Here is a 113924-nt window from a genome sequence, read left to right on the forward strand (position 1 = left end):
TATTTGCACAATTGTTCAGATTCTGGTAAAATAGTCGGTATTTTTTTAAGCATAAGCATACGCAGACATGTTGTACATTCTGGTATCATTTTACTCAGTTGCACATTTCTTTGGATTGGAGTATGCCATTATTATTTTGGATTTTCATTCAATTTGTCCTTACTGTACACTCTCTTATCCCTACCCTCTGTTTTTACATTTTGACCTTAGTGTGAGCTGACTTGCTGTTCACTTTGCTGCTGGGACACCTGAATTTCTCCACTGACTGACAATAAAGGTTATTTCTTTTTCTTCTATTCTTACTTTAGGCTCATCGAGCTGTTCTGGCGGCCAGCAGCTCTTATTTCCGGGACCTTTTCAGCAGCAGCACCAATGCTCCGGTTGCTAACAGCAACGAGACGAGCCCCACTGTTGTAGAGCTCCCTCCAGCTGTGCAGCCCCAGTGCTTCCAGCAGATTCTGGCTTTCTGTTACACAGGCCGCCTCAGCATGACAGTGGGAGACCAATTTCTTCTCATGTATACTGCGGGCTTTCTTCAGATCCAGCAGATCATGGAAAAGGGCACCGAATTCTTCCTCAAGGTAAAGGTACATAGAAAATGGGAAATAGATTTAAAGTTTGTAAACATTAAGAAAAGCCGATGTGTAGTGGCAGTTAAAAGTAAGCTAAGAAACTAATCTTAAATTTAGATGTATTGTGTTAAAAATAAAGTCAGCTTTGCATCATTTTCTGTCAGAATGTACTTGTAAATATACAAGACTTACTTATAAAACTGAAAATATACTTAACTGATCCTTAGCATGTGGGTCTTCCTGCTTTCTCTCATTTTTCATTTAATTATCTTATTTGTGGTTCAAGCAGGAAATATTCAAAACTCCTTTTCAAGAAGTAGTTGTTACTCCCATTCAATCTAACATAGCTGCCGGGCCATTTCAGGATATTTAGTGGCAATTTTTTTTAAAGCTAGATTAAAAACAGTAGAGAGAGGAGAAAAGGGAAAAAGGAGCCCAAAATTATTCTTAAAAAGTAATTTAAAGGCTACGTGTTTTTAGGTTTCAGTTGCTACATTTTGTAACAAAACTGTTTGTGAAAGAATAGTTGACAGAAAGGGAGACTTTAAAAAAATAATAGCATGCCAGATAATAAAATAATTACATAACCAGGGTCATTTGAACAGATGATACCAAAGTGGAGATGCTTGGCCATAATGTATAGCTTGATCTGCCATGGACAGTGGAGGAGGGATAATGGTTTGAGATCTGCAGCCACAGGGCCTGAGCAAAATCTATCCAGCAAATTGGGAGTAAAATTTAAGGTGCGTCAGCCCAACAGTAAAAGTTTGGTGAATAATGAGACGCATAACAGGATAATGCTTGAATAAAATCGCAAAAATAAAATCCACAACATGATCATGAAAATCTAAAGAATCAAGGTAGGAAATGAAGTTATAACTTGTGATAAATACATAATATCATCTCCTCAGCAAAGAAAATGACATTGCAAAGGTTTTCCTTTGCTATTTCAGTTTGGCTTCAACAAAAGACTGTTGAAGCTTTTCTGCTTTGGGGTCCTAACAAACATAGACTGCAGTCTATTCAGGTGCTGGGGGATAAATAAGTAATTTGTTATTTCTGTCTTAACAAAATGGCTTTATTGAAAAAGCTGCATATGACAACATGTGCTGACTTGAAGAAGCCACAACTTAGTTGTACTTTCTTAATTACTTTAGCAACCCTTACAAAAAAATCCCATGAAAATCACGTGACTTTCACATGTGATCACATGTGGTTCACACAAATTTTTACATGTGAATGATGTGAATCACATGTGAAAGCACATGAATACGTGTGATTTTGGAACGTTTCGTGGTAAAATCACATGTGATCCAGATGTGATTCACATGTGATCACATGTGATTTTCATGGGATTTTTTTGTAAGGGAAAACATCTTAGAGTCATTAAGCAGCAAGCTTTATCAAATATGACCATAGAGAGACACTATTTACATTGCATACAGTAACATTACAATAATGATACATTTGCAATACATTGTGCCCTGTTTTAAAGTGTTGAATTAAAAACCATCAGTTCTTAATGGAGTCGCCCATTAATGAATGCCTACACATATTTCCACATTGAATTCAGTTTGTAAAGATAATGGGCTAAAATTCCCATTTCTTAAAAGTGAGAAAATTGATATGCAGCTTCGCTGAAGCGGTTTCTACTAACAGTTGAATTCTCCAATGAATTTAGGTTTTCCTTTCTCTGTTTTAAGTTGAAGTTTGACTTTTCTTAAACCAGATGCGACATAATGACATGAAATGAGATAACATCAGACTCATATAGCACATTTCAGGACACTCAAAGGTGCTTTACAAATCAGTCATTTCCATTGACACACACATTCTCACTCTGACAATGGCAAGCTACCGGATAGTAGCCACAGCTGCCCTGGGTGAGGCAATCTGATAAGAATAGTTTGTTAATGTTAGTTTATTTGTCTTGTACACATCTGAGTGAATTCTGACTCAGTTTTAATAACTTGTCTTTGAATGGATAATTTTTTTTTGTTACTTTTCACTATGAATATTTAAATTACCTAAATTTTACATCTCAAAGTATGAACACAAGATGATTTCACTTCAGAAAACTGCATGTCCATATCTCCACTAAAGTGACCATGTGTATATAAGTATAAAACTTATATATGCATGTTTTTTCTAGGTGTCCTCCCCAAGTTGTGACTCCCAAGGTCTTCATGCCGAGGAAGCTCCGACCTCAGAGCCGCAGAGTCCTGTAACACAGACCAGTAACAGTGCACCACGTCCTGCCTCCAGCGTGACGCCGCTCCCTCTCGTTTCACGACTTAAGACAGAGCAGCCATCCAACCAGACGGAAGCCGCCGCTCCTTACTCTGTGGTTTGCACTCCTGTTGCCAAGCGGCTGTGGGAGGGCGGCAGCACCCGCGACGGAGGCGGGATAGGCTCGGGTGGCGGCGGTGGAGGAGGAGGGGCCAGAAAGACGGCCCGTTATTCCCAGGAGGCGGTGCGGGGCAGTGCCATCCAGACCCCCGTAGCTCTCGGACTGGCCATGGGCATGAACGCCACCACAACCAGCCTGGCAGGCATGGCGCCCAGTGGTGGGATTGGTGGAAATGCCAGCACCAACGGGAATTCTGCAGCGGGGCTCGGAATGTCAGAGGGGGCCAGCCCCGGCACACTGAGTACCTACGCTAGTGACTCACCCATCAGCTACCATGACGATGAGGAGGAAGAAGAGGGAACAGACGAAAGTGCAGAGGAGCAGTACAGGCAGATCTGCAACATGTATACCATGTACAGTATGCTCAACATGGGAGCAGCAGGTAGTAGAACTAAAGCAAACATTTAATACACGTTAATGTGCTTCATAGTACACAACCCTTTATTTTTATATTTGACTCTAATCCCACAGCGCTGCATCAAACTCTAGGGGGCACAATCAGAAAATACAATGAGCGTGTGAACTTAATGTGGGTTTTACTGTTTTGCCAGCAGCCGGGGAGCGAGTCGAGGCCCTTCCCGACCACATAGAGACCCGGGGTCGGATGCGAGGCCGAGACCTTACTTGTCTTCCTCCAGAACTTATTGCTCAGATAGGAAACCGCTGCCATCCCAAACTGTACGAGGAAGGAGACCCGGCTGAGAAACTAGAGTTAGTCTCAGGTATGTGAGTGCATCCGATTATTGTTGAGCACAGTGAAGTCCTGGAAGGAAAATCTGTGTGGATAATTCAGCTAACACATAGATTTATTGACTAGATGTTTGTGTTTTAATTACCAAACTAAAAGAGTCGATGTGCCACCAAGCATGATATGAAATTGAGACAAATCCTGCATTTGTATGATGGTTTGTTTACCCATAAATCAATCGATTATAGAGGATCATTGAAAAAATATTCTATTTTGTTACAGCATCACCCAGTGTGGAAAGAGGCCAGGTGCTGAGATTTGCTGACCTACAGTCCAAATAAGATTTTTTTGTTTGTTTTTTTTTTTAAACTTGGCTTGTTGTGAATAAAAATAAAATGGTCTAATATTGTTTAATTATTCAAAATTCAGAGATTAGAGAACTGAATACAACGCACCCCTGACCACTCTTTAATTATTTTATTTTACTTATTTATGTAGCTTTTTGGTAATTTGAGTAGTTTTAGTAATTCAGAATTCTGTGTGATTTTTCTCACTTGGCTTAAATCACAGACACGTTTCTTCAGCTGAGTCTCTGAAAATATATGTTGAAAAGATCCTACTTCTGTTTACACTGTTTTACTGCTGTTAGATACATTTCAATGAGTTGTTATAAGTTTGCCTTTTAAGACAAGTTAGTAACATAGCCAACATTATTTCATTAGATTTGATGAGTGAGCAGTATTTATAATCCATTCTGGTCTGTGTTTTTTTTTTTTTTATATTAACTTATGTTTGTTATTGTGCATATAGTATATTTCAGCAGATAACACTGGTGTTATATTGCACAAAAGGCCCTGCTTCCTGGTTCAACCGTTGGCTCTCTCTGTGAAGTTTCTTGAGTTATCGCCCACATTTCAGAGAATTGCATGTTAGGTTTCATGCTGCTGGAAAATGAATCACTGCTCCGTTGTTTTTGTATTTTTTATTGTATTTTTAAATTGAATTTTCTCTCTTTCACTCTGGAGCTTTAGAAAAACACCACACAAATTTTTGCTTTGCTTGTATTTTATGGGGGTTTTTTTTTTTTGTTTTTTTTTTTGTATATGAAATGTAGCCAAAACTTGAAATAATTCTATACCTTGGTTGCTCTAATCCCCAGATGTTATCTTAAACTTGCAAGTACATAGTGATAGCTTGTTCACATTTAGAGGAAGCTCTTCTCTTGATAACAGGGGACTGGCACTCGAGTATATAAGACTGTGTTGCTCATATCTTTGTGTTAAGGACATCCTGTGATAATCTCCACATTAAACGTGGGTATGGTTGCAAGTTTTACTTTATCATGTCCTGTGTGTGTGTGATTGTGTGCCTGCATGAGTGTGTGTTTGTATGAAAGGTGAGAAAAGAATGCAACCTGCAGAATATAAACTTGTTCTGCTGTGAAGCATATAAGACACAAAGAAAACAGCAAAATAGAACCAAAATAGGTGCAAACACAGCGCCGGCCTTTTGAGAACAACAGCAGCCGCAGCAATCTGATATGAATCAGTTGTCTCTAGATAAACAATTTCTCCATGTCTGTCTGAACATAACCAGATAAACATGTCTCTATAAATAATCGGTGTTTAGGGCATGTCTTCATTTGTTTGTGGCCGGGTGTTCAGCCTTCTGGCATGTGCTTTTGTTTGCAGGAACTTCTGTGTATATTTCGAGAGCCCAGCTAATGAACTGTCATGTGAGCGCAGGGACGAGACACAAGGTGCTGCTGAGGAGGCTGCTGGCTGCCTTCTTTGACAGGTTCGTTTCCTCTGTGAGGGTCTATTTCTGTAATGTATTTATGCAAAGACAGACAAGGCTCCGGTTTAATATGGAAATTATTGTTCCTTCTCGAGCTCAGTTGAGAGAAATAGGACAGCTATTTTAGCATCCCTCCATTCTCTTCACCTCATTTTTGTTTTAATGTATCAGGAACACTCTGGCCAACAGCTGTGGGACAGGGATCCGCTCGTCCACCAACGACCCGAGCCGCAAGCCCCTGGACAACAGAGTTCTCCATGCGGTCAAATGTGAGCAACAGCATTTTGCATATGCAAACAGTTAAAGAACGTGCTTGTTATTTTAATTAAGAATTGGAAATGTAAAGAACAGCAACACATTTTTACATAAGCCTTCATTTCTTATTAGTTCATAGGGGCCAGGTTTTTAAAATCTTTTCCAGCAGTCTTAATTAGGGTTTTTTATAGATTTTACTAGGAACAAATTGTCTTTATGACAGCTCGGTAGAAGAAATCCAAAAACATTTTGCACAGTTATGTGACATCAAAGCACTGGTTCTTTATTGAATTTGCATACCTGATCTTATTTGAACAATTAAATTGCCCAGAAGTGTGACAGGGCAAAGAGTGAAGATTTGTGCACATTACTGAACATGCAGGTTTCACCCTATGTTGTTTTGCACTTACAAATGACTGAAAAATAGAAAAATTTAAAATGTAAACGTACATGGGTGCATATATATATATATATATATATATATATATATATATATATATATATATATATATATATATATATATATATATATATATATATATATATATAAATTGACATACAGTCATGTCAATTAGTAGTAATTAGTGTGACCAGTTAAGACAAATCTAAATGTTGAATTTTAGTAAAACTCTGGAGCGACAGTTCTCCACATTTACAACTCCAAGTCTTTTTGGGACACAAATCTGCCAGGTTTACACATCTACCAGTGCATCTTTGACCATTCTTCTTTGCAAAATATTTGAAACTGGGTCAAACTGGATCTCGACTACAGATTTGCAAGGTCTGGATTCTGACCAGGCCTAACACATGGAAATACTTTCATCAGAAAAATTGTAAATTGCTCTATGTTTACTTATTTAAAGGTACATTTAAACAAATCAAAATATTGTGAAACTGTTAAAAATTGATATTTTGTTGATCCCAACCAGTTTGTTTTTCCAGGATTGCCTTGATTTTTAGCTCCTCCATCTTCTCATCAGTGGCCCATGTGTTCACGGTTTAATTTTGGTCTCATCTGACCACACCACTTTCTTTCAAATGCCATATTCCAGCAAACGACGTCTTTTTTACCATCATTAAGTTGAACTTTGTGGAGTGAAAAACTGCTGTCATGCCAGTCCACTCTACCAACTTTGGATCTCTACTGTTATGATGCGTCTCCTAACTGATTCTCTAATTAAGGCTTTCCTGGTCTGTTAGTTTAGATGGGCGGCCATATTGTGACAGGTTTTCCCTTTTACTATTAATGGATGCTCCTTGAGTGTTCCTCGGTCTTATTGACACTCCTTGTCCATTAATATTTTGAGGAATTCTGTCTTTATTCTGAAATTGTGACACCAATGTGACTTTTGAAGGACTTGCTGGTAAATAAAGAAGTCTGATCAAGCATGTGCCACCGTCTATCACAAGGTCCAATAAATTAAATGAAAATTTGTGATGAAATGCGAGGGCACTATGTAGTTTGTAGCCATAATCTGCTGAACTCCATAAAACAGTGAAGTCTTGAGTTGTTCTGAGAAGATGCAGAAAGTTTCCATCTCATTTTACTAATGAGTGTGACTCAAAGGATTTGTCTGTGGGATTTCCCATTTTCACCATCACCCCAGTCGAAACAAGATAAGTTCAGTATGTTTGGAGATTTATCTTTAGGCAGGGTTTTTTCTTCCATGGCTATCAGTTAACAGATGGCTAAGTGAATGTCTGATATCTGGATAGATAAAAGGTCAACAAGTCTAACCAAGCTCTGTGTAGTCATTTTATTCCTGTTGTGTCAGCTGCAGAAGTGAGTCATTTCAGTATGAGTTCCAGTTCTTCTCAATGACCTAGAGCACCTGAAAAGACTGACTTCTAGTTTTAGTCATTGTAGTTTAACATATATAGATTCACTGCACAAATATTCTGCTTTTAAACTGAGTTGTTTTCAAGAACATATGAAACAGGCTCTCAGGTTGAACAGATTTGAAGTCTGTGTAGCTGCAGAAATATTTCAAGATATTATAACGAAAGAAATTGAAGAAACTACCTGCTCTGTGCGAAATATTTATTTTTTTTAATTATATTTTTCAGTGAGGGTGGGACTTGAATATTTTACTTAAAGAACTCCCAAGCATTTAACCGACAGTTTTCAATCTGACTGTTTTCTTTTATCTCTTAAGGTTTGAGGGGGGGAAGCAACTTTGCAAGCTGTCCCACCTACTTGCACCTTGCACGCTGGCAATGCGCCAAAACTGCAGGGGTGGAAAAACGAATCTGTCACATCTGTAGAAAAGTCAAGCGTCCGCCTAAGTGGGAGTGTGAAAGTGGGAGTGTGAGATTACTATTATAATCTGTCACATTATAATAGTGACAGATTGATAAAGTCAGACTCTATAAAGTTGGAAATCTAGAGTATTTTCTTTAAAAACTAAAAATTTAATTTGAGTGCATTTATTCAGTTGGAAAAGCAATTCCGTATTAACAGGTATAGGCTTCACATAAAATCAAGGGTACCCCAAGTATGTTCACCTGTGCTTCCATGTCTCTGTAAAACCCCGTCTCCAACATTTAATCAGGCAATCAAGCATGACATAACATGTGTCTCCAGCCTAACTGTGTCTTGTCTGTCTCAGTTTATTGCCAGAATTTTGCCACGAGCTTCAAAGAGAGCGAGATGAACGCCATCGCAGCGGACATGTGCACCAATGCCCGCCGCGTGGTGCGAAAGAGCTGGATCCCCAAGCTGAAGCTGCTGATGGCTGAGAGCGACGCCTACTCCTCCTTCCTCCCCGATGGAGTCAAGACAGAGGACGAAGCCCTGGGGGCAGACCAGGCCTTCGAGCCGGTGGCCTCCCTGGAGGCCACCGGCGGCGCCGGCGTGGAGTCGGGCGGCTCCTCAGGTGAATCTCTGCCAGGCGTGGGTGGGGATGGAGGACCGTTGTTCTAAACACTCAGCTGCTGGAAAGGTTTAAGTCTGGTGACGCACGTACCAGTATCCCCCGCCCCCAGTTGTGCTTGCCTCCTCACTCTTTGACCCCTTCCTGATCTCTCTTTACACCTCTGTTGTCTGTACAACAGTGCTTGGGGCGACAGCTGTCACTCCGTTATAACCAGGACGTAAAAACTCACAACCTTTTTTTTTCTTTTTTGCTTTACGACTGTAAAACAGAGTTAGTGAAGTGAAAGGAGAATGTGTGAGGGTTTGTCCTCTACCTCCCCTTGTCTCAAATGGTGTGTAAGTGCAGCCACGGTTGCATTTAAGATACATTCCCCGAGGAGCAGATAGGGGGCGCTACCAGTGCAGCCAGAGGAAGAAAGGAGAGATGTTTTGGCAGGCTGGGAGCAGAGGTGACAAAAAAGAAAAATATGAATGTAAAAGTGTTGCTTTTATTTTTTTTTCTCTATGCAAGCCTGACAACTTGTGTTCCAGCCTTGGAAATAGAACTAAATTTAATTGTATTAAAACACAATAACACTACTTATTCCTCTTTACATCTTCCTCTCAACCCACCTCACCTCAGAGTGTTTCACTGTGCCGCATATTGTAGAAATATTCTCAACTCTTTTGTAAACGTGCTCGCATGTTTGTGTCTGTGAACTGAAAATTAAAAATTGGGGGGTGGAAGGAGGGGAGTTTTTTTTAACTAAGATGATTGTAAAGAGGACTGAGAGGAAACAGGTAAATAAAGATGGTTCTATTTTCAGAAGAAAAACTATATTTATACAGGCGCTCATGCCTAAATCGGTGTGAGCGATGAGAGCGAGGGGGATTGTTTTAAAATCTCCACGTAAGTAAGCTTCTGTCGAAAGAGTTATTGTCAAATGAGAGGAAAAGTGCTATTTTTGCAGGAGTATAACAAAGGAGTCTTATGATAGGAATTTGTGTCATTTATTTTTAGCTTTATTTTCAAATGAAAGAGATGGAATGAGCAGTTGAACTGCTAAATTAGACACATTTTGTCTTCTGTTCACCAGCCTGAAAGGAAATCATTTCGGACACTTTCGTTGGATTTCACTGTCTGTTAAAACCCTTCCTTTAGGCTGTGGATCTGCAGCTTTGATAAACCGCTTGCTCACAATCCTGAAGATTACTTGCAGAAACTCAAATGTTATATTGATCTCGAAAAAGAAAAAAAAACAAAAAACTGTTAGCTTTGTCTTTGTACAGAAATTACAAAAAAAAAAAAGAGTCAGTAGTAGTTATCAGACAAAAGAATGTGCCTTTTAACTGAAAGCAGTAAGAAAAAAGCGAGCTATTGCTTGAAGTAAAACCGATTTTAATGGTACTATCTGTGTGTGCCACGTAGTTCTTTGGTGTGGATTGTGCAGATGTGTGTCAGTATCGTATCCGTCGCACCTCTGCAACGTAGGAACTCGGAAAGGCTTTTATTTTGGAGTTTGAGATGACTTTGCACCTTTCATGAGAGACGGAGAGAGGAATGTGGGTGGTTTCTGCACCTTAATGAAAAGAACCAGTGGTTTGTGTATCTTTTTGAGAAACGTGTAGCAATCAAACCCCTGTAGGTGGAGTATGTCTTTTAATTTATCCCTCCCTATGCCTGCCTGTGTTTCTTGTAGATGACCAAGTAGTCAAATCCTAAGTGTTATTCCTGTTTTTTTGCACCTGATTTGTCTGATTAGAAAAAAATGTTGAAAACCAGTGTTCCTTTTTTTTCTCTTTCTTTTATTTTACTTTTGTTCCCCTACCCCCCCCAAATCGGAAAGTTTGTTTGACTGAATCCTTTTGAATGCATGTCAGTACAGGGGACTCACTTTTCCTGTTGCAGGTGAACTGACTTAGAATGTGCCGTTAACCTTTTACATTATTTTGCGGGGGAATCCGTGTTTTCCTTTTCAAATGCAGTTGAATCTGAAGTGCTTTTTTGTCTTGCAGATTACATTGCTGGGAGCGTCACAGATGCATAATAACTCAACCTCTTTTTGTCATTGTTCAAAATGTAAGACTTGACTTAGGTAGCTCAGCTGGGGTCAGTGTGGAGAATTAAAAAAGAAAAAATGCAGTATTGTGTAAGGGTGACAACTTCAAAAACCTCACTTTTTGCTTTCGACTGTAAGTGCCACGTGGGCACGCCCTCACCCCGTTTACCTCTCCACCATCTTTGAAGACTGTTGTGAGCTTCCTTTCCTTCACGCTTCAAGCTGGTGTCACGTTTCACTTCCACCAGCCTAACCATGCGTTTCTGAGAGACAAAGAAGAGGTTCAAGCCGTGCGGCCAGAATTAGAGGTCGCATCGCTCGTTTGTTTGTTTTCGAAAAGTGCAGCACAAAAGAAGCCTTTGCAGCGAGCTTGTTGTAGACTGGCTCACGCTGCACAGTGACCCTCTGAGCCATTTGTAATCTGCTCTGATTCATAGCAGATTGACTTCTCGCCGGTGAGTCATCCATGTTGATACGACACTCCGGCCCAACCCAAGTACACATCCTACCTGATTAGTAGTCTAATCAGGTCTCTAGATTAGACTACTGATAAACACTGGTTTAGGCTCAAGTGGAAAGAAGTATGACATGTCAGCTTTCAAAAGTCCCATGCTCACACTGTTTTATCTCATTTTTTGACAACTGAAAGCTTTTTTTTTTCCTTTCTTTGTTTTTGTTTCTTGAACATTAAGAGCAAGCTGTAATTTGCGCAGTTTTTTTTCGCATCCCATAACATGTAGACCTACACACTTGAATGAATAAGTTGTGGCACAGCATGAAGAGTCTTTTTTGTCTCTAAGCAGTACATATATAAATACGATTCTATATATGTATAGATACATACTGTATATTATATATAGACACACACATAAGGATCCGATTGTTTGTTGTGCACTCGCAGCATGAGGTATATATTTACCCAGAAACTAGGCGCATCCTCGCCGCCCCTGCTCTTTGCCCTCTGTAACCCTGTAGCACCCGTGGACCTCCTGTACTGCTCATCCTCCTACTTTCTGTGTTCAAAGTGCCAATAACTTTGTGAAAGCCCTGTAACTGTGATCCAACGTTATCAAAGATAATTGCACATTAACAACTGTAAAATAAATGCAAATTATAGAAATTAAAATCAAAAAAGAAACTTGTCATGAATTAAAAAAACAAACATCCTAATAAAAGATTTGTAACAATTTGTTGTTTTTTTTTTCTTTTGCTTCTAAAAGTTCATTTCAAGTGCAATGCACAAACACAAAGAGGTGCAGCTTTTTAGCACACTTCACTACTCTCTCCTGGAAGCTGTCATGAGTGACCAGATTTTCATACTATGTAAAAATGCCCAACACAGCTGTTGCTTCCTTCATTTGGTCTAGAGTTTGGTTTTTCCACTTGATAAACTTGACTTTGCATAACCGGATGGTAAGAATATGTCTTGTCAGGTGATAAATATTTTATGCTGAAATAAACTGCATAAAATCCTAGTCACTGCATTGGATTTAAATGTTGCATTTTTTATATTGTTTTAATTCAGTTGCGTTTCTATTATTATTGTGGGTCTTTACAGATCTCGCAAAGCATTGCTAATTTTGCTGCATCTCTTTTGTCGTCCTTTAGTAAAGATGTAGAGTAACTCCTAAAGTAAATTTATCAGTCTCATTTGTAGCATGATCTGGAATGGAAAATTGAAAAAAAACCCAGTAACCTTTAATTTTAATGTATTTACTCAAGGTTTGAAACATCTACTAGGAAGTACTAGAAGTTTCCTGTAAAACAGATCCTACTCATGGACTTTGATTTATTTACAGTTGTGTTCGAAATAATAGCAGTGCCTCAACAGCAGCAAGAAAATCACTGGTTTTATTAACATTTCAAACTCTATACCCCAGATAAGTTTCTGGGGGGCAAAATAAAGGTATAGAAAACCAACAAACCCAACAGGACAGCCATGCATACTGTGGATTCTGTGAAATTGAATGATTAACTGAAAAGGGTGTGTTCAAAAAAATAGCAGTGGTGAGTTCAATTAGAGAGGGCATCAATTAGGGAGGGTATTCTGGGAAAAAAGGGTGTTAACAGGTGATCCGTATTTAAGGATCAAGACAACTGGCATGCTGGCTGTGCATTTCTCCTGAAAAAACAATGAAAATGGGTCGTTCAAGACACTGTTCTGAAGATGAGCGTTTCCTAATAAAAAAATTGATTAAAGAAGGGAAAACATACAAAGAGGTGCAGAAAATCATTGGCTGTTCAGCTAAAATGATCTCAAATGCCCTGAAATGGGAGCAAAAAACTGAAAAACGAGGAAGAAAAAGAAAGACAACCCCTCGAATGGACAGAAGAATAGCCAAACTGGCGAAGACTCAGCCAATGATGGGATCCAAGAGGATCAAGCAAGACCTTCAGTTGACAGTGAGTACTGTGACAATCAGAAGACGTCTTACTGAGGTTAACCTTCCAGCAAGAAGCCCCCGCAAAGTCCCACTGCTGAGAAAAAGACATGTGCAGAAGCGTTTACAATTTGCCAAAGAGCACATTGACTGGCCTGAAAAGAAATGGCATAATATCTTGTGGACAGATGAAAGCAAGATTGTTCTTTTTGGGTCTAAGGGTCACAGGCAGTATGTCAGACGCCCTGCAAACACAGAATTCAAGCCACAGTACTCACTGAAGACCATTAAGCATGGTGGTGCAAGCATCATGATATGGGGATGTTTTTCATACAATGGTGTTGGTCCGATTCACCGCATACAAGGGATCATGGATCAGTTCCAGTACATCAGGATCCTGGAAGAGGTCATGCTGCCATATGCTGAGGAGGAAATGCCTTTGAGGTGGACCTTTCAACAGGATAATGACCCCAAACACACCAGCAAGCGAGCAAAAGCATGGTTCCAGATGAACAAGATTCAACTGATGGAGTGGCCAGCACAATCCCCGGACCTTAATCCCATTGAAAACTTGTGGGCTGACATAAAAAGTGCAGTGCATGAGGCAAAACCAAGAAACGCTGAGGAATTGTGGAATACAGTGCAATTATCCTGGGCTGCAATACCTGTGGAACGATGCCAGAAGTTGGTTGACTCCATGCACCACAGATGTGAAGCTGAGCAGTCATCAGAAACCGTGGTTTTGCAACAAAATATTAGTTTAGGATACTCAGCTAGGTTCACTTATCAAGAATTTCTTTGTTTGTACAGTACATTTTTGAGTTTCCAAGGAAAGATGGCAACACTGCTATTCTTTTGAACATGCCATTTCTTACTTTATTTGAAATATTATTATTATTATTTAAGTTTTGATGACTTTGCGCAATTGTTTTGCTTTGGAATAGAATGTACTGTGTCCCCAATGTATCTGTGTTCATTAAAGTACAATTTCTTTGAAGAATTTTGACATTTACTCATTTTTCTAAAGGCACTGCTATTATTTCGAACACAACTGTATATTCTTCATGTAGAAAATATTGTTGATATGAGGGAGATTATAAGAGACTGAACTACTGATCAGTGGGCCAAGCTGCTTTTTCTATATTAAAGTATACTTTTCAATTCATTCAATAATCAGGTTCCCAGAGTTTGGAGGAAGAGTGGAAAGGCACAGAATCCAACATGTGTAATATCCAAAGGTTTCCATAATTCATCATGACTTAGCTGAATTTTCTCCATTGTTTTAAGTCAGCCTAGTCGTCTTCTAGCAGTCTTCCTTCACCTGACCATCCTTATGCAGCTGCTAATTTATTTTCCAACAGTGCTTAGCACCTACCAACACTACTAAATGCCAATACCTCGTCTAATAAGCATGTCACCATGCCTTATTGGTTAGCACATTTGCCAATCGAAGCCCCATAAACAAGTTATGGAGTATTACTAAGAAAAAGAGATGAGACATCAGAAGCAACCTGGGTTTCCTAAACACAGCAACACAGCCACAGCAAGATGGACAATAAATCACACCACATCGGTTCAGTAATTTATGCAAAAGACGTCCAACAGGAATGTTCATTAGGCTGACAAACAACACCTAGATATCTAGGTGTTGTTTGTTGCTGCACCACTTAGTGTTCAATTATTGTCTAGACAGCATGAGGCAGGAAATTATGATCCACAGACTTCTTAAGAAAGTTCAGCAGTGCTGGCCAAAGGTTTCATTGGGCCTTGAACAGAATTTGATTTGATTTGACAGAAGTCCATCAGGTCTACAGTGTCCATCAAGGAGCCCACAGAGAAAGCATTTTTGCAACGACAGAGTTGGAAAAAGCAGCTGAAGAAACTCATTGTGGTCCTCGACCGTCACACAGGCCATAAAATAATCTTGGTACCAGAGACACTTTCATGGCTGAAATGTCAACATAATTTCCCTCAAGCAGATGTGTTTCTTTAATGAATCCAAGAACAATTAAACTTTTTTTTTTGTCACACAAAGAGTTGCAAATATTTTGTCCATGAAATTTTCTCTTCAAAAGGACCCCAAAGCCTGCTGGATCAGAGAAAACAGGAAGAAAGAAAAAAAGTTTTACAAGTGTAGTAAGGTCATACATGCTGCTTGATGCCAATAATATGCATAATAAAGATTTTATGTTTTTTATGATGAAGTAATTGTTATTCAAGCAGAACATATTAGACCTTAACATATATAATTGAATTATTTTTAAACCTATCGTTTTTTTAATTACATAGAGCCTGTTTATTGTTCAGTTACAATCATATTAGCAATAAATTGCTGCTGTTTTAATAAATCCATACAGTCTTTAGTAGCGTCCTTCACACCTTGACGAATTACATATACAGGAAGGGTTGATTTAGTTCATAAATATGAAGAAGCGGGGTAATACTGACATCTGCTGGACACGTCTGAGCACAGCAGATTGTTGTGACAGCTGTTCTGTGATTTGTATGTAGATCACAGTTCACAGATCGGCCAGCTACCGGCAAACTTTGTCCTATCTCATATTGTGCCACTGTGGGTAAAAACGATAAATGACAAACAACACTTGCAAAGTATTTGTTTTCATGTTCAAACTTTGCTGCAATAGCTAAAAGTCTGTACTATTGTAATGGAGAAGTGAAGCATGATATTTATACACTTCCTTTGGACACTTTTTGCCCAAATGTAGCATGGTCTACATTAAAATGCTTTTTTCTCTTTTTTTTCTTTTACTTATGCTCTATGTCAGTGGATCAGATGCAGGAATATGACGACCACAATTACTAACTTGGGTTTGACATACCTGTTATTCAAGGATAAGTTTTAATTAATTTTTTACCTCTAGAGCATCTAATTCTCACATGGCTGAGAGTTTCTCTACGGTCTTTTGGCCTCATTAAAACCATAACGAGTTAGTGTGTCTCAAAAGAATATTTCATTTGACCTAATCGGAATTCTGGAGTTGTGCCATACATTGTTACTCCTTTACATTGTCAACAAAGAGCCTACAGAGGAACATCCTCGTCCCATTGGACCATCAGAAAAGAAACATTGCCTTCAGAAAACAATCACAAGTTCTGCAAAGAGCACAACAAAAGGAATTTTAGGTTTCACAAAAAAAATACATATCCATTCAATAAATTAGAATATCACTGAATAACCCATTCATTTTTGGAACTTTATCAATAAGTGAAACACATTGTATAGATTAATTAGACACAAATGGATGTTAGGAAGGCTCTTTCTTCTGCTAATTGTGATGATTTTCCACTTACAGTTAATGAAAACATGATATTTCAAATTAGGATATTACATCAGACCTAAAAAAATTAACTATTTTTAAAAACAGAAATGTAGATTTAGTGACAAGTATGTTTAATACATGCTTAAAGGTTACTACTTTCAACTTTTGCTATGACCAACAAAACTCATTGGGATGCAAATTCTTAACATATTGAATATGACTGTAAACACATCTTCTTAATGAAATATCAGTGCATGGAATCCCAGTCTCTTTATTCCTCATTGCATCCCTAACAACATCAAATTAACCTTTAAAATAGTCTAGTTCACAATTAACACACTATTTGGTGAGTTAAAAGTATAAAAACTACCAGATCAACATCAAATAAGATTTTGCGCATACCTTCAAAAATGCTGTGGCTCCATGGCTGGAATATTACTAAACCTAAAGCCTCACAGGAATAAGGTTGGGACAATGATGTACATTTTATGGTTAAAAATGTCAAGGTGTAGTGTCATGAGGCTCAGAGGTAGAGCAAGTGACCCTTTAGGTCCTAAATTGAGTTCTGGCCCTGGCCTGTTTGCTCCATGTCTCTCCCTTATATTTTGACCCTTCTTCCTGTCTCGCTACTTACTAATAGATGCCACTAGTGCGAAAAAAATAATTTTAAAAAAGTGGATGAAAGTTCAGCATTGCTTTTCATTCATTTATCAGTCTCGGCACAATTTCTTGTAATAACTGTGACTGATGTTTGATGGCGTTAGTAGGTGAAGCAAGACCTCCACCTTGTGGACAATTTATCTAATGCAGCTTCTTATTTATGCAACAAAGTTCAGCTTGGCTGCTTCTGTTTGGTGATGCTATACAGAGTATGCAAGTAAAATTATGTAAACTTTATCTATATAGAATTTTTTGAAGATAAAAATCACAGTCCTTTACAATAAAACAAAGCATAAAGACACAAAACGATAAACCATAACAAGATCAAAACAGAATATATGTAACATCATACACCAGAGGTCTTTAAATAAGCAATATTTTTTCAGCAGAAAAAAAAGAGGTACAGAATAAAAGTAACACCAATGTTTCTGAGGTTTGGTTTGCAAAAAGAGGCCAGTACACAAGTAAAGCATTGCAAACTGCTACCATACAAGAGCCAATACCAGGAAACATATTTCTAAAGAAAACAAATACCACAGGGAGAATGACATTCAGACACGTAGATGTTTTTATTTAATCAAGTAAAGATGAATGTCAGTCATTATTTCAGTCCTTTTCACAGATTGTGAAAGTGGAGAACTAGAAACAAAGTTGTGCCAGATGGACAAATGCTTTCACTGACAATACTGACCTACATAACACACAAAAAAGAGAAAATCGTTGCTACCATAGCTTTGGTGGACTCAGGTACTATTGGGATCACAGGTGAGACAAGATTGTTAGGACCTTACAATTTGTCCTATTTAAAGACATATTATTTGAAAAATATACTATTCTAGCTATTTATGGCTTAATTTAAAGAGATCCCTGAGGTGGAGTTTATGAACCTCAAGATTAGTGGACTTCCACAGGCGTTCAAACTAACGCCTAACTCGTTCTAACTTTCTTTTAGATTTCCAGATTGATTCATATATCTATGAAGAAGTTTCAGTCGTACCACTGTATTAAGAATATCCAAGCAATGATGTTTAAAAGAGTGTTGCAGCCATCAATATTAGAGCACTCCTTCAGTCATCTCTGAGAAATAACTTTCTTCAAGATTCTGAATTAAGCTGGTGGAAAGGTTAAAAGATACACAGCAATGATTAGTCACATGAACATCAATGACACACAAATTATGATAGTTAGGCCAAGAGAGAAAACAGAGTTCAACATGTGACCTATTGTGACCTACCGGAGACCTGTTAAATGACATGAAAAGACTCAGTAATGGATAAACAATCTTTTCGGATGTTGCAGTTAGCTTCATCCATATGCATGTTAAAATTTTTGATCAATAAAATGTTCTCACGTTTAATAATGGAAGATAAAGAGTCTATCAAACCAGTGAGAAAATCACCAGCAGGACCAGGAAGGCAGTAAATCAAAACACAATAAAATATTTGAAGAATATTTAGATCACCTGTGATTTGAAAGAGGTCAGCATCTACTGACCTACACGAGAAACTTTCTACAAGTCCACAAACATGGTGGTTCAAGGGTAGTATCCCAATGAATGAGTATTAATAGTTGAGAAAAAAATTACATATGCAACTCTTTCTCCCTCTTGTGGACAATATGTGTAGCACATGCTTAAGATTTCAACTTTTTGAAATCTTAAGCACTTTGTGACGCAACACAAAGTACCACATATGCTAAGGATTGATTACCCCCAACCATAGAAGAGGCCTTCTGTCGGTCTCCTGCATTTATTTTGTATTTTAGTTCCTCATCAACAAGCTTGTGAATGCACAGTGAAAAGCAACAATTTGAGCTACATCCTTACTGGGTGGGCTGTAAGCATGCAACATTAAACAGTCCATCATTTTCTTATATTTATGCTTTTGGTCAAGATTATGCTGTAATATTTAAAGTGGTCTTGATCATTTGTTTTCCAAGCCTTTTAAAAAGTCCATGTTTTTTTCCCCCTGTTGTTTTTTTCATTTCTGTGTGGTCCTATACTATCAATAAATAAAACCAACCAATAAAACCAATGAAAACCATCTTAGAACAATACCTCATACAACAAGGAAGTCATTGAAAAGACAGGATGAATGCCCCGGATCACCTGGATAGTTAGACAGTTGCTCAACAGCACAGATTGTTTTAACATATGGTGAACGGCAGATGGCGCATTTGGAGCAGAAATTCATAGACTTTTGACTGAGTCAGTGTGTCACACGTTTCACCTTTCCTGAGTGTTTAGGGTTTGCCGCACCTCAAGCGTGAATCCTGTAACATTTGTTCTCTAATATTAAGCCTGATTGCAGCAAGGTGACCCAGAAAAAATGTATTAGTATTAAGATGATTAAAAATAAATAAATCATCCTACTTTATATGCTCATCACAGGCAGTTTAACCACTAATAACATGTTTTATATCTAATGCACATGAATATTATTTTAAATAGTTTCTGGAACATAGCTTAAATGAAGCTGCTACAAAAACTATTGACAAAACATAACATGAGCAGCTAGTTGCACATTAACTTATGCATCTATTTGAAAGACCACCCATTTATATGTTGTTTAAATATGCAAGCATGAACCAACTTTCCTCAATAGAAAGGTTTTCAAACACATATCAGGTATTCCTTGAGAATACAAAGCAGTCTGGATGAAAAACAGCCTTCCACAAAAATGTACTGCAACAGAATATTTTGAAACATCCAAATTTCATATTAACAATATACACATCATTCTAGCACATTCAAGGCATTTCTCCAAATCAAATGTGAAGTAGCTGAATTTCTTGCAATGTCGGGGAAAAACACGTTTTTGCCCATATATGGTCTCAGGGAAGTAGCATGCTGACGCAATCTGTGCTACTGTTACTTTAAATGGCTTCAGGAAACAAGGGCACCCACACACACGTCATGGGTTTTCCTCAGCAAGGCCCCAGAAGAGCAGGATGTACCTAATATGGGCATCTGTCTGTTAACCCCAATCCCCCCTCCGTCTGCCCTCCCCTTCCTTTTTGTGTTTCCTGCAAAAGGAAGCAGCACACTGGGGGATGGGTGAGACCAGAAGGAAGCTTGAACTAATAATACAGCTTCTCTTCTTGACTGCTCCAGATAGCTGCAGGAGTGGAATGGCATCCATTCTTGAAGTGAAGGTGGCTAATAATAGACAGGAATTCCTTCCACTGCTTCGACTATTTCCAACTCTTGCATTGTAAAACGTGTATGTGCAGACATAAAAAATGTTTGTAGACAAATGAAAATCCCGCTCTTCAATAGGCTAACCCGAAAGGATTTTAAAAATTCAGAATATTCTGAAATGTTAATTTCCAGCAAAGGTTGGCAGATTTCTTCTAATCTGTCAGAAGGAAATTAATTTTTAATGTTTTCCAACTGACTGGGCTGAAGCTATTTCCACCACTTAAATGACAGCTGCCATCTAAAATAATTCTGAGAAAAATAGTCATAATTTGACTTTCAAAGTAATATTTTCTGTTTAAATTTTTTTTCTGATAGTCACATCACAATTATAGCTGTATTCTATAACTATTATTTATTCGTTTACCAAGTCGTAATTGTTGCTTTCTGTGTCAAAACTTTGAAAATCAAAATGTTGACTTTAAATCTTACAATTGAGACTGTAAAAGACAAACTTACCATATTTATGGATGTGAAAGTCAAAATCTAGTATTTACTCTTAGTTGTGACTGTCAAAGTCTCAATTGTGATTTTACACCCATATTTAGGACTTTTAAAATCAAATTCTGACTTAGTCTCATATTCATGAAATAGAAAGTCAAATGTTTTAGTAACGTGTAAATCTTACTTTATATCACTTTTAAAGTCACTCGTAATTGTGGCCTTGATTTTAATAAGCATAATTTGGGAAATATAATTTCGGCTTTGAATTACAAAGCCAAAATTATGTCTTTCAATCAGGGTGGAAATTAATTAATTTTTTTACTGGCCACTCAGACATTTCACCAGCCACTGTTTTTTTTTTCTTCTTTTGATTACAAACCCCACAAGTACAAGTAAATAAATAAAAAAAATATGATTTATTCCATACAGATGTAGCATATACAGAATAATTTAACATAAAGCAAGGACACCTTAACAGGGTTGTAGTGCAATAAGTTAATTTAAAGTAATTACTAAAGGCAAACTTTAACTACTATCATACTATCATTATGTTGAACATTTCCAAATTTTGGCAACAACTCTCCCGGATAGTAGCCTATTTATTAAAGATGTGTCTAATCATTTTAAAAATATTTTTAAATTGCATCAGTAGTTGCTTTCTGTTTCATTTGTTTTCCCTTACTTATTACGTTTTCTATTGAAATGAACAATAATTACTAAAATATCTCAGAACATTATTAATTCCACGGGCCATCATTATCCTTCTTGCGTTACTCCAGACTTTTTCTGACTATCTGGAGTTTAGTGTTTGCTTTCCCCTCACACACCTGCCTTCCTGCCTGCATGTAACTTTTTTTTATGAACATTTACCGGGCAGCTGCAGCTAATCTGAACTCTTCCTTAATCTGTCCCTGGTCACGTCTTTCTCATCATCCTCCTCGACGATAATAACGCCCCAGAATTGCTAATTTCCTCTCCTGGTCCGCTACCGAATCTCCTCCAAAGTTAGTGTGGTAATTAACATATCGGTTAGTTTGACACATTTTTCTGAATGGGCTTATGCGTTTTTTAGCTTTTGTCGTAGTTTTTCTGACCCGCCCCGTCTCGTATCCGCTCATTTTCTCGGACACCGGTTAGCTGAAATGGCTCTATTTATAACCTCAGAGGTGAGGGGCGATCCAAGGAGGACTGAGAGATTTCATTGGATAAGCCCAGTGACCCTCAATAAAATCCATCAATAGGCTGTCGCGGTCTATAAAAAATTAGATTGAGCATATTCTTTTGTTAAATTTTGACAGCAGGGCCGCCAGAAATGCACAGTAAATGCATCAATCTGGACTCCAGACGGTCAGTCCTCCCCTGGACAGAAGTTCAAACTGAATGCAGCTTTTTTTTCTGTTCAAATTGTCAATTCCCCACAGTGACCAATTTACACGCCACTTCATACTTTTACCCGCATTTGGCCAGTGGCGGGTGCTAATTTCCACCCTTGCTTTCAATATGTCTTTCCTATAAATACCACATTACATTGTTTTATTATAATTGTGCAAGACATTTATAGCCATATATGTGTGCATTGCATCAGTAGATGGGTCATTTTAAAGCTGTATACAACAACTTTTATTTACAATCTTAAGACTTGCTTTCAAGCCAAATTTATAAGTTTATTAAAAATAGTTCACAGTTGACTCACACAACTGCTCCACGGCCGATGGGCGGGACTTTGTCCTGTGACTGATGACGCTTGGCGCGTGTGACGTCAGCGAGGTTATAAGTATCTGTCCCGTGTGGAATCTGTATTGTGTCTACGAGTGAAGTTGTAGTAGAGCGACGGGGTCATTGAAGTGATTGTTTTTCTTCCTCCGACTAGTTTCAAAACAAGCTACGAAATGGAGGTCAGCGCCGAGGCCAAGCGGATCATGGTGGTGGCATTGGGCAAACTATACAGCTCCCGGACGCAGCGTGGGGGTCTCCGGCTGCACCGGAGCCTCCTCTTGACTCTGGTGATGAAATCCGCTCGAGATATATACCATGCGGCACAGACTACGACCGAAAGTATGGAGGAAGAGCGCGAGGAACAGCAGCCCTCTGAGGTTAAGGTGACCACAGAGCTCCAGGGTCCCGCTTCTCTTCCTCACCCGGCCGCCGACGCGGACGAGCTGGTCGACACGCAAAACCAGGATAGTACTTGTCTGAGCGGGCCGCCGTACCACACGCGGAAAAGACGGGGCAAAGCTACCGCCGAGCCGGACTTCCTGCCGTGTAAGAAGGCAAAACTGGAGTATGGGACTTCTCAACAGCTCATTGTCAGCTCAGTTTTAGTGGATTACGCAAACTGTTGCAGTGAGCTGGGACCTTCCCCAAGCCCCATCCCCCTCCAGACTGTCATAGCAGCGTGTTGAAAACTCTGAGAGAGGACTTTTGAAAGTTTTCTACTCGGCCCCGTGGGAGCCATGTACGCTCCACTACGGTGCGCCTGTTCCAGTGTCTGGGCTGCGGTACACGCGAGGGACAGCGAAGGCACTGAAGGGACAGCTTGGGCTCGTACCAGTTGGAAACACTGCAGTTCACGTGACTCAATGCCTCATAATAACTTCATCTGAACACAGGCGGAACTTCTCAAGGATTGGGACCGTTTCTGCCTTTCATCGACTTACTTCACATAAACGTGAACTCTGTTGCTGCTTCACATAGCGAACTTAAAATGAGCTTGTTATTGTCTACATCCTGACTTAACATAGAAGATGTGATAAAGTGTAAAATTCTCATTGACTGCAACTACCTCAGTATTTATTAAAAACATTTTGTACTTGAAAACAGTCTAGAGTTTTTTTTCTCCTTTGGAAACACGTAATTCAGAGAGATCCACAAAAGGGATTTGCATTTGGGAAAACTGTCCGTGTGAAAATTGTGCCTTTGGAACTTTGTTTGGGTGCTTAGAAGTTATTTTCCTTCCCCCACAGTTTCACATCCCCCCATGCTGATTAGCACAATAAAACCAGGGAGCATTCAGGAGACTGTGGTCCTAAAGAATGAAGGAGGGGGGGATGCCATAAAGCCATTGACTGGCCAAACACTGAAAACAATGGAGGGTTTGTTGCTCCTCAAGTATTACTACATGATAGTGAGCTGGAGTACACATTTATTCACCTTAAGAGCATTCAATTATTGTTGCATCGTTAATAAAATGCAAAAAAGAGTATTGTTTAATTAAGTAAATATAGGCAGTAATGACATGAATAATTAAAAGTTTCATGTAACTGTTGTGCAGGGATTCACCAGTAGCTGTGTTTGTTTTGGGGGAAGGGGTAATAGCCCAAAAAAGTGGGGTGGGGGAGGAATTCAGTAGGAGGTGTTCGGCTGTGTGAGGCCTCAACTGAGAGCTTATTCTTCCGGCTGAAACCGGAATGCCGTCTGTGTACAGAGATCTAGATGAGACTGGTCATGGTTGTGAAAGTGCAACCGTCATACACATTACACACAGACTGGTTTCTCTCACCAACACATCTGTAAAGAGGAATTGCTGAATATTATTGTTACATTGTGAATATCAGCCATGGGAAATGTGACCTAGTTCTGATGTATTTTGTTTATTAAGACCTGGTAGTTATCTGTATTTGCATATGTTCAAAATATTAAAGCCTGTGCACCGTCCATAACACTAAGGCCGGCGTATCGCCCAGGTAGAAATTATGAAGAGGCAATGTGGGAAAAGCAGGACAAGCTCAAAGCTCAGCTACCGGAGTGATCTGAATTCATCATTAACCACTCACAATGTAAATATAGTCACCTTCCTATAAAATAATGGCTCAAGTCATTTTGTGTCTAAATCATCTTTTGCAATAAAAAAGCAGTGGTATTTTTTTTCTTTTTATCAAAAAATTACTTCGGCCATTATTTTAGTTAGGTGACTATACGCAAAAATATACAAAAATTGCTGTTATCAATCTTCTGGATGATGCACAGTCTGCAATGTATCACATTAAACCCACTTATTGAATTTAATAATTGTTAAAGATGAAGTGGGCATCCACTCAGCTGTGGATATAAAAGCAGGGCATATGGCGTATGCTTCAGCTGATGCATTGATTTCCTCACTGGGTGACAAATGGTCCCCACCCACTCAGACCATTTAGCCTGTCTCTTCAGACGCAGACATTAGAAAAGCAACTACATTACATTCATGGGTATGTGCAGTGCTTGTCTACAGCACTGACATACATTTTATAATCTCGTTTTTAACATGGCTGCTTATTCAGTTCCCTTTTTGAAATCACCAGTACTTCTAGAATAGTCATATCACAATTGAACAATTTCAATAAATTCTCAAAATTTATTTATTTATTTATTTTTTTTTACCCAACATAATAGTTTTCAAAAAGAGTATAAACAATATACCAAGCATAGGTTTGCAGAGACAGTCTAGGCCATATTTCATGTTATTTTTAAATGGGAAAAATGTTTGATTTTGATATTCAATATTCTACAGCTGGAATATTGATGATGTTCCGACTTCTCCATAAAAATCTACATTTTTATGTACATTTTTACGTTCATCTTATGTGAACGTAACATAGCGTTCACATAAGATGAACACTATGTTACGTTCATCTTAAACGTAACATAGCATGACAATAGCCGTCACTGTCAAAATTATTTTGGTAACTTCAGTGAAGAACTGAGCATGCATTTACTCACATCGACGCATAAAGACACTGAGTAAAATAAGACAATAGGGGGGGAAAAAAAAGGCAAAGGCATGTGCATTCTCTCTGGATTTTATTCTTTAGGAAGAGATCTGTTTGGAATTACAAAATGCACTGGTAGAAATAGCGGTGAGACTGGCCGAGAGTGAGAAAGGTTAGAGAGTGAGAGAGATAAGAGTTAGAGAGGGAGGGGGAGAAAAAGAGTACGTTAGTGAAGGATCAAAGGTCCAACAGCCAGTAAGAACAAGTACATCAACAGATTTGGCCCAGCTCCTGCACCCATTGATCCTCACATGAGTAAATAGGAGAATACACCGTCTTCAGAACTGTGTTATTTATTCTCTCTTTTTCATTAGAAACAGTTTTTTTTTTTTTTTTTGCGGTGTCCTGAACTTGGATGTGTTGTGTCTCAACCCCATAAAAGAAGAAAAGAAACAAGAATTTGACTCTTACCAAAGTCTCTTCAGTATTTTCATTTATTAATTTTTTTTACTTTTTGTCTTTTTTGTTTTCAAAAATAGAAGAAAAAAAGAAACATTGCTTTTTTTTTTAAAAACATCTATCTATTTATATATCTTTTTTTTCTTATTTCTCTGAATTAATTAATGTGCTTTTTCTTTTCTGTCCTGAAGATGACTTTTAACCCACGGTGTGGCATGCACATAGCACATGCATTTCTGGAACTAGATTTTTTTTTTTTCTTTTTTTGATATTTTTTATACTTAAAAAAAAAAAATCAATCAAACAAACAAAAAATACTTTTTTCCTCCCCATTGCGACTTTACATTGCTTTTTGAAGAACTCGTGTGGTTAATCAGTGTGTTAGTGGATTTTACTGCAGCATATACACAAAGATGGAAAAGTGAATGCTCAGGTTTTGCACGTCTCATTCAGAGGTTTGACTGACAGCACGCACGCTCACAAACACGGATAATCGCAAACTGTCACAATGACATGACAGACATGTTCAGAACTTGAAAAAGGATTTCTGCTGACAAAGCATAGAAAACAAAAGCAAGCACAAGAAATAAAACTTCAGTGATCCCAAACACATTCACCCGTGTACATACATACGAGTAAAAAGCTCACTTCCACACACCACAACCAGGAGCTACATACCTAGTTGCTTTCTGATTTATCTTTTTTTTTTCTTCAGTGTAGTGATGTGAAAAGTACTTGTTCGTGACATCCCACTAAGGCTGGAAAGACACTAATAGGCAGTTTTTATTTTTCATTTCTGTTTTTTGTTTTAGATGCATTCTCTGGTCAACGTGTGATAGGCCTCCAGGTTAAAACGTTGGTCAACTTAAAAACAATAAAGTGGAAAACAACAGTGCTCTGGGGCTGACAGTGGTGTGCGTTGGTGACCGGGGCTGTTTTGAGGCACACAGAGAAACACACCGACAAGGAATCGGAAGGAATCACCCTGGTGATTTCCAGAATAATCAGCAAAAGCCCAAAACGTCATTTCTCCAACCCGTCTGAACTGTGCTACAGTGTAGTTCACTCACCTGCTGACAAGGTGAACACTGATGAGGTGGCCTGGAGGTGAGAGAAAATGCTACAAGCACAACGCTCACTCAAACGTAATTGGGTTTTACTGTCTTATGGCACCCCCTGGAGGTCGCCAGTGGTGTCAAACATTTTGGATTTATCACCTGCCTGAGAGAGCTAACAACACCTGGCTGCAGACACAGAAAACTGGCAGATTTCTGCTGACGGGTGGGATCAGCTTCAAGATAAAAACAAGGTTTCATAGAGACTTCAGACATATAAAACAGAAACTTATTATTTTCTTTATCTTATTTATTACAACCGCCCCACCCTTCTTTTGCTATGCATTGGGAAACTGGTTTAAAGTGGAAATATCTGGACAGTTATTGTGGACCTTAACAAAGCAACTCTTTTTGAAAACATATATTTGTAAAGGGCGTGTTATCGATACGTTTTAATGCTTTATAAGCGTCACACATTTTAATATTCTTTAACTCCATGCCTTTTCAGACAACACAACCTCAAAATCGTTTGCATTTATACATTTTTATGAATTGTCCAAAAGAGCAGGTTGTCTTTGTACATTGTAAGGCAAAGCTGATGTATTTATATATTTAATATAAATATAATAGGTTACTAATCAGAAGAGATGTGATTAAGCAATAATTTGCATTTTGTTGGGTTTTTATATTAATCTCAAGATTTGTTATTATCACTGCTGCAGACAGTTAAGTGGTAAGAGTGGTAAGGATTAATGGATAATTAACACATAACTATGTCCAAAAATACTGGCAGTAATCTTTTAAATGCCATCATAATAAATTGATACATTTTTGATATCAGTCGTACAAAGATACCTCTGTTGTGTATTTGTGAATCTTCATTAGACATAAAACTGAAAGTTTGCATCTGAAAGTTTGCCATTTGAAAATGTTTAAGCTTGCTGAAGAACAAAGGGGACAGAGCTCATGTGATTTGTGGGAACTACAAAACTATATTACCCTCCTAGTTCTAAAACCGCACTTTAGATCTCCTGTTCAGAATGGATGAACAGTTACTCATAGAAACAACCTTCCGATTTTGCATCTAAAGGTTGCATACAATGATGTTAGTAACCTTTAGAGAACTTTTTGAGGTACCCATTATTTTTGTCTTTTCAGTAAATAAAATACATACATAAATAAATGAATGAATAAAACAGTAATGTTGAAAATCTATAAAAATCCCCCTTAAAATGAAAACATTACATGCTCTTATCTTTAGAAGCATGTCTCGGCATATAGTTAATATCATTTTCCCCAATCTTGTTTTATTTTTAGTAAAATATTTAATGGTGCTGAACAATTTCTACATCCTCATCCCTTGTTTTAAATTAAGATCACCTCTTTCAAAGGTGTAGATTAGATTACTCGGCATGTTCTCGCTCTAGATATTATCCGTCCTACTACCACTGAATCTGCATACCTCCAGAGCTCCGTGAGGTTCTGTCACTAGAGCCATCTCGAAAGAGGGGACAAGCAAAAATCCGTCTCCCACAGCATGTCTGAGTGTTAGAGGTCCACCACAAGGTTGGAAAAAGGATTACCTGAGCTCCAAAAAAACAAAAAACAAAACACAGAGCATCCATCTCATTCTCACAATCACTAATCAAATACAAGCAATTACATTAGCAGTTTATCCAACATTTCCCTCGGAGACGAAGAAAAACAAAGATGAAGAGTTTCTCTCCTTTCTGTGCCTTTCTATTGGTCTCTTCCTCTCTGATACCTCTGTTTGAACCCCAAACTCTGGAAGACTTGAGTTACTGATTTGTCTGACTTTTCACCACCACTGAACCCACATTACAACACCCCCCCCCCCCCAAAAAAAAAAAAAATAAAAATCAATCCATGTTAAGTTTACCCTGCTACCCATGATATCATAATAGCATGATGACGTTTGTTACAAAAAAGTTACTTTCACTAAAAATATGTGCAATTCCAGCTGTATCAGTGGCAGGCATTTGGCACAGAACGGACAGTTGACAAGCAAGCAAAAAGCCCCCCACCCCACCACCACCACCACACCCACCCGCAGATAAACATACACTAACTATCCGATTTCCCTTGTAGCCCTCTGTCGTTTGATTTTTACTGAAAATGAAGGTACGGCAAGAGGAATGTCATTCAGAGCACAAAGAGAGAAACAGAAAGTATTTTTCAGTAAAAAAGAGAGAAACCCTACAGACCACAACGGAAAGGAGGAGAGACCCCCTCCTTCCAGACAGTAGATTCTCATTGTTTGTATCATTAGTATTCTTTTGTAGCATTCATGCAGGATTCCATAAAGTGTAACAACTCCGCAAGTCTTAAAAAAACGAAGCTGTGTGGGGTGCAACAGAAGATTCAAGCTTCGATGTTCTGAAGAAGAAGAGGAGGAAGAATAAGAAGCAGCCGCAGGAGTAGAACAAGAAATACTGCAGAAAACAGTTATTTGTTTGTTTTTTGTTGGTGAAATCCTTCCTCATTTTTTTTCTTGGTCATGGGATGAGGTTGGCGAAAGTATTTTTATTTTTTTCTGTCTCTGAAAGGAGTGTGTTAAATATTCCCAACACACCCATTCGGTCCTCTGGCTTTTTTTAACAGAGACTTTTTACCACCCCTGCAACACTTCCCAACTCTCCCACCCACTTAGCCTTCTTACCATTTACAGGCAGAGGGCTCGTTGTCAGATTTAAAAACACAGATGATAAAACTCATCAATATTTCATTGGTGGCTGGGAGGGTTGGATTAGACTATTTTTACGGCTAACTCAAAAGTTAGCCTCGAGAAAACGTTATAAAAGGAAAATAAAAGGTTGTTCCTTTTGCTCTGACTTTAAAGTGTCTTTTATCGAGTCGCAACTCTTGACATCTTGTAAGTGGCTATAGCTCATTGCCAGAGGCATAAATTAAGACACAAAGAGTAGTGTCTATCTTTTCTCCTCCCATCTTAAAAAAACTTAAATCTGAGCTTGGTCTCTTTTGGCATCAAGAGATGATCAACAATGCAAGCAGAACACAAAAGTTGTTGCTTCTTGTTTCTCCAGACTCAACCTTTGCCTTCTCGCTATGTCTCCTTTACGGTGATAACAATCTTTTCATCCAGTGAAGCGTCCACGTGGCACCCCGAGAAGTTGGGGTGACTAAAACTAATAACCAGATGAAAAAGAAAGGTTGTGGTTTCCCTTGGCAGTCACTGCTCTGGCTAGGAGCTCTCTTTTTTTTTCCAGTCTATTGATTATACATCCCTCCCCCGTCCCCGGGGGCTAGCACCAATCGTCTTCCTCCCTCTCACCATAGGGTTCGTGCAGTCCCTTGCGGGGACCCCTCGGATGCCCAGCCGGAGGAGGAACCTTGTGAGGCCCAGTGTGTGGAGGTCCATGGAGGTGTGCGGAAGGGGATGACGATCGGTAGCCATTTGGTAGGCGGCGCTGGGCAGCAGGCTGAACCTGGTTCTGCACAGGCCCAGTCAGGGCAGTGGTGGGAGGAATCGCGTGGCTGACAGTCCTGGGTGAGGTACGAGTGGGCTGCGGGTGGGGGTTGTTCACCGGATGAGGCTGTGAAGGAGGAAGGGTATGGGGGTTGTGAGGCTGTGGTTGTGTGGGAGGAGGCAGAGGGTGGTTAGCCAGGGCGTGGGGGTGAGGGTTTCCACCCTGCATGGCACTTGGCTCGTAGGCGGGTGGTTCATGGTGCGGATCATAGTCCTGGTACTCCTGATTGTAGAAGCAGCCATCCCCTTCCATGGAACCGCCTCCTCCACCTGAGTCACCCCAGCGCAGTGGGGGATGATGACTCTGGCGGGGTGTGCCATGGTGGGCCATTGGGACTCCAGCTGGGGGTGGACCCTGCCCTTGAAGAGGCTCTGGAGAAAAGTGGCGGGGACCTGGGGCTGGGGGTCTGCCCTGCGGTCCCCCAGGAGGAGTGGGCATGGACTTACGGACTACAGGGGAGTACGTGACATGGGGTCGGGGTGTGGCAGGGGTCTGAGGCAACTGTCGGCGACCTCTCCGTGGTGTACTGGTTCCCGAGGTCGATGGAACTGGACTTCCGCTGACTGAACTACTGCCCTACACAAAAAGTGAAATAAAGCAAATAAAAAGAACGAACCACAAATTCAAAGACACAACATGTAGAACAAAGCAGAAGATGAAGACAGAGGATAAAACAAACAGAGAAGGAGAAAGACGGATGCAAGAAAGACAGAGCAAGCCAAATAGAGAAGCAAGGGAAGACAAGAACAAGATTTAAGAGCAACAACAAGAAGAAAAGCCCCGATCATGATGTTTGTGGAAGAAAAAATAATAATAAAGGCATCAAAGAGCAGCAGAGCAGTGGATAAACAGGAGTAGAAGATGTGAATATAAGAAATGAGATTCCAAACAGCACCATACAAAGAGAAGCAAGATGTCATGCAGAGGAAAGAAAAAAAAAAACGACAGAAGAAAAAAAAGTTAAAGGGTTGATTTGCAGACCAGCAAACACAGCAGAGTGTAAGTATTGAGAATAAAAACAGAAAACATCTTTAGTTCACTAGAATTAACTTTGTTGTATTTATCTGGTGTATAAAGACCTACAAGGCCATTTTTCAAGGAAAGCAACATTTAGTGGTGGGATGTGATAAAACACTAGAAAAATAAGAATATTAGGCAGCTGGTCACAGCAATAAGGTAGTCTAATATACATTTTCATTAGAGAAGCACTGAGAAATGAGTTGAGAATCCAATCATTTTAAGCTTGATAGGCACCATACTTAATCTAAAATGGCTTCCTGTGCATTTCAGTAGGACAACAGTTTAAGGACAACTCTGCTTTATACAGCTTTCATTCAGCTTGCAGATCGATAACAGTGTTGGTAGAACAGGACGTCCAATTTTGGGAAGACAAAACTTATTAGATCGATGCTTCTCTAATTTTAATGAGTATTTGCTGGATTGTTGGAGACATACTGACTTCATCAAACATACATGCCTCAATAATACATTTTGCATTATTATTGTCACAATAATGCATCAGTTTATATGAAAGTAGTAGTACATAAAAACATTTTCACTTTTTTTTGGGACATTTTCAAGACAAAATGGCCTCTGATTTGATAGCAGCATAACTGACAAACATTTTTTTTTTGGTCTCAATCAATCTTTTATCAAGTAGGTAGTATCCTTCTGGAAAGGATATGATTTACAGGACATCAATGTGTCTCAAGTCTTTTTATCATTTGATAATATATAAGGTAGCTGCCATCAAATTAGAAACATTGAAATTCATAGCACAAAAATATCAAATCAGTGGTTTTACATGCAGGAACTAAATGACCCTGGAGCCCACCTGTCTGTGCGGAACGTTCTCACGGCCCTCGCTGGGTGATCGCGACCAGCGCCGCTCCCGGTCTCTGTCCCTCTCCCGGTCATGCTCCCTGTCCCGGGAGTGTCTGTGTCCATATTCGCCACCGCGTTCTGGTACGTAGCGTTCCTTGTCCACGGAGCCGTGGTGGTGGTGGTGATGGTGGTGGTGCTTACGGTCTTTGGATCGACCCCGGTCGCGGTCACGGTCCTTCTCTTTCGATGTGAGGTCACCAGACTGTGTGGTCGTGCTCAGGTCTGTGCCGGGGGCAACATATTGGATTTATTATCAGTGTGTTAAAAACACATGATTTAGTTTACAAATCAAATCCTTGTATCACCTAAAAGCAACAGATGTAAATGTACTTGTTTCATTTTCTCTGACCTGTGTCAATTTCGCTGTAGCGACAGAGGGACCTCTCAGACGCTCGATGACTGCGATCCTTTCGCCGGTGTCCGTGTCTGGAAGCTCTCCCCTCCTCGGGTATTGAGCACTCCATGTGGTAATCATCTCCTTTGTCTCTGTGTCCTCGCCCAGACCTGCTGTGGCCCAGAGACGAGGCGGACCGCTTCATTGGACTGTTGTCGCTGATGGTCTACGAAAGAAAGAGAGCCCACCAAAAGATGAAGAAAAGGTTTCTTGTAACAGTCAAGATGGCGTTGTTTTTTGTTTTTTTTGTAAGCTAAATTTATATGTAGGTTTCCTCTTAAAATTTCTCAAAAACTCATCTAAACTTAAAGACTATTGCAATCGCTAATGCTACAAGCATGCTCTTTCAAAATCCACTTTATGGCAAATGAAATTCATAGGGCAGGGATCTGCAAAGCAGCCTACTGGTCAGGTTTGATCTAAACCCTGAGATGTTGTGATTCCTGCAATCTAGAAAAATACCTAAGACCATATTAAGTACTGGAAAGAGAAACCTGAGAAAATTGTGACCATCTATTAATAATAAATTTTTTTTGCTAGCTGCACTACAATATTTCTATCATCTTCACTGCATTGGTGAGAAAGTATTTTCTTTAAAAATAGTATCACGGAAATCATCAGGTTTCTGGCTCATTTTACAGGAAGATATTCTAGACTGAAAAGAAAAAAAAACTGTCAGGCACTGAAGCTATGTTCTCACAAATATACAATGATTTCTACAGTGTGCAACAGATACGTCCTTTACAAGGTTACTTCATGTACTCAGTTGAATGAGGACTTTTGACTTTTCTGCAGATTCAGAAAAGTTTGAAGAAGGTGCATTGGTTGGAAATAAATGGTTACTTACTATAAATTGCAGTCCCCTATTTAATAAAAAACAAGCAACAAATAACACAAGAATTACAATAAGAGTAAATTTGGCAAACAGCCATGCCTTTCATGCTTCTTTGACTTGCTTTAAAAAAAAACCAACAAATTGAAGACTCATTACAACTTGCGATACTTCCCCATCTTCACTCAGAATTGCCCTGAGCATGGCACATTCCAGGTGGCAAATTAATTTTCTGCTTCTATGTCACATGCGCTTTCCCAAAGTCATGCCTACCTGGAGTTGTTTCAATTCACGTTTATGTTTGAGGAAGGAGCGCCTGAGTAGCGCATTTGGAGGAAAACTATAATCATCTTGCCTTGGAGCTAAATCTTTGACCTAAATTTGAGTTCTAGACAGCAAAATATGTCAGCAGAATATAGTACTTTTAACAACTCATGAATTCCTTTGCTCTAATTGTCCTTCAATTTCATACTCCATCTCTCTCAAGCAAACATGCATTCACATTTTTGTTTGAGACATTTTTTTTCCCCTCAAGTTTCTTGCATGCAGGTTGAGCAATGCTGAGTGCAGACTAGGGTACAAACGGGGGAACCGTCAACATCGCTACAGTTAAGCAGACAGGCTTGAGGACACACAGCAACAAAGCAGTGGCAGCAGGTGAACAAAGAGAGACAGAGTCATAAGATTCAGAGAAAATAGATTGAAAAATAGCTAAGGAGAGGGGTCAGGCAAACTTCTGCCCAATTCCAAACTTCAAACTGTAAAGTCTGAACCCACTTCTACCAGTTTGGAAACTGGGCTGGCATAATATTTCATGCTTTTATAACTCCTTCTCAGATAACCTTCCCCTATAATAATGCATGATAGACACAACATAAAGACATCACATATGAGAGGGGGAAAAAATAAATCAACGAAGAGGCTGAGAATGATTGAGAGGAACGAACAACAGAAGACAGGGTACATACACTGAGGTTACTGCCACGGTGCTTCCCTTTCCTCCGCTGCTGGATGAGCACAAAGAAAACACGCACGCACACGCACACATACACAGAGCCACAAATACACCAGAGGTATGGTCACACACAGAGCAAACCCATAAAACCAAGAAAGGGGCAAGGAGACGATTAAAGGAAAGAAGGACAGTTGGAAACACAGCGAGACAGGATACACCAAAAAACAAGTGAAAACAAAGGGATGTTAGTGGGAAAGATTCAGCACAGACAAAGATGGAGGGCCACAATGAAGGAAAGAGAAAGAGACAGAAAGAGAAGGAGGGAAAGATTAGACACCAAAGCAGCAGAGATGGTGAAAGAAACAACACTTAATACAAACACAGGGAGTGGTGTCCACTACAACAGTGCCACAGTGACACTCAAATCGTCACTAAGGTGCAGGTTTGATTGGCTAAATGGAATTTGTTAGCCTAACTTCCTCTAAGTCTGTTAGAAAGCCTAATCTCAATTTATCATGTCAGGCAAATATAGAGTACTTTGCAAAAATATTGACACAACTTTTTCCCCTAACAATCACAAACGTGACAATGTTTTATTGGAATATTATGTGACAGACCAACACAAAGAGGCTACCAAATTGTGAAGTTGGTAGCCTCCCAAGGATCCCAAGTATCATTTCCATAAAGTTCCATACATTTTAATTTAAGCCGAGGACAAGCTGCAATTTATGGCCCAATTTTACCTCCAAAAATACAGATATCCAGCTAACCAAGACAAAAACAAAATAGTCTGTCTGAAGTCTGAATATGTCTTTTATTATCAACACCTACCAGCATGTCTGTTTCTTGAAAGAGTCTCCCTCACAAGAATTTCTATGAGACCTTGATACGTTCAGTTGGCTTTAGTTCTTTTTCAAACTCCTGCAGTGAGTGAATCTTCAGCAGGAAAACTTGTTAAGCATGAGATCCTCAGTTTTTCAGTCAAGGAAAAAAAAAAAAAAGTCTGTCAGGGTGAACTCGTAATTTTTTCAAAATCTGTGACAATTGTGAAAATCTTGTACTTAATGTTTTGGTGATAATTTTAATCATGGAGAGGTTTTTCTCTTCACAATTGCGTTGATCTTTCACATAAACACTAAGTTGTGGTTCTAATGTGAGAAAATGTAAAAAAAAAAAAAAAAAAGAAAGAAAATGCTATGGATATTTTGCAAAGCACCATATCTCTGCATAAGCATTCAAAGATGCACTTCAGTTTTGGTTCTTGAGTGCCTGAAGGAACAAAAACAACCGCACACTGGCGACCACAGCGATGACAGTGGGCAAAACACCCACACGTATGAATCTGCCTTCACAAATATGTACACTTTGATCTCAAATAGCAGCACACAGCAAAGCAGCAGGACCGACGTGACTCCGAGGGCACACAAAACAGTGAGACCACAGAAAACCTGCAAAGCACACACATGCACAACACACACCTGCACCCCCCCCACACATGTTTAACTACACAGCATTAAGCTTGTTCTATTCCAAACAGTGAGTAATAAACCATTGCCTGTAGGGAAGAAACAATTTAATAAAACACAACTAAAATAATAAGGAATTCGTTAGGTAGGGGTCCTGACAATTAGGCAAAGAAGGACTAAATAAAAAGTTGGGCTAGGGAATCGTGTACGTGTTCAAAAAGGCTTTTTGTGTGGATGACAACCAGAGCACTCACTGATACGTGAATGATGACAAAATGGATGACAGTGCGAGATAAAAAAAAAAACAAGGAAATTATGATTAAACACCATCATGCAGATGAAAGTATAAACTGACATTAAGAGGTCTGATTTAGACTTGCTGAGCAGAATTCTAGCAAGTAGGCAGCATCTGGTAAAACATTTCTATGTTTTAGCGCATCCATGTTTTAGCCAGACAAATATCTTAATGGTCAGGGACTTTCATGACAGTTGGACACACTGATTGTTTCTGATTAAACATGGAAGTAAGACAGAAACCAGCAATTGCAGCAATTTGTCCAACGCTGTCTTAACATGTCCCCAGAATCTCTTCAGACTGGAACGTCAGGAGCAATTTTGTACGCAGACCTTGTAAAATGTAATGGTGCTAAATAAAAGCAGATGAAGCACGCACATGATGGGGGAGAAAATACGAAGACAGTGGAGAGGTGGAAATGCTGCTCACTTGGTTGTCGCCTGGGAGGCGGGGCATGGAAGCGGCCCTGCCGTGGCCTTCCATTGGCGGAAATTGCTCAGTATCCGAGATACCATCCTGCCCCATCTCTCTCATCTCTACCGTCTGTAAACAGAGCAGGAGAGCAGGAGATGGTGTAACTGGCTGCCATGATAGCTAACAGGGAGTAGGGGAACAGTTGGAAAACATCTGGTACAGTAGAGAGCTTAAGGGTGGGAGAATTTGGAAAGCATATGTATTGGCGCCGACTGGCACAGCGATTGAAATTTAAACACGGAATGACAGGAAGTACACTCCAAACAAAAGCTCCTGTCAACTCAACTGAGTGGACAATGGGAGGAGATCTTTTCCTTGTTGAAAGGCTTTAATGACAAATAGCAGGAATGGATTTGAGGAGAAAGGCATGTGCAGCCCAAGGGACTTATGAGACAAACAACAATAAAGTTATCCAGATGCAATAGTGACACACTGCAGGCAGCAAAGAAAGTTTGTGAAGAAAATGACAACTGCTGTTAAAGGTTAGTTTGCACACAGAGGAGTTAATGCCCAATTAAGCATCTTAGTGTTTGTTGACACAATGCAAAATTGTCAACAATGTTGATGTGGGTTGATGTGATAGTCTAGTTTTTTTTTTTTTTTTATACTATACGTATATAAATATATATCAAAATCTGACTTGGAGGAACGGTTGAACTACACATGTCAGTTGAAACCGTTTCAGACCTTTGTCAGTCAGTATGGAGGGATTGTTAAATCTGATGCAGACGCCACTGATTAGATCTAGGAGCACAACAAACATGAACATGAGTCACTTTGAAGACAAACACAAGATCGATGCATGTAGTTGTGTGCTTCAGGGAAGATACAGAAAGATTTTGAAAAACAATACAACTGACGCGAAAGACTTTGAAGATGAGACAGTTAAAAAAAAACTTTAAGTTTGGTGCAAATAAGATCATAGTTGGAAATGATTTAGCAAGGACAAAAAGCAAGTAAGAATGGTCCAGCAAGAACTGTCAACCCCTCTGTACCGAGGTAGCTTTGTTTTATACAGTAGAAAAATAACAACAGACATAGGAAACTAAGGGGAACTAACATTTAGGCATGGAACAAAGGATATTTCATATTACCTCAATTATACAGTACAGACCAAAAGTTTGGACACAATTAGAAGGTGTGTCCAAACTTTTGGTCTGTACTGTAGGTTTGGTTTAGTTTCAGATTTACAGCGCCGGCTAATCAAATCAATCCATTTAAGAATAGAAAATTACGTAAAAAAACATTTAAAATATTATTTACAAAAGGATTAACAAGCCTAATCAAAGTGCATATTTCAATTTACTGAGATGTACCTGCACTCTACCTTCACTAAAATTTCCTTGAGGTTGAGGCTATTTCAGAAGATTCATCAATTTCAAAACAACTTTAGATTTGTGTTTGGGATCTCTGTGTCAATTTTGAGGTGATGCTCTGTTTGCATTATTCCACTCTGTACATTGTACTATACCACCAGTACCAAAAAAAGCCCTGCAGGTACAGTGTGCGGAAACTTGAAACAGTGACACTTCCTATCGCTGTGTAGCAAAGGATGCATCTGCAGCTATAAAAAGGATTGATCTGTTTATGACTTTTTGGATTAACCGATAAATAATTGCATTGCAAAAGGCTCTCAATGGGAGAAACTTTGCCATTGGAGGAGTTCTGGGTAGAACATATTTACAGTCTGGTGTTTCATTATGTTAATGCAAAATTTATATATGTTTTCACAGTTTCACAGTTTTGGCCTAATACCTGCTCTAAGTGTGTTGTTTTTGCAGCAGATATTCAGTCTGCATACATCAGTTAATGATTAAACTACATTAGTTGGAGATTATTTCAACAATCATCACGTTTCAGACCTATGTGACCAATTTCTACAGTTTATTATTATCCATGTTTGTTGAGCCAGCGCATCTTGTAACCCCAGCTTCTTGATCTGAGCAGTAGCACCATTTGCTATAGGTTTCTGCTGCTGTAGCTCATCTGCTTCAAGGTTCTACTTCTATCCATTTTCTTCTGACAACAACAAGGTATTTTGTTTTAGACACAATTGCCACCAGCTGGTTATTATTTCTTTTCTGGACTCTGAAATGATTGTGCTTTAAAATACCGTCACATCAGCAGATTGATGTGACGGTATCTATCATCTATCATCAGCAATCATGATTTCAGGTCAATTACGTAAATCCCCTTCCTTCCCCATTCTGATAATTGTTATCCAATAAAATGACTGGTGAGTGTACGAATAGATTTAAACTTGTTAAAAAAGAAGCGTCAATAATTTCAAACTCATGCAGTTCTTATTTCTGGGAAAATGGTTCAAACCTCATAATAAACCAAACATCAATATATTATACTCATGTCCATGGCGACTTCTAACTGAGAGTTCATTAAAATGTCAAATACTCACTGACTCAAACTTGCACCTGATGAGGACGCATGTTAACTATGTAGGGTTGTGCATTGCTCTAAAGGTTTTCTAGGGTATGTCTTTTAAAGCCGTCTACCTGTGAGTTGGTCATGCTTCCTAGGCCATCCTCAGAGTGCCCTTCAGGGCTCCAGCTGCCAACCTTCTGGGACATCTTCTTGGCACGAGCCGTCACCCAGGACTGGCTCTCGGGGATCCCGCCCTCCACCGGCCTGTGACACCCATAGAAAACACATCTTCCTGCTTTGATTTTCTTTTTTAAAAATAACAGTGCATCAAAAGGACTTATGAACTCACAAGCCGTTGCCAGTATCTATTGTCTCAGGCGGAGGCAAAGCGTTGTTGAGTCCCGGACCCCCGTCCTGGGAGGGGGTTGGTGGCTCCACGCGCTGAAACAGTAATGGCGTTCGGTTCTGTTTGAGATATACAACATGGCCGTCGCCAGCTATCAGGCAGACTGACAGGGAAATGCAGGGAAAAGGTGCAGAGCAGGAACAAAAAGGAGGCAGTTGCCTAAAGCAAGGCCAGGCAAAACAAAACCATGGGATCAAAGTAAAAAAGAGTAACTCTCGAACAAGTGATACCCCACAGCTACATCATGAAAGAGAAGAGAGAACATCCAGGAAGTTAAGCAACAGAGTGCTTTGTAGAGGTATAGAAGAAAGAGGAATTCATTACTGAAACCAGAGATTGACTAAAGAAAATAATCAGGGACCCTCTAGGGCAGTCATGTCCATTTCCAGTTGACAAGGTGTCACAGTTTGAGGCAAGTTTTAAATTTGTCTCTGCTTCGACAGCCCGGATTTAAATGTTCTATCTCTTCCTCAGCATGCCATCAAGTTTTAAAGCCCCTGTTAATGACTCACCAGTTCACCTCAGGTCAGGTTTGAAGCAGAGACACACCTAAAAATTGCAGAAAGCCAGCCATCGAACTCTGGAAAAGGATTTTGGGTTTCTTCTGAGAATCAGGTAATGATGAACATGGACAGAAGAAGCTAAACAAGATGCAACATGCTTCTGGATTAGTGGATGTAAGACTATAAGAAAGGGAGTGATAAATTAGGGAAGATTATGAAGAAAAAAGTCAAATATGAAGTACTGCCTTTTTTGCCATTTATTTATTAGTCATCTTCTAAAGTTGTAAGATGATTGACCAAACATATTTCACCTTGTTTCATATTTTTGTGCAAATTTATGAAAAAAAAAAAAAATTATAATCCATAAGAAGTTAAAATATTATTTTGAAACATCCAAGCTGTCTTGTTCATCCAGTATTAAACCAAATATAATGATAATGGCCAGTGGTGCCTTTGATGAAGCTTTCAGTTGAGGTTCTTTGTCTGATGTGAGCAGTGGTGTACCAAGTTACCTTAAAGTTTTGCCTGCTGAGCTTGAGAAGTGAAAGGGATGGGTGTGCTTGATTCTTTGCGGGGTGCGTGCCAGTTGGGTGGAGATGGTGAATACATTCAAAAGTGTACCATTTGCTGTTTTAACTTGACAATGACAATAATTATGTACAAAATGTGATTTAAAAATGAATTACTAGGATCCACGTTTACAACTATGACAACCTTGACTTATACAGCAGTTACTGTCGAGGTATTATGTAACGCATTTTAACAATTAACATCAACCTTTTCATGTTTCCCATCACAACATACTCTAACTTGACGGCTACTACCTCTTCAGCTGTGCAGTTGAAGGGGGAGAAATGGTGAGTACAAGCTTCAGTTTGGCGTTGACGTATTGTACGTAGCGAATGTCGTTATAGTGCTATTGATTATTCATAACGCTTGAAAAATTCTTAAGTAAACAAATTAAAATATGTCTGTAGTTAAAACGTTAATGGTTTGTGCAACTATGATCAGAAGGATTCCACATTTTTATTATTAAACTTGAATGTGTTTTTGTGCGACAACAATTATTATTTTTTTATTTCAGCATTTTATATTGTTATAAGTTTCACTCCACTGCAATGTAGTTCTATTAAGGACCAGTAGGAGATCAAGAGGTGGAGCTGGTGCTCCTGACTTCATGTTGCATGGGTCACATGAGGTGGAGACAGTTTGATAGTGTGTCATTTTGGTGAGAAGAAGAAATATTAAAGTCAATGAATGAATGAGGGGAATTCTGTGGGGTTGGAGTCAAAGGGATAAAAATGAGGTAACAAATGCACCTAATGGTCATACTACTACATGCAGTTAAAATGTGAAGCAGGCAAATATTGCTAATACAGTAGCATAATCCTGTCAAGAAGTAAAACATTTCCACTCAAAAAATAGGCCCTCTAATATTTCCAAACACTTTCAGAGGAACAATTATTAAAGACAATAGCCATCATGTAGAGAGTGGTCACTCCACTTCCTTGACAAGTGTTTGAGTGCTGAGTTTAAGGGCAAAGGAGAATGCTTTTATGCAGTGCAAAACAGTCCAAGGTTAGGTTAGCAGATGCAATGTCTTTGCAGGCAGTCAATATGGGAAATATAATAGGGATTTTTTTTTTAGGTATGGGCACCATTGGGGCTGTGACAACACTGGAGGATATAAATATGTGACCCGAATGGCACATTCTGAGCTTTGAACTTTGTGAAAGGTTCAGTTTTAAATCTCCACACCAAAACGTCAACACCGAAATTGCTGTTACAGACTTTGGCCACAAGATGGCAGCAACGTGTTTACAGAAAGCTTTTTCCATCATCGGAGCATTTACAAAGTCCTTCTCGTGACTTTTATTTATTTACTTATTTAATTTGTACTTATTGGGAAGTCCCGATTGGAGCAGAGGCTGTCACAGCCCACATTTGTAGAAACGAATCTACACACCTGTGGTCTTTATTTCAGCGCGTCAGTCTGCCTTTTAATTCAGGGGGCTCAGAGGCAGGCAGGGCGTTACTTTACTAGAGACTGCAGTACCTGTTCATCACGAAGAGCCTGGGATCGTTTGATCTTGCTCTGGCGATAGTACTCCATGATCATCATGGCCGCGTAGATTTTCCCAACCGTCAAATCTGTAGCTGCTGAGAGAATGACAAGTTACCCTGCAGGATTAGACACTTTGGTATGGGCCCTGAGCATGGAGGATGGTAAAGAAGAGCGAGGCATGCACAGAGTGTGCAACCTGCGCTTTACCACACAGAAACATACACAGATGGAGCAATAAGTCTTTTCACTGACAGATGGATATATAAATATATATTTTACAAATGTTTCCTCAAATTGAATGGCTCTCAATAGTATTAGAATTTCTGATTTTTTGTGATGCAAAAGAAATGCAAACAGGATCTTTTCAATTACTCAAATCATTTCTGAATTGTTTTCTTCAAAATTAATGCAACATTTATTTTGTACAATTCAAATACAAATCAAACAAATTTGTTAAAGAAAAATATGAAAAAAAAAACAACCTAGAAATAAAAAGTTGTGATAATCTTGATGCTCCTTAATTGCCCCTTTTCATTGAGCTCAAATTTTCTTGAAAAGAGGTCTTTAGTGCTTTAAAAAAAAAAAAATTCCAAGAGGTTTGTTAATTTTTCTGTTGAATTTTACAGCATAGGTATGAAACATTAAATACTGAAAAAAAAAATCAGAAATGATTTATCTTGTCTCATTTTTTTACATCACAAAAACTTGTCATTTTATCAGGGGTGTGCAGACTTTTTGTATCCACTGTAAGTAGTGCTTGCTATTTTAAACAAAATGCCATGCAGTCCCTCCCACATTGCCAGTATTGATGCATTCTGACTTTTTACAAGTTTTTAAGAGCAAGATTCATGCACTCATGACATTTCTCAATCTTTTGAACCACAAACAACTTTAGAAATGTATTTACTCTGGGGGTGCTGTCACTGTAATTAGCACAGTTCCAAATCAAAGTCTTTGCCAGTGCATGCAGTACAAGCATTTACCAGTTTATCTCCAGCATTAAAGTCATTCAAATAATTTCTTCCGCTTCATGGTTAAGCGTGTGTGACATAAATTATGTTTACATATTTACACTGAGATAAACGTCTCAGGACAAAGTGCACAGAAATACAAGGTTTATCAAACTTTATTCTGGGTACCAATAGAAGGAGCACACATTCCAACATGGGAACATTTACCACTGATTTAGGTTTTCCACTACAGCTGTTCCTGTACTTATGTACTTCTTTACAAAATGCAAAAAAACAAAACAAAAACAAAAAAAACCACAAAAAACCCCCCAAAAAAACCAACAAAACAATGTAACTGCAATATCAGACATCAAATGCCTGACGTTTATGCAATTAAATCCCTTTCTATACTCTATGTTTTTGTTGATTGGTGTTTCTTGGTCCTCATCTTCCAACATCTTATAAATGTAATTAGCTCACGTACTGTGAAAGACCTCCATACCACTTGATGAAGAGCTGCTAAGGCAATAGAGACCTTTGTGTAAGGGGACAGTGGACAAGGGAGGCAGCTAAAAGCATCCTGGATGAAGGCTGAAGAATCAAGTTTAGAAAACCTCTTCTGTGGAGCAGCAGAGAAGTTAATAACAAAGCTCACATTGTTTGTCGAATTATCCCTTAAAAAGATGCAGGTATAACCTACCGGTGATCTGCATTTCTGTAATACCACAGGCACTGCAAAATTGGAATTGAATACAGTGCATCATATTTGGTGCAAAAAATACAAGAGCCAAAACGGGTTTACTGTTGATAGTTAGGGATGCATAGAAATATCTTCTCAGTAGAACTTCACATTTAGACTTAAGCTCTGGCTGCCTGGAGTGAAAAGACATCTATAGAGAGTTTATCTATAGTATGACACCCTCTGATTTCAGGCACAGATAAAGCAAGAAATAGGAGATATGGTGTCTTTTGTATGTGTTTGTTTTCTGCGCAGAGTTGTGTTTTTATGCAGTTGCTTATTTAGTGGAGGTATGTTAGTATGTAATTAAGGAATCTGCCAGCTGATTCAGAGGGTGCAGCCGTGACAGAGACAGGAAGAGAGAGAGACTGACTGAGAAAAGCCGACCTCAGGTGGTGTGAAGTGAATCATTGTTGGAGCACTGGGTGCCATAAGGTGGCTGGACCAAGCCACAAATGTGTGTCCGCGCCAGCACTCTGAGACTTACCCTTGTGTGGTGTGACCAGCAAATCCAAAGTTTTCTGGGAGAGGTTGGGCCATATCGCCATCATCTCTTTCCTCAGCTCCGCGTCCATCTGATGCTTGTCAATGCCACCTAGACATATTCGTAGCAAGACCAATGCATGCATCCAACATGCGAGTACAAACCAATAATTTTGTTTAAAATGTTTACCACACAAGAACACATTATTCGTCCAAAGAAAAAAATTGATATAAAAAAGGAACACACCACATACAAACAAGGAGACAGACAAAAAGAAAGAAGGTGTTTATTAGTAAGACAGTTCAGCTTGTGACTCCATCTGGAACTCTTTCAATTTTAAGACGTGACATCCTAAATACATTGTATAATCTACAGACCAGGCCATATGAAGTAAGACATAAAGACATAAGGAGCAAGAACGATATGTGACAAGAATAAGATGCAAAATATTTCCTAGTGAAAGTCTAGAAAATATTTTAGACAATGTGCACCATGGAACTTTGTCTTCTAAAGTAAGTGCAAGCTATTATTATAAAGTTCAGATCTGAAAGTGTGTAATTTAAGCTTGGCACTTTGTTTGATCTACTTTTGTGACTCTTATTTTAAAGTACGGCAGGCTGTATTGACAGAGTCTGTTCACAAAAAACATTGACAACAGGTCATAAAAGGACAGAGGAATCCCTCACAGGTAATTTTTCATCGAGTCTGGACTGCATTTGATCCACTCAGATCACAAACATACACAATAAACTCGAGAGGCCCTCCCCTGTCTTCAATCACAATCTGTCACACTACATGTTGATCCACCGAGCCTGCAGCTGGAGTTCTGGAACCAAAGTGTTAGAGATTTGTTTGGGAGTTTTTCCCCATTTCTGCCTGGACTTTGTGCTCTAGCTCTCAGGGAAATTGCCCAAACACCATTAAAACTTAAAATACAAGCAAAGTTGCTGTATGTATAATAAAATTCATGGTGGTTACAGGTTTCTGACTTCCTCTTGAAGTGTATTGGGACGTGGTATAGGTGGGTGGACTTCAACCCCCCATTGTCGGGATTGTTCTGTTGATTATGAGCACGCCTCCAGGATGATGAAAAGGCAAATTTAACATTTTGAAATTTTTCAAACTCTTGTTTATAAAAAATGCAAGCATTTCAAAATTTTGGTTTTAAATCAAGCCCACCCATTGCAAAAATCTATTGACCTTTTTTGGAACCGAATTTTGTGTATCGTCTTATCTCATAAGATGCTAGAAGTAACTTAGTGACAAAGTAATTTCAAACATTTCATACCCTTCGCAATCTTGATATCCAGAGCTGTGCGGATCAAAGCCATGAGTGTGGAGTTGAAATGGACCGAGTTGTCGTCACCCACAGGTAGATCCATGCGAAGTAGTCTCTGTGAGGAAGCCAATTAAGGTGAACAGTGAGAAAATTTGGGAGGTAAAGGCAGTGTTTGTGGAACCTCCAGGTGACAGGACCACAAGGTTTGTGGTTGGAAGGGGAGCTGGGAAAAGGGGAAGGGCAAGGGTCCTCAGATTGAAGGAGCTTTGCACAGCTTATATAGTAGGAACTAACTCTACCTGTAATGGCTCAGATTAGAATTACTTTTCCGTTAGAAATCCCAGTAAACATATTTTAGTTACTTTTGTTGCATTAAAGAATTCCAAAGAGTCACTGATTTGTTTCGTAAGGATCACTTTGATCATGTTAACACTGACATCCAGAAGTAACCACAGGTTGGTTTAACAAATGAGCATTACAGGCTGAGCAGTGCGTAGTGTTACCTAGAGCTCCCCCTCAAGGTTTGGAGGTTCACAGTAAAAACAACTGAGACCAGCTGACAAACCAGTAAACCAAAAACAAACTATAGGAGAAATTACAGGAATAAATCACGTTGTTTTTTATTTATTGGTTTGATCTTCTATGGGTCTCATTGACTAGTATTAGAAGAGGACAACACATAGACAGACACCAACTCACTGCACGATGCTCGTGTGTGTTTTGGTGGAAAAAGACAACGAAAGGGTGAAAAACCCTTACATGCATTGCATCATGCATTCCCCGCGCACATTCCATTTAAAGTGCATCTACATTTTTCCATCTTTCCCCAAGTCCTTCTTGCACAAACAGTCCCCATGCAAGCATGCAGCGCACACACAAAATGTCTCACAGGACAAGCAGCCGAGTAGCTGTGAACAGAAAGTCACTGCTGGTGACATTGGAATGATCTTGAGTTGTTTCAATGTGGTTGTTGGTATAATAAACGAGAAAAGACAATGTAATTGTATTAACACAGATGAGTAATTTGCTGCATGTCTGGTTTAGATGTTGAGATCTAGTGTGTGAGAAATGGATTAAGGTTAAGAGGGTTAATAGGTGAGAGAGAGCAGTGTTTTTTATTTATTTTGTTTTTTAAAAAAGGGAATAGGAAAAAAAATCAAGAAAAGCTCACCATGGAGGAATTATTTTAGTCCATAAATATCTAACTTTTTGGGTAAACGTAAACTAAACACATGTAGGGAATATAAAGTGAAACATGAAATGGCAGGAAGTTTGTAACTGAAAAGTAAAGTTAAGGAAAGAGAGACGACAGAATTAGAAAAATCATCTGGTGCAGAAGAGGTGAATATAAGAAAAAGAAGTGACCAAAAACAAAATAACAAAAAAGGATGCATTTATAAAGAAGCAGAAAAACAGAAGCCATTATTGGTTGGCTGTATGTGTAAAAAGCAGTCCTGCCTGAAGGTTCTGATGTCTTTCCTCCAGAGAGAGAGAGAGAGATAATCAACAGTGAAAAGCAAGAGAGCTAACTATATCATTGTTTTGTGAACTGGGTTGAAATTTTCAAGTGAATTGGATTGAAAACACATGTATGGAAATGGTCACATGATAACGTTCGAAGGACAGATTATCGGATTAGACCATGCACAAAGCGCATGTCGTGTTGTTAGGCAGGAGAACAGAAGGGTTACGCATTTCCTTTCTATCAGGAGGGTCATTTATAATGCCTTGAAAACTCTTTCACATTTTGCCATATTTCAACCACAAACATCCAAGGAGTTTCATTGGGTTTGTATGTGTAAGAGCAACACAAAGCAGTGCCCAATTGAAATGGAAGCAAAAGTTATGTCATAAAACAAATATCTGGATGACATGCCATGCCTTTTTATACATCTCCCTTTACTACTACCCACTAAAGAGAAATTCCAGAGCAACCATTTGCTTTTAGTTCACCTGAGTGTAGCATGTTTAGGACATGAAATACTGTTCAGCCCATTATATAAAATGAAAATGGTATGACATAGCTACAACAAAAGTCTTGAAGGAACAGAGAAACTTGCATAGTGCAGGATGTGATTCTTGGCTCTTAAAATTGCACACCAACATGACTTTTTGAGCACTTGACTCTTCAGTTAATACTCTTTTTTTTTTTTACTTGTATTCTGGCTAAATCTTTTACAGAGTGTATGTGCATCTTTGGCATTTCACCTAAACTGACAAGCCAGGCTGGGAGAATATTGATCAGAAGGTGCCAAAAAGCCCATGATAACTTTGGGTGAGTTGTGAATTCTGCAAATCTGTCAGTTTTGGTGGATGAGCAAGAAGAAAAACCTTGTTGAATAAATAAATAAATGAAGTCTATGTTGTAAGTTCATCACAAGTCATATGGGGGACTTGGCATACCCCAAGTCATCGAACATAGCGGTGAGGAGACAGCATTGAGCTGTTGAGAAGTTGGACAGAGTTGATTTGAACATTATTATAGCTAAAGCCTGCAGAAGCCTAAGACGCTGTAGTTCGGAGGTTCACTTTTTAGGGGCCCAACAACACTAGAGCAAGTATTACAATAGGAAGCTCAAGAGCTGAATTGTACTGTATTCATTGGCAGAGCAGCTCAATCAAAGTCCAAAACTAAATCTAATTAATAGTCTCTGGCAAGACTTGAAATTTGCAGTTCATATATGTTCTCCATCTATCCTTTCTGGCTTTGTTTGGCCAATGAAGAACAAAGACTCAGGTGGACTGAACATATGCATGCCACACTTTTCAAATTTGGATATACAAAGTATGCGGAAAACTACGTATCTACCTTCCATTTTGCTACTGTACACTACTTTGTTTTTGTAGTGTACAATAAAAACATAGTAAAATACAACTAAGGTAGTGACTGTAGTACCAAGAAATGTGAAAGAGTTCAAGAGGCATCAATACATTTCCAAAGAAATGTAGTTTGAGAGCAAAACGCAAACAGACAGAAAGGGAGATGGTGATGGTGCATCAGATGAAACAATGGAAAATAACTGAGAAAGAGACCAACAGAGCTTAAACTGTATGGGTCAAACAGTATCGATCTCTACTTTTATTTGTGAGGTTAGGTTTTTACTCGGGGAAATGGCCCAATAAGACAATAATCTCGATGGGAAAGTTAATTAACCTCTGGAAATAAAATGGGGATAGGAATGACACATTATTAATATTGCAACTGTGTCGAAGTCCCATTCAATGTGGAACGGTAAATACAGAAAAATGTCATCACTATTTGCCCGAAGTCTGCTGATGAAGGAGCGATGGCTGGGAATGGAAATGGTCTCCTGTGCCTACAGGCTGTTTGGCTAGCTGCCCCCCCGGAGGCTTACAGTGATCTGCCAGTGATTTCTCATGGGAGCCGATCACGGGAGGAGTTAGGGGAACATATGCTCACACGGATGTGATTACCATTCTGTACGCTTCTATTTTGGAAATATTTCACGAGTCACTCTTTGTGTTTGTGGTATTTGACAAAAGGGTGTGTGCAGAGGGAAAAAAAAAAGCAAGAAAAACTACAGTGGCAGTGGGTGGTCATCGGTCGTGCAGAAGGCAGGTGAGAGTATGTGTGGGGAGGGGAGCAGCAATATTCAGAGATGAAAGGGGGCTGGAAACAGAATAGAACTGCATTGACGACAGAACCAAAGGACAAAGAGGAGATCGGACTTGCAGATAGAAAAAAAAGGCTGCTCGGGGGCTTGGAGCTGCTGCTACATGAAGGGTGACAGAAAAAAGAACGGCTTCTGAATGGCAACCAAAGGCTCCCTGAGGAAAACACATCACTGACACAAGCCCTCCTGCTCTCTCTACCATGAGACATAGCAGAAAATATCTATGTGTAGGTTGATGTGACCTAATTCCCTGTGTTTCTGTGTATGTGAGTGTGTATGTTCGAGAATGGGCCTCATCCACAGGAGGGAGCGAGTCAGAGGACGTTAAGTCTGGTGGACCTTCCAAGCCATACGAGTGCGATTCTTCATTGGGGTCCCCTTCCATAAAATGTTTGGGTTATTAACCTCTACACATAATTTCATCATCTGAATATCTGGAAAAAAGGTGAAAAAAAAGAGAGAAAAAAGATGACATCGCTCTGTTTCTGTATATTTTCTGAATGTATGCGTTTGTGAGCTTGCCTGTGTAGTGCAAACGAGCTGAGAGGGTCCCTCTTTCTCGTCCCCTCCTGCGGATACGCCACATGCCCTCACCCTGGCTGGAACCCTGCGAATTATCTTTCCTGCTACCTGCGCCCACCAGTTCCACACCACCACACAAAGGCCACAACACCGACCAGCCGACCCAAAGTTTTCCACGAAAATGAACAGAAACAAAACCAAAAAAACAATGACACTAAAGTTTACACCACGTTGAGCGCTTAAATCCCTGATCCCTCCCTTACAGACCACCCCCGAATCCCCACGACACCCAAAAGAAAGGCTTTGATAGAGATGGGGGTGGGCCTTTCTGACCTTGTAGGCCACCCGTGCTGGACACCTCTTCCCTAGGCCCAGCGGAGGACTCATGTGTCTCAGCATGTCATACATTTCCCTGCAACTGATCCTGCCACTGCATCATCAGCCAGTGCCACCACCCAGTTACCAAATCAGGAGAGGGAGAGAGAGAGGCAGAAAGTAGATGAAGTTAAAGTATAGATTTGAAAATAGAAAATAGGATATTAGAAAGATACAAGAGAAGGTGGGAGGAAATTCACCAAAACAAATAAAAATAGACAGCGAGGAGGACACGCTTTTGACTTAGAGAGTCTGTGGGAGTGTGGGTTTTTTTTTGAGGTAAAATATTTCTCATCTCAAACGTGAGACTTAGAAACCAAAGGAGGCAGCAAATAAAAGCTGAGGACTGGAATTTAGTCACGTTTCTGCTAAGTCTAGCATATATACAAGTTTTTCTGTGCAAAAGATTAAAAAAGTTTAAGCAAATGCTTAAAGGGAACACAAGAATTGCAGGTCTACAATCTAAAAAAAAAAAAAAGAGTATGCTTTCTTAAGCCAGGTTTTTAAAATTTCTTTTGCTAAACATTTATATTAATGTTCTACATTTCTTAGTAGTGTTTTAGAGAAATCCTGGTTGATAAATTTTCAAAAAGGAATTAAGCAATAAGAATTTGCAAGAATTTTTCAACAATACTTTATCTCTCTCTTTTAAATGTTTTAGCTACTGTTGTCGGTGGCTAAATAATGATGAATTCATATTTTTTTTACTATCTTGAACTAATATTTAACATTGGTTATATATGCTAACTATCAAAATCGCCCTTCAAAAAAACATGAAAAGCAGAATTATGTTCAGTAAACACTGAATCTTGCTTCCGTATGTCGGTGTGTGTTCAGTATGTTTGTTGGCGTGTGTTTGTGCGCAATTTCAAAGAAAGGCAGAGCAAAGCTTGACAGAAGGCAACAAGCTGTGTCTGCTCTGATCAGAGAAGGGAGGAAGAGGAAAGGGTGTCAATGCAGTTTCTGTTGTTCCCCTAAAACCCCCGAAACCAAGAACAATGCAACACTACAGTGGACAACCGTAGCTTGCTACATTAAAGCCAGCAAGCAAAATAAAAAAATAAATAAATAAAATAAAAAAAATAAATAAAAAATCAAAGATAGACAAATAAATACAAAATCAAACTAAAAAGATCCAGTTTATAATGGCCAAACATCTTAAAAGTTATCATTTTGTGCATTTAACATGCTTCTCTAGGTGTCTGCATTGTCCTGCACATTCTCTCAGCAGTTCAGAATGCAAGTCGATAATGGTGGAAAAGAAGTTGAAATGAAAAACTAAAGAAAACAAACTAAGAGAACAAAAAAAACAAAAACAAATCAAAAACAAAAGCAGCATTCAATCCATTCCTGGATGCCGTGGCTAGCAAGTGTGGTTGAGAAGGTTTCATTTGAATGAGAGTCAAACCTTGCAGGCCACCCTATGGGGGCATTTCTTTCCTAAGCCAAGAGGCGGGTCGATAACTCGTAATAAACTGTACATGTCCTTATAATGTATGCGCCCGCTGCAAGAAGAATACAGGGGAGTTAAACATGGACACAAACAGGGGGGAAAAACATCCAGAGAGAAGAGAGGACATTGGGAGCAAGAACACAAGATCGACAAGAACAAGAAGAGACTTTACAGTGTTGTAAAAATGATCCTTGAGATAAGATAAATTACAAAAACATCACTTCATTGCAAGGCATCTTTTATGTAATGATTGTGTAGCTTTTATAAAACAAGCCCTTGATATCTGGCTAAAGAGTTGCAGCGAATAAACAATACAATTCAAGAAACAGCCCACAGACTAGGAAAGTATGCGCTTGATAATTGCTTAATAGCTGCTTTTGATGTGAGGAGTCCCTCCCTCTTAAATACATGTTTAGTGTTAGCTATTTGTTGTTGCTTCCTGGAATTTGTCTCCCTACATGTTTGCAGAAAAAGCAAGTCTTTTCAATCATTGGCTAGATATTTATTAAACAAATGTATCCATTCGTAACTCCTTTATTATTATGATGTTTTAATAAAACTGACTATATAAGAGATCTCAAGGCTACTCTCAAACAGTTTTGGTTTTAGCTCCTCAAGTCTTTTTCCTTCTTAACGGTTAAACAGTTTGCAGGAAAGCATAAGGGAACACACAAAATCTGGAATACAGATACCTTGAAACTTAGCATGTCTACAGCAGATATTTACATTAAAGGGAAGGTTGGTGTGGAGTATAGACACTGCCACGTTAAGTTTTTGCCAGTATGCCGTTTCCAGTAGAGGGAGAAGATTTAGAAACAGGTAAAAGATATATCTCGGGAAGGAGGAGGGCAGGAGAGGAGAATTTAAGGGATGCTCTGTGAGATGGAGATAACCAGGAGTCCCATGTGGTTATTCACATATGGAACTATTTGGCAAGAGGTTCACTTTGTTGTGACAAGCTGAGCACTTGGATCTGAAAGCTGCAGTAGTATATACTACTGCAGCTTTAAGAACATAATTCGTTATAAAGACATTTGCGAGTCAGAATTACTTTTTACCAGAGAGAAAAGCGGTCACAGAGTTACTCTGCGGTGACCACAGACCCTGGTGAGAATCCCTGTGTGAGCAAACTTGTTAGAACATAAAGGCAACAATTTAACATATCAGAATGTGATATGGTAACTTGATGTGTGCGACTCTATAAGCTTTGTGTTTCATTGTAGATGGGGGTAGGCATGTTAGCACTCACCAGGCAGCAGGATCATACTCGGCCCATATCCTTACATACTCATCAAGGTGGTGAGGTCCCAGAATAGATGAATCTCTTGTCAGGTACTCAAAGTTGTCCATGATGACGGCTACAAACAGATTCAGCATCTGGACATATAAGGATTTGAACATACACACAGAAACGTTAACCATTCAATTTGACAAAAGGTATCTTATAATCAGTCAAACAAGTTCTGCAGCTGGTCTACCAACCCAAAGATGTTTTTTCATGCTTTTCCCCTCCGATTCAATACTTTGTTGAACCGTACTTTATAGCAATTAGCTGCAAGATCTCTAAGGTTTCTCTCTATCACCTTTGCACATCTAAAAATCAAAATGTCTGCCTATTCGTTTTTGGCAAAATAGCATAAGTACAGCCAGACTGAATAGAGAGTGTTTGTGAAATTTAATTGACCAGTCTTGATCAAGTGAGAAAAATTATCAACCCAACTAAAGAAAGGAGTATCCACAGCACGATCCTGGCACGTGTTTTAAGATGGAATTGTATTTTTCTACCAAACATAGCAGTATATCCTCTTCTACATATTGTGTCATGTAGATTCATCATTGAGTAAATTAGTACATGTTTATGGTGGTAAAGAGATGTAAATAATTCTGTAAAACATTGTGATTTTCCTCTACTGGTAGGATCTGACTGTAAAACCTCGCAGTGTGTACTCACCAAGAACGAACAGAAGAAGATGAAGGAGACAAAGTAGAGGTAGGCCACCTGGCTCCCACACTCCGGCCCTGTGTTTCCTGAATTGATGTCGCACTCCTTACCCCCCAGACAAGCTAGCATAATCTCATGCCACGCCTCTCCTGTTGCGCTCCTTCAAATGCACAAAAATGACCTCTTTAGCAAAGAAGGAGTATGGAAGGGAACTGAACATTTACACAAAGTGCAAGAATTACGATCATTGCTGTATATAAGGACATCCACTCTTTCTGGGGATCCTAAACACGTGCAAATAATCACCTAAAGAGAAGCATCAAAGCCTGCACAAAGGTCCTGAAGTTGTTGTGTTGGTTGATGGCACTCTCTCCATCTTCCTCAATAGCAATATTTCCAAATAGCTGCCAAACAAAGTCATATTATTTTTAACATTAAAATAAATTTTAGGCAGAAGTAGAGTAAATCTGAAAAACACATGATGTTAAGACTGTGACTGTTATACTAGTCTACTTTGGAGCTCGCATCAAATCTCATTTGTCTCTACATTGCCCCATGCTATAAGTTCACAAAAGTAAAATTTGTTAAATGCACCTTCAAAGCACGGTAGGAAAAGTAAGGTGAAGGGAGTCACCCACCTGCATCCCGATTATGGCGTAGATGAAAAACAGCATGGCAATGAGAAGGCAGACATAAGGAAGTGCCTAAGGAGGAACACACATGACAAGAATTTATAACATGTAAAATATACAGACTATCATCGCTTATAGAATACTATTTTTTTTTTTTATTAGTTAAAACTAAATTAAGATTTTCACCAGTGTGAAGATTTGAACATAAGGACAGAAATCACAGCAAATATGCATAATTTACCCTTGTTAGAAATCAAGAAGAAAATCCATCTTATGCATAATTAATGATTTGTGATTTTCAAACATCATAACCTTTGCATAAATAATTTTTCTTTCCTTTTTATGAAGCAGATACACATTTATTTCCTGCTTGCCATCCACAGTGTGGATATGAAATATACAGAAGTCTCAACGACAGAGTCTGACTGTGACCGAAACACGCTGATGGGATACAGTTTAATTTATTTGATTTTCTATAGTCAGTGACTGAGATTCATCGATAGCAGGACTCAAAACACCAAATAATGCAAAATACTTTTTTTTTTTTTAATCAGTGACTATTAAAAAATATGCTTGCCACAGAACATTTTAATGCTAAGCTGTATATGCTGTTTATGTTCTCAAAAATGAACACACAGAGTCATAGGGTAATTTGAATCAAACCTTGAATGACTGAACAAAGGTCCAGAGCAGGATGCGAATGGTTTCTCCCTGCCTCAGCAGTTTGATGAGACGAGCTGCTCTGAACAGTCTTAGGAAACTTAAGTTGATGAAATTATCCTACAGTACAGCCACATCATGACCAGAGATAAAGATAGACGGGAAGGATGAAGATAGGAAGCGACAAGGAGATGGGAGTTAAAGAGGAACACAAAAGAGGGACAGAAAGGAGGAATTGGGGTGAGAATAAAATGAAACAGTGGTTAGTTTTGCAGCAAGCTGTGGCATATCTAAAATGACAAAAAACATAAAACGGGGGGGAAGAAACAAAAACAAAACTCAAATTAATGCAGATTTAAAGTCAATAGAAATAAAATAATAAAGAGTCATACAAGTCAAAGCAAACCAAACTCAAGTCAGCAAGGCTCCAACAAGCTCTTCATATCCAGTAGATCGGGCAAACAAAACAATGCAACACACCAGGGGAAAAAGAAAACAAAAACATTCAAATCTAACTAGCTTCATCCAATCAGGGATATGTTATTAGTAGTTGTGGCAGAGAAGGTGAACAGTTTGAGTGCAGGACTGTCAGGACATTTTCTTTCAAAGACAACCAAATGCACTAATTCTCTCAAGGCAAAGATGCAAATTGTAAAGCATGACAAGCACACAGCATGCAGAAGGAAAGAAAGCAAACCACAGATTTTACAGCAGCTCATGCATCGCTTGAACAGACTGAAGAAGTCAAATAGACATTGTACTGATGTCACAATCAAATAAGAGCAACAGAACCACAACGTTCTAAAATCATTTCTTAAGTTTTCACATTTGCACAAAAAAAAAGAGTTATGTTGGATTTTGTTGCTTTTATTTGATTTTCTTGATTATATAACATCTTACAGAACGTGTCCTTCCACTGTTTATCAGATAACAGAACAAAAGACCGCTGTTTGAAACTGAGCGCTGGAAAGGACCTGGCAGCAGCACATGCAGGTTACTGTACGGCATTTAGTGCATCACTCTATGAGTGTGTATGGCTGTGTTTGTTTGTGTGTGTTGTAAAAATAAAGAGCTGCTGCCAAAGGCATGCAAGGGTCATCATGCATTACTTATTCTCTCTGCCAGGAGCAAACCTTTGGAGTCAGTGATATGCAGAAAAAAATATAAAAATCTACCAGTCACTTTCAAATGTGTGGGTGAATATGTGAATATTGTAAGCTCACATATTGAGCTTAGCAGTCTGTAGTGGTTTATAGTGTCTTAATCCTTTACAAACTCTGTTCAAGTTCTCAGTAAAGGATATACAGTGAGTGTTGTGGGTGAGTCAATCACAGCATGCACAATTCACAAACATAACATTGGCTGGGATGCCGATAAAATACATGCAGCAAAATAAGATCTCCAAAAAAATTACAAACCATCTACATGTGGATGTTGCAGACATATGGTTTATAGCAGCACATTTTTGGGATTTTTGGTTGATTCCAAGAACAACCAGACAGATTGACCAAGCCGGTTGTCATGGGTGGAACACAGAGGATTCATAGTGCATTTTGATTGGGCGAAATCACAGGAACAAGTCGAGGGGGAGAGAAAGGGAACAGGGCAAAGTAGATTACAGAAGGTCGCCGTAAAGTGTGTAGACGATTTAAAGAAAGCATGTGAAAAGAAAGAAAAAAAAAACAAGACAATAAATCAATGGTCAAATCATCCAAAAATCAGCACAATATAAGGTGTTAGATTACAGATTTTGCACAACTTTATAAAATTGATAAAATAAAACAAACAAAAAAAAACTAAACAACAATAACAGCACTTAATAAAAGATTTTTATGGGTTCCTTCCAGCTAGCCTTCCATATTGTATGGGTTCCTTCCAGCTAGCCATAAATTATTTACAGGCATTTGGTTGTTTTGGGTGTCAAGGTACATCACCTCAAATTAGAAGAAAAAAGTCATAGTTTTAAAACTATATAAAAAAAAATACACAAAAAAAATTGGTGCCATTTTTCAAGAGTTGGCTTTACCCTCTTAGCTTTAGGAAAATAAATGTGTACTACTTCAGGATACTAAGACATTTTGGGCAATTTAATGCTCCCAACTTTGTAGAAACAGTTTGGGGATGGCCCCTTTTTGCTGTACAAAGTGCCACGAAGACATGGTTGGGCAAGTTTGGTGCGAAAGAACTTGAATGTCCTGCTGACATCTACCTGACTGAACAAGCTTGTGATGTTTTTCAGCGCCGTTGGTGTCTGACAATAAATGCACTCCTGGCAGTGTCGGCTTTACTATTAAGTCTACAAGAACAGGATGTCCCTGAAGAGTTCACGTGTGTGAAAGTACACGAGTGAATACGTTTGTTTATATAGTGTTTGTAAAAAGAAATAGAAAACTGATTTTATTAAAATAATATAGTCTTAGGTGTCTCTTTGTCACACTAAGAGTGAGATCATTACTGAAACTTTGATGCACTGACTGTAGTGACTATCAGACATCTGAAACAAGCAAATAACATGATTGGCTGCTTGGACAAGCTGTTAACTGGGTCTATGTAGAGCATCAGCATGCTCCCTGCCTTGCTGACGGTGGCATCGGAGTTGGCTGGCTGGATTCCCATCTCACCAACTGGGACAATTATATAAGACTTTCAAGAGACGGTCACGCATGACTGAGCAATGCCAGACTCAACGATGATATCTAACTCACGCTCTTCCCTTATTCTCTTGGCTTGTATAAGTTTTTGAGAGACAGTCACAGATTTAAAACTTCACTGACACATGCTGCAGCCCACCTAACTTATACTGCACTTCCAGAGGCTTTTTCAAATGTAATACTGGCCTTTTAGAAGAAACGACTTTAGAACATAAATGGCAAAATTTGTACTTACCCCAAGCTCTGTGACCAGGATGTCTGTAATGCTGCCCAGAACTGTCACACAGTCAAAAATATTCCAGGCATCTTTGAAATAGTTCTGAACAAATCAAAGAAGAGAGGGAGTGCAAGGGAGGAGAAAGATGGGGCATAAAATGTCAGCGGAATAATATGGAAAATGATGTGAAGAAATTTATCAAGGTGGAACAAGACACAGAAAAAAACATGGATTTGGAAAGGAAGGTAAGTATGAATAAAGGAAATCAATTTAGATAGAGAAAAGGGTTGTTTAAATAATTCGAGATGAAGAACGAGTAGCACAGAAAAAGCAGCAGAGAGAGAAAAGCAGAATGGGAAAGTGTGATAAAAGACATGTCAGACTCAGACAAGAACAGATAAAAATTAGATTGGACAAATGGTCCATCACTGACGGATGGAGGCCATGTACTCAAGTTGAGGACAAATTCTGCTGCAGCACACAACAAAAGCTGCCATCAAACATCATAACATCACATATAGAGTATACATGACTTAAAAATGCATAGTTAAAATTAAAGTCTGAAAAATATCTGGTTTTAATGTGTATGAAAGGAATCACAGAGCCTGGTCAAGACAAAGAGTTGATACTCTGAGCACTCCTTTTTTCTAGTGGTTGCCTGTAGCTAAACTGTGCATTAGACTTAGTGGCAGCTATCAAAATAAACCACCTTGATACACACCTACACACACACACATGCTGATAAAGGACATGTCTGAGGAGTGGCATTATTTAGGCTTAAGATGTCCATGTTGACTGTGTTCTAGCCTTCTTACTAAGATTCAAATCCTCTTCTGTCTAATCACCGCCCTCAGAGTAATCTTTGCTTCTATTTTCGTCACCAATATGTCATTCACGCGATTTCAACTAATTACTACGGTGCTGTTCCCACACTGTCCTTTATCTCCCCCGACCATTCAGCCTCAAAATATATCTTGCTCTTTCCTTGCCTTTTTGTTCCACAGCTTCAGCAACTGCACAATTTGCCCTTTGATTTTTGTTAGTTTTATATGTGTACAAAAACAGTAAACCACAACTTGAACTCAGTTTTCTCCACAAAATGAAAACAATAATGCAGAACAATTAATATGTGTGTTTCTACTTCAGAAATCTTTGTTCAGGAATCAGTTTAGGTCCATTTCCACTGTTTGTACAACAGATCTGAATGAATTTTATAAGCATTATGCTTTAGTTATATTAGTCCATTGTCATTTTCAATCTAATCGACTTTAAATTTCCCAGTTAAAGTTTAGGTTTAGGCTTGTAACCTGTTCCCATTAGGATGTTAATGCTCCATCATGTGCTAAGAAATGCAAGTGGTTTTATGTTTGTATAGGTTTCTAGGCACTGTGTTGCTGTTGCTGTTCTTTACTTCTGATCATACTTGTCTGGGTTTCATCTGATTTAACATGAGACATTCCAAATGCATCCCTTTTACAATGTATCTACATCCATATGAAGACAACATTAACATTAATAACTGGGTTATCTTCCAGGAACTCCACGAAAATACATGAGAGCAGTGCATTTTTACAAAACAAAAGCCCACACACATATACACTCACCAGAGCCCCAAAGGCAATGATCTTAAGGACACACTCCAAGGAGAAGAGCGAAGTAAACACTATGTTGAGGTTGGCTAAAACTGCTTCGTAGGTGTCAGAAGCTCCATCATACTAAACACAAAGACACACAGTACAGTCAATTAGGAATAAATTAAATGCAATAGACAAACATCAGAATCAGTCTGACCTATTCCGTATTGACCGAATATTTTACATCAAATATTCGAATTTTACACTTTGGGAAAACTTCTTACGGTTACCAGAAGATACAGTTAGCTTAAAGTCTATGATAGTGATTCTAAAAGTAATATTAATAAGTGCCACTTAATAAACACCAAGTTCTTCTTTTTTTGCACGAATTGCACACAACTATACATTATTTCCAGTGGGACAAGAGGAGCCCACACGGATCTGTGCATCTGATTGGCAGGCCTTCCATGAACATGCAGATGCAAAAGTTCCAGCCGGAAAAGAAATTTACACTTTGGCCAAATATTATCTCAATAAATCCATGAAATTCTCCTTCAGTGTAAATGTTGAAAAAGTATAAGTACAGAGAAATACATTGTGATTAGTTTGTATTGCTCAAAGTAGGTAACATGGTCGAGATGTTTCCAAAATTGAAACTGAAACATGGCTAAACTAGGATGATGTTATTCCTAGATCCATGGTCTGCATTGCAGACAAAAAATAAAAAAGGCAAAATCTGCTTTAAATAACAAAGGCAGCCCAAGTTCTGTTAGTGGTACTTGTAACACTGATAACAACTATGGGGCTATGTTACTGCGTATATGTTTAGCTCATTGTGACTTACCTTCATCATTAGCACCACGGTGTTGAGCGCGATCATAGCCATTATGGTATATTCAAATGGCGGTGACACCACAAACTCCCACATTTTGTACTGATAGCTCAATTTATTCTGAGGCATGTGGCGTGTCAGAGGCCTGGCGTTGATGGCAAAATCTATACAAGCTCTCTGTCCAAAACAAGAGAAAAGTTCAATTCTAGTCCCAACCAAGTTCTCTGAACTCACAGTAAGAATTCAATTATCATAATGCTAATTTGCGATATTGTGTTAGCTTCTTACCTCGTTCTTTTCCAGACTATATTCCTCCATCATTTTGTCTCCTTGTTCTTGGAAGGTGATGATAATAAGAGCAACGAAAATGTTGACGAAGAAGAAGGGGAAGACCACGAAGTACACCACGTAAAAGATGGACATTTCCATCCGATATCCTGGGCTCGGGCCCTGATTCTCATAGGTCGCATCCACTGAATGTTTCAGCACCCTGTGGGGGGAAAAAAAACAGGTTATCAAATTAAAGAAAAAAATGCAGTTCTCTACTCAATTTTACATAAGTATAATAGCTTACTGCGGCCACCCCTCTCCAGTGGAAACAGTGAAGAGGGTGAGAAGGGCCCAAGCCACATTGTCATAGTGGAAATCGTATTTCTTCCACTCCCGCTTCTGCGCCCTCACTTCGTTATCACGTTCATACACCAGATATTCGCCTCTAAAAGACACATATTGCATCCTCAGTATGACAAAAAAATACTTAGGTTTGTTCTCATATGCATACATCTTTGGACTTCGGTGCATGTCCTGAAGACATTGGAAAGAAACAAAATGACTTCACAGACAAACAGTATTAGGCTGTCATAAAGCACTGGTACTTCCTGACCTGCAGTCGCGCTCGAACTCTTTGGATTCATCAGTGCAGAAAAAGAAACGTCCCTTGAAGAGCTGCACAGCTACCACAGCAAAGATGAACATGAAGAGTAGGTAGACAATCAGGATGTTCAGGACGTTCTTTAGTGAGTTCACCACACAGTCAAACACAGCCTGATCACAGAAAAAACAGAAAGAAGTAGGGATGTTGTTTACATTTGTCAAAATAAAAGGTTATACATAAATATATAACACCTATTTTTCTCTTGCCACATACAACAATAAGGCTTCAACCTTGCAGAAGGTTTTTTGAGTTTGATGAGTAAGGTGGACATACCTTGAGCTTTGGAAGCCGTTTAATGGTCTTCAGAGGACGCAACACTCGCAGAACCCTCAAAGATTTGATCGTGCTGATGTCTTTTCCTTTACTGCTACCCCTACATATGAACACGTAGACAAACACACACATAAATTAAACAGTTTAAGGACAATACAACAGCCTGCATACCAAAATGGCCGTGCGCAGCCATTTTTTTGTTCAGCACTGATTCGAGTTAGCTCGCAATGAGTAACTGCGTCAGGGTTAAATACATAGCAACACATGCAGCATTGCTATAATATTACACTACATCCTTACTTCTAAGTGTGGCTTTGGCATTGTAGCTACATGCTAGAGTTAGGTGTCTTTTCAGAACTATCGTACATGCTATCAATACTGTCTTAATACTGTTGTTTTACTCTACTTGCTAACCACTTTGCAATGTATTTCAATGCTTTACACATGTGGCTATAGCCTTGGCTTGCACATGCCCAGCCAATGGTAAAATCTATTCATGCTGCATTGAAACCTTGCTTCCATGCTGAAAGATTTTTTTCTCTTTTCAGCAGCAGCCAGAGTGATGGAGAAAGGTATATTTTGGAGAATTATTTCTGGAGAGTTTTGTGTGGTGTGGACTTTGCTTGACATAAATAAGTCTTCAGCAAGTGTCACTCTGCCATAGTAGCACTATGTGCCATAGATTTACATACTAAACATCAGATACACATCTCTCCCAAATATTCTGGGCATTCCTAGTAAGGATTTGAACAGATTAGCTGCTTATTGATGTTCAAACAACGTAGACTATTATATTCAAAGCCTCTCAGCCTTGATCTTCATGAGTACCAAGACAAGCCTTGGTGAAAACCTAAAACTAAATCCAAGTCATGCTCTTCTACTCTCTATATAGTCACACAATATCAAATTTAAGAACTACAAATAAGTAACAATATGATATGTTACACAGTTGCAATTATGCATTAGGAAAATCCTAATGTGAGCTGATTATGAGCTAGAAAACTTTACAGTAGTTTAAACGCTCCTTTAGTTCTCTGCAAATATGTTTTTTCACCACACTTGACAATTAGGGTGAAAAGATGAAGTTTAAAGGTTACCAAAGCGGTAGCAGCTGTGTACACAACTGCCAACTTCTTCCAGCTGCCAGGCCAGATGGCAGCCTGCTGGTAGTTATATACAAATTTCTGATTTGGTGTGCAAGACTGCACAAGTGTGCATGCTGCGCTGAGCTTTTTAGTGTAGCACTGACAGTTTCTTCACAATAAATTTAGATTTTTATTTTTTTTTTACTTTCTCACCCTTTTAATAATAAAAATATGGCAATAAATGCAAATTGCAGACATTTATCTTGTCTGTCTTTTCTTCATTGCTTCTGTCTTGTGTTAAACCTTCCATGAGCACCTAATGTCGCGTTGCAGCACTGTGATCCAGCCAACACATGATGCAGGTTAAAATGAGGTTTATATGTGTTTGGAGCAGAGTTATTTCGTGGTGAAAGGTACATGTTTCAGCAGTGATGAGGGATGAATGAATAGAAAAACTGAGTGGGATCTGAAGAACAGATACTGAGAGTGCAGAAGGAAATGAAGAGGAGAAAGACTGAGCAAGACAGAGAACTTTACCCGCCGCCGCTGTTGGTGATCCGAAGGAAGAGATGAGTGAGAAGTGAAAGACAGTAAGAATAAGGGGAAGAGACGACAAAAGACAAAAGGTGGGAGAGAGACACCGGATGGGACATAGAGAAAGGAGGTAATACATCCATATGAGAGACAGAGTTAGAAAAAAATACGAGGACCTAAGGATTGCTCTTCATTCGGTAAACTTTCAAAGTAACATACCCCTGCTGCAAAAACAAACATGCACATAAACATTTCACAAGCATATTTCTAAACAAATTATTAAATATGATAATTAAACTTTCCTTTAAAGGTTATCAATAAAGTTCAGTATTAAGGCATGCCTGACTAAATTGTTGCTAAAAACTGAAAATAATTTTGAATCTTTATTTATAGACACTTTGTCAACACTTAATATTAACATGTAATAAAATAAAGTCAAATGCGTTTCTTTTAAATTGGTTTGAGCTCTAAGTCTTCACAAGAACCTCGGGTTGACGTTGGAAAAAACCAAATAGGACAGCCACAATTGCGACAAACGACACTGCAGCTCTCAGACCTGACTGATTGGATTAAAGGAGCGATAACCATCTCAAACAAGACTACCGATCCTTTCTGGAGTGCTGCTCGATTTTCAGAAATCAAATTAAGGTGCTATCTTGATGGGTACAAGTCTGGTCTGACTGGTTCCCGTCTACCTAATACTCATTAGAGTTGTAAACCACAATTGTAGTTTAGCCTGATTAATAGGATAATTCACTTCTCAACTAAAACCCTGTATGACTGCCCGTACATTAATTCATACATTTGCATTGAAAGCAACTTTTAGAGACAAAAAAATGCAAACACAAAACCTAACTCATGTGATATGCAAACAGCTTAGATGAACCACTTAATGGTATGCATTGATCCATTTTATACACATATAGAAAGACAAATCAATTACACTGAAACACAGGGCAGGACAGGGTGTAGGTAAAAAGATAACACACATAAAGATGAATCAGAGAGAATGACCCAGGAACACAGCCAATCTTCTAAATGGAGCACCACCACTGAAGCCCCTGTATTGTTCATATTTTGATTTTTGAACAGTTAAAGCTGTGAAAAATAAGGTTTGGTCATGGGACATCTAAATTAATGGCATTTAGCAAATAAACAAATAGTGGTAGAAAATGTCTGTATTTTATTTTCCTCAGTTGAAATAAGTAAGTTAAATTGAGGGTGTGAATCTGATGACTAAAGGGGGTAAAAAAAAAATCCCAGAAGAGTTGAGTAATTTAATACAATAACTCTAATAAACTGCCTTGGAAGACTGACTGAACTGTTAACTGTTACTACATTTCAAAGCCCTTTTTTGTAATGATATTAACTTGAAAGCTTTGTTTCTCAACTAGTCAGTCCAATTCAATTATGTTTGTCTTTTATATAAACAGCTAATTTACAACAAAAACAATCTCAAGGTACTTTATGTCACTAACTGGTCCAACTAATATAATATATTCCAGTTCCCCCATTGAAGTGTGTGAATATAACTACCGTATTTTTAACAATCTGGTATACCACAGATGTAAAGGCAACAAGTACAATCCATAGAAAATGTGCTATGTTGCTACCATTTGCCACAGCTAAGAGACAAAATCAACTAAGACATTTCACAATGATTGGATTAGTGCTATACAAATAGAGTGAATGCATGAAATAACACAAATATGTCTAATTCCTCTGGTTGTTTGTTTATACCCAGAGTAGCATTTAAACTCTAAGTTGACTCACTTACGAACTATTTTGCTTCATCCCAGCCATGCAGATTAGGTAGAATTGAAAATACCTGCTTTGTTGAGGAGAAGGGCATGGAAGCCAAGTTCAGCATGACCTGGCCTGGCTTTGCATTGGGCCCACTTTAAGTTTAGAACGCCCTGGGCACTAAAGGGTTACAGGTGCAAAGGGTGGTCCTCCCCTCTCACAGGGTAAAAATCGGGTTGGTTAGGAAGGATGCAGGGGCACTATTTTCTACTAAATGCTTGAGTGTAAAGCAGGTGGAGGAGGGCTTTGAAGGATGAGTTGCTTGAAAATAAAAAGGGTTTCAAAAATATAAGATGGACTGGAGAGAAAGTGGAAAATAGGCAAATGTCACGGACTGGCAACAAATTGGCAAAAAATGGTTAACTGAGGAAAGGGTGCAAGATAATGTACATGACTCGATGGTAGGGACAGAAGAAGCAAAACAAAACACCAGGAAGGAATGGAGAGGAAAAAAGAGCAATGGAACGCTAAAGGGGAGTACGAGAGGCTGTACTCCGAGGTACAATTGAATTTAAGAAATGGGACATGATGAGGTGGAGGAACAAGGAAAGGAGAGGGAAAGGAGGGAGACTTACGTGAAGGCGAAGGCCACCAGAGCACCACTAACCACTATAAAGTCAAGGATGTTCCACAAGTCCCGAAAATAAGAGCCCTGGTGCAAGACCAAGCCCAGATCCACCATCTAGAAGAGAGACACAATTCATAAGCAGATTGGTACTGGTTTGTATTTGGAACAAACAATGGAATTTAAAAAATGATAGTTTGACAGCTCCTTTTACCTTTATCAGCATCTCAAACGTGAAAACTCCAGTAAAAACATAGTCAAAATAGCGAAGTACCTGTGGAATGAAAATTAAAGATTTAAGGAAGGAGAATAGTTGTGCCAAGGCAAACAAAAAGAAAGAAAAATATATCCACAATATCTTTAAGATAAAAGGAACTCAAAAGTTCTGCCTGACCCACCAAAAATTATTATGATTGTATCATAAAAAAGATGACTCATCTGAACTGTCCTCTCTAAAAACTATGATTTAATTACTGGTCAGATGTTTAAATTACTCGGCCGGAAAACATGTAGAGGGAAAAGCAGGGACAAAATGAAATATAAAAAAGAAAGTGAAATACATAATATCTTACACAGAATTGGTAGAAAAATGTATGTTAACTTTCTTACATTGTTTCGAGGTGATTCAGGCCAGACAGGATCTTCAGCAGCCAAAGCGATACTGCTCATAGCAATGACCAACAGAATACACATCTCAAAGTAGCGTAGAGTACAAATGTAGTGGCATGCCCGCCGAAAGCTAGAAGAACACGACATTGGTTATTGTTTAAATGCTATGCATAATATTTTCTACTTCTGAAACAAAGGATTAACTTTAACAATGTAATAAATGCATCATTTGTATCATCCTGTTTATGTAAAGTTTTGATTAATACGTGCTTAAAGCTTCTCTTACGGGTTAGTAGTGGACAAGATGAACATGGAACTATATGGAGGCATGGGTCTGGGTCCTCCTTCACCTGCTTTATCATCATCGTCATCCTTGTCCTCCTTTGCTGGTAGAGGCTCAGTGTTTGCATTTTTATTGACTGAATCATAAGTCAAGAGAAAAAAAGGTTTCGGTGGGGATTGGTCTGTAGTTTTCTATATTTTTTTCACCTTTAATTAGGCAGTTGTTTTTATTTTCTGGCCTACCTTGGAGAATAGCGTTAATAGATGGGAAAATTGGCATGTCCACTGCCGTGTAGTCAGGGTGAGGCAGCCTGATCACACTGTGCGCCCGATGATGGCCGATGTTGCCGTAGCTATCCAATGTGACTAAACTTCCATGAGTGCCACTGTTGGCAAGATGGAGAGCAGATCCGAAGCCAGGGGCTAATGCGTAATTGGCAAGTGGATTAGAATGACTTTGGCCAGGTGGAGAAGAGCCAGAGACCAGTTTGGTGTTCATTAGGTTGTCCATATCTTCACTGTACTGGCTATTCTGCCTGGAGAGGCTCTTTTGGATGGGTCGAGTGGTAGAGAGGTTTGGGACACTGCAATCCCTAGGAAAAAGTCATTGAATAATGAAAAAGGTGGTGGACTGATGAAAATATTGCCAAAGAGAAGTAAATAAATAAAGAGGGCATTTGTTTGTGGTCTGAGAACATCACAGCACAGTGGAAACACTAAAGAGATACTTACCTCCTTCTGTGCTGACACATCCTCCTCCCCTCGCCCTCTGATTGATTGACATGTCGACTTCTTTTTGGCCTCCTCTCACCACCTTCACTGGCTCCCTGATGGTCTCCTCCATCTCCAGCTCCATTCATCCCCTTACTCTTATGCCTCCCTGATTTTCCAGCTCTTCCTCCACCCTCCTCTCCGTCCTCTGCATTTTTTCGATGTGACCTTGTCCTCCTGTGCTCGGACTGTCCTCCCCCTCGACTGCCACTCCGGTTGTGGTGATGGCGTCGGGGTGGCCTCTCTTCTGAGCCTGGACCTGGAATGACTGTTGCGTCCAACCGGACGTGAGACTTGTGGTGATGCTCACCTTTGCGACTCCGCCTACTCTCAGTGGACTCCCCTCGATCCAGGAGAGCCCTGGGTTGGCCTGAACCGCCTCCGCCTCCCCCTGCTACTTGACCGTGTTGGTCTTGCAGCTGCGTTTGTTTGTGGAGCTCATCGGAAGAATGGTGCTGGGTGATACAGAGGTCCGAATTGTTGGCAGTGGTCTTGTTGGTGTTGTTGTTTCGGTTCTCACGGGGATCAACGACTAAAGGTCGATCCAGGTGAGTTTTCATGTCGGGGCGGACGTGACGAGCAAAGTTGACCTACAAGAAGATATGAGGATACAAAAAAAACACAGATAATGGAAAGGAATCAACACAGGGAGCAAAGAAGAGTTAAAGAATAACACATTTCATTTTCTAATCAGATTTGAAGTGCAAATTGCATAACAAAATGCCAGCCAGCTTGTGTACACTGATAGCACAAGTCTAAGGGCTAGTTTACGCCTGGTCCTTTACATTGTTTTGTTCTTCCCTCCCTGTCCTTGCCTTCCAGCGATCATCAGGGTCCAGCTCATTATAGAGGGCCTCACGACTGGATGCCAGCGTCTGCTTCCTCAGCTCTTTGGTTCGCTGTTCCCACACTGATTTATTGATACCCTTGTGGTTCTTCTGCTGTTCCTTACTGTAGGTAAACAAAGGAGGAGAAAAGAATGTTGTTAGCATTGAGAGCCTTTATTGGGCTGCACTTTGTGAAAACATACACTTAAATATATGAAGATGATGATATGGAAATTAACACCAAAAATGTAGGTACGTAAAGTAGCAAGGGCATAAAGACACAGTGGGGCCCACAGACATTTACGGGACATTTTGGTTTGGTCTATAAAACAGGGCAGGTTCCAACAAAACATAGCTACTGTTGTTTCCACAGGTTGCCAAAGTGAAAGCCAGTTTGACTTTGCTTACTGAACCATGTGTGGACACAAGTGGAGGATAAATCTGAGGCAAGGTCTGAAATCATTTTCCACAATTGACACAACCTGCTTACACGCAATTTGTAAAAAAAAAAAATAATAAAATAAAATAAAAAAATGTTGCGTAGTTGACAGTAGTCAGTATTACCCTTGTTGTAGAAAACTGTCTGGACAGCTACGATTTGGAAAAAGATAAATAAGGTTGGTACTGAGACACTAGCTAACATCTAGCTAATGCTAGATGCTAGCTAACATCTAACGCTAGATGTTAGCTATATCTCATAGCTATATCTATGAGAAACAGTCATATCTCATAGCTGTTTCTTCGAAGGCTGCTTGATGAATCTTGATAAATCATTCATTTTCTATAAAGTGGCTATTAATCAAGAAATGTTTAGTTCCTTAACCAGTCATGTTGCTTCACGTGAATTTTTTTATGAGAAATAAATACCAATTTAATATTTTGAATTTTAAATATTAACTATTTTTATTCCACATATTTTTAGTGCTGCTGTACAGTGGGGCAGTAATAAAGTTCTAGGTTCAAATCCTGGTCTGGGATCTTACTGCACAGAGTTTGCATATTCTCCCGATGCATGCTGGTTCTCTCAGGGTACTCTGGTTTGTGCTAGGCTATCACCAGGTGCTGCAGCTCTATCAGCAAACTCTGGAAAAAGAACGCCATCAGAATGTATCTTCAGCACTGCAGGTGATTTTGTTAACCAACTGCACAGAAGAGACCTTTTTTATTTTTATTTGAATTTGTGTTAAATTTTGCATTTGTTGTTTCATACTTAGCTGAGTCTGTAAGACGAATAAATGGTGGAACGACCCACAAACATGATTAAATTGTTTTCCTCCCCATCATGGTGGTTATCATTTAAATAAATGTATTTTCTGAACATAGTATGCTGTCATTCTGCTTTTCTGTTATAAGTTTGAGTAAATAAATCACCGCCGCACTTGGAGGCACTCTTGGGAAAAATAAAAGCTTTGCTTGCCACTGGAAAGAGCTTGTGCGCATCCTTATAAACTACTTTTTTTTTTATTTTTGTGGCCTGCATCTTTGCCTTACACAAAGCATTCTTATTAACTAAGATGTCACTCATTGTGCCCCCTCAAAAATTGTTCTTACACAACCGGTGGGCTCAGCCTATCATCGATGTTGGATTAAATTCGTCCAGTCGCCCAAATTTGGTTGACTGTTTCTGACTGTTCCATATTTTCATGATTTTCCACAATGGGAGAACTCTGAATGTTGTCTGCTGCAGGTAATAAACTGACTATTGTTAACATCTCCACAGAACACAAATAGACCTTAAAATAGCAATCAACCAAAGCAAGGTCATTAAAGCTACGCCCCCAGAATCGCCCCTGAGTTGACCAAATGAGCTATTAGTGACCACCTCCTTTCTTACCCTCCAAAACTACAAACGTTTACTCCATTGTCTCTTAGGGCCAGCAGTCAACCACAGTAAAGCAATAGCAGTGCTGCGTGGAGCAGGCAACAACAACAAAAAGGAACCTGTAACACAAATAAGCCAACATAAAAACAGCTAACGAAAGCCTGAAATGTCAGTTTTAAAGGAAAGTTAAACAACAAAGGTAAGAAAGGAAAGGAAGCTGTTCTCAAACAAACAAACAAAATAAAAAGAAAACAAGGAATGATTGTAAAGTCAAACAGAAGGAATTCAGAAATGAATTAACAAATAAATAAATACCAGTCCAGAAAGGGGTCGGATGCGTTGTGACACTCACTGTGTACTTTGTTGCTGAGGAGGGAAACAGCTGGTGAGTGAAATGGCACAAAATAACAGAAGGATTTTATTCCAAAATTGGTAATGTGTCCACCATAGCAAAGACTGAGCCAACTTAGAATAATTGCACTGCAGATATTAATTCAGAAAAGTGTTTCATTTTCATAAATACTAATTTGCTTTGCTTCCTTTTTTTTTTTTTTTTAAGAAATTTTGGCATTTTGGAATGCAATCCTTTACATAGAGACACAATACAAAATGCACATTAAACAGTCACCCAAACCACTGAGTCAGCAGTCTGCTGCATCAAAATCTGTGCCATATATGCAACGCTGGGCTTTTTGTGATATTCACAATGTCCTTATGCGGCATGCCTCCCACCATCATTCAATGTGTGCATGACACAAGGATTTTTTTAAAACATCACATAGTGTCTATTGAAGCGTGCTTTCATTTTCCATTTATTTGCGATATTCAAATAATATTAAAAAGTCATACACAGCAAAATACATTTGTCAATCTGACTTTATAACAGTGTGTAATTTAATATGCTTTCATGCCAAGTAGAATATCACTAAGCTCCCAGATGATGAAAATGAAAATTATGGCTATTGCCTATGTCTGTGCATTCCACTATGATGGTTTGATTTTGAACATAAAAATTGACTGTCGTCATGCTATTGTTTTGCAGGGTTTTATGTAGATTTCACAGTAGCCTTCTTTCTGAGACAACCATGGAATATCTTCTTAAAAGATTCTTTATGCATCAGTGGTGACCCCATGTTGAAAATCCCTGCTTGGAAAAGGAAGGACTGTTTCGAGAAGGAATTTCAATATGTTTCCTAAATCCTTTCACAAGTTTGGGATTTGAAGCAGAATTGAAAACTCAAAGCAACCTTCTGTTCTGAAATTTAAAATAAAACGTAAACATCCTCTCAATTACAAATTCAGTCTTACTCTGCAACGTATGGCCCAATCAGGTGTCACAGGTGGAAGCTTTTATCTTTCTAACTATGTATATTGGAAAACATTCCAAGAAGGTGGATGGTAGGATGGAGCTTCTGCATTCAATTGAAACAAAGGCAAAATACGTAATGCCTATGACTAAGACAAATACACAAAGTACAGATCTATGGAAACTAAAAAAATAACCATAATTTATGTGTGTTGTGTGTTTGTGGTGTCAGTTTATGTGTGTGACAGAGTGTGTGTGAGTGGGACAGTGTGAACTTTATCAGTAACAAAAGGAAAGACCCCTGTGTATCCAGAGAGAAGAGATCAAAGACTGGAGAACTGGCACAGAGCAACGTGTGTGTGCGTGTGCGTGTGTGTGTGTGTGTGTGCATTTGTGTTTTATCAGGTAATCGGATAATGTGACATACTGGGTATGGTTCTGGAAAGCTGCCTTACATTGAGATCATTGCATTTTCTTTTACTTTAACTCCTCCTTGGTGAATAATATTGGCCCATGAATGCATTGGTTAATTTTCTACACTATCTGCATGAGACCAGTTAGTTTGTACAAGACATTGATCAACAGAGAAAAACATATTGCTTTATGTATGACAGACTTATAATATATGCTCAATTCAATTCATTGCATTTATGTTATTCTAATTCAGAATACATGTCATCTAAAGGCACTTTGCAAAAAGAAAAAAAAAAAAATTTAATCAAATAATGCAGGCTGATTCCAAGCCACGCACACAGTTCCAGCGGGTAATTTTAGTTGCCCTAGTCAAAGTACCAAGAGAAGTAAAAAACAGATGTAAAGGGACACAACCAAAACAGACAAATGAAATGACACAAAGAAGACAAGGTAGTAATTATACGCACACCTCAGCACAAAACTACATTTTTCAACCAAGTGTGTGCCTCTCAACTAAAATGGGAAAAAATGGGAAGATACTAATAAAGAAATTCTCTTGTAAAAATTCTTGACATTCAGATGGAGAAGCTGAAAGAAAGAACATAATAGTGGCAATGACAAAAACTCACGCTGCAATGGAGAGGTTGGTGGCTGACAAGGGGCTGACTTCAGCCACCTCCTTTGCTTTCTGCAGGGCAATCTTCTGACTGGCAGCTTCCTCTTCTTCCTGCTCATCCTGCAGAAAAAGGATTATAGACAAAAATCAAGCACAACGTAAGTGAAACAAAGAGAACTGAAAGTGCAAATAAGTGGAACAGAACAACCCTCTTCATAAAAAAAAAAAAAAAAAATCTCTGGTTTTAAAAGTAAGAAACTCCTATAAATGTCAAAAAACTGTGAAGTACTTTACCTTGGTCAGTTCTTGAGCATTGGCTAAATTGTCCACAGCGATGGCCAAGAACACATTTAGCAATGTGTCTAAGCACAGAGTTAAAAAAAATATACAAATTCCTCTGACATTGTAAAAGAGTACAATACAGTATGCCCATAAACAAACAGCAAGCCACATATTTATAATGAAGAGACAGGTTTTATTAAGTATAATTTATTAAGTATGTATTAAGAATAACTGTCAGTATTAATCTTAGGGATTGATGTGTTTGTGTGCTTCCTCACCCCATTCCCGTCAAAGGATACAGTTGCCAAAAAGAGTAAGAACAATAAAGAAGACAGAGAAGGCCATCCCTTTTTGAACTCCACCCTGAGACTGAATCCCATCATACATCACCACATTCCAGTCCTCACCAGTGAGGATCTGTAACGCACACAAAATCCAACAAAGTTACCCCAAGATTCATGGACATGACATACTGTACAAAGCTCAGACACATTTATTGGCAGATGTGAAAAATGACCAGAACAAAAATTCAACTTTTATTTGAAGAATATTTTAGAACTTTTTTCAAAAAAGTATAGCTTTTCATTCCAGCAGATTTATTTAGTGGGGGCAAAAAAAAGCCAATTTTAAGAAACAGCTTTTAGAGAGAGACAATAAGTCACTGTTGGCAAAGTTATTGATGTACTTAGCAAGTGGTATAAAATGATAGGAACCAAAGCATTTCCAAAGGTTGTAGTTTTCTTTTCATGTTGATCAGAGCTTCTGAGAACGCCTAATTTGCAATCTATGACTCCCTGGTGTCATATTTATAATATGCGGAGCGGCTCATTTATTTTAGTAACTGGCCAACAGACTGGATAAGGATCAAAATTTGTCTTCAAAAACACTCCTTGTGGTCACTGCATTTTTTTAAATCAACCACCAGATGCTCTCTACATACCCATTGGTTGCCTGGGAATGGTACCAGAAAAAGTATTTTCTGTAACAAAGGGATGTGTAGTCTCTTCCTTTCATACTGTATGTTTATGAGCAAATTGTTAAGCCCCATAAAAACTAGTTTTTTGGATAATTTTCCCTCCCTCCTGTCTTTCCTCTTTCAGAATATTGCCTCCGCTCACCTGAAACACCGTCATTATTGCTGCAGGGAAGGTATCGAAATTGGTCGGAGGGGTGCCATTTTCAAAATTAAACCTAGTAGGAGGTAAAAAAAAAAAAGAAAAAAGAAAAAGGAAAATATAAAAAACACAACAAATAGCAGTAAAAACAGATTTGTCTGACAAGTAAAGCTCATTATGTTTCAAAAACAATTTTAAAGAATTACTCAGAAACCAGCAATTAACAGAAAGCTGTCTCTTGGCGGAAAACTGCTGCAAATTAGGTCAATTATGAGAGAAAGAAAGAGAAAGAGAGAGAGAGAGACAAGAAAACAGCACTGACTGTCCTCCGAAGAGCTGCATGCCCAGAAGGGCAAAGACAACTATGAAGAGGAAGAGCAGGAAGAGCAAGCTGATGATGGACTTCATGGAATTGAGAAGAGAGACGACAAGATTACGTAACGATGCCCAATACCTGAAGAGAAGAGAGAGGAAGTGTGTAATAAATTATGTTTAATGGTGATGGCAACAGGAAGTTGTTCAGTTTAGATGGTAAGAGGTTATATTTCTCTGACTCACTTGGTGACTTTGAAGATTCTTAATAACCTGAGAGCCCGCAGCACACTGATGCCAAACGATGTGCCCGGTTGGATGATTGACCACAACACTTCAAATATGCTGCCACATATCACCTAATGCCAATATACAAAAAATAAAAGTAAAAATGAATAAGTTCTACACACATTTGCATTTACAATTGTAAGTTCCTTTTTCACTTAAACGTTTGAGCAAACAATTTTTCACAATTTTTAAGCGCAATACAGGATCTCACAATGCAGTCGAAACAGTTGAAGGAGGAGTTGAGGTAAGCCTGTTTTCCGAGGCCGTACAGTTTAACACACATCTCAGTCAGGAAAATCCCCAGGAAGATGAACTCAGCATAAACTGCAGATGGAAGAAAACAGTCAAAAAAGTACATTTTTACATTTAAAAATGGCAAAGTTTTGATCTTATTCCCAAGCATTGGTGAAAAAAACAACAAATGAGAGCGATTATGTCAGCCAACCAATTTGTCTGCATAGTGGATTTATCTCAGGTATATTAAGTGGAAAGGAAAGTGTTAAAAGTAGAGCCTAGTTAAAAAGATGCATACTAATTTGATATACTTCTCATTCTACTTCAAACATTCAGATATGCAGCTCCTGGTTTCTTCTGGATGTACATGTTTGTTGATGTCTATGTCAGCTCTTTCATGGATTTAGCCAAATTACAGAAAAAAAACCCCACTTCCTTTCTGTAAAGCTGTGATGGCAGCATTTGTGTGTTTGCAGGGATAATCTGTACATAAAGAGAGCTTGTGTTCCCTCCTACTCACATAGAAAATCTGAAAGTGGTTCAGGCTGGTCGTAGTGCACTACAGCCACACACAGTGTGTTGAGGCCCACCAAACACAACACGGTCCAGTAAAATGCCTGGGACTTGACGACGCGTCGTACGAAGAACCGAAACCGCCGCTCCCGCCGCTTGAAGGTTGAACCTTCGAGTTTTGAGCTTTTCAGGCTGGCACGAGCAAATGGTGAACCTGAAAAATATTAATCAAGAAACAAATAGAAATAACTCGACACTTAAACAATTTAACCAGTACACAAATTGCTTCACTTGAACGTGCAACTCTGAGACGTAAAAGGTCAACATACTTCATACGTAGCAATTAATTCTGGGTACATTAATAATAAATGTTCAACCTCTAAGGTAGTCATAAAACCAATATAAAGTCATAGTAAAATTATTATCTTTACGACCACAGGACTAAACCTTAACCTTATGCTTCTGTGATTCTTTGATAAAAAGGGACATAAAGGTTGTTTTGTTGGGTGGCACCTTCTAAACAATATATATATTTTTTAACGTTACTGTTTAGGGTTGATTACACTGTTTTGTGGCACATACCTGTTGAATTTTTTAACATTTTGTCCAGTTACAATAAGCAGCCCCTGAAAGTTTATTGTGAAGTGAGAGTAGAAGGATGTTAGTTAAGAAATTTAAAAAGTGTGGCACGTGTTTCTCGTCAGCTTTCTGAAGTCAACTCGTTGCCTTTTGTGCAAATTTGGCACTCAGAGTTGCAAGCCTTTTGGAGAATATACGTATCAGTGTGGCACACTAGCAGTTTATTAATTAGTCCAACCAAGTCAGAATGGACAGAGATTATCTTTGATCATCTAATTTAAAGTCTTCTATAAGTTAGGATTGGATTTAAATCTGGACTTAGACTAAAAAGTGTTACCGTGGATGAACAGGTTTGGATCTAAACCCTTCCACTGTAAATCCGGCTGTACAATAAGGGTTGCTATTCTGCTGGAAGGTGAACCTAGTCTTCCTATGAGTTTTCTACCAGGAGAAAAGATCCAAAAGTTGCTAATAGTGCATGGTCAGAAATGTAAAATTGCAACTAAGGCATGTAGAATAAAACAGAAACTTAAGGTCATTCTCTTTTGCAATAAAAGAAGTGGTGAAAGAACATCCGAAGGCGTGAAGCTGAACTGAAACAATAACGTCTTGTTAAAGACAGGGAAAAAAAGACGACATGGAGGGAGAAATGTAATACCAGGAAGAACACAACCGTATAGAAGAAGACAGAAAAGCAAAGGGCAGAAGAAGGGAAGAGAAGGCGGTCAGATAATGCTGAAATGCAAGATAAGATACCATCTCTATGTACCTGAGGTTTGTGTGTGCTTGAGACAGACTAAGTGAGACAGGACATATCTTACCCAATGCCAGATCTCCCTCTCCTTCCTCTGGATTGAGGAGCTCCGCTTTGCTCTTATGGTTTTTTGTAGCTCTTCTACAAGAACCTGTGGCAAGACAATACTTTTTTTACGGCAATAAAATTCATGCTGAAATGTGTGTAGTTTAGTTGTTTGCAACAGATTGGAAAAGCTCACTAATATGTGCACAGCATTATTTCATACCGTCATAATCATTTTCATTCTCATCATCTGCCAAGATGACCTCTTCTGCAAAACAAAGAGAGAAAATGTTATTATTAAACACATCTTCATGTTTTGCTCTAACAGCAGCAAAATCAAACTGAGCATCAGTTTAATACTAAGATGCAGACTGAATATCAAAAAGTAAGTAACAGAGAAACTTGTTTGTATTGCACATGTAACAAACATTTGAAACCGTGGATCTTGAATATGAAAGTAAAATCATGTGTCTGTGTGTGTGCAGACACGTGTTAAGACACGTTCTGACTTAACTCAAAAGACATATGTGATAACTCATATAGGATCGATGCTCTCAGATATGAGTGATTTCACTTTGGGTTATTTATCCGTACCTTTCAGTTTTCATGTATGTTGTCTTTTTAAGAAACTCAAAGGTCTGTTTCCATTTTTATTTCTTTTTCTCTTTCCTCTTTCTGATGATAAGCTTTCCATTCCATCCCTCTTTCCCATTAACATCTGCTACACATTGAGTGTAATGTAATCAGGAATCAGAAGAATCATACAAATAATTTGGTCAATTGACTCCATACTTCAACTATCATGTATTTATTTTTTTGATAAAATAAAATATAGCTTTTACCTGTTAAACAATAAATATAAAATACAGTCTTTTTTTTAGATTAACAGATATAGAATCTGTTAGAAGGGCTTAGTTTTTGGCAGTCTAAAAGCATAAAAATAAATGATATCGTAGAATATTCTTCCGTGATGAATTATTGAAATCACATCATAACTAGACTTGGAACAAAGTTGTTGTTTGCCAAAGGATGAAACCAAACAATCTTTGATGGGAAAATTTTAGGTGAAGGTATGTTTTCGGATGGCCGCATTTATCTCCAAAACATGTGAAGCACATGCAGTGAACTTTCCATACCGGCCTTGCAGATCCACTCCAGGTATCCATTGAGTTCCCTTTCAATCTGCTGCTGTCGTCTAAGCTTCAGGAACTCTCTCCTGTTCTCCACACGCTCCCTTTCTTTGGCAAACTCCCTAAAGAGAGAAACACACAAGAAAATGGCAACTTTATTGTGGACAACATAAATCCAAATTTAGAAAATGAACAAATTACATTTTAAGTTAGTTATGAGATATAATTGTAACAATGCACATACATGACATAAACTTCCATGCTTACCCTGACAACACACCAAGCACCAGGTTGAGCATGAAGAAGGAGCCGATGATGATAAGCGGGATGAAATACATCCAGTTCCATGCGCTCCCTGAGGCGTCGTTGCTCTGGAAACACATACCCAGATGATATGCAGAGTAGTCTGTGTTTTGCTCTCTGCTCCTTTTACTGGTTTATGCCAACAGATATATCAAGAGTCCGGCTGATTACCAACATACTGAATTAGGAAGAGTTAGATAATTAAATAAATGAGACACATGTGAAATATTTCAAAGTAGAGTTTAGGTGGTAAAGCAGAGAAACAGATATAAGTGAACTAAAACAGCAGCCCTAGGAATTGATGTCGATGATGTGTTTACTGGAATCCCAATTCAGAAATAAAAGGTTGTTCCAAGGATTTTCATGTGATACATTTATACTTTTGATATTATAAACTTAAGTGACTATTACTACCTGAAAATCAACCTGCTAAGAGTAGGCTTCCAAATTTAACGCTCTGTATACTGTAGAAGCAGAAACGCCAGCAAAACAGGAATGACATGAATGTGCTTGAAGTCATCTTAATAAGTAAATGCATCTCTGCCACTCTATTTAGCTGCACTGTCAAAGTAAATAATGCATAAGAAATGCTTTTCTTGTTCCATCTCTGCTTCTGAAACTTTCCTGTTTAGGGAAGTGTTTTCCTTATTTGCATTAAAGCCTTTATTTCTTGTGCCCAAAATGTTTTAAACCATATCTAATCAGTCAAAATTTAGGGGACTGTTTGTTCTGTATTTTTATGTTTGCACACTTCCCATTCTTTATCCACTCCCATCTCCTCATTATTACTTGGCCTTTCCAAAAATGATGTCGTTTACTCTTTCTGCCTCATTATCAAGTCACCCATCTCCCCCCTCATTCCTACCACCTGCATGCAAGCCGCTGCTACTGCTGTGCACTCAGAGTACTGCAAACCATTTTTTTCCCCTGCCATTAAAGTTTTATTGCTCCTCTTCCTCAGCAGTTGCAAGAATAACTTGGACTGAACAGGCTCTTTTAAATATGGAGCAGCATCGGGAAGGAGAGGCACAACGAGAGAGCGCAACAGTCAGGGGAGAGCAGCAGAGGGATGGAGGGGAGAAAGATTAGAACAAACAAAGACAACAAACACCAAATAGCAATTAGGGAAAGACAGAGTTGTCGTTCTCACACAAAAATAAGTTTAGAGCAAATTTCGGTCTAGATATTTGACATTATTTTGGCAGAATTAATTTAAATATCTTGATTTTCTAGTGTAGACTCAACTTTAAGCATTGTGCACAAATTTTGAACAGGACTGGGGACAGTGTTTTAGGAAGAGCAGACTGATGTTAACATACTTTATTTGTTCCAAGTCTAGTTATGATGTGTATTTGATATAAATTTTCAGTTGGAACACTTATTTGGGTCTAAATATCAGCCATCTGACCCAAACAATTTCTACCTCATGAAAGGAAATCTTATTGAAAGTTGAAGAAAGAGGAAACACTCAGCAATTTATAAACAGGTCAGCTACAAAAAAGAAAAATGGAATATGTCAAAAATGTTCAGAAAATGATAATATTGTGAAAAAAACAATGCTGTCTGGTTTCTCTGGGCAACACAATCATGGGGGAAGACTGCTGACTTGACAGATGTCCAGAAGACAGTCACAGACACCCTCCACAAGGAGGATAGGCCTCAAAAGGCCATTGCTAAAGAGGCCAGTTGTTCACAGTGTGCCATATCCAAGAATATTCATAGACAGGTCAGTGGAAGAAAAAACAGTGTGTGTAGCAGAAACAGGGAATCTCTCTGTGTTCTCCTTACAGGTTGTTTCTCTGGATTTATGTTTTTTGTTCTGTCTTGGCTCCGTTGTTTTTTTGTTTTTTTTTTAAGTTTCAGTCACCTTATTTTGTTAAACATTCATCATCAACTCTCCGCTCTCGCAGTGGGGTCCTACCTAAAAAAAACACATCCCAGGACATAAATCCTTTTCGTGGGCTACAAACATCGCAATTTTGGTCTCAAGAAACTCCTGTACCAGGGACAAGTTGCAGAAGCGTCTTAGCTGAACTAAGAAGAAAAAGAGCTAGACTCTTTCTCAGTGGTCCAAAGTCCTCTCTCCTCCAGTGAAATTTTGCATTTCATTTGGAGATCATGGTCCCAGAGTTTGGAGTAAAATTAAAGCAGTTCAGATTCTTCATTGCTTAAAGTCCAGCATGAACATTTGACAGTGAGGTTAGAGGTCACTATGTCACCCTCTGGTGTTGCTTCATTGTGTTCACTGAAGTCTACAGTCCACACAGCCATCTATCAGGAAATTTTAGAGCACTTCGTGCATCTGCTGACAGGCTGTGTGGAGATGCTGATTTTATTTCCCAGCAGTTCTTGGCACCTGCACACATTCCAGGGATTTATTGGGTGCTGTCAAAAGGAAAAGGAGAGCCACTGTACAGAACAATACAGATGACCTGAAGGCTGCTATGAAAGTGACCAGGGCTTTCAATACAGCTCAGCAATTACCCTGGATTGACTGTCTCCACGCCACACCGCATTGATGCAGTAATTTGTGCAAAAGAACCTCAGATCGAGAATTAAATACATAGGGGAAAAAAACACATACTTTTAACAAGAGTGATATTCCTGTGTAACATATCTCTTTTTACTAACTTTAGAAAATTTCAGAGATTTTATTTTGAGCAATTACTCTCTATAAGTCATACTCACCAAAATGACAAGAAAGAGAGGCTTGAAATGTTTTATGCTATATGCAATGAATCCATATTATATATTAGTTTATTTACTTTTTAAAATGAGTGACCAAAAACTTTTTCATAATATATTTTTTTCTTAGATTTACCTGTACTGGAAAGCATTCTTCTCCAGAAGAGAAGTTACATTAGTATGCAATGAGACGACACTGGCTAAGAAAGAAACCCCACTTCAAAACTGACAAGAAGTTCAACTTAAATCTAAAGTTAGCCATGTAGATAAGTCAAGTTCAATTGGAGACAGGTGTAATAGTCAGATGAGTCAAAGACTAAGCAAATTTGTCAAAATAAAGATAGATATGTCTGGAGCAGTCATTGTGTCCTTTCAAACCTAGGAAGAATGACTCAACAATCAAGCATGGTGGTAGCCTCATGTCACGGTCATTAACACTGATAATGGTACGGCCGTGTTGTATAAAGTGGGTTGACCTGTACGACATGAAGCCATATGTTTGTTTTGTTCTGTAAAAAGAACAAAACAAACAAAAAACCAGAAACATTCTGCTTGGTTGTACGCACATAGTAGAGCAGGTCTGTCCAGCCCTCCATGGTGATGCACTGGAAGACGGTGAGAATAGCAAACAGGATGTTGTCAAACTGGGTAATGCCAAAGTTTGGCCCCAACCAGCCCCCTCTACAAACGGTGCCATTTGGACACCCCCGGGACGAAGGTTCTTCTCCACATGGGAACTCTTCCCGGATGTCACCTGTTTTTGGGTGGAAGTGAGAATTCATAGAAGAACAAAAATATTCACAGGTCATTATGTCATACATACATACAATGGTATTACTTTTATTTCTTATAGACCCGAATAAACTATAACATTCATTCATCGCAAGGACATTTTCACCTGTGTGGTTGTCAAAGCAGGTTTTGTGGAATTTGCCTATGTAGAACTCCAGACCAATGATGGCAAACATGAGGATGGCAAAGAAAAGCAACAGGCCAATTTGTAGTAGGGGGATCATGGCCTTCATGATGGATTTGAGCACCACCTGTAAGCCTGAAGAACGCAACAGAAACACTTATTTTTGTGCAACATGATTTTTATTTCCTACCTGAAAATTACTATCAGGTCCAGATATATCACTTTTGTGCTTTTGATCTGATCCATCAAGACAGCACTTGTCAGTCTTCTAGATATGCAGCAGCAGAGTTTCAGATGTGTCTAGGGGCACCTCTACACCTCTAAGTATGTTCCTGTAGTCTATATTTAACAAAAGCTGCTTCATAACTGACCTGAAGCACCAGCCAAAATAACCTTTTTTTAATATCCTCTCCACAAGGCTTGAAATCTGATCTAATCAATGACTTTCACTGCGGATGATTACTCGTCACAGTTAAGATGACACAATAAAGATCTTTTCCAGAAAGAGCAACACAAGGCAACCAAATTCCTCATTGTCATTCTCCTAAAACTAACATTTTGGTTAGCTGCATTCAACATGTATGATGAATGCTTCACTTTCATAAATCTATGAATCTGATATAAGAATCAGTCCAGAAGAGAATAAAACAAAAGGTTGTAGAACTGTGACTAAGAAAAATCAGTGATTACATCAGACAACTGAAAGTATCTGCTTCTTCTTTTCATTGTACCTCTAAGTTGATTCTTTTTTCTTTTTGCTTTTGCACTAAGCCTTATGGCTAACTGCTGTGCCCTGAATCAACCCTTCCTTATTATGTTATCATCTTTTGACATAAATTGGGTTATGAAAAATGTGGGGATCCAAGTAGACCCTCATTCCTCCGAAAAACTAAGTAAAACAGCCTTTCATTTTGATGCAAAATAGCATGTTTTGCATATTATAGCAATTTTAATGTCATAATCAATTCTAACAACAATCATCTCAAGAACAATATTTTCTCAAAGCACTGTTGCCTTGAAGCAAGATGATTTGTGTAGGTTCTCTGGCTTCCTTCCACAGTCCAGAAATATGACCGTTAGGTTATTGGTCTCTCTAAATCATATTTTAGATTTCAATAAGCACATTGTGCACAAAAGACCAATATTTTGTTGGTGAATGGTGCAAACAATAAAATAAAAAACAGAACCAGCATAAAACATTGACTGTAAGGCCTGTTAGTCCTCAAAACCAATGAAAACAACAATCAATTTTAAAAAAGAACATCTCACCATCTTCAAAATTCATTAAAGAAGTAAATTCAAGATAAAGTTGAAGACTTGAAAAAGTTTGTATCGTTCCAAAAATAGGTATTGACTTACTAGGTATACCGGACACCAGCTTGAGAGGCCTCAATACCCTCACAGCCCGAAGGGTCCGCAAGTCAAAATCTGAGCCCACGGTGGACAGAATCCTGAAAGCAAAAAGATAAATGCTCAGATGTGTTCATGGTAAATCAATATTCGAGCCAGTCAGGCTTGTCACTGTCAGTCAAACTCTGTGTTTCTCACATTTCCTTTCATCCACACACAACCCCTGCAAGGCCATTACAAACAACTGGATGAGCACTGTATGTAAATCCTGTAAGAGCCAAACCAATCAATAGAGCTGACAAGTAAAGTAAGACAGAGAAGTGTATCAGGATGAGGGAGGGGCCCACTGAAGAGATACTGCTCTGTATCCAGATTTTAGACGGACTACTGAAGAAAAGGAAAGGCAATGAGATGCAGAGAAGATGGAGGTTTAGTAAGATTAAAAAAAAGAAGGCTGGAAACAGACACAAAGGAAAGTACTACCAGATAGTCTGAATGACTATTTTTCTTATTTTGTCTTTTTGAGATACATTTAGCTTTTCTCAGTCATGCTATGCAGTAAGCGCATTGTAGCGTGCGCTATGGCATCTTTATCAACACCGATCATCAAAGTTAACAGCTTGAGGAGGTTAAGATGTTCCTGGGTGCTGATAGACTTCCAGTCAGTCCTTCTGTCTGACCCATTCTGTGAATCATCCGTACTTCCCACTTCTGTCTCTCTCTTTCTCTAGATCACTCTCTGTCTCTCTTTCATTCATCCTATCGCTGTAACACATTTCTTCATTCCTCTGTTCCAAAAAGATGTGAAGTGACACAGCAGAAAGTTAATCATGACTCTGAACTCTGCCCACTATGCTCCGATTAGAATACGTCGTTTAGAAAGAAAGAAAAGCAAGAGTCAGTCGGTGAACAAAAATGCCAGTTGGGGTTTTAAATATGGGATAGCACTGGTATAATGGTCTGCACCGGTAGAGATCCAAGAATGATTCGGTTAAAAAAAAAAAATCACCAGATATATATATATATATATATTTTTTTTTACCAAAAATGATAATTAAAGAATGGCAAGTTGATTCTTTAATTATCATTGAAACAACAGCCTCTTTAACAATGATTCTGCATGGTAAGGAGATCTGAAACAGCCAACTTATGAAGCAATGTCAGACTCTGTGCAGCCAACTGGTTCACTGATCTCTGGAAAAACAAAACAAAAACAAAGATGAGCTTCATGGAATGCAGCCATATTTTTTGGATGGGTCAAGCTACCTTGGGTCAAGACAGAATGGATTGCCTGAATTAAATCAAGAATAGTTATTTTAGAGCAAAACTGAGAAAGTCTCCTTTTATTCCATTGTCTTTTTTACATGTGTATAAAAGTCAGCTGTGGAACGTTATTTACATAATCCCTTAATTAGTTTCATATAATTAAAAGAAAAGGAAGATTCAGGATAATATGAAGGGAGTATTAAACAACAAATGGCATAAAACATCATTGACACAATGCTGAAGAAATATTCCAGCTTAGCTGTGCAGTAAAAAATTTACTATTTACTTTAGATACACTGTTGTTGATAAGTAGGAAGGCCTTAGTGTTGTCAACGATGTGCTGTCCAATGTGCTAATAGTTTATGGTTGAAGAAAGACTGTTTATCCATCATTATCGGTGAGCATTCTCACTAGCCTGAGGGTTCACAGCAGGCTCTCGTGCGGGGAATGAGCTATAGCACAGCAGAGAGTCAGGGGGAGGGTGTGATTGACAGCATTAAGACTCTACTCCTGGGTCTGATTGGCTACAAAGGACAGTAGGAGGCAGAGGAACTTGATTTTTAAAGTTATACATTGCAGGTTTCATGGTTTTAAACCCTTCAGTAAACGAGAATTAGTCAAATGTTCTTCACAGCAATGTAACAGATGAACATCCAGCCAATGTCTCAACTTTGATGGAAAGTGTTCCAGTCAAGGTTAGCATAATTAGCTATTAAAATACTTTTACATGCAATAAATAATAACAATAAAATGGGAAATAAATTTAATATAGCTAAAAAAGAAAGGTTCTTAGTCAGCACTGGACTAAGAGAAAGAAATGCAAAAAATACAAACATAAGGTACACTGAAAGCAGACAACATGCTAGACCCTTTTTAGTTTGGAATAAAGCAGAACGTTTTTCTGTGTTTTATCATACACAGGGTCTGGACGCTAGACTAGAAATGATTGCTTGCTGGAAGCGTATACTCTGTTGAAGTTGTAAATAATTGGTTATTATTTTACCCAACTGCTGACGTTTGGTTGTGATGTATGTAAGGCCAGCTTGAAGCTTATCAGAAATTGTGTGCACTGTAAATTACCCAGCCAGGAATAAAGCCACAACATCTTTAGCAGCAATAAAATATCTTGCTCAGACTTTAATTGCTCAAGCATTGCTAACATGGACTGAATGGCTTCCTTCACTTGCTCCGCTCCCATTGCCAGACTACGGCCCTATAAGGGCAGACTACAATTCTGAAACAGCGTGGAAAATCAATGTCAGTCATTCACAACACCTCCTTCAGTTTGCTGATTGGCACGGTTGAAATTCAACCGAAGAAATCGAGCCGAATGATAAAAATACGGAACACTGAAGGAATATCATATGAGAATCAAGCAAAATTGCATAGGAAGACAACGACCAGGCTATTGTGTTTCCATTACACAAGATAAAATTTTGAAGAAGAAAAAAAAACAATAAAATATACGACTACAAGCACACCTATGGCAACCGAGTAGCATGTTCAATGAAAGCACACTTAAACGAAAACAATGCATGTAATTATAGCTGGAAAATATGATGAAAACAACAATGATGTAAATTCAGCTTCCAAACAGCATAATTGTCACTGACAGTGTCACACCGATGAAGCAGTCTCCACGGTTACAGGACCCTGTCTCATTCATAAATGTTTCCATGGCAACAGGTACATCGGCTCATTGATAGAATCTTTGTATCACCTTGGAAACAGGGCCAAGGGAGGAGCCAGATTGATTTCTGTTTCTCTTTTTTCCCCCTATCCTCTTCTGTGTTTAAATGTGCACATTTGTGAAATAACACAGATAGACACAAACATATGAACACATGCACACAGATCCACAAGGCAAATAGGCATGAGGTAAAAAATACTGGGTGAAAATAAGTACAAATGCAGGAGATGAGGTTGTTTGGAGAAACCTTGGAAAATTATTTTTTGCTCCTGAGACAGAAATGCTGTCTAATGTGGAACTTAAAAGAACAAAACACATGTCCTGTGTCTTTTCCTGCGCTATTTATATGATATTCTAAAGTATTTTGGATTTAGTGTGAGAGTAAATGTTCTTTTAGGCAAACGTTACACACTACATTGATAAGTAATTAAAATCTTTTAATAAAATCCCTTTCAAAAAATAGAACCGGGGTAAAAGAAAGAATACTTGAACATCCAAAGTACAGTGTGCTGAAATCTGTTAAATGACAGCAGTAAATGCCTGTAGAATAGCCTGCGCGGTATTTAATTATCCGAATACTAATGCTATGGGGAATTACAGCAAATTTTCACATTAACCTGCAGACACATTTTAAACTGGGAGAGATACTCCTTAAGGGCAACACATAGGTGCAATGGGTGACACAGTTGCCACGAAGCAAAAAAAAGAAAAAAAAAAAAAGAAAGTAATTTTCAGATTTTTGGTTCAACACGTGGTCAAAACATGTAATTTTGGCCAAATTGTGACTGTCTTTACTGTAGTTGAAGAAAATGATACTTTTATCTTTAAATATCAGCCATGGGATTGATGCAAATCTCTTTTCCCTGTATCTCCCAAGTCTGTCAGAATCCTAAACAGTCTGTATTTACTGTATTTTCATATCAGTGGTAGGTAGCATAGTTGCCTGACTGTTCTATTAAATGGGACTATGCACCTGGAAAATACATAATACACCCCTGTTCCTCAACTCCCCCCCCCCTACCCCCCCCCCACACAGCCCATTTTTAAGATGCATGGGTTCAAATGTAATATATTTCCCAAAGTTTTTTTTTATTTATTTCTGTGTCTTTTTATATTTTGTACCATTTATCCCAACAAAAACATTTTGTACAAAATGAAGGAGCATGATAAAATCTATACCTCATATAGAGGACTTCACGTTTGATAAAATACATTTTATTTCTTCACAATTAGATTGACGTAAAACATAGATTTAGATATTTGCCAAGATATGCTCTAAAAGAGAGAAACTAGATAGCAACCGCTCAAGGCAGAGGTACGGCAGAGGGAGTTATTTATGGTAAGAATGGCTTTAAACCAAGAGTAATTGGACTAATAATCAATATTAGAAATTAGAAACAACTAGCCTATTCCCAGACTCAAACCACTCTGCAAATTTACAACAGATCGATCAATAACACAAAACACAAATTAAATGGGATGCCAAAAGGCCACAGAGTGTAACTTTTCTAGTCATTGTATCCAGCATAAGGGACATTTTTGAGTTTGAATGTTTTAGAAAGAGCGACTCAGAGAGCTAATACAGTGAGTAAAAAATGAAAAGTAATGTTTGAAATGGAAATGTGTGTGGTTCCAAGTCGGTGTGTGTGTGGGTGTGTGCGTGTAGGTGTGTGTGTGTGCACGGACACTGGTCAAAATGTTATCAAAGGTTTCCAACCAAAGGTAGAAAGAAAGGCCAAGTAGTCTTTTATCTTCAAAGAGCTGTGAACCGCCATTCAAAGAAAGCACAACAAAGAATATGCGTGTGTGTGTGTGAGAGAGAGTGGACAATACATAATATATCACAGAAACATCCCCACAATGGCTGCAGCATTGTGTGTAAATCTTTACACCATTCACCTTTGTCATAAAAAAGGAAGTGACATCAGTACAGAGAGGAGGATGCTCTGAGTCCACCGCACACCAAATCCTTTTTTGTTCTTTAAATTGGTGATACATTATAGACAGTTTATTGTCAGTCAGTTGTGCTAATAATTAATAGTCCAATAAATATAACTATACTAACCTATACTGATAAAATTATATAATATACTATTATTGTTGTACAAACTCATAGAGCTTATATTAATTTCCATTTTGAATGTCACCACTATGCCTATTTTCTTTGTAATTAACTATCCCTTCAAAAATGACACCTCTTTTTCACTTCCTTTTTAGTCCTTTAATTCTTTCGTCTCTTTCCCTTTTTCACACCTGAACTAACAAAAAAATACTACCTGAAGTGCCAGTTATAATTTTCACTGCTGGTCACTATGGTAATACCTGGACTATATTTTATCAGTTTTTGTTCTTTTCTGCCCATCCAGTAATCATAACAAGCACAGCTTTATTTGAGGTGTTTATACTTGGAAAATAAGAGCTTAAAGAGCACTCTAGGATCACTGTAATGTAAAATCTAAAATAATATCTTGAGAATATCTTGACTTGAGAACAATTAAACCTGATGAAGAAAAGAAATAACTTCAAATTCCAATTTTTTTCTTCTAATTCATCCTAGGGTGTCATTTTTCATGTTATCTTTAAATTCATAGAAATTCTCCTCTTCCTGATCTACATCCCCTCCTTGTCTTCCTCGCTGCATCTCGCTGTCTCGCTGACACTTGTCTTCTCACCTCTCTCCCAGTGACTCTGTTGTGCCACACTGAGAAGCTTGGTGTCATGGTTGCTCTTGTTAAAGCTTACAACCATACTGCCAGAGGGGGAAGAACATTTGTGCCTGTACAGCATTTGTGTGGTTGTGACAAAGTGTGTGAGAGAAAACAGGTGAGCAACAGATGGCAATCACTGTTTCTTCTGACACTTTGCAAAAAATGGCACAATTGTTATATATTGTTCAGAACAGAAGTTTATATCACACCTCATATTCACAAACATGTTGGATTTTTTTTTTTTTTTTTTTTTTGCAGTGCATTAAAGAGGTTCCTCTTCCCTGGGCAGATTGAAAATGTAACTTGTGACTTCAATGTTTTTTAAAGAGCAAAAGTTCGAAATAACAGTAGAATAATTTATGAACAACTTTGGCCCACTGTGGATTAAAGAAAATAAAACTTCTGCAACTAATTTTGTTTTGAAACTGTTTTAACAATTCACTCCTGAAAAAAAGTTACCTGAGAACTTTGATTGTTGCGTGATGCTCTGAAGGAGACCCCCTAATTTTGTACCACCATTTCTTTTTTCCATGTTTTTTCTCCAAAGAGTTTTTGCGGTGCTAGTGGCTCGTATTTTTGTGATAGCAGGCAGACAGGAAAGTGGGGGAGGAGGGCGGGGAAGACATGCTCCATAGATCGTCGGGACCGGGAGTCGAACCCGCGATGTCCACGTCGAGGACTAAGGCCTCCAAATGTGGGGCGTGCTAAACTCCTGCGCCACCACAGCACGGCCCTGTACCACCATTTCTAATCCACTTTTGTTGTTGCCTTCAACAAAATTATTGCCTCTTACTGTATCGAGACGTACTCAGAGTTTATGACAAGTTACACATTCAACTTTGCTTTTATTTTGTCCTTCACACACTTATTTTTCTGTTTCTTTCTTCATCCAACTGTTTCCTATGTTTCTACTTGACTACCAACATGTGTCCATTTTTCTTAAACCTCCCATCTTGCCTCCTCACCAGTGTCTGCTCCATCTGTCCCCCCAACCCGTTCTTGTCTCAGTGTATACCGAGGTGACATTTGTTCACCACCCAGGCGACTGGCTGCCTGCGGCTCAGCTCTGTGATCTGACTTCTACCTTGCGCAGAATGGGGCCCATTCATTAAAGCAGATGAGCTGGTAAAGGACACTCAAACACGTGTGTGCGTGTGTGTGTGTGCGTGTGCGTGTGTGTGCGTGTGCATGTGTGATGAATCCTGGGACATTAAAACTAACAAAAAGTGGACCAAAATGACACTGAAAGAAAAGGCGATTCGGAATTTTGTGAGTTTTTTATGAAGTGACTCAGCATTTAAAGAATGCATTTTGGTGTGCATGCATGTTATTTGTTTAAAGTTACCTACCCTGTTAGCACAACCACAAAGTCCATGACATTCCATCCATTTCTCAGGTAGGAGTTCTTGTGGAAGGCAAAACCAAGCGCCAGGATCTTTATTCCGGACTCAAAGCAGAAGATTCCTATAAAGTACGGCTCTGTATCGTCCTGTAGAACAAGACAGAATGACAGTAAGAGAATAAACATGATGATGAGGAGCTTTGTCACAGAGGACTAGTGCTTGCTTTCTGAGTAAGCATATTCAAAAATATGCATCTAATTTCTGAGCCACAATTAAGTAGGACAATAAAAATGTAGAACTAAACAATCAAATTATTAACTTTGGACACTTTTTAGTCTAATACAAGTTTGACTCACCAGCCGTTCAGACAGTGGTGTTTTGTCCCCATCAGGCAAATGTTGTTCAAGAGCTAGGACAATGCAATTGGCAATGATGGTAGCTAGAATCATCCACTCAAATGGAGTAAGGAGAGTCAGTTAAGGAATAATTGGATCAGTTTTTCCAGTGTAAAATGTCTTCATACATAATCATGGCATAATTCCACCTATTCAAAACAGCACTTTATCCATAACACATTATGCACTGCATTACACAAACTGACTGATAAAGTTTGGACATAATTGGCAAAGATTATCTTCTCTCAGTTCCTCCACGCAAGAAAGAAATCCAGGAAAATCTTAAAACTGATCAACAAACACAGCATATCTTGCATACAATATGCAAATGGGTTACATTCACACAGAAATAGAAAAAGAAATGATCTCTCTTTAGAAAATGAGTTGCAGCAACTACATTGGTTTCTTGGTTTTATGTGTACCAATATTTTAATTAAAGTTGTTTTGTTAGTTATACCATTTCAAGTCCTTCTATTGACATGTTGGGTCTCAAATATGATATCCGAGTCAAACATCGACAAGGGCCCCACTTTTTAGCCAAAATTGTTTCACATCAAAGTAATTTAGGCAATATAAGCGACATGTCTGTTAAGCAGTCGACTATCTCAGCAGAAAGTTTGAGTAACTTACTGACTAAAATACGTTTGTTGTAATCTGTTCGAATCTATAAATAGCAGAGCAAAAGTAAAAAGAAACACTACGTAAAATTGCCTCTTTAAAACGTAGCTGCTGATCAGTGATCTATATAACTTTACTATGGTGGTAATAGTTAATATGCTGCATTATTTTTGCAGCTTTAGGTTTCTAATTTAAATAAAAAGCAATGATCATTTCTTGTTTACATAATTTAAAGTCGTGACACTCTCACACAAGCCTATGACTAGATGTGAGACTTTCTGAGCACTGAAAATAAGAGCACAATTACTTTGATTTCTAAAAAGTACACTTCTGCAATGATGCGTAGACAAATGTACATGAAGTAACAATTAAGATTCATTCCCTACTCTCACTTCCAACGCTTAAAAGAAAGAAGAACTATCTGATTCCCCTGACTGTAAGTGAGTCAAAGAGACAGCAGGTCCAAAGCTCGAATGGACTTCTGTCTCGCCTCTCTTTTTGCCACTGCTGCCTGTTTACACACACAAAAGGACACCCATACACCCACAAGCTCATCGTTATGAGTCAGTTAAATATGCTCTGCTAAGTGTATTTTCTGGTAACACATCTCCCACGCAGACAAACAAAACAAACACAGACATAGGCTATACCAAAGTGGTAGAGAGCCTGGACAACAGGGGTTTTTTTTCCATTCAGTTCCACGTACAGGCTTACAGCATCTAGAAGACTGTTCATATCTTAATGTCTTCATCATAGATTGCTTCTGTCAACCAAACAGTGTTGATTTAAATCAGTGCACCTTTCTAATTAAGGTTTTTATTGCTTTGCTGCATTTTGTACTCAAGTAGCATAATAAAATATGGCACTACGCTGTGTCTAGCTAATGATGGCGATGTTTTACTTTTGCATTTGGTGCTAAATTAAAGAACTGTTTCAATGTGTTTTTAAGGAATTGGGAAGATATTTTATACATTTAGACTGGTTAAACCTTAGTGGGGGCATTCTACTGCTAAAGTAGATCATTAAAACAACTTTGAAATTACTGAAACCTTTAATCTATTTGTGAGAACAAAAAAAAGAGCACTTCTAATAACAAGCATAACTTTATGTTGAGAAGGCGATGGGGATGTCATTATACAATATAGACTGAATCATTCTATTTTGATTTCAGATTCTTTAAAAAATATTTTGTCCCCCAGACTTTGGAAACCTTTGTACATCACGTGCAGAGGAGGGCCTTCCCCACAGCAGCATTTTGTCTGCATGGATTTCCACTGCGATGGAGACAAATAAGGGATCGATTAATAGAGAACAGAAGAGAAAAAACTGGTGTGATCATACAAAGTTTCACTTACAGAAAAATCTGAAATTTTTAAGCCAACCTAATTATCACGGCTCCCGTTTATGCTCCCTTCCTTTTCTCCCCCTCTTCATCTTTTCCCCATTTTTCTTGCTTCCATTAGCAGAAGCCATTCCCTTAGTAACAGGAGTTGGCAACTGAATGTTAAGGAGTAAAAAGCAAGAGGAAGCAATCTATAGAGAAGCACATTCAACATCTGGATGCGTAAAACAGCTGTTAAGAAGAATAAGAGCCTAGCTGGGTGCTGGTCCACATTATCACCTTTTCTATTTCCGATTTATTCAATCATAAGTCTGAACTGAAAATGTGTATGGAACTGCAAGTCCGAGTCCCCCCTCCCAACAGTCTTTTAGCTATATGAATCTATAAAAGTCTCTTTTACGTGCCTAAAGGTCAAAGATGGGATCTGAGTCCACCCCTTTTTTTTCTCTTAGGTAAAAGTGCTAGCAGCTACACACCACATTTGAACCTTTTTGGATTCATTCATTCATTTTTTTAAACTTTATACCTTCAATCTTGCATGTCCCTTGTGTTTGTGGACTGTCTACTTAGGACAAAGGAGTCAATGAACTAAAATCTTTAGTTTCCACTTCATAATGTAGTTCAATATTGATATTTAAAGTGCTGTCAAGGCTTTTTAAACAGTTTTGTGACTAAAAGGTCTGTTTCTTTTGATCATCTGATCTTTGTTTCTAACTCTTTCCTACCTGAAAGTGTAAGGAGCTGATTTTAGGGCACCCTTTTAGGTGTTGAGGAGAAAAATGGTAGTTAAAAAATAATTACTCTGTTTGAAGGTGAAAGAGAACAGTAACAAAATAATTTCAGATGACCAATTAAATTACTGGATCGTGCCCTTATTATTAGTGAGAAAAACAGCTGTTGTAATTGTTGTTTGGCTATGACATCTTCGTCTATTTTTTTTGGTCAGATGAAGATTATTTTGCAGGTTTAGTCTTTTTGTATTTTCAAGGCCTGTTGTTTTTTAATAGTTTGGCACCAGAAAAATTAGGTAAAGTTAGACAGCAAATATAATGTGCAGCCTGGTTGGACAGATTTTCTAATATTAAGAACCAGCAGAGTATTTTCACTTATTGTAGTTCATACTATTTGGTTTAAAAGGGCTACGGCTGAATGCAAAATGCAAAACAAAAACATGGGAGGAAAAAAGCAGAAGGATTCATATTTTAAGAAGAATATTGTTGCAATGGCTGGTGGTATTTTGACCAGATTCATTTCTAAAGGAGAAACCAAGCCTAAGCTAAAAATTATATTTCAACAGACACTGACAAGGCCTTAAAAATCAATGCATATTTAATAATTGTTTGCTGTTGTTGCTTTATTTCTAATTGCTTCATCTTTTACTCACATGGAGTGAACAAACTCTTAAATTTCAGACTTTGAGGTTTAAAATATTTACTGAGACAAGTGCTAATGCATAGAAGACAGACGCATGCAAAACTCAGAAGAACTGATGACGCATATCTTGCTATAAACCTTTCAATAATGAATCTTTCCTCCCATCTTAAAAAGCCACACACAATCAAGAACAAAACTGAGAGTTAAAGAGATGACAACACTATGTTCTCCAAAACCCATTTCATATTGTCTTTCTCTCTCTTGTTTTAGATATTATTTGCCTTGAACTATCACTGTTTTCAATCCATGCATGCATATATTTGCGTTGTGAAAGTGAGCATGATGTTCGGTTGCAGAATGATGTACTTTCACAGGAAAAAGCACGCAGATGAAAGCATCTGACATACATCAAGACACACTTCTAATGGCTTTTATTAACCTGGTCCCTCAGTACTCTACATGGAATCTCTAATGTTCACTTCTTTGCAGCCAGTGCCCTCCTCTGATATATTTCTCCCACTATCTACCCTCCTAAACCTCCACCACTTACTGCCACACCTCTGCTTATTTTCTACAGTCTCCTTCATTTCTTTGTTGCACCCTCCCACCCCCTGGCTTGCTCTTACATTTGTGCATTTCTCCATCATCTCCATGCTTTCTTTCATCCAACCCGCCCATCAATCATTTCGCCATCTCTGTTTAATATCGAATGAGACAGAGAAAGGAAAATGGAATGGTGCCGTGTCAGCAAATGCACAAGAACACAAACGCCACAACCATATGAGGAGTAAGGGGGAAAAAAATATAAAAAAATAAAAAAATGGAAGAGGAGAGGAAAAATATATGGATGGTAAAAAATGAGAGAGAGTGAAAAAGAAGAAGAAGGAAGAGGAAAAAAAGGAGAAGGATAAAGAAATTGTCCTGTGGGCACAGACATGGTTGAAAAGAATGAGTGATGAGGAATAAAAGAGAGAGAAAGAAGGGCGGACCTAGAGAAGGGAAGAGATGAAGAGCACACTGGAGCTGAATGAGGAATAAAGCAAGAGAATTACACAGGGGTGTGATAAGATTGCAGTATTTTCTTCTGCTGAGCTGTGTGTATACTCTGCCATAAGTAGGTTATACACACACATACACACACTGTGTAAATTTATATACTGAAGGTGGAGTCAAATCTAAATATGGGGTTTGGAGAAGCAGAGTGGTTTATAGGTATTCATTTCACATAACTATTTATGAAATTGTGATCCACTTGAAATGAACATAGCAAAATCTATTAACTGGATTTTGTCGTATTTGCATAATGTGGAAGCCTGGTGAAGAAACTCAAAGAATAAAAATTTCTAAATTCAAAACAGTCTGCTGGGAACTGAAGACACAAATTCACCTCAACTAAAAATTTGTTCATCAGAGTTCATTCCAGTCTTCATATCCAACATCATTTCTACACTTAGTGGAAAATGAAATCTGATTACGTGCTTTGTTCATGATAGTTAGCAATAAATTGTAACCAAACAAAAATGCTTGAGCACCAAACATAATTTTGAACATTTTATACGTCCCCTCTGAAATAAACTGTGACACTATTTCTTAAGGCTGACCAAGACATCCATTAAATTAAGAAAAATATTTTTACCAAAACTGCCTTAAATTAAAGGATGCATGAAAATAAAATAAAAAACTAGAAAAAAAATGTTCATCTTCAAAGGTTTTGTGATGTTTTCAGGACACAAAGGTAAAAAAAAAATGCAGATCTTATAAATGTACGCCCTCCCCCTTCTTTCATTTACAAGACTTAATTTAAATCTCTAATTCCTTTCCTCTCCGTTCTTCCCACTCCCTCCTCTGTGCCCTGTTACATTATGGAGCAGTGGCAGAACAGCTGAAATAATTACTCTACGTCCTTGTCACTTCTGCCTAAGAAGCTCAGATTTGATCAGATGAATGGGATTAACCAGTGTGGTTGAAACCCAGCTAATTATTTTGATAATCTGAAGCTGCAGAGATAAGAGGCGAAGTGGTGGAAGTGCTTCGTTTTGCTCTTGTAAGACAAAGTTCGAATAGATTTTCATGGCTTCATTCAGAGCCTGGTTTCAGATTTCCGATCACCCTGTAGTGCAGCACTATTCATGGTTCTTAGGTGCAGATATTTTTCTTTTTGCTTTATGAACATCTGGTTGCAATAGAGATTAAAAAAGGCTGTGAAACATTTTTGTCTGCAAGTAAAAGTGGTTAATTTGGTGGGAGACCAACACAGAGAGATGCAAAGAATACACAATTTTCTAAAATTACTGTTCGACGTATGGATATGGAAATAGTTTGACACAACTGCAAACCTACCAAGACGTGACAGTCAATCTAAACTAAAGCAATTTGAATTGCATTATTCAAATAAGCAAACGAGAGGACCATGATAACTCTGGAGAAGCTGCATATATCAATGGTTCAGGTGGGAGAATCGGCTGAAAGGTCTACTATTAGTTATGTACTCTACAAATCTGGTATTTCTTGCCTATAAAGAACGGAGCCATTGTTGAAAGGACATGATTAAATGGTTTTGTTTGCAGATTGTCAAAAGCTTTAGAAGGGACACATTAAATATGTGGAATAATACACTGATGGTCAGAAAAAAACTAATTTGGCCTATTTGGGCTGAGCTTCACACAAAAGGCTTTGGGTAGAAGAAAACTAACAATATACACAGCCCGTAGAAATGTGCAAGTGGCAGAATCAAGCTGAGTAGAAGACTTTTTTTTAACAGTCACACGGAAATTGGGAAGTGTTGAAGGTAGGATGGACAGTTGCTTGAGGCAGCAAAAGACTTCACTTTCTTGTAGGACAAAGACCCTAAACATACAGTTAGAGCTTCAGTAGAAAAGCTTAGAATAATGTTAATCTCTAAACTGGTAGAGACATAACCCAAAAGACTTCAAGTAAGGTGATACAACTTGGGTTTTCATTTATGTTTCTGTTTTCATTATTTCTTTATTATTTACTTCAATCTTTCTAATTTACTTCACTCCTTGTGTGTGTTCATTTATTCTTATCGTTTGTGCTTTAGACATATTTCCTTCGATTAGTGTTCTCTTTCCATTCATCATTTAAGTTACTTTCAGACCTTTTATATTTCTTCATCTCCTTTTTCCCTTTTCTAGCTTTCTCCTTCCCTCAGCCTGACTCTCTGCACAGCTGTTGTTCATCTCCTCACTTCACTTTGCCTGCATTCTCTCTCAGCTGCACACTATTGCTTCCTGATTAGTCCCTCTGGTTCCTATGTCATGCTCCAGTCCTTGCTCTGTGTATATATATATATATATATAGCTCCCTTTCTTTGTTGTTTTCCACTGACTCCTTCCATGAAATCACTAGCTACTGTTACCCTTATTATCTTCCTGTTAATCCTCTGTTGTTCTCCTTGATTGCCTTTGCAGCATTTTGGATATTCCCTCTGTTTATGTTTTCTTAAAAATATATTATATTGTTCTGCACTGCAAGAGTCCTGCATTCGGGTCTCGCTTAAAACCAAAGATGAAATCTGTTCTATAAGGTATTAACTAACTGGGGTTTATATATATATATAAATATATATATTTATACACAGCTTGACACACAGCTTGAAGGAAAAGTCTTCTTGTTTATATATAAAAATATATATATATTTATATATAAACAAGAAGACTTTTCCTTCAAGCTATCCAATTATACACTATTTTGCATTTGCATATCACATATAAAGAGAGAAAACGTAAAAAGTGTATAACTTTCTGCAAGGCCACAAGCAGAGCTAATTTGGTCCAATAAACTTTCAAACTTATAGACTGAACAGTCACTTTGCCCTTTAAAAAGTCCATATGCTGGCAAAATCATGATTTCAAAATGGTAGCTCATAAACTATCATGGTGGCTCTCTCTACTTCCTACACAAAGGCTATTGTCTCTCCCTCGCCTTGCCACCAGCCCTCCCTCATCACCCACATATAGCCGAGCTGTCACTTTCTACAAGATGCTGACAGTGGCGTGTGCAGGAGGGAGTGTGTGTGCCAGGGCAGCACGTGACATTTTTTCACATAAGCTGTATGTACAGGGAACGTAGGCGCTGCGTTAATGTGAACTGTGCTTGTATACTTGACAGTACAGGCTTATTTAAACGCCGCTTACTCCCTTTCTTTTCACTGCCAACGTGTATTTGTATGTTGAGTGAGCGGAGTTGAATTTGAGAGCATGCCAGCACGCCCTGCAGGTAGAGTGGAGGCCTCCAACGGGGTAAGTCTACTAACAGCTGCAACACGTGACCAAGAGGGGAAAAAAAAACAAAAAAAAACATGAGCATAAATAAAAGAAAAAAAATCAATCCATCACAGACGCTCTCCCTCTATTTTCTCCCTCTCCATGTATCCGAATCCCAAAAATAGATCTCTTGAGCGTCACTGCGCCCCTCTCTCACACAGACGCGCACATTCGCAGACACACACACATTGGTCCGAACTCGACTGGAACTGAATAATTCAGCAGAGTTAGAGCACAGAGCTCAGAGAAAAGAGACAGAGAAGAAACATAAAAGGAAGAAGATCTGGACTTGGAAAAAGGAAACATTTACAATAAAGTGTTTGGTTTAAAATGAAAATGAATGACTAGAACAAAGATAGTCTTTACTGTGCTCTCTACAGGTAAAAGTTTCTAATTTCGCTGACTGCATTTGGTATTTCCTTTCAGTGCAGCGCTTTAAATATACGCCTGAAATGATGCATTGATGCAGAGACTGATCAAATCAAGTGGATCAAATAAACCAAATGTTGTGTAAAACATCTGCACACATGAGATCTGACCGCAGCGGATAGGAACCGACACCCAGAATACTATCACGATGCATACCTAATTTTAACTCCAATTTAATATTTGCCTCACTGATTTTTTTTTATTTTTTATTTTACATATTATATCTAACACTAACACTCATCCACAATGATTCTAGAAAGGAGAATCATTGTGTGTAATCATCACATTTTAGATTTGCATGCAGCAAGTGCTAAGACCATGACCAGATTTGCGACGGTTTTCAGCTTCAGCAGCCATGACCGGTGACACAGCTGGTCATATTTATACGGTTGCTGTGGTCAGATTTGTTCACATGAACGGCCAGGTGGTGCGGATCATGTGCACGGTGATGAGTCAAAGCCACAATGAAAAACATACTGGATGAATCTCCTAAACCACGCACGTAAAGTTTACAGTAACTATCATGAGGAACATTTACTGTCACCAATTGCAACCATCCTGATAAGCAGAATAGCAGTCTAATATTTTAAAACCACTGAAACTAAACTAAATGAGATTTTAAGAAACACTTATGTTACCACAATGCACTCAGCTCTCCCTCAGAAACTATTATCTAAATAAGTTATGACCACTGGAGGCAGTCAAATCTCATCTGATTGGCTAAGTAACAAAGCAAATTAGATGCTCTACTTATGCTCAAAAACTGTAGAGCTTTGCTTCTTAGATACAGCTCTTCTGTGTACTGGAAAAGTGTTTCACATTATATCTGATTACAACCACAAGCTTCAAAGTATTTTACAGGGATTTAATATGAAAGAACAACAAACGGTAGCAAGAGATTATCCAGAGGACAGAAAATGACACAAGTTTGAAAGGTATGGCTTTGTGTATTCAGATCCCTTTGCACAGAAAACCCTAAATACAATGAAGAGCAACCCATAGTGCCCAGTTGAGTATCATTTTATCTCAGCAGACCTGAGAAGACCTTAAAGGCTTCTGAGTAAATAAACAGCATTGTGATGACCAAGGTACACACCCAGCAGGGAGGGCAGGTAATAAAACAATATCCCAAGCTTTGGACAATTTCAAGCAGCAGTGCCCAGTCCAATATCGGGGAAATGGAAACAATATGTTCTTACTGCAACCTCAACAAGACTTGGCCATGCACCAAAACAGATAGACTGGGCAAGCAGAGCATAAATCACAAGATGCTGCCAAGAGGCCCACATTAACTATGGAGAAGCTGTAGCGAGCCACCCCTCAAGTGGGAGGATCTGTTGATGAGACAAGTATTAATTGCAGAAGAAAGGCACGAAGACACCGGGTGTTAAAATAAAAGCAGAGAGAAGTCCTCTTTTCAGTTTGCTTCAACTCCTGTAGGGGACTCATTGAATATGTGGAAGAACCTGGCTGTTTCCCATAACACCAACATCAAGCTTTTACAGCTACGCAAAATATTGCATGGTAAGACACACATAACCCTGAACACATCATCACCTATGTAATATGCAGTAGGGATGCTTTTGTTTATTAGAAACAGGGATGCTGGTTGGGAAGGTGGATGGGGGAAAATACAAAGTATTACTAGGAAAGAAACAGCTACAATCTTCAGCAAACTTATAGTGAGGTAGAACCTTTTCACAAAGCCTTAACATACAACCAGGGAAACCATTATATGGTTTTAGGTAACAGCAAATTTGGGGTTGGAATGGACTAGTTAAAGTACAGACTGGTATTCTACTGATAATCTTTGGAAATACTTGAACATGAACTCCTACAGCTTCTCTCCATCTAATTTGACAGAGCTTCAAATTTTAGTCTCTACATCTCCACACCTGGTTGAGACATATTGTGAAAAAAAGGCTCTTAGATATTCTACACTGAATACAAATGCACATCTCGCTTTTCTTTTTTTTTTTTTTGAAAAATTGTTTGGTTATTTTTCTTTCACTTTGCAATTATGAGCTACCTTGTGTTGACTTGTGGTTGTAATGCAATAAAATGTGGAAATGTTCCAGAGGTGTGACTGCCTTTGCAAGGCTCTGTATATACAAGCATGTAATAGGAATGAGGTTTTTGTTTAAACCCCCATAATCTAATAATTTTCTAAATATGTTTTAAGACACGGAGGATGAAAGCTTTTACAAATATTATGCAACAAAGAAATGAGTATTCTGAAAGATTAGAACTTATTGTTTTTGTGTGCAACTGAGAGTGTGCCTAGGGGCTAAGGATATGGATCAACTCACACATTTATTACCAGACAGCCAATGTTACAATGTAGGCAGATTGTGCCCAAAGGACACACACACACGCACACACACACAGAACAAGAAGTGTTGCATGTGTGCCAACAGACTCATGAACCTAGCAACCTTTCTGAAAACCAATTAAAAAATGCTAAACTACATTGCAACTGTCAGAATGTTCTGCAAAATATTCCCCAAAACATCGAGACTAATGTTTTAAATTAACATCATAGAAGTCAAATAGACTAAATTCTATATAGTAGCAGAAGTGTCATCTTGGAGAGCAGGAAGAGAAGGATAAATCATATTTGAGTGAAGGGGGAAAAAAGCTGTGGCTGTGAAACATGAGAAATGACAAAACCTCAGTTCATATCCATCAAAAAGAATGTCAGCAAAAGAGAGAGAAGAAAGGCAAACAAAAGGGTGGAAGTTTTCTAAAGTTGGCCTTTACAATTTGATTGTATATCATTATATTAGTCTGAGCTGATGGAAATTTTGGAATAAAATAAACACATATTCCATTAAAGGTCAGGATTTAATTTGTGGTAATGCAATGCAGGTTAAACATCCCTAAATGTCCTCTAAAGTAAAAAATAATTTAAAAAAATAACATCTTAAGTACAACTTTCACAACTTAGTTTAATTTATACACAAATGGTTAATGCTAATTTTCTCTCAATAATGTTTGTCTTCCAAACTGTTCTTGTCTGTTTCTGTTCTGAAATAGCCCCTGGCTTTATGGACCAAAGTTTACAAAGGCAGTAGTCACCTTGTTGCATCCAAATCAAATCCTTCACCTTCATGTGAGACTGACTCATTCAAATGCCAAACTTTTACTTTACAACATTTGGCCGGGAGCCTCACGCAAAACAGACGGCTAAAAATAGCCAATGCAGTCTCGGACTGTACCAAAACGTTTTGGTGTTTTCGATCAAAAGGATGAATGTCAGTTGAGTTACCTGTTCTTTTGTGCAGCCAGGATCTAGTTGGGGTTGGCACTAGGAGAACTATGTGTCCATACATGACCCACACTACCAATAAATACTGTCTGAATGATCCAATCTCAGTACATCACTGCTTCAATATGAACCACATATTAAGGTTACATTCATGTTTGCTGGCTGTTATTTGAAAGTGGAGATTTCGCTTTTCTTTCTCTGTCAACAGGACTTGTTTCAAGCCATACTTGTTACTTTGAAGCCGGTCCAAAGACAAGCAGCAGCACTTGGACATATTTAGACTGACGAGAAAACATCATGTGAGCTGTCCGGTGAAAAACGAGCAAGGAAAAGGACAAGAAAAGACTGCATGAAAGAACACAGATGAATACAACACAACTTCTACAAACAGAAGTCAACTATCCTACATTATCAGCTGACAAAAGCAAGTTAGAGAACAGCAAATGAATAATTTAGATCCTGCAGTGAATGTAGATCACCACCTAAAACTACCCTGGTCCCTTTCTCTTTTCCTGCTTCTTGACTCATTTGTGCATCTCTCTTTCCCCCTTTGTCACTCGGCTTGTCCTGATGACTTTAATTAAATTATGACTGACACAATGTCTGTGGCTGATAAAAGGGCAATGCCAATATTTCAGAATATTACCTTCTTCTAACATGGGGCAGAGTTAGTTATGAGTTTAGACTGCATAATTGCTTGTCTATTTATAAAAATAGAATATCTATTCCTAATGACAGATCTAGAATTATAATAGCCTAACTATGCTCTTTAGTAAGTATTGTCCAATTGTTCATATTACTAAAGAGATATTAGAAAACAGAGATTGCTCATTAACAATATCTTTGTTTGTTTTATATTATACTGTTGGCCTAATGAGAACGTCGATAAAAATTAAAAGCTAGTAAGCAGATAAGCAACATACCTTTCATAATTGTTATGCAAGTAACCAAAACGCTGCCTGAAGGAAGGCAATCAGGCTACAAAAAGAAACACGCATACATACACACACACACACACACCCATGCACGCCCACACACTCCTACAACTATTTCAGGTTGTCTCTATCAGCTGCTTTCCACATCTAGGGCCTGAGTCATTGTCCTTTTTCTTTTGAACATTGATCAAGCTCAGTCAAATTGGATGGAGTGCATCTGTGAACTCTTATTTTGAAGTCTTGCTAAAGGTTGAGTTGGATTAGGTCTGGAATTTGACTCACATAAGAAATATCTTAAATCCAAACAATTCAATTGATCTTATGGCCTAGTCTCAAATCCTCTAAGCAACTTTCTTCCAGTTATTGTGAAAATGTAGCTCTTTTCATCTTTCCATTAACCATGACCTGCGTTTCTGTTAATGCTGAAAAAAGCATCTCACTGCATGATACTGCCACCAGCTTGCTTCACTGAGGGTGTGGTGTGATTACTGTGATGTGCAGTAGGTTTTGTTAGTTCTTGTCCCCAAACATTGCATATGGCACTTGAGCCAAAATGTTCAACTGTGGCCTCATTTATAGAGGATCTTCTTCCACATATCTGTTGTGTCTCCTACTTTGCTTTTGGCAAATTGTAATTAGAAATTCTGATAGCTTACTTTTACCCATAACTTTTTTCTTGCTACTTTTATTTAGTAATTGTGTAACTCCTAAAATAGGTTTAGCAACACTGGATTTTATTTAAGGAGAAATGAGGCTGAATACAAATCCATCATATTTTATCTAGCACATCTATCTCAAATATAAGCTGTTAGTACGTTAAACTTTGTGGTTCTTACATAACAAAATGTGATACAATTCAAGTTAAATAAATATGTTAAGCAGAAAGACAATAGCAATGAAAACAAATAGTTTTGAATATGATGAGATAAACATACTCAGCTGAAAATATGTATTCAGTCATACTCAATTAATTAAAAATATTTATCAATTGTCAGAGTAAAAGAACATTTTTGAAAACTGACTACCTTTAAGCAGATTTCAAACCATTTTTTTATTACGGCTACATTTCTGTAGTGAAATTGTATTTTTATACACCTGATATAATTTTCAAATATTAAATGTCACGTTGTCATTAAAGGTAAGCAGAAAATCATCATAACTAATAGAAATAAAGGCTTTCAAACATCCATCTGCAAGTAATTAATCTATATAATGTGTTTCACTGCGTGATAAGTTTTCTGAAATAAATTGACTTTTTGAGTAATATTCAAATTTATTGAATGGATCTGTAGTCTAAAGAAAACCTCTGAAAAACCTTCAAAAGCCTGTTAAATATTACTCAAGATCACTTGCAAAGATAATTTGAAGTATTAAGACAGTAATATAAAGATGTGAGGTTGGTTCAAGACATTTTGCTCAGTACTGTATTTCAAGCGGAACTCGTTGTTGCTATAGATAGAACATATTGACTTCCTCTCCATTTACAGCATCAGGAGGAAAAAGCACTTAAGAGCATGCGGATGACGCAGACACCATATGGTCAGAATGCAGCGTGACCACATGCTTATGTGCATATGACACCAGGTGCGACTAAATACCAATTTTGAACTTTTGGGAAACTTAATAGTTATTTATAGTGAGAAAAAAAACTTTTTTTCCCCCTCAGGACCAGCGAGCAAAATATCCAGTATTTTATATTACACATCAGACTATTTGGTTTTAACTTCAAAACTTTATAGTGTGGCATGATTTTTGAGCAGATGAGCATTTAATTGTACAGTAGATTTGTGTATCAATATAGCAGTCAACACCATTTTTGACTCTGATTATGTTTGGTGACTATTCAGGAACTGTGCATCACAGAACAGTGGTGTGATGCAATGAAAAAAGCAAGTAAGAATTAAGAAAATGCAATAATTTTGTTTCTAATGCAAAAATGTAAATTAGAAACAATGAATACTTAAAATGAACAGATTTAAGTTAAGCCATTTTAATGCAAAAATATTGTTAAATTACCTACACACTATACAAATTGCTATCTTCAAATATTTTTTTACAAGATGTAACAAACAATATATCATGTTTCAGACTCCAAAGTAATATGGCATTACTTATTTTAACATCTTAAAATTGCAGAGTAATGCATCTGAATTCTGAATTTTGTTTTTAAATAATGAAATATTCAACTTTTGTTGACAGGTGTTTAAACTGCAGGTTTAAACACCTGCAGTTTTTGTTAATGTTTTATAAGTTTTGTATTGAAAGAAACTGATTTGGAAAGTTGTCGTTTTGCCTAATTTTGCTTTTTTGTTATTTATATGAAATATTCTCATTTTGGTCCTTATAATACCAAAATTTCCACTTAACGTTATATTTTGGTCCATCTGATTATGCAGTTTTTAAATATTAAATTATAGACATTTGATCAGTTCCTCAGTATTTGAGTAGACTTTTTTACCAAATAATAAATAAATAAATAAATAGATGGTCTGAAAAATGGTATGATAGAGACAAATGGGGAAGAAAAGATTTTAATGCCGCATTAAAAAAGCAGAGGTTTAAATTCTCACAGTCCTAATGTTAAGAGAGAAATGTTCCAATGTACTTTTTCTGCACAGTTTTGTTGCAATGAGAAAGAGACATTTTAATGAGAAAATCTTGAAATCTACAAGATAAGTGCTGTATTGCATTGATAAATGTATGTTAACATTTTCTCTGCAACATTGCCAATTGACAGCTCTAAAACATGAATAGTGACCAGGTGACCATACTGTACTTTCCAATTCATTTTTGCTTGGATTACGGTAGCTTAAAAATAGTCATTTGTTACAGTCAGTGACCTCTAGGGGCTCTCTTCATGACAGATCTCTGTGCTTCAGTTCTACCTGGCTACCACAGGTGAAATGTGTAGGAGCTCGTCAGCTACTCCATAAATATGTGAGGTCTTTTTATTTTTTTATTTTTTTGCCCTGGGCCTTGATCTGCAGTGTTCTTGTCTGTCTGCTGACTGTTGTCTGTGGGGACTTATGTGATACTGCTGTGAGCAATTTTGTGAGGAATTAAGTGTCTTACTAAAACAGTGTGTTTATATTCACAGTGGAAGCTGGTAGGGGTTCTCTGACATTTTTGTTGTAAAATCTTTTTCTCGTGTTTTGTGGCTAGCCAGGGAGTTCAGGATTTGTACCTTTTCTCAGTTCTCCTCAAGAAAGTGGCTGTTTTATGTGTTTTTTAGTTATAAGGGGATGTTTTTGTTTATTGTTTTGGCCTTGGAGACCCTGAAGCTTAAAGCTTCCCTGTGTCTTTCTTCTCTTGTGATTGAGATTTTTCCTAAGTTGTAAAATTAGTTTTTGCTACTGACATCAACTGCTTAGTGATTACTGTTTTTATGTTACACCAGTGCCGTTGTCTTGGGGGCCAGGGGGTTATAACATTGTTGAATCAGGCCCTTGCAAATCTTGGGGAAAAGAAAACTTATAAAGTAGAGTTATATTTGGCTTTATCTTATTGGATAATTGGTTGATTTAATATAATGTGAAATCTGCTGTAAAGATTCTTTGAAGCTGCAAAAAAACTTGTCTTTATGGTATTGACCAAGGTGCATTACAAAAGGTCTAAAATGGCTTGAAATAGTAAAATCTATATTGTTCTACAAATTTCACAATGATCGTTTCCCCATTTTCAAAGGGTTATTTTAGCTATTCTAATCGGGGCACTTATTCAGTCATGTTGATCACCAGACTGTGACTACTACTCTTACAAACTTGTACAGCATTAAACTGGAGATTTTGAATTTAAAGAAAAAAAAAAAACATTTGTGTATTTGGGAGATTATTAAATAGGAATTAAAATGGTAAACTCCATTATCCACTGTGCCACAGAAAATATTTTAGTAGACATATTTTTTAAACACATTTAAATCAAGAATATGTCTAACAATCTAAGGTTTTGCTCATATTTTACATGATTAGGTCAGCTACTGGTGTACTGTTGACATATTTTGCAAAACAGATCATACAAACACCTAAATGTGAAAGCCACATAACCAATTTGAGACAGAATCTTGAAGCTGACAAGATCAAGCATTTCTCATTTAAAAAGTTAAAAAATTAAATCGAAACAAATAAACAACTATACAATGGATGACACAAGATTTTTTAGATACGAGTTGAATGGCCTTTTGCCCAGGGCATCTTTGTGTAAGGGGATGTTGCAAGCACATGAAAACAAAACAAACAAAAAATAAAATTATTATTTTTTTTTTTTTTGTGCCCTGACCATGTTTTCTATTGTTTGTTGGCAATTCCAGCATGTAGGGAGTCGACATCCCCCAGTCTTATTTAAAATGTAAACATTGTAAGAAAATATGGCCATGCCCAGCTAGCTTATAAACTCAAAGAAAAAAGTGTCATTTCTACATCAAAATCTAAAACACCTAAACTCGTCAAATCTAATCTAAATAATTGATACTATAATGATCTGCTAAACTCAGTTGAAGATTCAGCAAAACTTAACTTAACATTTAAAGGCTTTTTACGCCATCAAAACAACTTCCCATTGAAACAAGCATAAAAGCCACTGGAGACCAATTGAACCTATGAGATATTCTTTGAAACACATTAAAAGGGAAAACATGGAGTTCTACAGCTACAGTCTCATTTTTGTGAAGCCACTATTGGGTATTGAATATTAAGAACACAATACACACAATCACTGAATATACCAGAGGGAAAAAGAATACGAAGCCATACTTATCCCCCCAAAATTTGCCCAATAAAATAAATATAATTATAAAGATAATCAAAATGACAACAAATAAATGCAGTACCTGACATTTCATGGCTTGTGTGTCCAACAACTACATGAAATCTAACAGAGATTATTCTTTAAAGTGAACACAAACTCATCTACTTTTGTATCCTGTAGGTTTAGGTACAACAAAATTAATACTGATAAAAGCTTTCAAATCTCTGGTGATAGAGTTCAAAATGTTTTGTTAGATTACACTGTTTGAAGATAGAGCATCATACGCTGTATGAAATCAACTGGGACTATGTTTAATCTGCCCAAGTGAAGAAGTGAAATGTACAATGACCATTTTACGCTGGAGTTTTTTGACTAACATCTTCTTCCACGTCTGTCACTTCAACATGAAGTGACAGACGTGTTCTTCAACACGTCTGTCACTTCATGTTGTTTTGAAGGCTCTTTAAATTCTGCATTTCACCAGAAGAGACCAATTACTGCGTACGGTTATGTCATGGCTCAGGCATCAGCACAATCATTACTACAATTTCCCTTCTTGCCATTAACCAATGTGGGGAAAAAAACTCAAAAGGTGCACACTGATAATATCGACATTAAAACCTTCACTTTACTTGCTGCCTTTAGCATGAATTATGTATGAAAACTCAAATGTAGGAAATTGATGGAAAGAATTTCCCACCACTTGCAAAACAGAGTCATGCAGGCAGTTTAGAAATAATGACATTACTTCAGCGATGCCTGCATCTTGCCCGATTAAGAGCAGAAAGCCTCAAAATGTGTGTGTGGGGGGTAAAAACTCCAGTCACGATTTAATGCTTGGGTTAATATACCATACAGACTGCTACCTGCTATGTCTCCTGCACATCCTGTCTATAAAGACACCTGCATCACGCTGATAGCAGTGTGTGTACAGCAAGGATACACTCACCCAAACACACATTCACACCAATATTGTGCTTTTTTGGTCTCCCCCTCGCCTCCCCCCAACTCCACTTTCTTTTGCCACTTTCTCTGTACTAGCCATCGGGCCTGCTGCACATGCTGACATCAGCAACGGCGCCCCCTAGACACCCCCAGACCTCCCACCCTTATCACACGCTCACACTACACACACCTCTCACAGACAGGTATATCAAGCAAATCCTGCGATACTTTGACATGAAATTAAAAGGAAAAAGTGAATGATGGGGATCAACAGCCCCCCCCCTCCCCCTCCCCCACTTAATTACCAGAAAATTGCATAGTCAGCATTTCCTCTGCCACCTCACATATAGTCCGGCTTGTTACACTTCAGATATATATATATATATATATATATATATATATATATATATATATATATATATATATATATATATATATATATATATATATATATATATATATATATATATATATATATATATATATATATATATATTCCAGCTTACTTACTAGCTTACTATATTTGAAAACTTACCTACTGGCAAGACCTGTATCATGAATCTTTTACTCACTGCACAACGCCTGAAAAAGGATATGGCCATTCGGTGATCTTTTTGGCGTATTTTCTCACGAAGTTATCCTCGCTGAAAATGAACAGCGAGCGATTGACAGTGAAGCAGTTCTGGCGTACCGGGATGGGGTTATAGAGGGCCATTGTGCGGGCTCTCTGCGCCATAGACTGCTTATACATTCTCTGGGTCCCGGGTCCTCCTGGTGGTCCGTGGCCGTGGCCGTGCCCATGGCCGTGGACATGTCCGTGTGGTCCGCCTTGCCTGCTGCCACCGCGGCCCCCGGGGCCCCCTCCACCACCGGGGCCCCCTCCATACCTGCTCGGCATCTCGTCTCCGAACCGCGCCATTCAGCGGACACCGATCTTGGACTCCAATCTTCACGAAACAGCGGAAAAGGAGACCAATGCACAGCTGTGTGGCCACACCACATTACATCTCATCTGGATCCGAACGTATCATATGCACAACGGGGGTTGCCTTGCGAGCTTGCCGATCAACACCTGCTCCTCCCGGCTTCAGCAGACGAGGACGCCCATGTAAGCCTACGGCGTCTCCTTCCTCTGTGTGCCTCTGCCAACGGCCAACTGTGGGTGTGAGGAAATTAAATGTGTGGTCGGTTGGCTGACTGGTTGCACTGTAGGGTAGTGCTGTTGGGCGTCTCAGTATTAGTCCGATTTTATGTCCATAAAAAGTAGGATTTGCCTCCAAACATGAGCTCATGAGGAGACTATCGAGTTAAACATGAATGTTTCATGCTCTTCTGTATGGTTCATGGTTGGATCAGAGCGCACCAGATGTTCCCGCACATTTCTGGACGCTTAATTTCTTCACTCTTCATGTTAGAATTTGTGATAAAAACCCGTAAAATATAGGCCCCAATTTATAAAGAGATTTTCAAAAATAGATTTGCGGCCGTTCTCTCAATGTGTTCCAAATAATAAAAAAGGCATTGGCAAAAAAGAAAAAAAAAACGGATAAAAAAAGGAGGGAGAGCCAGGATTATTTATTTATTTATTTTTGGAACATCCGCAATGTTTGATACAGCGTGTGGCACTAACGTGGCTCCCGTCGCCCTACAGCTGCTTTACAAGTGCGCTCCGACTAGCCTTGACACCAGAAAAAAATGTGACATTTGTCAGTCTCAAATCTGATCGCATAATCCCATTCAGAGATAAGATGTTGGAAAAAATACCGTTTTCCTTTGGAGCCTCGCTGTCATTGATGTTCATAAAAGTATTTTCTTCTTCATCAAACGAATTCAGAAGCATCCTCCTGTCCTCTTCGTTGCAACCACACTGTCCTCTTCTTCAATCCCTCACCTGCAGCGAGCATTCATCCAAAAGCGGAGGGAATGGGACGGCGTCGTCAAAGACAAGGCTGTTCTTCGCCGCCTCACAACCTCTCATGATCTAGGTTCGGCCGATCGAGGTGGTGCCGAGAAAAATATCCCTCACCATCCCCACCCCGAACAGTCTTGGATCCGCACCGATGAGCCCAAATGTCCTGGAAGAGCTCGCTCTCTCCCTCTCTCTCTCTTTGTCTCTCTAGCTTTTTCTCGCTCTCTCTCTCTCTCGCTCTCTCTCTCTCTCATTCTCTCTTTCACTGGAGAGGGCCTCCTTATCCAGCAGCCCTCAAGGGGAGATGGAGAGAGAGATGGACAAACGGACGAACGTATGGATGGATATTGAGAGAGATGGATTGATGTATAGACAGAAAGGAAACAAAAAGGGGAGGGAATCGTATGGTTTTTTTTTCCCCTCTGTAAATATCAAGCCGATTAAATGAAACCGCCAGCAAAACCAGTTTGTCTAAACTGTGTTCTGCGGGTACGGCGCATGACGCACGCAACTTGCACACGTATGGGGTGGACGCTTCGTTCTTCGTTCATAGCCTGTTTCTCCCCAGGTGCTTCTGGCTGCAGTATAGACGCGCCCATTCCACTTGAGTCACCCCAGTTATGCGTAAAATATTCAATTGATTTGAAGGGGGGGAGGAATGAGGTGTTACACATTTCATAATGTCCATATTAGGGTAAGCGTTTATTATAAGCCAGATGCGCGCGCGTGTGTGTGACAGACGTTGGCACCATGCAGTTCCTGCAAAAGACACAGCTGCAACCCGAGATGACAATGACTGCGCGCACACGGGAGCGTCTAACAGAAAGAAGAAAACGAAGAAGAAAGCGGGGCGGGGGGGGGGAGCTGCGCGTCACAGTGCGAGCGAGCAAGTCTGCATGTGTTTGTTAGGGAAGGTGGAGGGGAGAGGCTATTCTTAGCAACAGACGTTTGGAAATTAATGGACGAAGAGAGCTCACTTCTCTCCCCTCCCTCCCTGAAAGTGAATCGAGGATCTTCTTCCCTCACTCTCTCCTCTGCTCGAGGCTACTTTTTTTCATCCCACCACACCACCAAAACATTGGTGCTTGTTCCAAGGTGTGACCAGCAAGCACATGCTCTGCGCTAAAGCCGCAGTATTCTGCAAATGTTTTCAGATGCAATTCAGGGGAGCGTGAAATGGATAATAACACTAGCATCTTTTTAAAAAAATCTTTTTTTTTCTTTTTTTTTTTTTTTTTTGTTAAAGCTGACATTTCTTTGGCAGAAATCTTCTGGATATAGAATTGGATATAAAGAGTGATGTCACTTGTCTCATTGTACACTTTCTTTAAAGGGCTGTTGCCACGTTACGTGAAGCGTCAGCGGAGAGAAAGGCTGGACCTCACATCATCATCATCATAATCCTTCTTCTTTTTCTTCTTCTTCATTACAGGGCAAACATGTATTACGAGACCTAATTGATTGACTCCACAAATAGCCGCGTGTGTGTCAGTGTTTGCGCGCGCGCATGTTTGCCTGTGTGAATGGGCAGTGATGTTGCATATCCATATTTAAGGGTGACCCGGAAAATCAACTCTTCTCACCTACTGGACAGACTAAACTTCGGAAGGGAATAGCTTGCAAGCGCGAGTACCAATCGATAATAGCGCGACCTTAAACGGCCATTCGATATGTCAGGAAAAGGATCGTTTTGCCTCGTGTCCACTTAGAGAGACTTTTGATTGTGAGAGGAGGCTGACCCCACCGCAAGGACAGAAAAAAAACATGATAGATAGATAGATAGATAGATAGATAGATAGATAGATAGATAGATAGATAGATAGATAGATAGATAGATAGATAGATAGATAGATAGATAGATAGATAGATAGATAGATAGATAGATAGATAGATAGATAGATAGATAGATAGATAGATAGATAGATAGATAGATAGATAGATAGATAGATAGATAGATAGATAGATAGATAGATAGATAGATAGATAGATAGATAGATAGATAGATAGATAGATAGATAGATAGATAGATAGATAGATAGATAGATAGATAGATAGATAGATAGATAGATAGATAGATAGATAGATAGATAGATAGATAGATAGATAGATAGATAGATGGATGGATGGATGGATGGATGGATGGATGGATGGATGGATGGATGGATGGATAGATAGATAGATAGATAGATAGATAGATAGATAGATAGATAGATAGATAGATAGATAGATAGATAGATAGATAGATAGATAGATAGATAGATAGATAGATAGATAGATAGATAGATAGATAGATAGATAGATAGATAGATAGATAGATAGATAGATAGATAGATAGATAGATAGATAGATAGATAGATAGATAGATAGATAGACTACTCAGACCCAATCAAGATATTTCAGCACCAAGGACAGCGGCAAAAAGTCAATACTAACTAGACTACTGGTTTATTTTATGTGGTTGTAGTGAAACTAAATAAAAAGTATGACACTTTTTCTGAAAAGATATTTCAAAATAAGTCTAGCTGGGACCTATATAAGTACCTGTAATGTAGAGCTGATGGCATGGCTTTCAAAACCATTAAAAATAAACACCAGTCCTATCATAAGGCACACAATGTCCATCACTTTATATGCAAATTCCTCCATTTCAGAAATGGATCACTACAAAACCACTCTACCTCTGGGTACAAAACATTCAATATTTGTCACAATAAGAAAGGTTTGAGTTCCATGTGACTTTGGATTTGTTTTGTATTCTGATAGATGCCATTGTTTTGTTTCGCTAAATTCAGTTCAGTCCTTTAATCTTAATCCAATATTTCTCTTGTGATTTGTAGTCTTTGGTTTTGAATTTTCTATTTACTAGGTTCATTTTATTACTTTACTTTCCCAAATCCCCGTGTTTTCCTTTATTGCCATTTTCTCTGTCTCCCTCCTCTGGTGTCACCCTCTAAGTTCTCCCACAGCAGCAACCTGTTTGTTAATTAGAATCACCCGTTTTCTATACCAGTAATTACACTCCTCTCCTGATACCTCTACCAGCTCTTCCACTTGGTTGTCAGTTCCTCCTGGTATGTTCTTGTTATCCTCCATCCTCTGTTATCCTTTGGTGTTTTGTCCTGTCTGGATGATAAATGAAGGTGCTCTAGTCAAAACCGACCACTCAAACCAATTTAACCCACAATCCTTCATCCAACTGCTGTCACATATGTATCCAGCAATATGGATTATAAATGCAGATAGAGATTAGTGGGCATGTTAGAGTTAACTGTCTAGGCCCTGCAACATTATAACCGACAAACAAATAAGTATAAATTTGGGTTACTTTGCCAACCCAATTAAATAGACTGATCCAGATCTGTGATGATTTAGTACATCAATTTTGGGCTTTGAGTTTGACCAAGCATAATTGTTTATGTTTTCAACCTCCAAAAATGGTTAAAATGACCAATGCAAAGGATACTAAAATGGGTGAAAGGAATAACCAGAAACTAACCTGTGATTGATTGGGGACTTCTCCAGCATGTACATTGCCTGTTACCCAATGAGACAGGCACCAGCCCCCATGTGACCCTACAAGGATGAGAGGGTATAGATAATGGATGAATGGATCCTATTGACTGAGGTCAAAGGCAAAAAGCTGCAATAAACTGAGGACAGTTATGTAAACAACCCCCCGCCCCCCAAAAAAACATAAACAAATTGTGACATTATGAAAACAGTATCAGCAACTATAAAGCCACAGTCACTCAGTGGTAGTTGTTATTCAGGTTGTAGGTGCAATTCCAGTCTCTTTTTTGCCACACGTCTATTTGGTCCCCATGAGTTTCAACATAATTTGTGATATCTTCACAAATAAGACCTTAAACCTACAGAGCCTGTCTGGTGATATGGGAGACAAATATTATAGCCACGACTTAATAATTTGTGGGAACAACTTGCTCAATTCATAGGCACAACTTAATATTTTATGGGCACAACTGATTTATTTCATTGGAATGACTTAATTATAACAAATAGTGGCCACAAGTTTCTTTTTTCATCCCATGTTACCAGACGGGCACCGTATAAAACACACAAATAATATCACAGCACAAAAATATATGCCTCAACAATTTAACAGTCGATCCATAGTTGTCATGTGGCCCCTCGGCAAGGGATTTTGCCTAAGTTGCATACTGATCTGTGTACTGGTGTATAAATGTAAGTGTGTTTGTGAGAGTGAATGGGTGAATGTCTAGATAATATGAAGCACTTTGAGTGGTCAGTTAAACTGGAATTCTATCCATCTACCTTGAACAAAACACAAAAAAATGCAAAAATAAAAGAAGCTAGTTTAACAGAGAAGTACTGCATTCTTTCTGGATCCTTTGAAGAGATCAGTAATCTCAGTTTTTAAAATTTGTTTTAACTTTTTAA

The 113924-nt window shown here is 38.5% G+C and overlaps 3 protein-coding genes across 37 annotated transcripts in view; 2 read left to right on the forward strand and 1 right to left on the reverse strand.

The window, feature by feature from the left end:
• The window catches only part of LOC122822397 (nucleus accumbens-associated protein 1), a 21279-nt gene extending 9454 nt beyond the window's left edge, over positions 1–11825 (forward strand). For 8 of the 13 annotated variants that reach the window (XM_044101005.1, XM_044101013.1, XM_044101011.1 and 5 more), the window contains 6 exons: positions 309–587; positions 2725–3364; positions 3534–3704; positions 5362–5467; positions 5639–5736; positions 8332–11825. In XM_044101005.1, coding sequence (XP_043956940.1) covers positions 309–587; positions 2725–3364; positions 3534–3704; positions 5362–5467; positions 5639–5736; positions 8332–8645 — 1608 coding nt within the window. In that variant the 3' untranslated portion in view covers positions 8646–11825. The remainder of the gene's footprint in view (positions 1–308; positions 588–2724; positions 3365–3533; positions 3705–5361; positions 5468–5638; positions 5737–8331) is intronic. The other 5 variants (XM_044101007.1, XM_044101017.1, XM_044101009.1 and 2 more) reach the window with 3 other exon arrangements.
• A 10556-nt stretch (positions 11826–22381) lies between these two features.
• ier2a (immediate early response 2a) lies at positions 22382–23415 on the forward strand. Its single transcript, XM_044101044.1, has one exon. The coding sequence runs from the start codon at positions 22488–22490 to the stop codon at positions 22998–23000; it is 513 nt and encodes a 170-aa protein (XP_043956979.1). The 5' UTR covers positions 22382–22487; the 3' UTR covers positions 23001–23415.
• Positions 23416–25655: 2240 nt separating this feature from the next.
• On the reverse strand, positions 25656–110245 carry cacna1aa (calcium channel, voltage-dependent, P/Q type, alpha 1A subunit, a). Of its 23 annotated transcripts, none has more exons than XM_044101033.1 (50): positions 108193–110223; positions 89618–89723; positions 89268–89407; positions 82264–82355; positions 80887–81039; positions 80555–80742; positions 77268–77371; positions 77007–77122; positions 76094–76138; positions 75893–75976; positions 74500–74706; positions 73957–74069; positions 73704–73816; positions 73468–73599; positions 73149–73221; positions 72330–72447; positions 72043–72110; positions 71762–71868; positions 69728–69778; positions 67579–67714; positions 66725–67353; positions 66236–66585; positions 65997–66129; positions 65711–65840; positions 65316–65375; positions 65112–65218; positions 62737–62745; positions 61115–61214; positions 60791–60951; positions 60482–60622; positions 60196–60397; positions 59920–60084; positions 59106–59216; positions 57520–57603; positions 56052–56054; positions 54637–54753; positions 53980–54045; positions 53648–53745; positions 53351–53501; positions 52649–52776; positions 51355–51451; positions 45424–45529; positions 44139–44246; positions 41954–42057; positions 39338–39453; positions 39120–39252; positions 36565–36678; positions 32543–32753; positions 32144–32415; positions 25656–30885 (listed from the first exon to the last, which is right to left on the reverse strand). In XM_044101033.1, exons 1-50 carry the CDS (start codon positions 108513–108515, stop codon positions 30085–30087), a joined length of 7476 nt encoding a protein of 2491 aa, XP_043956968.1. In that variant the 5' UTR covers positions 108516–110223; the 3' UTR covers positions 25656–30084. The 23 variants fall into 23 exon arrangements, with proteins under 23 accessions (XP_043956968.1, XP_043956958.1, XP_043956955.1 ...); XM_044101023.1 differs by lacking the exon at positions 51355–51451 and adding an exon at positions 49905–50001 and having other exon boundaries at positions 41954–42054; positions 67549–67714; XM_044101020.1 differs by lacking the exon at positions 51355–51451 and adding an exon at positions 49905–50001 and having other exon boundaries at positions 67549–67714.
• Between the last annotated feature and the right edge of the window lie 3679 nt (positions 110246–113924).

The sequence above is a fragment of the Gambusia affinis genome, linkage group LG19, assembly GCF_019740435.1.
Source record: "Gambusia affinis linkage group LG19, SWU_Gaff_1.0, whole genome shotgun sequence".
Taxonomy (NCBI): Eukaryota; Metazoa; Chordata; class Actinopteri; order Cyprinodontiformes; family Poeciliidae; genus Gambusia; species Gambusia affinis.

Excerpts from the sequence above, each read along its gene's own strand:
- ier2a (XM_044101044.1), top strand. The coding sequence starts at position 22,488 with ATGGAGGTCAGCGCCGAGGCCAAGCGGATCATGGTGGTGGCATTGGGC.
- cacna1aa (XM_044101020.1), bottom strand. The coding sequence starts at position 108,515 with ATGGCGCGGTTCGGAGACGAGATGCCGAGCAGGTATGGAGGGGGCCCC. Across the intron at positions 72,448-73,148 it reads CAATAATGACGGTGTTTCAG|ATCCTCACTGGTGAGGACTG; the intron begins GTGAGCGGAGGC and ends TGTGCGTTACAG. Across the intron at positions 60,952-61,114 it reads AACGGCTTCCAAAGCTCAAG|GCTGTGTTTGACTGTGTGGT; the intron begins GTATGTCCACCT and ends TTCTGTGATCAG.